Source organism: Staurois parvus, unplaced genomic scaffold (assembly GCF_062004578.1).
Source record: "Staurois parvus isolate SC_StPar_1 unplaced genomic scaffold, SC_StPar_1.0 ptg000145l, whole genome shotgun sequence".
NCBI lineage: Eukaryota > Metazoa > Chordata > Amphibia > Anura > Ranidae > Staurois > Staurois parvus.
The window spans coordinates 275,544-419,722 of NW_028317941.1; the positions used below are offsets into that span (position 1 = coordinate 275,544).

Genomic DNA, 144,179 nt, shown 5'->3' on the forward strand with positions numbered 1-144,179 from the left:
ACACGGAGCCACGGCTTTGTCCTGCCCCCTCTCTCCCCTCATTGGCTGACTTGCTGTGATTGCCAATGAGGAGGCACAGACCTGTGACAGCTGAGGCTGTCATTCACATTGCTGGATCGCGATGAGGCTCAGGTAAGTATTCAGGGGGCTGGGGGAGCTGCTGCACACAGGTTTTATACCTTCATGCATAGAATGCATGAGGGTAAAAAACCTTCAGCCTTTACAACCACTTTTTTAAAAAATTATGAAATTAATAATAATAATAATCACCCAAACAAAAAAATACAATAGTAAATGATTGTTATTATTATTTCATTACTTTTTTGGTTTTAGGGGGTTAAGGTTATGGTTAATTATTATTAATTTATTATTTCAAGTATTTAATTGTGATTATTTGTATTTGTGTATTTTAAATGTATTTATTATTATTAATAATAATAACAACATTTTTTCATTTGGGTTTAGGTGTTTATTTTATAATAATTTATTATAAATAATAATAATTTGTTTCATATATTTTTTAAGGGTTAGGGGATTAAGGTTAGAGGTTAATAATTTATTTATTATTAAATAGTATTTATTCATGATTATTTTTTTTTGCTTGTGTATTTATTTATTACTATTATTAATATTATTTTTCTTATTATCTCACTAAAAATAAATACTAACCCCAACCCAAACCTAACCTTAACTCTAACTCCTTACCCTAACAAAAAATGAAATAATAATACATTATTATTATTATTATTATTATTAATAATAATAATAAAAAAAATAATAATAATTAAAAAAAAATAAAATCTGATGGAAAAGCTGAAGCAGAAAAACCTAACAACATATGATGCAACAGATGATATTTTTCTCTATTGGCTAATAAAAAACTTTTTGTTTAGAAATAAATTAAAATGAATGTTGTTTAAACGGGGACAGCTACCTGGATCTTTACTTCGTAAACCATAGAGCGATATGTGCAAAGTGCACTAACCTCCGGTGACCAATCCTACCAACTAACACTAAGCTGGTGAAAGCTTATATCTGATTGACTCAAACTATGTTATGTTAGTATTGCAATAAAGCCAAATACAGTGATAACTGAATTACTAAGCGCATATGCTGTATAAAACACACACAGTACATATATTTGCATCCAGGGATATAACTGTTCTCAGATAATCATAATATTGTGTTTCTATATTCTTTGTTAATACAGTGTGTAGGGGACCTGGGTTTTTCCTGATTTGTGTAGGAGGCTGCAATTGCTGGCTACATTTTAAAAATACTACTTGACTGGCTGTCTCTGCCATTAATACCTTTAGACATTGAACTGAAACAATCATGCAGGTTAGAAAACCAGGGTGAAAATTGACCTGATCTGAATTCTTGCTGTAGGTCAAAGGGGTTGATTTACTAAAGGCTTTGCAATTGAATTGCCCAAGAGTTTAGTGAATGAGGTGACTTTCTGCTGATTTCCATCATCAGATCATATGAAAGCAAAAATGTGGTTTCTTTTCATTTTCCTTTGCTTGTGATGTAGTATTCTTTGCAAAGTGAAATTTCACCGCATTCACAGAATGACAGTCCAGCAATGGCAGCTTACCCTCTGTTCACATCTGTGTGGGTGGTACAGCTGCGGGACCCGCACAAACGCCTGCAGCCGCACCACCCACACAGAGGGCTGCGGGACCCAGGGGCGGGTGCCATTAATTCTAATGGCACGCCACCCGCACTGGAAATCGCAACCGTACTGGGAACCTCGGTTTCCGTGCGGGCTGCGATTTCCAAAGCAATGTAGGGACTTCTTCCCTGCGTGTCCTGGGGCACGGTTGTCCATTCAAATGAATGGGCTCCCTTGCCTGCGCAAATCGCACGACCGCACAGATGTGAACCAAGGCTTAAATATTGTCTCATTACAATTTTCCTTTTATGAACATTTTTATCATGTAACCTCCATTGACCTTCATTGCTTAGAAAATGAAAGTTAAATATACAAATATTTTAGTGCTGGTGGAATGAAATGTTACTGGGTAAGAAGGTATAAATCTGCAAACAATTAATAAATATATCTGTGATTTAAGTTGGTTTACACATATACAGCAGATGAATAGAAGGATTACAGGACAGGTTAAAGTATACATTCCCAGCTAAATGTTAACTGCTCAAGTTAGAGCTTTCTCATGATTGGGTCACCTCTCTGCCAGATTTGGTGAGCTTTCTTTGTATCCATTGTCAAGCATTGTGTATAAATGACACAAGCACTGCAGGACCTCAGTACAACCAGACGAATGGTGGCCAAGATCTTTTCTGAAGTACAAACCAGCCGTACAGAACGTTTGCAATTCTTATTGCTGCTGACTTTTGAACTCAGGACCTTACCATTCACTAAGAAACCACTGCTATTAATGGATTCAGACTGTCAGTCTAGCAGGTCCTCCTCACCAGAACTGGAGAGAAGACAAAGCCTCAACTTCAAATCTGGGCCAATGTTCCAAAACCTGTGTGTGGGTCAGCATATGGCCACCCGAGGAAAAATGAAATCCAGTAGGAGAGAGAATCAGGAGAACCTGCATGAGCTGCGTATGAAAGTGAACAGTCGTGAACGACAAAGAATGCATGACCTGAACTTAGCCATGGACGGCCTCCGAGAAGTCATGCCATACTCTCATGGACCTTCTGTGCGTAAGCTCTCAAAGATTTCAACGCTGCTGCTGGCACGCAACTACATCCTCATGCTATCCAACTCTCTGGAGGAGATGAGAAAGTTGCTTAATGAAGCTTATGGAGTTCACCGGCTGCCTAGCTGTACAAGCTCTTTGCATCGGCCACATATTGCACTGCTACCCCAAGGTATGAGCACACTGCCACTTTCAGATGTCAGTGGTTACATTGGACTATTGACACCAGAAATCCATCGCACCCCTGAAGCTGCTCCTCAGCATCTCTCAGGACCTCTCTGCCCTTGTGTCACATGTCAGTCCATCTCACATCAACTAGGAAGAACTGCTCCTACTTTACCATTTTCAAGAGCCAGCAAATAGACAAATGGCATCATCTTGCTTCAGTGGAGGGACATTTCAGCTTCATATTTCATGAGGAGGATGCCATTTGGACATAGAACCTCTCATGTAAATACATTAAAGACAGTCTAAATAATTATTATTTGATCCTATGTTAATAGCCCAGAGACAGATTATATCTTTAGTTCTATATCAATGTCATTATGTTGGAAACTAGAAGCTTTGTTACGTGTATATGTCTATTCTGGCTATATATCTGTTTGAGAGATCTCATATTTTATTGTATAAATGTTTGTTTTTAATAAAAATTAAAACATTGTCTGAGTACTATTGTTTATTAAATAGAAATATATATTTATGTTTATTGTATATATATATACACACACACACACACATAATATAAAATGTTTTTCCTGATATTATTATTTAATATTATAATACAGGATTTATATAGCGCCAACAGTTTGCTCAGAGCTTTACAATATCACGGGAGACAATACAGTAACAATTGATACTCATGTCTACTAAAATATTTGTTTCCTCTTGTACCAAATGGTATTCTAACTGTAATGTCTACCTTCATTTTGTAAAGTGATGCGCAAACTGTTGGTGCTATATAAATCCTGTATAATAATATTTAGATTTATTATTTTTATGAAATGCAGTAAAGTAATACTGGATTGACCCTTATAATGTGGGAGGACTTTGGAAGGTGTAAGAGAGATGAATATAGGCACTAGCCTCAAAAGCCTTTGAAAGTCCTTGCATTGGCATTTTAAATTATGATTATAAGAATAAATTATTATGGGAAAAGCTAACTGCTTGGAAATAAAATTAAATTATTTGAATAATCTACAACAATAATCTTGCTCAGTTTATAGGCAATTTAAAAGTACTTTTATTTTTGGCTGTAACTAGCAGACTTGAGTTCTTTAGTCTTAGAACTTTAACACATTCCACTGTTTGATCCATTTCCCAATTTACAGGGTGAGTCCACTGAAAAAAAATGTTTCTTTTTGCCGCAACAGATAAGATTATATTGTGTGTGTTGGGGAGAAAAGAGGTAGGAAGTCTTGTGGAATCACCATCCCTATGAAAAAGAATAAGCCAGATGGCAATTTAATGTCTACACAACTGAAATATACTTTTTTTTTTAATAGAGAGGTCATTTAACCACTTGCCCTCCAGAGGATTTACCCCCCTTCCTGACCAGGTCATTTTTTGCACATAAATTAAATTTAAATCCTTTTTTTCCCACAAATAGAACTTTGTTTCAGTGGTATTTGATCACCTCTGCTTTTTTTAATTTTTTGTGCTATAAACAAAAAAAAAAACCCGACAATTTTGAAAACAAAATTATAAAACATCCAGTAAAAAAATGATTCTACTGCCAGACCTCCTGTTTAAAGTAATTCTAAACCTTATTTTTTTTTTAAACAATATTTTTGACTTTTTGCTATATATCCAGCAAACAAATTTTAAAAATCAAATTTCGTCATAAATTTAGGTCAAAATGTATTCTGCTACATCTTTGCTAAACAAAATTCCCAATACGTGTAAATTAATTGGTTTATGTGAAAACTATAGCGTCTACAAATGGTGGTATGTATACTGGAATTTACATTTTTTTAATACTAGTAATGGTGGCGATCAGCGACTTATAGCGGAACTGCGGCAGGCATTCTTACACTGGGTGGGACCTAAGTGCCACTGACATCCCAATGACAGCAATACAGTGATATTAAAAAGCACTGACACTGTACTGACATTGGGCAGGAAAGGGTTAACGTCTGGGGCGATCAAAGGGTTAACTGTGTGCCGTTTTACGTTATGTGCTGTGTGTGTTTTACTAGCAAAACATGCTGTGCAGAGAAATACAAAGCAGCATGTCCTTGCTGGCAGGAGAGAAACCTGTTTACACACAGGTCTCTCCAATCAGCTTTCCCCAACAATCGCTGGGTGCCAGCAGGGAATTTCCGTCCGGGACCCAGTGATTGACATCCCTAGCTGACAGGGCAGGTAGTGCGGCACACATGCGCCCCCTACACGTTAATGCAAATCATATATATATATGACTTTGCGCAGCCCTACCGCCCTGTAGCAGTAGTTCTACTATAGGGCTGTGGTAAAGCAGTTAAAATGTCCCATTTTTTCCCAAAACAGTGGGGTTTATTTATTTACTAAAGCTGGAGAGTGCAAACACAGGCTTACTTCTGCATAGAATCCAATGAGCTTCCAGGTTGTATTGCTAAATGTAATTGAACAAGCTGATTGCTTTCTATGCAGAAGTGAGCCTGATTTTGCGCTCTCCAGCTTTAGTAAATAAAGCGTGTGCGTAGACACATTGGGGGGTACTAAAACTGAAGAATGCAAAATCTGGTGCAGCTCTACACTGATAACCATTCAGCTTTCAGGCTATATTGTCAAACCTTAATTCAACAAATTGAACCTAGAAGTTGATTGGCTACCATACACAGCTGCATCAGATGCTGTGTGTACCAGGCTTAGTAAACCCCCCCTGTATGTCCCATCCCTTCTCATCCATCAGAAGTAACTGTGTTTATTTCATTTCTCTTGTTCAAAACTTTTTTTTTTTGGATAGAGTGAGGGTGGGTTTATTTTTGTCATCTATGTCCCATTGGGGAGATTTACCTTCGCTTCCTGTCTCATAGGGACATAACTTACAGCTGGTAGGATGTATTCCTTGTGCCAATTCCTCTTTTATTAGTAGAAATCCTCCTAAGTATACAGGTGAAACTCGAAAAATTAGGATATCGTGCAAAAGTTCATTTATTTCAGTAATGCAACTTAAAAGGTGAAACTAATATATGAGATAGACTCATTACATGCAAAGCAAGATAGTTCAAGCCGCGATTTGTCATAATTGTGATGATTATGGCTTACAGCTCATGAAAACCCCGACGAGTTTGCTGGCCAATCAAGCACAGTAATTCCACAGTCACTGAACCAGGTTTTGTGCTTTTGGCAGTGTGAGCAGGTGCCAAGTCCTGCTGGAAAATGAAGTCAGCATCCCCATAAAGCTCGTCTGCGGAAGGAAGCATGAAGTGCTCCAAAATCTCCTGGTAGACGGCTGTGTTGACCCTGGACTTAATGAAGCACAGTGGACCAACACCAGCAGATGACATGGCTCCCCAAATCAACACAGACTGTGGAAACTTCACACTGGACTTCAAGCATCTTGCAGTGTGTGCCTCTCCATTCTTCCTCCATACTCTGGGTCCTTGGTTTCCAAATGAGATGCAATAGTTGCTGTCATCAGAAAAGAGGACTTTCCACTGAGCAACAGACCAGGTCTGTTTTTCTTTAGCCCAGGTAAGACACTTCTGACGTTGTTTGTTGTTCAGGAGCGGCTTGACAAGAGGAATACGACATTTGAAGCCAATGTCCAGGATCCATCTGTGTGTGGTGGCTCTTGATGCACTGACTCCAGCCTCAGTCCACTCCTTGTGAAAGTACCCAACACTTTTGAATGGCCTTTTCCTGACAATCCTCTCCAGGCTGTGGTCATCCCTGCTGCTTGTGCACCTTTTTCTTCCACACTTTTTCCTTCCACATAACTTTCTATTAATGTGCTTTGATACAGCACTTTGGGAACATCCAACTTCTTTTGCAATTACCTTTTGAGGCTTTCCCTCCTTATGGAGGGTGTCAAGGATGGTTTTCTGCACAACTGTCAGGTCAGCAGTCTTTCCCATGATTGTGATTCCTACTGAACCAGACTAAGAGACCATTTGGAGGTGTTATGGCTTAATTAGCTGATTAGAGTGGGACACTTTGAGCCGAGAATATTGCACCTTTTCACAATATTCTAATTTTCTGAAATTGTGGATTTGGGGTTTTTATGATCTGTAAGCCATAATCATCACAATTGAGACAAATCACAGCTTGAACTATCTTGCTTTGCATGTAATGAGTCTATCTCATATATTAGTTTCACCTTTTAAGTTGCATTACTGAAATAAATGAACTTTTGCACGATATTCAAATTTTTCGAGTTTCACCTGTATGTCACCTCCCCTCCCTGCCCCCATGATTTCTGGTGTGGTGGGGGTAAATCCAACTAAGGGGCATGAAGAGAGCCCAACCATGCCTGCCCTTTCCATGCAACAGTATAATTCATAGAAACCATACAATAGCTTGTAACAGGAAAACCAGCTACAGATACAACTGGATCTATGAATGGAGGGGGCTGACCTTCCAATCATCTACCCGCTCTCTCAGATCCTGTTTCAACCATAGTTTCTATTATTGTCCAATAGTGTGCGCTAAACTAAATAAGCACTTATGCAAATGTTTTAAGTTACCACTTCCAGCTCTTAGAACATACCTGGGCTTTGCTGTTATCTGAATGGCTCTGCTCCTGCTGCCACCTGCCACCATTCCTGGGCTTTTTGATGTGATCAAGAAGCCCAGGGCCACTGATCTCAGTTGGGCTGGCTAAATACAAAGAAGGGGACAGTAACCGTACCTTCTCCTCCTCTGTGATGCATGAAGCCAGAAGCGATAAGTATTTAACCACTTGCCCTCCAGAGGATTTACCCCCCTTCCTGACCAGGCCATTTTTTGCTATACGGCGCTATGTTACTTTAACTGACAATTGCGCAGTCGTGCAACGCTGCACCCAAATTAAATTTTACGTCCTTTTTTCCCCACAAATAGAGCTTTCTTTTGGTGGTATTTGATCACCTGTGTGTTTTCTTATTTTTTGTGCTATAAACAAAATAGGACTGACAATTTTGAAAAAAAAAACAACAAACCTATATTTTTGACCTTTTGCTATTAAACATGTCCAGTAAAAATATTTTAGAAAACATAAAATTTCGTCATAAATTTAGGCCAAAATGTAATCTGCTACGTCTTTGCTAAAAAAAATCCCAATACGTGTAAATTAATTGGTTTATGTGAAAGTTATAGCGTTAACAAAATGGCGGTGTATACACTGGAATTTAACCTCCCTAGCGGTCTGATTATGTCCATATTTCTGTGCTCAAAGCGGTACATTTTTTTGCATGGAAATATGTATTTTTTTTATTGTAGGCCTGTAATTTTTAGGAATAACTCACTGAAATCTGTCCGAACAAGAGTCTAGTAAACATCCCAGGTATGATAAAATTTGAAACACAAAATCATAAATTATAATATAATAAATAATCATAAAAAATAATAATATAATAAATGTAATTCAATAATATAATCAAACTGAAAACACTGAAATTTGAAATATAGCGCCAAGTTCGCACATCGCTGAGCAAAGTCGCAAAATCGTTTTCAGTGCCTGATGACGAATTTCCCCACGAATCATTATCACTCAAGTTCTAATTTACTATCGCTATTCTCTAGGTGGTCTAAAACCGCTTTTGACATAAAGGGACGCTTTTTGGACACCATGGACATTGCGCTTTTGACCTAAAGGGACGCTTTTTGGACGCCATGGACATTTCTCAGTTTCCAGGCAGAAAGAACAGTAAAAATGCAGGCAGGGCACAGGACAAAGCACTAGGGACAAAATGTATGTGAAAGGGTTTGATACAGCAACAGAAGCTGGATCAGCGATGCATGGTAAGCCCGAGTGTAGCTCGGGGTTAGCGCTTTTGGTACTGAAACTTTACCCCGAGCTACACTCGGGAATACCGTCAGGGAGGTTACATTTATTTTATACTAGTAATGGAGGCGATCAGCGACTTATAGTGAGACTGCGGCAGGCATTCTGACACTGGGGGGAACTGAAATCCCCAGTGACACCAATACAGTGATCAGTGCTAAAAAAAAACACTGACACTGTACTAATGGCACTGGGCAGGAAGGAGTTAACATGTGGGGCATCTGCAGAGCCATAAAAACCAGTGTGCAAGAGCTGACAGGAGAGAGATCTGGATTGTATACAAACAGGTCTCTCCCCCATCGGAAATCCTTGGAGATCGCCGGGTGCCAGAAGGGATTCACCGGCTGGGACCCGGTGATTGACAGCCGAGGCTGCGAATGGCCCGGAACTATACGTGATTTTGTTCACCCGTGCTGCCCTGTAGCAGTATTTCTACTATAGGGCGGTGCAGAAGCGGTTAGTCATTTCTGGTTTTGGTTTGCGGTTCACAAGCTGTTGCTGGTCACAAAAACATCTGATCAAAATGATTTTGGTTTGATGAGATGCTTTTGAAGGCAGAGAAGAGATCTGGAATCTAATAGACACAAGTGAGAGGTATCACTGCAAATGCCAGGATGACAGCAATGATTCTAGTGCCAAACCTTCTGTTTTAAAGTAATTCTAAACCTTATTTTGTTTTAAATAATAAGCATGTTATACTAACCTGCTATGTATGATTGTGAGCACAGGGGAGGATGGGGGCACTTTAATTTTTTTAAACATTTTACACTGTTTCTTTACATTTTTTTATCACTTGTAACAGCATTAGGCGATGACAGGTACTCTTTATGGATAGATCTAGGGCAGGGGTGGGCAAACTTTTTGACTTGAGGGCCGCAATGGGTTCATATATTGGACCCGGGGGCCGGACTAGCTGCTGGCCGGCCCAGCCACTACCATGCCATCCATAGTAAGTATAGTAATATTCCCCCATAGTAAACATAGTAATTAATCCCCCATATTGTAATTCATCCCCCATAGTAATTCATCCCCCATATAGTAATTCATCCCCCATAGTAATTAATCCCCCCTATAGTAATTCATCCCCCATATAGTAATTCATCCCCCATAGTAATTCATCCCCCATATAGTAATTCATCCCCCATAGTAATTCATCCCCCATATAGTAATTCATCCCCCATAGTAATTCATCCCCCATATAGTAATTCATCCCCCATAGTAATTCATCCCCCATATACTAATTCATCCCCCATAGTAATTAATCCCCCATATAGTAATTCATCCCCCATATAGTAATTCATCCCCCCTATAGTAATTCATTCCCCATATTGTGTCAATTCACTTACCTTTGCTCCATGCGTTCCTCTCGCCGTGTTCCCGCGCAGTTCCGGTCTTCAGGGCGGACTGTGAGAGGAGAGGAGTTCGTCACGCTGCCCCGCCTACATCCTGACAGCCAATGTTTGCCACGTTCCGCGGGCCGGATTAAAAGGTCCGCCGGGCCGTATACGGCCCGCGGGCTGTAGTTTGCCCATTGCTGATCTAGGGTCTATTAGACCCCTGATGTCTTCTCTGCCCTTACAAGAATCTGACCGCACTAAGATCAGTGTGATCATGCTTTACCAATTTAAAAATTGTGCTGTTTACATTTGGTAAACCTGAAGTGTAGAAAATGCTTGTTACTTCCGGTTTCCTATACCGTAGAGATCATCAAGGACTATCTGGTCCTCCACCATCTCTATGGTTAGCCTGGTTGGACGGGAGAGCCCAGGGAGGCAGCGGAAAGGCCGCTGGTAGGATCACTTTTACAAAAAAAAAAAAGAGAGAGAAATTCGCCGACTGAAGAGAAAGATACCAGGATGATGCCTGTAGCTGCAGGCAACATCCCGGTATAACCTCTCAAAGACTAGGATGTCCTTCGGTGGGAAGCGGTTGAATCTGCTAGTGACCCACAGGTGTCAAACTGGCAGCCCTCCATCTGTTGCCAAACTACAAGTCCCATGAGGCATTGCAAGTTTGACAGTTACAAGCATGACTCCCAAAGGCAGAGGCATGATGGGACTTGTAGTTTTGCAACAGCTGGAGGGCTGCCAGTTTGACACTCCTGTGCTAGTCCATGTAATGGACCAGTCCCCCCTAATTGACAATGCTGCTGTCCCCAACTCTGAAAAAGAAAACTAATGCAGACACCATATCTAACGGTTTTGGGTTTAACACGACTTTAACTGCACTAAGGTTTGCGCTCTCTTTTTTTATTTGTTCTTTCAACTAGTCTACGATCCCTGGATTATCAAAAGCTGCAAGACCATACAGATGGTAAAGATCCTCAGCTCCTCTAGTAAAACAATGTATTAGTCATTGTCTGGTATGCAGGGGCGGACTGACCATTTGGAAACTCGGGCACTGCCCGAGGGCCCGGGGTCAGTAAGGGGCCCCATGAGATGCCCCTGGTAGCTTTTTTATAGGCTTTTTTGTTTGGGCAAGGACACAGGGGCCCCATGATCCCCTATTGCCCGGGGGTCCCATGAGTTGTCAGTCCGCCCCTGCTGGTATGATCATTGACACTGGATAAGATAAAAATCATCTTCCATTGTAGCACCTGAAAAGAGATGTATGGCCAAAGCTCTTTCGGTCATGTTTCTCATGCGGGTCACATGGGTGCTCTTACTTGTGCTCTCCTATGACCCAGAATAAGCTTACAGCTGACATCACAGAGCCACTACACAATCTGGAGGGATCCCGACAATAATGTTGGGGTCCACCCAGACGCCTTACAGGCTGCCGGCTTGGCCATCGAGAGCATGAGCCAGCGGCTCCTGTCCTGCATTCCAGTGAGCGGGGCAGAGCACAGAGCCAGTGACTAATAGTCACTGCTCTCTGCTCACTGGAGACCAAGAACCGAGCGATCAGCAATCATGTGATCTCACTTAGTGGCAGTGGAGGACAGCTTAAATCATCAGGCTGATGATGCGGTAGGTAAGTACAGTGTGTGTGTTTATTTTTTAGCTACCAGAAGAAAGTATCAACTGACTAATCAAACTGCTGCATGCACCCTGATGAAGTCACATGTAGGGCTCAAACAACTGATCGACATAATCAATTATGAAAATAGTTATCTATTTTCATATTCGATTAGTTGGTTGGCTGATTAGTTGCCCAATCATCAATGTGGGGACCTCACATGTCCACTAATCTCCAAGCGTTGGGTGGTGGAGGTGGGGCTTAATGTTCTGGCAGGCAGGGGCGGACTGGGCATTTGGAAACTCGGGCACTGCCCGAGGGCCCGGGGTCAGTAGGGGGCCCCATGAGATGCCCCTGGTACCTTTTTCATAGGCTTTTTTGAGATGGGCAAGGACACAGGGGCCCCATGATCCCCTATTGCCCGGGGGTCCCATGAGTTGTCAGTCCGCCCCTGCTGGCAGGTATGGCAAAGCAGCAAGTCAGACAGAAGTCAAAGCCATATCCTAGTGAGGTCCAGGGATTTCTCCTAGTGATCACCTTGTACCAGGCACCACAATCTGCCTGTCTGTGGACACTGGGGATCTGCCAGATCCGGTCAATAGGTGACTAGTGAATAGAAAAAAACAACAACAGTGAGCGCTAATCCTGAAAGCGGCTAAGCACTCTAAGCAACCAATATATACTTAAATGAAATGACATAAAATTAGTGCAGCGCTAAAAGTAGTGATAACACTGTTCAACAAATTTTTATTTTTTGCCAGTTTTGGAAACAAAAGGATCCATTTCTTAATGAATTTCACATTCTGAGTTCAAATATAACAATGAAATTTGTCAATTGGCTCTAGTTTTTCTGTAAACGGAAAGTTTTCTACTATAGGCGTAATGACTACATAATGCACAATAATTATATAGATAGATGTCTTTCCACAAATATAAAGCAAGTGATATTGACTACATAACAAAGCCTAAATGGCATAATATATTGCATAGGATTACCAAGAAAAATTATAGCCATAAGCTAAGTTCCCCTACAGTCCGGCTTCCGTCCCCTACACTCCACCGAAACTGCCTTACTCAAACTCTCCAACGACCTGCTAACCGCCAAAGCTAATGGCCACTATTCAGTGCTCCTACTCCTTGACCTCTCTGCGGCCTTCGACACAGTCGACCACCCCCTCCTCCTCAAAAAACTACACTCCCTCGGCCTCAGAGATTCTGCTCTCTCCTGGCTCTCATCCTACCTGTCACAACGCTCCTTCAGCGTTACCTATAATGCTACCACCTCCCCCTCACTCCCCCTCTCTGTTGGGGTCCCTCAAGGCTCTGTCCTCGGGCCCCTTCTCTTCTCCATCTATACCTCCTCCCTTGGCCAACTCATACACTCTCACGGCTTCAACTACCACCTCTATGCCGACGACACACAAATCTATCTCTCAACCCCCCACCTCACCCCCTTGGTCTCAGCCCGAATCACACACCTACTGAGCGACATATCAGACTGGATGTCGCTCCACTTCCTTAAATTGAACCTCTCCAAAACCGAGTTTCTTGTCTTCCCCCCAGCCCGGACACCACCCCCCATTGATTTCTCCATCACATCCAACAACGCTACCATCAAACCCGCCCCGCAGGCCAGAGTACTGGGTGTCATTCTGGACTCCAACCTATCCTTCCAGCCCCAAGTCCAATCTTTAACAAACTCGTGCAGACTCCACCTCCGCAACATCGCCAAAATCCGCACGTTCCTAACCCCAGAAACCACTAAACAGCTCATCCACTCCCTCATCATATCACGACTCGACTACTGCAACTCCCTCCTCACTGGCCTGCCTCGCCACTGGCTATCCCCTCTTCAGTCCATCCTGAACACGGCTGCCAGACTCATTCACCTTTCCAACCGCTCTGTCTCCGCCACCCCCCTCTGCCAATCCCTCCACTGGCTTCCGATTGCGCAACGGATCAAATTCAAAATCCTATTGCTGACGTACAAAGCTGTCCACCATACTGCCCCGTACTACATCTCTGACCTAATATCCAAGTACCGCCCAACACGCACACTCCGCTCCTCACAAGACCTCCTTCTCTCTAGTTCCCTGGTCTCCTCCTCCCATGCCCGCCTCCAGGACTTCTCCAGGGTGTCACCCATCCTCTGGAACTCCCTGCCCCAACCCATCAGATTATCCCCTACTCTCCTCTCCTTTAGGCGCACCCTGAAAACCCATCTCTTCAGGGAAGCCTACCCCACCCCCTGCTAACTTGCCGACCTCCTCCACTATTCCTACCACTCCATCCCCCACAGCTATCTCCTCCTGTGCCACCACCCCCTCCCTCCTAGATTGTAAGCTCGAAAGAGCAGGGCCCTCGATCCCCTCATGTTTTGCATTGTATTGGTATTGTTCTGTCACATGTTCTGTCTCCCTTTGTAATGTACAGCGCTGAGCGAACTATTGGCGCTTTATAAATACTGTATAATAATAATAATAATAATAAGTTGAATCATTTTAATACTTAGGATTCTCACTAGTTTTGTCTTCAGTTTGTATCGGTTTTGCTTCTCTTGGCTTTTCTCTTGTATTCGAGGAAAGGGCTATCTCTTACAACTGTCCAGCAATAGTCAGCAAGCATTGATGGGCTCCATTTACCTTGATATCTTCTTTCCATAGCTGCATTGTCTTGATGGAAGCGATCTCCGTGTTCATCACTCACTGCTCCACAGTTTGGTGGGAAAAAATCCAGATGCGAATGTAGAAAATGAATTTTTAGAGACATGTTGCAACCCAGATTTCTGTAAGTCTGGATGAGTTTTTCTACCACTTTCTTGTAGTCTGGTGTTTTATTGTTTCCAAGAAAATTTGATGTCACTGATACAAATGCTGTCCAGGCAGCCTTTTCCTTTCCACGCAACAGAGAAAGAAACTCATCATCATGAATAAGTTTACGAATCTGTGGCCCAACAAAGACTCCTTCATTTATTTTTGCAGCACTAAGTGCTGGAAATTTGCTAATCAGGTACTTGAAACCTGCTTTATTCTTGTCCATTGCCTTAACAAAGTTTTTCATTAATCCCAACTTGATGTGTAATGGAGGTAATAAGATCTTATTGCTGTCTACAAGTGCTGGATAGTTAACATTTTTTTCTCCAGGCTGCAATGACTGGCGTAATGGCCAGTCTCTTTTGGCATAGTGCATTTCTCTCGCACGACTGTCCCACTCACAGAGGAAGCAGCAGTACTTAGTATATCCACCTTGAAGTCCAAGTAGGATAGCAATCACCTTCAGGTCACCACAAATCGACCATTGATGTTCATCATAGTTGATGCACCTTAAAAGCTCTTTCAAGTTTTCATACGTTTCTTTCATTGAAACTGCGTAAGCAACTGGAACTGACGGCAGCTGATTGCCATTATGGAGCAAAACAGCTTTAAGACTCACCTTTGAAGCATCAATGAACAGCCTCCACTCATCGGGATCATAGCATACGCCGATGGCTGAGATTAAACCATGAACATTGTTACATACAGCAATATCACCTTCCTGGACGAAGAATGGGATCAGATCTTTCTGACGATGACGGTAGAAAGACGTACGAACATCACTTGCTAGGAGATTCCACTGTTGTAGTCTTGACCCCAAAAGTTCTGCCTTGTTCTTCGGAAGATCCAGGTCTCTGATAAGATCGCTCAATTCCACTTGTGTAATGAGGTGTGGTTCAGTGAGTGTGGATGGAAGAAAGTCTGGGTCATGTGAGGTTGACGGTTGATGACTACACGCTTCAGGTTCTTCCTCACTTGACTCAACCACGAAGGATTCTGGTGCTTTAGGAATTGGTAGCCCCTCTCCATGAGGAAGTGGACGTATTGCCGATGGAATATTTGGATAGTGCACAGATAACTTTTTCTTCTTATTTAGCCCTTTTGTTGGAGGCACCATACAAAAGTAACAATTACTAACATGATCTGTTGGCTCTCTCCAAATCATTGGCACAGCGAAAGGCATAGATGCCTTTTTTCCATTCAACCATTGCTCCAGTGCCGTCCCACAAGAATTGCAGCATATATGTGGTGCCCAGCTCTTGTCCTGGTCTCCTATCTTGCAGCCAAAATACAAGTTGTAGGCTTTCTTAATCATTCCTGTTATCCTTTTTTGTGAGATAAAAGTTATTTCACCGCAGATATAGCAGAAATTATCTGCTTTATTCACACAAGTTCGAGGCATTACTGAGTAGCCTATATAAGCATAAAACGAAATGTAAAGACGCTGTCGAACTACAATCAGCTACAGATACTGCAGCTTTTATGCAGTGAAGTGATGCAATTAAAGGCTAATATTGCATCATCTCAGTATACATGCAATTTTCTATTGGTCACCAGTATCAATTGCGCAATATGCAGCTGAAGTTGCATCATAATTTTGAATGGCTTACGTCATTAGATGGGTGAATATATCATGGAAACTAGAGCCAATCAACATTTTTTAGGGTCATTTTCGTTTTCAGCACCCCAAAATTATGTAAGATTAGCTAATTTTATGCCCAAAACTTTTTACCTGTTGAACAGTGTAATAAGACAGATATAAGTCCACTGAAAGTCTTGGTCATATGGACGTGTCCAGTGACAAATGGATGCAGAATTGGTGATCCGTGTGGAAACGGCTGAAAAACGCACTCACAAGAAGTAAGACACATAAACGCAGTGTGCATCTAGAGCTCATGGATCCTCAATCCAGAGGGGGGTAAAGCTGGTCCGGTTACAGGAATGGTGGATCCCTCCTCTGTGGATGCAGCAACAGATCCTCCTTTTCCCGATTAGGTGTAGGATTCCAAGATCAAGATTCTGCAAGCAAAAGCTCCTCAGGGGAGTTTTAGGGAAGGACACCCATAGTGTAGTAGGTTATAAAAAGCAGCTTTATTAAAATAATAATATCCAATTCAAAGTAGGCAGGTATCATAAAGATGTGTCAGCATGACAAACTAACCCTGTAACCCTGTCAGGGTTAGTTTGTCTTGCTGACACATCTTTATGATACCTACCTACTTTGAATTGGATATTATTATTTTAATAAAGCTGCTTTTTATAACCTACTACACTATGGGTGTCCTTCCCTAAAACTCCCCCGAGGAGCTTTTGCTTGCAGAATCTTGATCTTGGAATCCTACACCTAATCGGGAAAAGGAGGATCTGTTGCTGCATCCACAGAGGAGGGATCCACCATTCCTGTAACCGGACCAGCTTTACCCCCTCTGGATTGAGGATCCATGAGCTCTAGATGCACACTGCGTTTATGTGTCTTACTTCTGGTGAGTGCGTTTTTCAGCCGTTTCCACACGGATCACCAATTCTGAATCCATTTGTCACTGGACACGTCCATATGACCAAGACTTTCAGTGGACTTATATCTGTCTTATTATCACTACTTTTAGCGCTGCACTAATTTTATGTAATAGGTGACTAGTCATTTATTAAACAGATTCGTGCAGCCTGAATTTGATAGAAAGCCATGCCCCAGCCCTGGAGAGCCTCTACTATAGGAATAAAGTGACTGCACAGTCATCCTCTGATCATCTGCCTTCTCCGTGTTAATGCAGTGGATACAGACAAGTCAATTGGCAGAAGATCGATTCTCTCTAGACGACCTATACACACACATTACGTTCTATCCCGATGGCCTGATCAGTGCAGATCACAGCTTCAACTAACTGGGGCCATCCATCCCTGGCCCATTGATTCCTCCCATTAGAACCGCCTTCACTGAACGGCGGACTGGATCCGATTCAACTGACAGCCCAGTCCGAACCGTCAGCTTTCATGTTCTGTAGGGAGTCCCATACAGGGCGGATCGGTCCCTGAAATTCCTCTTCCCTCACCCAGCTGCCTCCGCAATCTCCTCTTTCATAAACCCAGCAACTAGATTCACCCCGCCCACATGTTCCGCCTATCAGCGTTGGCTTCATAGGTCATTGGCCCGTCGATCCGTAACGCCAGACACTTGTTGATCCCAGCAGCTCTGGGCAGAAGCACTGCACAGCTCTGAAAGGCACTCCATTGGTTGCTAGAGACGCGGCTCCATTAGCAACCCAAGTCCCGCCCCCTACATCACTCTTCTAGCTCGCGCCTTCCGCCTGCCTTAAAGAGGTGTTTGGCTGTAGACTGCAGCTCCACTTTCGACAGGAAACATGTGACCTCCAGTCCTGTCGAAAGTGGAGCTCCAGTCTTCAGCCAGACCCCTCTCGTTCTGGGTTCCTCCTACACATATAGAGCTCTGGGTTCCGCCCACACATTTCCGGTTTGACGGCCACAGCCGGATGTACGGGGTCAGAGGTCGGTAAATATTGGTGATGTCACGGAGCCAACATGGCGGAAGGGTAAGAGTGATGTCTTAGGATCAGAGAGGCTGGAGAGGGGGATTTGTAGCAGCCGAGGCGCCTGTGTCCTCCAGCAGAGGAGGTGTACAAAGCCTCTTTACCCCCAATGGATCTCTGTCACCCCTGCGCCCGATGTTTGCCCTGTCCGGGTGTTACATATGTCGCACATATTTCTGTTTTCCTCCCCTCCCTGTACAAGGCACACACGCCTGGACCGGTCCCTGGCAGCCTGAGCTCCCCTACACATCGATGTCATGGTGGGAGAGCTCGGAGTTGTAATGGGTAAAAGCCAACCTTTCTGTACGTTTTAACCCAGCCACAAAAATCTCCCCTAAGATTTAACACCTTTGTGCCATTTCAAGAGCAGTGTTTACTATTTGTCAATTGACAGCTTAAATAATACTTGGTGATCCTGCCATGACAATGTGGGTTTAGGCACTTCCTGTTATAGGTGACAACGCTCTGGTCCTGTGTCCTAAATGGGCTTCTGTTTGAGACTACTAGTGGCCATTTCAACCCATATTATACAGACATGGTCTTGAGAAATGCTTTGCAGCCATCACTGCATGCATGTAGTGACTGCAAAGAGGCTGCAAGAAATCAAATGAAATGAAAAAAATATTTAAAAAGAAAAAGGCCAATAGTTCATGATGTATCCCCTCCCTCCTAGATTGCAAGCTCCAAGGAACAGGGCCCTGGAACCCCTCATGTATCACACTGTATTGTCATTGTAGTGTCACATGTATTGTCTCCCATTGTAATGTACAGAGCTAAACAAACTATTGGCGCTTTATAAATACTGAATAATATTAATATGCAGTGCTTTAGTAACCCGAGGGGCCTGTTTATAGTGGGGAGTGGTTAATGATCTCCATTGTACAACACAGTGTTTTCATCACAGCATGGCCTGCATTTTACTGCCATTCTCAAAATGCAGGCAGCTGTGCTCCAAGGACTTCTTTGTTCAGAGGATGAGCTTCCTTATCCTACCCATCCTCCCCCTCTACAGATGTAATTAGCAGTCATTTTTGTCTCTTTGGGCTTTTGGCAGTGTGGTAAGGCCTCAGTGAGGTCATACTGCTGCTTTCTAAAGGGGCCCCTAAATGTCATTCACTTAGGGGTTACATCTAACTTAAAGCGTATGTCAAGGCAAAAATAATGCAGTACATCCACATCAGCATTTTTTTTGCACAAAGCAGACAGATATAACAAAATTATTTTGATGATATATTAAAAAAATATGTGATCCCTCACCTTTTAAACAGATTCAGTTTAAAATAGAAATGAAAGGCTAAATATTTGTGTATAGATATGAAACATTTAAATGCCCTTTTCCCCTTTTATTTAAGTGATCACATATCCTTTGTTCTCAGCGGCATAAGGAGTTGGGGTAGAACAAACTGCAGCATACTGATCTTCCCAATGAATGGGTGTGTGTGCGCGGTTGAAGGGGGGGGTAGAGCAAAAGTCTGATCATTGGAGGAGAGCAGCAGGCTGAGTTTTCAGAACAGCACCACACTGACCACGCTGTGCCCTCATGCCTAGTGTAGTCAGTATTTAATTACTTGCCCTCCAGAGGATTTACCCTCCTTCCTGACCAGGCCATTTTTTGCGATACAGCGCTGTGTTACTTTAACTGCCAATTCTGTGCTCATGCTACGCTGTACATGAATTAAATTTTATGTAATTTTTTTCCCCACAAATAGAGCTTTCTTTTGGTGGTATTTGATCATCTCTGCATTTTTAATTTTTTGCACTATAAACAAAGACCGACAATTTTGGAAAAAATACAAAACAATATTTTTTACTTTTTGCTATAAAACATATCCAATAAATATAAACAAAAAAAGACCAACAATTTTGGAAAAAAAACCAAAAAAATATTTTTTACTTTTTGCTATAAAACATATCCAATAAAAAATTAAAAAAAAAAATCACATTTCGTCATAAATTTAGGCCAAAATGTATTCTGTTACATGTCTTTGCTAAAAAAAATCCCAATAAGTGTATATTAATTGGTTTACCTGAAAATTATAGCGTGTACAAATGGCGGTATTTAATATGGAATTTTTATTTACATTTTTTTATAGTAGTAATGGTAGCAATCAGCAATTTATAGCGGGACTGCAGTGGGCATTCTGTCACTGGGAGGGAACTGACTAACTGCCACTGACATCCCCAGCGACACTAATACAGTTATCAGCGCTGTTAAAAAGCACTGACACTGTCCTAATGACACTGGGCAGGAAGGGGTTAACATCTGGGGTGATCAAAGGGTTTACAGTGTGCTGTGTGTGTTTTACAGTGTGTGCTGTTTTACTTGGGAGACATGCTGCTTTGTATCTCCCTACTTTGCATTTCTTTTACATGTTTTGTTGCTATTCTGTCTCTCAGTGTTACAATACACCTACCATTCGATTTTTAGACTGATCATTTCTTTGTGAGTGGGCAAACATTCAAAATCAGCAGGGGATCAAATACTTATTTCCTTCACTGTACAAAGCTGCATGTCCATGCTGACAAGTGAGAGATCTGTGTTTACACACAGATGTCTCCTCTCTCAGCCCTGCCAACGATCACCAAGTCCCGGCTGGGACCCGGTGATTGACAACCCCAGCAGCCAATAGTGGCGCAGGTAGGGCAGCGTGCGCCCCCTACCTGGAAATGCAAATCGCGTATATATATATACTTGATCTTACTCAGCCGTGCCGCTCTGTAGCAGTACTTCTGCTATAGGGCAGAGGGAAAGTGGTTAATAGGAAATCAGAGGCACTGACAAGAACACCAGGGACTTCACACAAAAGAAGCAATACAAAGAGAACAGGATACTTTTTCATACAAGTACATGGTACAGCAGGCACATATCATTAATATGAAATGTTCGGTTTACATAAGGAGTAAATAAGAGAAGATAACTGTGAGGATTTACATACTCCATACATTCTAAAGCTATTTTAGGTGGAGCAGTGGTATTTTGTTTCTGACATTAGTTTGGGAAGTGTTTTTGACAAATGTGGAATGCAGTGTTTTGAATTTTTAGTTGGATCTTGCGGATCAGTGTACACTCAACAGGGATTTATAGCTCTGCATCCTGGCTACATCAGGCTGTAGCAAACCAAGTGCCCCCCACCCACCTGATATATATTGGGCTAATTGAGGCACTGATGTGGCTGTGTGCATTTTGCTGAGTGCACTGCAATCATCTCACCATGTCTTATCAAGGAACTTTGCACCGCATTTGCTAAATTGATAAGTGCAGTCTTGTGCAAGAAGTGCTGAGATAATCTGTTAGGCAGCTGTCTACATTTGCCAAAGCTGACTTCACTTGTCCGTGTATAGTAACCTGAAATAGTCTGTACTAGCTTTCAGTTACAAGTATGCCTTTGACATTTTGATATAAAACCTTATATACTGGTCATAGAAATAATCACTTTTTTGTGTTCTTTTCTGTTGTAATAATAGTAATCAGCCATTTTATCAATCTAACCTTGGTTATTTGCCTTCTATGTTCGAATTACTTGGATTTTATTAAGGGAGCCTTTGTTGAGGAAGTATGGAGACCACCAATGCTGAACCTCTGAAAATGCTAGTTACCTGACCCTAATGCTGATATAATAACTTTGGTATTTTGATTCACTAACTGGGAATTAGCATGTCCATCAGGATTTTTAATCTTTTCTTCATTTGCTGAATGTTTGTTCGATAGCAATGGCTGTCCCCACATTTTTGTCAAAACATTGTTCCTTTGCTCCTGCTAAGTGGAGCAAACTTCTGTCTACTTGCCTCCAAGTGCTTGCAGTACAGTGTCCGAGGTGTGACGATTGCAACGTCAGACCCAGCCCTTCTCACTAAACTCGTGACCGAAGGACTAGCCAATATAAAACTGCGGTGTCACGTGCGTAACAATGCCACTCCCAGCTGCACCCTGCACAAAGATTTTCCAGCTCACTGGACCACAATCCATGTACCGGCAGCCTGGGAGCGATTGTAACTGGGTCAGGTTAATTACGCAATTGACCCTTCACACTGCCACCACCTCCTTTTTGTACAGTAACAATAACACTATGATGGTTGAAATAATCGTCTGTATACCACTGTCACCGCAGACAGGTTATACAGAGGGTTAAACACACACAGTAGTGTTCTTCAGCGGCATGAATTCGTGTTTGCATTAAAGAGCTTTAGAAACAGTTCAACACTTTCAGAAAGTAAGATTTGTTACTAAAAGGTCAAAAGGGTGCAATAAAAATATTTACAGAAAAAAGATGTAACCAATATATATATATATATATATATATATATATATATATATATAAATATACAGAGAACAATAGCACAGCAAAGAGAAAACAGGAAGGAGTTTAAAGGGTTAAAGTACTTGCCAGTTAGCCTTGGTTTTAAGCAGCTTCAAATTTCATGACCAAAAGGATGCTTTGATCTCCCACTGCTAGTTTCGATGTTAAGGCAGGGAGATCTTCTTCTCTCTCACCACACCAAGCATAACAGCCTTTTTCTAGAATCTTAGCAGGGTGTCTCCTTACAACAAAGAACCAATTGCCTTATTTGGGGAGGGAAGTGTAGGCGGAGACTTAAGTTATGACCAGATACTCTCATAGCTGCTATTAAGATTCATAACTTTTCCTAGGTACATGTAACATTCCACCCGCGGGTAGATTAATATGCAGACGCATCTGCGGAACGGTTAGATATGAAATATACGCTTGAATGGTTCAAGAGATATACTTTTCCGCTTTTCTATGTATGCCAGCTAAGGGGTGTAACATACCAGGGGAATGGCCTCAAACTGAGCCTTCCGAATATAGGCTCCATGTTTAGGTAATTATGTCCTACGTGAAGATATCAACTTATATGAAAAGTGAGTTTTTAAAACTAAGTCTGTTTTTACGACCCCTTGGAAGGTCTTTTGAAGTTCAGTGAGGGACTTGGTTTATACTTTTACGATGTGCCAGATTGCGCAGTTTCTTAGACAGCTAGGCCCCAGCTCCCTTGGGGGTTTTATAGCTCGGAGCTTCCTGCTGTGCTTTGGCTGCCTGTGACCTCTGCCAACACACGCTGACCACATTTCACTCAACAGAGAGGTAGGGGGGATGATCAAAGAGGGGGAGAAGGGTCTAAAAGATGGAGGGTTGGAGCAAAATGGTTGAACCGTGTCCATCTCTGTGTGTACACTTGCTACACTGGGGGCTTCAAAACCTGGGATGCTGTAGAATGCAAAATAGCAACCTGGATACTGTGGCCAAGAGCTGGGCACTGCCTGGTTTATGAGGTTTCCATTTATGAAGATGGGCTAGTAGTGAAGCAAGAGAGAGCACGAGAGCTGCTTGCTGTTTACATATCAGTGTCATGAATTTAGGGGCTTATGGGGTACTCTGGAAGAAAGTTGACTGACATGAAGGCATCTGGAGATAACTGCTTAGCTGGAGTAAAGGTTTGCTTAACATTTCAACTTCACTCAAAACAGTTTTCTTTATTTTATATCTTGGGACACAGAGCATCTTCATATCAATGGCGAATGGGTTATACTGCTACTTTCAGGTTATTGGACACTGGCAAAAATAGACAGGAGATCCCCTTCTAGGCATAACCATTCCCAGTTAGGTAAGAGTTTCATTTTTTGCTAGTCTCTTAGATGATGTTCATGTCTTTGCACAAAAGAATAGCTAGCTTCTGAATGGTTCCACCTGGGATAAGGAGACTAGCTTTTTTTCCAGATCCATTTCCCTATGGTTTTTCTACGTTCATAGGAATGGTACCTGGACCCTGCATTGGACATGCGGGGATAGCCAGCACTGGACCCTGTTGAATGGGATCCTGCACACTGATATATTGCCTGTGGACTGATAGAGTGCTATACAGGTCCAAGGCAGTGGTCTCCAGTTGAGTCCCTGAAGGCTCTTAGTAGCAAAGTCCATCATGATAGGGGAAGATTGGACCCTAGGGGGGTCCTGTAGTATGGATTGGTGCGTTCCCTGGGGTAATCCCTGCTGGTACCGTCTCTTGGTGACCCCAACCTGAGCAGAGACTCTAGGCACCAAATGCAGGAAATGGAGAGTTTTTCTCCTCCCCTTGCATTCACTCAATATCTGGGTGACTCAGGAGTGAACAGTGTGGCCAAGATCTCACGAGTGGGCTGGAGTACCCTGGCAGTGGTCACCTTTACTGCATGTGTTATTGGCAGTAAAGGATGAGGGTAGTTCAACTGGTGCAATTACTGGAGTGGTGCTTTGGTGGGACTACAGGTCACAGCAGGCCAACTGTTTTTGGCAATGCAGGTCACAGCAGAGTATCCTGACTAGAGGTCGCAGCAGTGCATTTCTTGTGAGACTTCAGGTTGCAGCAGAGCCTTCATCTTGGGACTGAAGGTTGCAGCAAGTATTGTATATCACTTTTCTTTGTGGGGGCGGGGGCACTGGCAGATTTAAGGGGAAATCTCTTGGGTAACCAGCCCACAGCTGTTTATTAGTTCAGTGTCCTCGGGTGACTTGGACTTGATATATGTCAACAGGCCCTGTCTCGATGGCAGAGAGGAGGGGATGTAAGGGGTAAAGGTTCCCAAATACCTTCAAAAGGTAGTAAAAAACCTGGATGCAGCCAGCCCCCCATGCAATGTGTTCCTTGGGAGTCAGTTTTTTCAATGTTGTTCTGACTCCTTCCACCTATCTGGTATTTCCACTACTTCTGGGGCACCTTCCTCCAGTTCCTTTGTAACAAGGGAGGAATTCACATCTGCTATTGCTGGTGTACAGCAGCAGCTTTGGAGAACATTTGTTGATGTGGACCACCTTGGTCGCATGCAATAGTGTCCCCTCTCTTTATTAGTGGAGGAGGCACCAGTAAAGAATGAGGTAGAGGGAGATGAGAATGTTCTGTTAGAAGGGGAGGCAGAAGAATCCTCATCTGAGGAGTCTAGTCCTGAAGAACACCTAGAGCAGGGTTCAACTCAGTCCCAAAATGCCTTTTGAGCTTTCTAATGGAATTTGTCTGGGCTAATTTGAAGTTAATTCCTGAATCCTCTACTCCAAATTTTACAAGATTTGGATCGTGGTGTATGCCACAGCACCCTCATTTCTTCCCTGTACTTCCTCATTAAAAGGATTTTTTGCATGCAGACTGCACTCACCACGACAAGATGTTTTTTTTGTCAAAAGTGTTCACTATCAATACCCCTTGGAGAATGATTTCACTACGAAATGGAGTATACCTTCATTGGATCCGCCAGTCTCTCCAACGCAACAAGACCCTCCCATGTCTAGTGAATGAGGTTCCTGTATATAGGGATGTCTCGAACAAACCTCTGCAGTCTTTATTTAAGGCCTCTTTTGCACTGGTGGGATCAGCTTTACAACCATTGATTGCGACTGTTGGTGTGTGTCAAAACCTTAAGATTTCGGCTTGTCTCATTACAAGAAAGATGGATCCTGTTATTGGTAATACCAGAACGAGCAGAAACCTTGACGATTATCCACTTACTCTTAGCTTATCAGTGATTGTCTTAAAGGTTAAGTTCACCTTTTAAACAAAAATAATAAATGCACATTTTTTTGCAGGTAAACATGTAAGGTAAATCATGTTCCTGCACTGACTGTGGTCTATTTTTCAAGTGAAGAACATTGGCAGGCAGACTTTCTTTGTCACTGACAACTGTCTCTGGAGGAGTAGGCTTTTCACTCAGAGGTGTTCAATTACTTTGACAATGGGACACCTCAGATGTGGATTTTCTGGCTTCCAGGTTCAATGTAGAGCTGGACAGATCGTCTCCATGACCAGGGATCCTCAAGCATTTAAGTGGATGCTTCGTTGAAACTGCGGGGTCAGTTCTCACTAATTTATTGAGGCCTTTCCACCCTTACAGCTTCTAAATGGTCTGCTTCACAAGATTCAAGTGGAAGAAGTTCTAATGATTCTGATTGGTGGACGACCTTTGGATCCTTCCAAATTGATCTGACCTTCCATTGTAAGGTCCAATCTTCATGACTATTGAAGTCAGAGTCCTGAGAGACAGGTTGCTTCACATTCCTTGGTGTGTGCCTTTCTGCAAAGCTTTGCATGCATTGTTTCACCAGTTAGGACTCAGCTGACTCTATGGGGTTTATTTACTGAAGCTGGAGAGTCCAAAATCAGACTCCCTTCTGCATAGAAACCAATCAGCTTCCAGGTTTCATTGCCAAAGCTTCATTGAACAAGCTGAGGTTAGAAGCTGATTGGTTTCTATGCAGAAGGGAGTCTGATTTTGGACTCTCCAGCTTTAGTAAATAAACCCCTATGAGACCTCAACTCTGTACTTCTGACTCACAAGGTTAATTTTTTGGTTGACATACTTCAGCTTGAAGTGTTCTGGAATTGGTTGCTGTTTTCTATAAGGAACCGTTCTTGATGCTCCACCTTGATAAGCTGGTTCTACTGATTCAGCAGTCATTTTTACTTATGGTGGTTTCTTCATTCTCTCTCTGCCAGGACATTGTGTTGCCATCTCTCTGGGACAAGGCTCTTCACACTTTGGATGTGATTCATGCTGTCAGGTGTTAGCTGAAGTCAACTATGGCTATTTGTCTGTCTTATTCCGGCTTTGTGCTTCCTGAGGGACCAATGAAGAATTACACTGCTTCCAAGTCTACTAATTCTTGATGGATCCATCAGCTTATTTCTCAGACTTATTGGGAATGATTTACTAAAACTGGAGAGTGCAAAATCTGGTGGTGCAGCTGTGCATGGTAGCCAATCAGCATCTAACTTCAGCTTGTTCACATACGCTTTGATTAAAAAAAAAAAAAAAAAATTGAAAGCTGATTTTGCGCAATCCAGGTTTAGTAAATCAACCCCATTGTCTAAAGGGCAAAATTACACCATTTTCGGTGACAACTCATTCTACCTGGAGTGTGGGTGCTTTCTGGTATATTTAGCATCCGGCTTTGGTAGCTCAAGTTTGTAAAGCTGATACCTTTTCTCCGGATGAGAGGTTTTCCAAGATCTAGTGATACTCAGTCTAGCTTCCAAAAGAATGTGGATGACAGAGTGTTTAGCATGGGGGTTAATGCTGTCAATATTTAAATTCAGTAATGCTAAATCCAGATTTAGGGGAACAGAGGACCGTGCAATAGCAGCTAAAATTTGAAAAATCGTAGACCAGAAGTTGTTTAGGAGCGGACAACGCCAAAAGATGTGAATAAAGCCCCCAGGGTTCCCGCAGTTCCTCCAGCACAAAGGGGATACGTGGTTATTAAAACGGGAGTGAGATACCATCTAAGGGATATTTTTTCTGTTAATTGGCAAAGTGTCGAGCAGCAGGTGGCTTGGTAAATTGATTGAAATGCGTGAAGCCATTGTTGCTCAGTATAAATGTAAGCAAGACCGTCCTCCCATTGGAGAAGTGGTCTAACCTTGGTAAATGATTTCTTTTGGTTTAAGATATTGTAGAAAAGTGAAATACCTTTGGTTTCAGTAGTGGAGCGAGAGATATAGTTCCAGACGGGTTTAGGAAGTTTGTAAAAGGGGTAGGATTGTTTAGATAGGCAATGGGATATCCTAAGGTCAGTTCATATTTTTAAAAAGTTGTACCAAGTGGATGTTAGAGCTTCTGAGGATGCTATCAGGTTTTAACCTGTTCTGGTTTGGTTATGTGGGCCGGTTGGCTTGTTGAAATATTACCCTCCCCTTGTATTCAATGCTTTGGGACATCCCTATTATCCTGGGTATGAAAATGCTCTGTGGCCCATGATGTATGATAAAGAAAATTGGGTTTTTGCTTCTCTTGGAGTACATCATGGGACACAGGGAGCCTGCCCCCTCTTCCTTTGGTTCATGGCTTGCTAAAAAAACTGAAGCCTTGCCTAATATATACGGGTTACATCTAGGAGGGAACTTCCAGTCTTTTTTTTTTTTTGCCAGTATCCAGTCACCTGAAGGTGACAGCATAACCCTATTGTCACAAATATGAAGATGCTCTGTGTCCCTTGGTGTACTCCAAGAAAAAGATTTTACAGAACTAAAAATATTTTTTTTTTTTTTTTTTATTGGATAGAGTGCGGAATGGTTGACATCCCTTTGTTGCTGTCATTGGCCTGGAAAAAACAAATGATTATAAAAATGTTTTTGATATACAATAGTTCTGCTTAAAAGAAAACATTTCTTTATATGAAGGGATAAGGCAGCCTTCTGTAACTACATATATTTTCATCATGATCTGTACTAACACACATCTGTATGCACATAAAATTGTATATGTCTTTCTTGCCAGGGAGGATGGGGGCTGGTGGAGAGGCTGGCTACAGCAGAGTTACAACAGCGTACGAGACAAGGTAAATGCTGAATCTCATGTTTCTGAATCCATCTAAAGTTGTGAATAGCAGTTGCTTTTAGAATAGTTTGCCAGGTAGTGTAAGGGTTCACAGCAGAAAAAAAAAACATAGCTATAGCTGTTAAAAGTGGACTGGAATCCTTCTAGATCACTTCAGGCTGGCCTCTTTTGCAGGTAAAGCTATATAAAACATTTAAAAATAAGTGCTTATGCTATTTGAAATCCAGGAATACACTGTCTCTCCCTGCTCTGCACATGCTCAGTTGCTCTGTATTTTTTGTCACTGTGCCAGAAACGTAGAGGCCGATCTGCTGACAGACTAAAGATTTACTGCTGCTCTGAGCTTCAGAAAAATGGCAGGCTCAGGGATGTGAAATGCTGGAGGCAATTTACAACACACACTAATCTTGGTAGCACCATTGATAAATTGGAATGTAAGTTCCTTGCTAAAGAACATTATTATCAATTTTTTATGGGTAAAGTTCCTCTTTAAAGTGATTATATGGGCTTATCTTTAGAGGGGGGAATGGCATGATAATATGGAACAGTTAATGATTTATTGATAGCTGTCAATTTAGTATTTTTTACTGTTTCCACATGTTTGCTTTTATGTAACCCTAAAGTTTAAGGTTAGGTCACTTTACTCAGACATACATTCAAGAGAGAGACCGTGGCAATAATATTAGTATGAATGTACCTATAAGCTATAGCAGGTCCTGTGGCTTCCTGGTTCCAAATTACTTTACCTGAAGTTACAACGTTGGTGCACTATGTTGCTGCCATCAACAGAGTCTTCAGGTAAAGTGAATGAAAATTCTGTACCCACAGTACCAAGCTATTTCAGCTCACGGCACCTAATATGCTGGCTCCTGATACTGTCTGCCATTAATCAGCTACAATTCCATGGATGTCACTTTACTATGTGTGATGTATACAAAGTTATGATTTTCTTGATAACTCCCATCACTCAAGGGTGTTGGACAGTGGGAGCTTCCAGTATTGATGGAGTCTTGTTTGTAATGTAAAGCAGTTGTTCCAAGATGTTCTTTCAGCACATCTGAAAGAGCGCATAAACCACTCTCTAGTCAGATGCAACTTAGGGCCCATGTACATGGGGCGTTTGGAAAACTCTTCTGCCTGCTGGAAATTGACTACTAGAAAACGTAGGTTAAAAAACATCAGTTTTGCCGTGTTTGCATACCGTGTTTAGCTGCGTTTATGCGCATTTGTAAATAATTAACTATATTAGACATTTTGAGAGAAATAGAGCATAAGCAGAGAGAGCAGTATGTGTTGAGATTACCTGTCTTTTCTGGTTGTATTCACTATGCATCCCATCCAGGAGTGGACTGACCATTCAAGCACTCGGGCACTGCCCGAGGGCCCGGGGTCAGTAGGAGGCCACATGAAATGCCCCTGGTACCTTTTTTATAGGCTTTTTTTGGGTGTGCTTTGAGTGTGGGCAAAGACACAGGGGCCCCATGATCCCCTATTGCCTGGGGGCCCCATGAGTTGTCAGTCCGCCCCTGATCCCATCATGAGCATAATTCAGCACGTTCTACTATTTTTTCCTTCAAGTGAAACCTGGAACTGAATGCACTGGTGTACTAGATCCATTTGAATACATGGAAAACGCTTTGCATGCATTTTTGATGAAGAAAAAAGGCTCTGGATAGCATCTGGGTATGGACCTGTCAAAAACCCTGTCTAAACACTAACGTGGTTAACTACGTTTACACGAGTTTACAGGCGTTTGTAAAATCTACTCCTGAACGCAATTGGTGCGTTAAAAAAAACGACTGTAAACTCAACTGCCTGTAAAAAAACTGTGTACATGGACACATAGGAAAACATAACGGAGAGTTCAGGAGCTGTTGAAAAAAATGCTCAACAGCTCCTGAACGTCAGTTTAGCAGCTGCAGTGTACATGAGCTCCAAATGGAGAGCATGTAAAATGTATTTTCTTTGTTTTTGTGGGAAAAACATACTGACTTTACTGTGTGCTTAGTCTGCAGAGGCTTTGGAGTTTATGAAAAGAGATCTATCAGAGTTTTCCCGGGTCGTGCAGCATGACACAGCTTGCACTATTGCTGCCACAGCCTCTGTTGTCAAAGAGAAACTGGCGGTAAGTGTGAAACAATTCATGACAAGAATAAATAATGATGATGAGAAGCTGTTTCTTATGCATCTATTTACTGATCACTTTGCCTCAGCTATAGCTATACCTGTGAGTTTCTTCCATGAAGGTATGTTCTGATGCAATGGTTAGCTTTCTAAATGGTTAGGTGACAGGTCTCCAAATTATAACTGTGGAAATGTGTTTTTCTTCTGTTTTTTCTTTGTTTGGAAATGACAAGTAGCATATTTTGTGTCTGTAGGTGGAAGGATCTTCAGGAACCACAGAAAAAGTGAAGAAAGGTCTTTCAGATTTTCTAGGAGTCATTTCTGACACATTTGCTCCATCCCCTGATAAGACAATTGACTGTGATGTTATTACACTGATGGCCACACCTTCTGGAACAACAGAGCCATATGACAGTACTAAGGTATACATAATTAGTAATCATTTGGTGAGCATCAGCAATATTACCATTTTTTTTAACATATTGCCTTTTTTTTCCCTTTTCAGGCACGTTTATACAGTTTGCAGTCTGATCCAGCAACATATTGCAATGAACCTGATGGTAATTCATTCAAACTGAAGTTTTGACTTAAGAAATAATAGCCAAAATACTAACTGAATACACACTCATTAAAATTCTTGACTTGACTAAAGTATATTTAAAGCTGAATTCCTGTCAAATTTGAAAAAATACAGAAATAATGCAGTTATGCACTCATTGAAAATAATAGGCAGAGGGGGACAGCAATGGGAGCTAATCAGGTGTTGCATGCATAAGTGCTGGCAAAGGGGCAGATCAGAGTGAGCAGATGTGCGAGCTAATTCTGGTCCTTCACTGTACAGTCACAGGCTGGGATCTGAGAAGTGACAAAGTTGTAATGTTTAAATGCAACAGATAAAGATCAGGTCACCAGGCTGACTGGGCTTTGTGACAGGACTGTTTAACTCCCAGGACTGAATGGACAGAAGTAAAAATCCTCTGGCAAGTAACACAGTTCTCATATATGTATTTTAACTACTTATTTAGTTGTTTGCCTATTATTCAGCTTTAAACATCAGCAAAGGTTCTTGAACCTGCAACATAGTTTCAGTGTATACTGTTTAAAGGATAACGTTCACCTTTTGGGAACGTGTTACATTTTTACAAGTTCCCCGTACTAGCTGTCACTTTGAAAAAACATCATGGCCATGCAGGGCTCCACCAACACGGCTGTGTCATTCATTCATAGTGTTCTGTGAATGAATGAACTACAAGTCCTATCATCCTTTGTGGCTGTTGGCTTGTAGTTCTCAATGCAGATATACTGACAGGTCTGCAGGAGACCTGCATGGCAGCAGGGATCTGCTGATCGCTAATGCAATGCTTTACAGGCTCCTGCAACCACAAATAATAAATGCACATTTTTTTAACTGCAAAAAAAAATGTGCATTTATTATTTTTGTTCAAAAGGTGAACTTCTCCTTTTAAGCTCTTAAAATGTTTTTATCTGCCTGGAATCCAGCATTCAGAATGTCTTCTAACTTCCAGCTCCCTCTTGTAATAGGTGAGATGCTTGATGTGTAAATGTTATTTCTGGGTCAGTGGCTCACTCAGTAGTAGTGAAGCAAGATTATTGAAGATATCATTGGAGCATGCACCTTTTACTGTGTATGTATGGCAAAGATGATCATTAGATAAATGGTTCATCACAGTCACTGGAAATATTTGTTCATTTCTTCATTAGGATAGGTTACTGTATGGTAGTGTCTACACAATGTTTGATGTTACACTACCTATGCACAGAGATCAAGGGGAGGATATATTTCTTTCAATATCCAGTTATAAGTCTGTTTTTCCTCACCTGTATATGGATCTGATGCTCTAGTAAAGTTACAGTGGAACCAAACTTTAAATGTCAAAAATTGCTGGCAGGTAGATTTTTATTGCAGACTGTGTATGTCTCTATCTAGGGGATAGGTCTGACAGTGTGCAAGTATGCTCTATATACTCACACATTATAGCAGCTGCTCCAGGAGCCATGCTGTGGATTACATTTTGCTTCAATGGCCTCATAACAGAATATTTCCCACCTGATAAAGATACCTGTATGTACTGCAGTTAAGATGTGGACTTCCAGCATTTTGCAGCACATGATGGCAAAACCTTTTTATTTCCTAAGATTGCTTAAACATCTACAATTAAATTGTGTTTTATAAGGGAGTTGGCTGCCTTGTCTCAGCTCTTGCACAAGTGAAAGCTGTGAAGCAAGTGAGCTGTTTCCGAATTGGGACTTTCAGTTAAGATGAGGGGTAGCTGTAAGTTAACAAGCTATTCTCTTGCCTGGTTAAAAAGCAGAAATAATTTAATACAGTAAAAGAATATGGTTCACATGGAATGTGCAGTCGTTTAAGGGTTGGACCCTGTATTGGTACAAATGTGCTACTTCAGCAGCTTGTGATACTTAGGAAATGGCAAGAATATACAATATTTTGTGCATTATATATGACATTCCTTTGATATTTTTATGGATTTGCCAAAATATATGCTTTTTCTTAAGGCTGTCAAGTTAAAATCTTGCCTCATAGTTTTGCCCTGGTTACTGACCTTTTGAAAAACTTGTCCAGACTTACACAAAGATTACAACTCTTACAAAACACAATTTACATATTACAGGCCCTCTTGAGCTGTTTGATGAATGGTTAACCCACTGGGACTCAGAGCAACGGAAAGCAGAAATATCCGAACTTCTAGTTTCAAGCCCTTCAATCCGCGCGCTCTACACCAAAATGGTATGTGTGTTTTGTAGTTCTCTGTGTATGCCATTTTACATGCAGACCACTTTCTCAGAATTGGAGTTCAGAGACCTGTAATGTTTCTCTTCCTGAAGCAAACATCTAAGCTGATTGAAAAGCTAAGACAGAATAGATATTGTGGCTAGGGCTCTTAAAGTAGAACTATAGGCAAAACCTTTTTTTTTTTTTACATTTTGGAATGAGTAAGGGAAGATCATAATCCCTGTCAGTGTATTTTTTGCCATCTGTGTTTTGTTGGGGAGAATTCCATTCACTTCTGGTCCTATTGCCAAAACAGGGAGTGAGAGGCAAATTAAAGTGGTAGTAAACTCTAGATTTATTTTTTTTTCCATTAAAATTAATAATATACAACAGGGTTGTGGAAATTTTTGAAAATATACTTGTCCAGGGACTAAATTGGGGTTCCAGTCTACTTGTCCCTTATGACAATCTGCTTGTTCAGATTTAAAAAAAAAAAATAACCAAAACCGTATTTAAATCTGAGGTGCTTTTAGGAATGTCTGGGGCTATTAAAATCAAAAGGAGCTTTTTGGCGACTTAAATGTTTAATATTTTTGCCATTGTGCTGTTTATCTCCTCCTCCCTTCCTGCATGTCTCCAGCACCGTACCTAGGGACTAGCAGGGAGGAGCAAGTCCTTGAAGTGCACCGATTGGGTGTTCCTCAGGAAAGAGGAGTGTCGGGCTTCTCCTTATTCCCTTTTGCTGCCAGAACTGTTTTTGCGGGGTTTTTTTTGTACAAATTTAAAAAAAATCATTTTAGGCTTGAAGATTACACAAAACCCCCAAACATGTTTTCTGAAAGCAGAGACCCTAGAGAATAAAATAGTGGTAGTTCCAAATTTTTATGCCGCATGATATTACCACAAAATTTCAGTAACAAATACACTTAAGTTAATTTTGGGGCATAAAAAAAAGAAATTACCCTATTTTTTTGTAAATATGAGGTTGCACCGAGTAAATAGATATCCTCCGACAAGTCAAACCTTAAATTTGGTATTTGGAACTGTTCATAATTCTCTCTACCTTGACTAAGGCCTCAGTTCCAGCTGAAGAAAAACAGCCTCAAAGCAAGATGCTGCCACCACCATGCTTCACTGTGGGTATGGTGTTCTTTTGGTGATGTACAGTTTTGCTTTTGCACCAAACATATCTCTTGGAATTATGGCCAAAAAGTTCAACCTTGGATTCATCAGACCATAACACATTTTCCCACATGCTTTTGGGAGACTTCAGATGTGTTTTTTTTTTTTAATTTAGCCGGGCTTGGATGTTTTTCTTTGTAAGAAAAGGCTCCCGTCTTGCCACTTTACCCCATAACCCAGACATATGAATAATACGGGGATTGTTGTCACATGTATCACACAGCCAGTACTTGCGAGATATTCCTGCGGCTCCTTTAATGTTGCTGTAGGCCTCTTGGCAGCCTCCCAGACCAGTTTTTGTCTCGTCTTTCCATCAATTTTGGAGGGACGTCCAGTTCTTGGTAATGTCACTGTTGCGCCATATTTTCTCCACTTGATGATGACTGTCTTCACTGTGTTCCATGGTATATTTAATGCCTTGAAAATTCTTTTGTACCCTTCTCCTGACCAATACCTTTTAACAATGAGGTCCCTCTGATGATTTGGAAGCTCTCTGAAGACCATGGCTTGTGCTGCAGGATGCAACTAAGAAAATGTCAGGAAAAACCTACTAGAACAGCTGAACTTTATTTAGGGTTAATCAGACACATGTTAAATGGTGGCAGGTGTGTACTGACTCCTATTTAACATGATTTTGAATGTGATTGCTTGATTCTGAACACAGCTATATCCCCAGTTATAAGAGGGTGTGCACACTTATGCAACCACATTATTTTAGTTTTTTATGTTTACTACAACCCCCAAATAATTTCAGTTTGTTTGTTTTTCAATTGAGTTGTAGTTTATAGGTCACATTAAAGGTGGAATAATTTCTGAAATGATTTATCTTTGTCTCCTTTTTTTACATCACAGAAACCTGACATTTTTACAGAGGTGTGTAGCTATTCTCCAGCTTAGTTGACCCAATGTGCACTTACTTTAATTCCATCACACTGGACAGCCCTTTACCTCTGGAGGCCCTTTTGGCCCATATTACTGTCTTACCTAAACCAGGGAAAGACCCCCAGTTTTGTGCAAACTATCAGGCTATATCCCTATTGAACTGTGATGCCAAGATCCTGGCCAAGCTCCTTGCAGTCCGCCTTCAAGATCATATAACAGCTCTGGTACACCCCGACCAAACTGGCTTAATGGTGGTCCAAGAAGCACATGATAACACCATTTGCACTTTGTACGTTCTGCATTGGGTCCGAAATGGCCCTGACCGCCAGCCCTGTACTATCGATGGATACCAAATAGACCTTCGATAGGGTCAATTGGACTTATGACAGAGCTGTTGTGTATGCTTAGGCTTGGCAATAAGATGCTTGGCTGGATTCCAGCATTATACAGCGGACCCAGGGCAAGGGTGAAGCTTAATGGGCTGTTATCAGAGCCTTTTCACATACATAATGGGACAAGACAGGGGTGTCCACTGTCCCCACTGCTCTTCGCCTTAGTCCTGGAACCCTTTCTTAGACATGTTCACAGTAACCGGAATATAGCTGGGGTCAGCACTGGGTCTGTAGGGCACAAATTGTCTGCTAATGCAGACAACCTTCTTTTCTGTGTCACCTGACCTCAAATCTCTCTGCTTGTGCTCATGGAGGATTGCCGCAAGCTTTTTTTTTTTTTTAAACGTCTGAAACGAACTTTCTGACTTTCGTTTGGCATAGGAAACACCCAAGACTAGCATACAATATTTTATGCAGACATAAACGGGATGCAGGGGCAGTTTTACCGGATGTCCCCCTGTACTATAAGGCCATGACGCTAGTGCGTATTTTAAATTGGTGGCATGATGCCTCTACAAAAATTTTGGTTCTATTAGAGAAGACCTGGACAGACAGGAACTTGGCTGGGGCCCCATGGATACCGACAGGTGATAGAGGACTCTCGGACTGGACATCCCCACAGACTCAAGTGATCCTCACTGTATGGGATAGATTGAATACTTGGTGCATATGCCACTCGGACCTCCCCCCCGACGCCCCTTGGAGGCTTTCTGTGGTTTCCTCCTGGAGAGGATGTTTGTTTTTCGCTCTCTAAGGGAACAGATGGAGACAAGACGTGCGCTAAATTTGCACCTGGAGGGAAGCTGTTGTCTATTGAGATATTTTATGGTCCCGTTATGGGGACTAACAGATGGAATTCCTCTCTAAATTACAAATCCCCTTCCCCCTCAAGCCTACAGGACATATTATCTCCCTTTGAATCTTGGTGTACGGCCCCAGGAAACTAGACACCTGCTGTCTTATATGTGTAAGTTGGTGCTTGGAGATTATTTTCAGACACCCCCACATTTTATCAGGGAATGGGAGAAAGAGCTGGAGACTGAGTTGTTCCCTCCACAGATTCAGAAAATTATGCACCTGGCCCACATTTCCTCCATCAGCACTCGCATTCTGAAATCCTCTTATAAACTTCTGACTAGATGGTACAGAACACCCTCTCTCCTTGCTCAGATATTCCCAGGGGCAGATTCTAGCTGGTGGCGGGGCAGCTCTCAGCAAGGAACTTTCCTTCACCTCTAGTGGGATTGCCCTAAGATTAAGGTGTTTTGGGAAGCAATTACACCCTGGATCCAGAAAACGACCCTTAGGCTGATTTATAGTACCTGACTCCAGTTCCTATTTCATGATGTACAGTTCTCTGTCAACAAATACAAGAAGAGTGTGACTTCTTATTTTCTGACTGTTGCTTTATTCCAAGGTACCTGAAACAGGCCACTTGCCCAAGTCTGGCTGACTGGAAGCAAGAAGTAGATAACATTATGGAGGCAGAACGCTGGGTACATACCGTTAAGAACCAGCTTGACCTTTTTTGTGATACTTGGTTGGGGTGGATGTATTACTCTAATGAGACCCCAGATGTTTAACTAGATTTCTGTTGGATTCTGTAGTGTCCCCCCCCTCCCCCCCCTGTCTCCCCCATGTCAACACTTTAGTCCCCACCTGCATTTTATGCCTCCATGGATTTCGAGGTACTCATCTCCTCTACACACATGTTCTTTCGGGGATGGTTACTCCATGAAGGATGGTTATTCGGTGTACCCCCATTGTGCTTACAGTTCATTGTTATTTGTCCTGCTGATTTTTTCTTTTGATAGCTGGATGTGGTCCTATATGTTACTCTGTGTACAAGAGGAGGATGCATAAAATTTTCAAAATGTTCCTTTTCTATGTACATCCTTATTGCTTGCAGGCTAGACTTTGATTTGTATATCATTTGATGTACTTTATCTGGCCTGTGGGCATAATCTGTTGACCTGCAATCTACCCTGCTGCCATGCAGTATTTTATGCTGTCAGGACATATCTCGCTAATGTTACAAGAAAAAAAAAAAAAAAAAGAGTATGATTGTCTTAAAATCTTAATAAACATTGTTTATAAAAAAAAGAAGCTGATTGGTTACCATGCACAGCTGCACCAGATTTTGCACCCTCCAGTTTTAGTAAATTTACCCCATAATTTTTAACAGTCCTATTTTCATGAGACCGTCACTTTGCCCTTGTTCAAAGTAACTCTCTTTAAACTATGACTATTAAAAAAATTATGTATTCTTTTGCTATTTTTCATTTACAGTTGTGTACCAATTTACTTCTATCAAATAATTGCTTTACAAAGCGGTCACCAATCCAGTTCTGCCTCCCCATAGCAGAATGGAGTTTCCTGGTAGGATGGAATGTTCTCCCACCTAAGTGGCTAATTTCTAGGCCCATATTTATTATGTGGGGGGGGCTGTGATGTCATTACCCTATCTAAGCTATGACACTGGAACCTAGACAGGCTGGAATGATGCAGTAGAGAGGCAGTGTGAGTGGCTCAACAAAATTGAAAGGTTGAGGAGGGGGCTCTACTGCAGATACTGTCAATTTGCCCTGATTGGTTAGCAGAAATTAAAAAAATCATTCATCAATGAGGATGAATCCTTTTCTTGTCTTTTTAACGACGTCTTTTGTATATTTTGTGCTGTTACACGTATGCTATTTGTACATTTTGTAAGAGTATTTCATGACAAGCGATAAACCCTCCTTTCACTAAACTGACAACATGTGAATGATATCTTGTATTTTAAACATCATTTCCTTTTAACACTGCCTTATTGAAAAGTTAGATTGTTTGCCCATGTGTCAGCTGTCATCTGTTTGTTCCTTGATGTGATTATAAATGTTTTACAGGTTCCTGCTGCTGTTTCTCACTCTGAATTCTGGCAAAGGTATTTTTATAAAGTGCACCAGCTTGAGCAGGTAAGTGTGTATATCTTACAGTATAATAACACAAGCAGCTTATATGCACAGTGTTGTGTTTACTCCTGATTTGATACATTTTTGCATGAGGAAATTTCTTCTAGGTATGCACTCTAATAATTGTATAATAGTCCAGTGACTGACATTTATATTGCAGTGCAGTGATTCTGGCTACAACTGTAAGTGCACAAAATGCTTTGATTTCTAGGTGATCATGCCAAGAAGATTTTCAGCTGATATTGCTGCATTTTATTAATTACACCCCAAGATTTTCTGAGCTTCAGGGAAATAACACCACACAGGCTTCATATACAAAATATGTTTATTCAACTTAAATAGTTTGTCAGCCTCAAAACAACAGTGCCAAACATCCATCAAACTCAAAGGCTCCTCTTGATGTTAAAGTGGATCTTCACCCTCTAGGCCACGGGTGTCAAACTGGCAGCCCTCCAGCTGTTGCCAAACTACAATTCTCATGAGGCATTGCAAGATTGACAGTTACAAGCATGGCTCCCAAAGGCAGAGGCATGATGGAACTTGTAGTTTTGCAACAACTGGAGGGCCGCCAGTTTGACACCCCTGCTCTAGGCAATCTTCCCTCCTCTCCACCCCTTCTCCACTGGATGTCTGATATGGCAGATTGCCCAGCTTGCTGAAGGCCAGTGTCAGTGCAGGTGAAAGTAGAATCGCTGCTTGGGATTTGGAAACCAGGTTGCAGCAGTCAGATGCACTCCTTCCATCCTTTCTGAATCTGTATCCAGGGAAACAGCCACTGAGCAGGTCTTTTGGGTACAGAAAGTTATGTCTTCTAGCACAGCCATAATCGATGAACAGAAAATCATGCTAGTGAGCAGATTCCGGGACCCAGGAAACTGCAAGGAGTCCTGTGTTACCTAATTTGAGGTTGAAGGTTAATAATATGTTTTCCTCACCTTTCTCTATAGTAGGTACACAAGATAATGAAAACTCTAGATGATAAAATTCACAACTATAATTGCAAAGAAGTAATAGTATAAAGTTGATTGGCAGTTGGCAGTGTGTGAGTTGCTGTATGCTGAAAAGTATATTCTGCAAAAGTGACACAGAATTGAATCAGCACCAGCGACTCATTCAAACAAAAATATACATCACAGCTTTCACAAAGCAGAAGTTTACAACAGGACTGCTATTCTAAATGGCTTATATTCTAGGCCCACACAGAAAGACACAACACCTGGTGTAAACAGTGCAGAAATAGGACCTGTGCAAAGGAAAATAAAGATTATGATCTGATGTTTCAACCTATACCCTAAACTAAGACAGGTTTATGTTTGGAGAGAGGTAAATGATGCCTTCAACACACAGTCCAGGGAATTCACCAAAAGTGACAGTGCTTCCACCTATATCATGCACTTTGTGTGAAGAATGTCACCAGCACACCAAAGATCTCCATGAAGGGTCCTAAGCTTTAATCCGCAATCATATAGTTGTGACATGCCTGATGAAGGAGTCCTGTGTGACTCCTAAACATTGCTTATGCTGTGAGTATGTGATTGTGGATTAAAGCTTTGGACCCTTCATGGAGATCCTTGGTGTGCTGGTGACATTTTTCACACATTGATTTATCTCGGTTCCTGCCCATGGTCCCTATAGCACCCATTTACACATACAGCCATCCATTGAAGCAGGAATGTGTGTGTTGGGACTATCCTATATTCGTTTTATATCATGCACTTGTCACAGATAAATACATTAATTTGTCAGTGTCTGCACTGGGAAAGGGGTGTCTACACCGGACACTTCTTCCCCAATGCACTTCTGCCCTCCCTCCCCTGCCACTACATCCATCACACTGACAGGTGCTTGACAAGCGATTTTTTTTTTTTTTTTTTTTTTATAGTGGGAGTCGGTGGAGCCTGATGGGGAACTGAGAGACCAGTTCCGCATCAGGTCCGGTCCACCTCTGATTGACAGCACAGGCAGTGGGCGGATCCATAGCAACTGTTCAGAACAGTAGTGGCTTTCAGGTGAGTCCATTGCTGTGCACTGTCACTCAAAGTGGAGCAAACCTGATAGAAAACTAGTCTGTCAGTTAACCATCGGGCTCTACCCACCCAGTGACAAGCCATTTACTAAATATGGGCATTGTCCATATTTGGGTAATGAAATCATGTGTATCCCTGCCCTTTTGTTTACATTTAGCTTTGGGATGGGGAATCTCCCGGAGTAGGGGATGCAGTGCTATGCAGGAAGCTGTCACATATATGATAGATTCCCAGCACAAGCAGGGCCCGCTTTGAGCACTGACGTACCTCTATATGCCAGCTCAGAGTTGGTCTTAATTATCACCAGTTTCTTAAATGGAGAACTGGCGGTAATTCTTTTTGAATTTGTCTCTGCCATAGCAAATCCTTGAATTAGGCATAGGTAATTCTTAAGTTGACTACCACCAGAAAATTGGCGTTGAGGCCACTTTGAGTTCCCCTGTTGTCTGTTGTAAGCTATTTACAGTGCATCCAGAAAGTATTCACAGCGCTTAACTTTTTCCACATTTTGTTATGTTACAGCCTTATTCCAAAATGGATTAAATTAATTTTTCCCCCCAACATTCTACAAACAATACCCCATTATAACAACGTGAAAGAAGTTCATTTTGAAATCTTTGCAATTTATTCAAAATAAAAAAAAACAAAAAAATACGTACATAAGTATTCACAACCATGACACTCAATATTGAGCTCTGGTGCATCCTGTTCTCACTGATCATCCTTGAGATGTTTCCACAACTTGATTGGAGTCCACCTGTGGGAAATTCAGTTGATTGTACATGGTTAGGAAAGGTATAAACCTGCTTATATAGGGTCTCACAGTTAACAGTGCATGTCAGAGCACAAACCAAGCCATGAAGTCCAAGGAATTGTCCATAGACCTCCGAGACAGGATTGTATCAAGGCACAGATCTGGGGAGGGATACAGAAACATTTCTGCAGCATTGAAGGTCCCAATGAGCACAGTGGCCTCCATCATCTGTAAATGGAAGAAGTTTGGAACCACCAGGAATCTTCCTGGAGCGGGTTGCCCGGCCAAAATGAGCAATCGAGGGAGAAGGGTCTTAGCCAGGGAGGTAACCAAGCACCTGATGATCACTCTAAAAGAGCTCCAGCATTTCTCTGTGGAAAGAGAAGAACCTTCCAGAAGAACAGCCATCTCTGCAGCGCTCCACCAATCAGGCCTGTATGGTAGAGTGACCAGACGGAAGCCACTCCTCAGTAAAAGGCAAATGGCAGCCCACCTGGAGTTTGTCAAAAGGCACCTGAGGGACTCTCAGACCATGAGAAACAAAACTCTCTGGTCTGATGATGTCTGGAGGAAACCAATCACCGCTCACCACCTGGCCAATACCATCCCTACAGTGAATCACGGTGGTGGCAGCATCATGCTGTGGGGATGGTTTTCAGCCACAGGAACTGAGAGACTAGTTTGGATCAAAGGAAAGACGAATGCAGCAATGTACAGAGACATCCTTGATGGACCTTAGACTGGGTTCATCTTTCAACAGGACAAAACCCTAAGCACACAGCCCACATAACAAAGGAATGGATACAGGCCAACTCTGTGAAAGTCCTGGAGTGGCTCAGCCAGAGCCCAGACTTGAACCCGATTGAACATCTTTGGAGAGATCTGAAAATGGCTGAACACCAACGTTCCCCATCCAACCTGATGGAGCTTGAGAGGTACTGCAAAAAAGAATGGGAGAAATTGCTCAAAAATAGGTGTGCCAAGCTTGTAGCATCATACTCAAAACGACTTGAGGCTGTAATTGGTGTTAAAGGTGCTTCAACAAAGTATCGAGCAAAGACTGTGAATACTTATGTACTTCTTTCATGTTGTCATTATGGGGTATTGTTTGTAGAATGTTGAGAAAAAAAATGAATTGAATCCATTTTGGAATAAGGCTGTAACATAACGAAATGTGTCAAAAGTTAAGCGCTGTAAATACTTTCTGGATGCACTGTATTATGGTGGGAGACCCATGCTGATATGGGTAACATTATTGTATAACTTATTACTCCTGATGATTGCTCAAGATCGTTACATAAAGGCCAAGAAATAAAATGCTGTTTACGGGGCCCTCATGTAACCACTGTTCGCTCATGGTATCTCTTGGTATATTTTTGAAGAATGTGCAAAACACCAGTATTTCCTTTATGAGGTTCCTTAACTACAGGATAATAATAACCCCCCTCCCACACTGCCAAGAAGTGTTTTAGTAAACACTTCATTATAGTGACACTGTGCACTCCTCATTCACATCACTAAACATTTATGGGAAATTCTGGAGTGCAGAGGACAAAGTATATTTTGCCTCGTTCATCTTTTAACTAACTGGAGGCATCTTCTTTTTTTTTTTTAAATGACACAAAATCCCACAATGCATACACAGTTGAGAATCTGTAAACGGAAGCTGTTGTCATCACAACAAAGGGTGTATCCCACTCCTTGATATTACTTATATATATTGTCGTGTTTCTGTTATTTTGCCCAATCCCTGGAAGTGTAGCAAAATAATTTTTGCATTCTTTACTGATATTTTTTTTGGTTCTTCTTCATTGATACAATGGGGATGAAAAGTGTTTATGCCTTTCTATTTATCTGGAGGAATTCAACACAAATGGTAATTCTTTCGGGGTACTGCTAGGCTACAGTTACCATTTCTTTATGTCCCAGTAAGATGGCAAAACTTAAAGCGATACTAAAGGTTCCTTTTCTTTTTTTAAATAACAAACGTTACTATACTTACCTGCTCTGTGTAGTGGTTTTCCACAGAGTAACCTGGAACCTGGATCCTCCTCTTCTCTGGTCTTGCGCTCCAGGCTCCTCCCTTCTGTTGGGTGCCCCCATAGCAAGCAGCTTGCTATGGGGGCACCCACAGCTCTGTGTGTTCATTCACACATGGAGCTGTGGCTTGGCCCCACCCTCTCTCTCCTCATTGGCTCACTGGCTGTGATTGACAGCAGTGAGAGCCAATTGCTCCCTTCTTGCTGTCTCAGCCAATGAGGAGGCAGAGACCCAGGACAACCGATGCTGTCGTGCACATCGCTGGATCGCGATGGGGCTCAGGTAAGTATTTCAGGGGGCTAGGGGCACTGCTGCGCACAGAAGGTTTTTTTATTTTTTTTTTACCTTCATGCATTCTTGCGCCTTTTAGAAACACTCTAACTTTTTGAGTTTCGAGGTGTGTCTAAAAGGTTCGGTGAATGGTATCAGAAAACAAACAAAACAGAAGATACAAACAAATTACATTTTATTGGCCTTCAAAATAATTACCATCCTTCACAACACAATTTTGGCAACATTCATAAAGCTGCTGGAAACTGTCATCAAAGGGCTCTTTGGGAATTGATCGCAGAACCACTGTCGCACATTCTGGGATTGCTGCCATGTCCGCAAAACGTGCGCCTTTTATGACATTCTTCAGGCGAAAAAACAAAGAAGTCTGCAGGAGCATGATCAGTGGAGTACAGTGGATGACTGATAACAGGTACACCATGCTGAGCCAAGATTTGGCGCACACAGATCGCACAGTGCGCAGGCGTGTTATCATGCAGCAACGTCCACTGCCCAGTCCTGTGCAACTCTGACCGAATAGGGCAGAGGCGTCATAGCAACCATTTTAAAACTTCCTCATAGAATTTGGCGTTCACTGACCCGCAAGAATGAATTCCCTGTGGATGATGCCATTGTTGTTGAAGGCGATCAACATTTTCTTGACCTTGGACTTTTGCAAGCGACTCTCTTTTTGGGTCATGGGGAAGACGGTGAGCACCATTCAATCCATTCCTGCTTGAATTCCGAATCGAACTGGTAGTACCAGATCTCATCCCTTGTGATGATGGTTCACAGAAAGGATGGATCCTGGTCACACATGGTAATGAATTCTTCAGAGGTCTCGATCCATTTTGCTTTCTGTTCGTCTGTCAACTTGTGTGGCACAAAGTGGGAACAGATCTTCTGCTTACCTAAATCTTCACGGATCATGGTGCACACTGTGTCCTTGCTAATGCCCAATTCCTCCGCCATCATTCATAGAGTTGGTCGCCAATCTCATGCCAGCATTTGTGGTACTCGCTTGATTATGTCTGGGGTTCTGCTTGTCGATAGCCGACCTGAATGTAGCTCATCCTCGGTCATTTCCTTCCTATCGCGAAATTGTTTGAACCAGTCATAAACACTTTTTCTGCTCACGGCTTCCGTCGCATACACTTGCACCAACATTTCATGCGCCTCCATCTCTGTTTTCTCTAATTTGTAGCAGAACTTGATGTTCACTTGTTGCTCCATTGCACTATGACCCTAACCTCTCACACTGACTACGTTCGATTGCCTGCAGTGGCTTTACAATGAAGGGCATGTGTACGCGACTCTAGGTGGCACTTCTTGACATGTCTCTGGATAGCCATGCTTGCAAACCTAGCTCATGTTGCAGTTGGGATATTGAACCATTCACCAAACTTTTTAGACACACTTCGTAGGTCTGCTTTAAAGAAGAACCACTTCTCTTTGCTATGCCAAATAAGACAGGCTAAGGATAAAGTATTACTCATTAATATTGCCATTGATCTTTAATTGCTCATGATTTACCATGCCTTGTTCTGCACTGCCTCTCTGTGTGGAGGTGGCCATATTGGTAGATGCAAGAACAGTTAGTAGCCCAGTAGCGACATCACCAAATCCCACTCTAAATCTTCTGAGACAAGCCAGAGATAGCAGTGCTTTAGATTTACTTCAGATATACAGGACACGCAGGATTGCCTAGGCACCCTCACATACCAGGAAATACACTTCCATTTTTCAGATATTTTTCCATTTTTGAATTTCCCTATCCAATTTGAATATTTCATTTTTGAGTTCAGTTGACAAATCTGCCAATTAAACCAATTGCAGTGAGGTTTGCACTAAAATAGATGATGTGAGACTTACCCCTATTTTGAGGTGTTTAAATATCCTGTGTAGTTGCTGTGTGTTTGAAACTAACTCTCATTTTGTCACTTTCCCAGGAAGAAGCAAGGAGAGATGCTCTGAAACAAAGAGCAGAGCAGAGTGTTCATTTTGAAGAGCCGAGGTGGGAGGAGGAAGAAGGTGAGCATATGGCGATCTAATAGCTAGCAATTTTATAAAATACATGTTTGTGTATCTGTCTTTATTGTATAGGGGATATTTAAAGCTGATCTCTAGTTTGTTTTGACCAAGCTGGTCCAAATGAACTATTTTCTACACTAACTTATGTATTGGCTCTAAGTTAGGACTGTATGTAGCTTCAGCTTCCTGTCTCACGCCTGGAACAAAACGTCGGTCTCAGCAGCACTCAGCCATTCATAGGCAGCTTTGTATTCTGTGAGTCGGAGATTGTGATGTCATTGTCATCAGTCTGCCTCTTCACCTTAGCCAATCAGAGGAAGCTTTGTATTTTTTTTTATTTATTTAAATATTTTATTATAATTTTTTTAATGATCAATTTATACATACAAACATTATGACAATCAAAATATAAAATTCAGATTTTACCTGACAAAATATCAAAAAGTATTAACTTTCCTCTTAATATCCTATTCCCCCTCCCCTCCCTTCCCTCCCTCCCAATATACAACAACCTTCCCCTCCCCCCCAACCCCATCCCTGACAGCCTAGACCAGCAATGGGCAAACTACGGCCTGGCGGACCTTTTAATCCGGCCCGCGGAGCTAGGCTCCGGCTAGGCTCCTCTCACAGTCCGCCCTGAAGACCGGTGCAGCATGAAAATCTGTCTCCTGTGAGGATCTGTCCCCCTCGACGTATCTGCGCATGTGCCGGAGATCGCCGATCGGCTGCTAATGCCTGAAACTGGCACATGCGCAGATACGTCGAGGGGGACAGATCCTCATAGGAGACAGATTTTCATGCTACACCGGAACGAAGCGGGAACACGGCGAGAGGAACGCGCGGAGCAAAGGTAAGTGAATTGACACGGGGGACTTAATATGGGGGATGAATTAATATGGGGGATGAATTACTATAGGGGGGATGAATTACTATGGGGGATGAATTACTATATGGGGGATGAATTACTATATGGGGGATGAATTACTATATGGGGGATGAATTACTATAGGGGGGATGAATTACTATGGGGGATGAATTACTATGGGGGACGAATTACTATATGGGGGACGAATTACTATGGGGGACGAATTACTATATGGGTAATGAATTACTATATGGGGGATTAATTACTATATGGGGGATGAATTACTATATGGGGGATTAATTACTATGCTTACTATGGGGGAATATTACTATACTTACTATGGATGACACATACACATCATTCATCTACTCTTGGTCCGGCCCCCGGGTCCAATATATGAACCCATTGCGGCCCTCAAGTCAAAAAGTTTGCCCACCCCTGGCCTAGACTCTACCCTTTTCTACTCATTCTAGAAATCTTGATCCGAAAATATTACTATTTTACTACTTCCTTTTTCACCGATGGCTTCTGAACTCCTTTACCTATATTCTAGATATAAATTTGACTTTTTGAATTCCTCCCATTTCTTCCACCTAATGCGGAAAACCTCCATCTTATCCTCATCCATGTGATAAAGTTCCTCCAATCTATATACCTGCTCCATCTTATCTAACTAATCTTTATTTTTGGTGCTTCTTGTTCCTTCCAAAACTTTGGTATCATTCCCTTCGCTGCATTCAAATAGTACATTAGACCTGAGTTTTTATATTTTTTCACTGAGAGTTGATCCCCATAAAAGAGACAAGTCTCTGGGTCCTTTGAAATGTCAACCTCCATTATTTCCTGAATTAAGCGGACTATACCCCCCAATATTCTTGAATTTTATCACATTCCCACCAAATGTGAAACATTGTGCCTCTACCTCCACATCCACGCCAGCACATAGGTGAATTATCTCCCCTTATTCTATTTGCTACACTCGGTGTGGTATACCATCTTGCTAAACATTTATAATTCATTTCCACATCCCTCATATTTACATTCCCGTGTATTAAGCTATATATTTTCTTTTGCTTTTCTTCATCTACAATTACTCCTAAATCCCTTTCCCATTTCTCTATAAATGGGGGCCTTGTGACCGTGTTTAATCCTGTGAGGATCTTATATACTTTAGAAACCCTGTGTTTCCCATCTCCCCATGTATCTAATAAGTGCTCAAAAGGGTTCCAGTCCTTTTTTGTTCTCAATGGCCCTGGAAGCTTCCCCACGAAGTGTTTCAGTTGAAAATAAAGCCACTCATCCATTCTCACAAATATTTCACTCTTATTTTCCATTTCCCTATACAAACATACTTCTTCCCCCACCATTATATCTCTTAATTGCACATCTTTCTTCTTTATCCACCTGCCTGTGACACTTTCTTTACCTGGGGGGAAAAATTCTGTGGATCCTAAGGGCATTAACAGTGAATTAAATTACCATCTCATTTGTGTAAAACATCCCAAATTCTTAAAACATTATGTGCAAATACACTTGTACTATCTGCCAATCCACGAAATTGTGGAGGTAACCATACAATTCTACTCAAATTTGCCTGACTTAATGTATTTCCTATTTTTATCCAGCTTTTCCCCTTTGCATTATGTGTCCAATTGTAAATTCTTGCTAATATTACTGAATTATAATATTTTTTCAAATCTGGAACTCCTAATTCGCCTTTCTCTTTGTCTCTACACAAAATATCATGACTTATTCTGGGTTTCTTATTCCTCCAAATAAATCTTGTTAGAATTTTTCTAATTGTTCTAAAATATACTTCTGGTAGTTTAATAGGTATCATTTGAAAGTTATATAAAGTTTTTGGAACAATTACCATTTTTATCAGGTTTATCTGTTCTATCCATGACAGAGATCCCCATCCTGTTTTCCTTAATTCGTCCTTAATTTCATTTAGTAGTGGAATATAGTTTGATCTATATAGGTTCTTTGGAGATACTGTTAATTTTATACCTAGATATTTTAATTCTCTTTCTCCCCAAACAAAGGGGAATTCCTCCTGTAGCATTTTTTTCTCTCTATTAGGAAGGTTTATATTTAAATCTCTGTTTTAGTAGGGTCAATTGTTCAATTAGACATCTCACCATATTTTAAAGCTTTCATTAAATTTGGCAATGTTGTCCTTGGATGTCCCACATAAAATAACATATCGTCTGCATATGCTGCCACCTTATGCTCTATTTCCCTTCCCTTTATATCTATATTATTCCTTATAGTAGCCAAAAGCGATTCCAGAGATAAAACATATAGCAAAGGAGACAAAGGGCATCCCTGCCTTGTACCATTTTGCATCCCAAAGTACACTGATAATTCCCCATTAACCATGATTGCAGCCGAAGGTTGACTATATAATTTCCTTATCCATTCTCTCATCCTGGGTCCCAACCCTAGTACTTCTAAAGTGTCCAGCATATATCCCCAGTTTAATCTGTCAAATGCCTTTTCGGCATCAATTGAGAGTACTAGCGAAGGAGTTTTCTCTTTCCTACTTTTTTGTACGAGAAACCGCGATCTTAACCCATTGTCTCTACCTTCCCGTCCTGGGACAAACCTTACTTGAGCTGTATGTATCCATTCCTGCATTAAGTCTTGCATCCTATTTGCTAGGACTTTTGCATATAGTTTAGTGTCTGTATTTAATAAAGAGATCAGTCTATAACTTGAACAACGGGGATCGTCTTTACCTTCCTTATGTATTAGAACCACATGAGTAGGGATTCCCTCCTCATTGCCATCTCTCCTCCCAAAGCATTCATATATGTCCTCAGTTTGGGTAGTAATAGTTCTTTGTATTTTTTATAGTATCTCACTGTGTACCCGTCGGGGCCTGGGCTTTTCCTACCTGTGGTACTTTTTAAGGTTAACTGTATTTCTTCCTGTGTTATTGCTGTTTCAAGGGATTTTAGTTGTTCTACGCTTAATTTTGGTAATCTTGCCTTTTTTAAATATGCCCTTCTTTTTTCTATTATTCCCACCTCATTTTCCCCTATGATCCCCTGGGGATTAATATTATATAGTTTATTATAATATTCTTTTAAAACTTTTGCTATATCCTTAGTTGAATGCACTAATTCTCCTTTGCCATCTCTTATTTTCTCTATATAGTTTCTAGTTTGTTTGTTTTTTTCCTCTGAGCTCTCATTAAATATTTTCCTGGTCTATCTCCTCATCTATATCTCTCTCCTGTCATTTTATTAAACGCTCTCCTCATATCTTCTTCTAGAAAACTATTTAATTCCTCTCTTTTGTTTAGTACCCTCTGCATAATCTCTTTTGTTACTCTATTTTTATGTGACTGCTCTTAATCACTGAGTTCATTAAGAAGTGTATTTATGTTTTCTCTTCTTTCCCTCTTCTTCTTTGCTCCTATTGCTATTAATATTCCTCTAATGTATGCCTTATGAGCTTCCCACACCGTTGCCGCATCACTTCCTCAGAATCATTTTCCACAAAAAATTGCTGTATTTCCTTAACTTTCTGATCCGTCTCTTGATCCTGAAGAAGTGACTCATTTAACCTCCATGTTTTCCCTCCTGTCAGCTCATTTCCCCATAATAATTGCATTGTGACAGGAGCGTGATCTGAAATCGACATAACTTCTGTATTTACTTTAACCAATGACTCTAAGTCAATGATCCAACAATATGTAATCCAGTCTTGAGTACATCTCGTGTGCATGAGAGTAAAACGTATAATCTCTATCCTTTGTGTGCATAACTGTACATATATACACAAGTTGACATTGGTATATCATTTTTTTTCGAAGATTTCAAAAACTTACTGCCATTTCTCTGAACAGGAGAAGTCTAATCCATCTGTGGATCCATACGAAGATTAAAGTCTCCTGCCACAATCAAATTTCCTTTTTTGAAATCTATTAATTTCCTCAGGATATTTTTTAGGAATACCGCTGATTTCTTATTCAGGCAATAGATATTTGCTAATGTACATTCTATTTCCTGTTTCCTTCAGATCTTCTCCTTGGGGTATCTCTGGGAGACCTTGTATCCTTAAATTGCGTCTTCTATCCCTATTTTCCTGATCTTCCAATTTATATAGCAGATTTCTTGTTCTATTTTCATTTCCGTCATCCGTTTTTCTAAGACCTGTATAGCATGGGCATGTTTGTCTAATTTTCTTTCTGTCTCCTCCACCCTTGATAGTACCTGCCCCAGATCTTTATGTAGTTTAGCTATTTCTTGTTTTATAGATTTTTCTGATCCCTTAAACATTTCTGCTATTTCTATTTTAGTGGCCAATTGCGAGCTGTTCTCTTGTTCTTCTGTAGTCTCAAAAGCCACTATTTTTTCTATATCTTCATCTTCTATATTTTGACTGATGTTAGCCATTCCCAGGGATACTCTGGTGCCTTCTCCAATACTGTTTTCCTTCTCATATCTTCCATTTATTCCCATTTGTCTCTCCGGGGTCCATTTTTCTTGTAAGGATATATTTTTTTTTTTCAGTGAGCCTGTTTGAGAGACCTTTGGCCCTCCTCCTTTTGTTGCTTTATTTTTCATATTGTTTTTTTTCCTTTTCCTTCCTTCCTATCCTCTCTTTTTCCAGCGCTGGGAGGGATTATTGGTTTAAAGTTCCACCTCTCTAGATAAGTGTCTTTTTAAATGTCCTTTTAAATCTTCTTTTTTTTCCCCCCTATCACCTATAAGCCTCTTTCAGGGTCCACTGCACTTTCGGGTTCTATCTTTCTTAAAAGTCCTCCTTCCACTTCTTCTCTTGGTACGACCCCTTGAATATAGCCCCCTGAGTACCCCCCCCCCCCCCCTCAGTGTTATTACACAGTTTAGTCCCATCCAGTACTCATACTGCTCTCACTCACCCTTTTTGCTCCTACTTCCTCCACTCTGGTGAGTCAGCATCCAGTGTCCTCTCATGGGAGGGGGGTAGCTGGCTTCAGTGTTCCTCCAGATAACAGCAACCTTCGGGGGGGGGGGGCCCAAATCACTCAGCAGTGAACCGCAGCAATCCAGCTCATGAGATGGGAGAATTAGCTGTTTCCTCACTCCTGCATGCCGGCCGGCTTCTCTCACCTTCCAGTGCTCCTTTGCATCAGGTCACATGACCTTCGTCGTCCACTGAGCTCCTCTCCAGCTGTCAGGACACTCGCTCTCCTCCTGTACCTTGGCTCTGTCTCCCTCACCGCTCAGACCACCATGCCTCGTTCTGCCAAAAGGGACCTTACCCTCAGGTAGGTCCCAGCAGTAGCTTCTCAAACATTCCCCTCCTTCTCTCCTTTCTAGCGGGGCTATGGGTACTCCTGGTGTCGGGAGATCTCACATTGATCTCCCGCTCAGCGCCATGTTCAGGCTCCTCCCCCTACATAGTGACCTAAATACTTCTAAATGCACCTAAACACTGGGAGTTTTTAGTACCTCAGCAGGAAGCTTTGTATTAATTCACAGAATACAAAGCTGCCTATCAATAGCTCCGTACCACTCAGACCTACTCTGTTTTGTTCTGAGTGTGAGATGGGAAGTCTCTTTCTCACAGCTAGAACCCGGCACTGGGGCTTATTTACGAAAACTGGAGAGTGAAAAATCTGGTGCAGCTGTACATGATAGCCAATCAGCTTCTAACTTCAGGTTTGTTAAGCTTTGACAAAAAACCTGGAAGCTGATTGGTTTCTATGCAGATATGCACTCTAGTTTTTTCATGTTCAACAAAACGACTTTGACCCCTTTCACACAGGCGTTCAGTCATTTTTTTTCCAGGAAAAATCTGCTCAGTTCACATCAGTTATTGATTATTTCTCATCAGTTTTGCAGCAGTTCACGTCAATTTTTCATACGTTTTTTCATCTGTTTTTTGTCCATTTCCATCCGTTTTCCATCCGTTCGCTTTTCTTCCATTCAAAAAAATGGATATTTAACGAATGTAAACAGATCATCTGCTTACATCTGCTAGTCCATAGAAATACATGGGTGTCCATTTTTCATCTGTAAACAAACAGATGAAAAATGGACATACGGAACGCCCCTGTGAAAGGGGCCTTTTATTAAAGTGAAAAATCAGATGGAAAAAAAATCATCATTATAATGTTAACATTGCAAGTATAAATTTTACCAATTATGTATCGGGTTTAGTGACCAGTAATATCACTTAACTCTGTGCCTGTACATTCACAATGACATTGTAAGGAAATAATATGTTAAATAACAATTGATTTATTACAACATGGAGCTCAGGAGTCGTCCGACAAGCATATGGGGGGTTGCGCCAACCATCTGTCCCAAACTTTATTGCATTTAGCGGGTCAACCTCTATGTACATAAATCAGTTTTTTTTTATAAGGTAGGGTAGAATTCATCTCTCTTACCCAGGTATTAAACGTAGGAGTGGTTGTCTGTATCCAGTTGCGTGCAATCACTTTTCAGGCAATAAATAAAGGGATGCACAGTAACCGGTGAGAATTAAACATATATTAGCTTTCAGCTGTCTGCTAGCTCTATATGTTTGAAAGATGTTTATTGATTGCTGAGGATTGCCACAGCATAGGTTTTTGCAACACATTAACTGTTTAGCCAATATATTTTCAGAGTAGTTTGAAATGTGATTAAGCCTTTTTTCAGACATCTTAAAGGGACACTCTAGTCAACCAGATAAATGTTGCATTTAGGCTCACTTAAAGTGCACTACCTGTTAAATGACTTTACTTTTCATTCTGACATTCCTATTATGCAGCCCACTGCCACAATTCAGCTATTATGCTTAAATTCAAGCCACAAATGGCAACGATTTTTGACCTGGTGGGTATACTAGGTTCAGTGGTTGGTATTATGTTTTTGAATTGCTGTGACCGCTCTGATTGAAGGGAATTGACATTAATAAAAAGTAATAATCCTCCAGTTTCCTTAACCACTTCCCGTCTGGCCCATGTACATAAACGTCCGGACAGGAGCAGTGCAGAAGCGGGTTGCCGCTTATAAACTGGCATTCACTGCCTGTGTACACTCCCTGGGAGCACATAGCAGAACACCAATCGCTGTACGGGACCTCTGTGTCAGTTCCCGATTCATGTGATCTCTGATTGGCCAATCAGTGATCACATGAATAGTAATAAGCAAGATGTCACTTCCTGACATCATTTCCTACTACTTGTGAAATCTGTGAATGATCACAGAGGTCACTGGCTGCAAGAATGCAGTCAGAGAGAAGGAGAAATTATTGCTTTTACAACCTGTATGGGTGTAAAAGCAATCAATGTAAAAAAAACAAAAATCTTCATCACCCCCCACAAGTAGTACAGTATCACCGTGGTGACACTGTACTGCTAGGGTGACAGTATATTTAAAAAAACATAAATAATATAAAACAATAATAAAAAAGTAAAAAGAAATTTTGAAAAACTATAATTTTTGGTTATAAACTAATTTTGTTTTATTTTGTTTTGCTAAAAAGAAAACTGAATACATTTTGACCAATATTTATGAAGAAAGATTATTTTTTTGCAAAATTTTATAAGAAAAACACTTTTTTTCAAAATTTTTGGACTTTCTCATTTATATAGCAAAAAAAAATCCCTGTGGTGAATGAATACCACCAAAATAAAGCTTTATCTGTCTCAAAAAAATGCTAAAAAATTAATATGGGTACAGTGTTGCATGACCGCGCAATTGTCATTCAAAGTGTGATAGCACTGAAAGCTGAAAATTGGCCTGGACAGGGAGGGGGTGAAAGTGTCCAGACTTGAAGTGGTTAATAAATGGTTTATGCAAATTTCAGCTATTGCCTGTGGTTTCTAGTATCATTATCATCTGAATCATACTGAATATTCAAGCCAGATATTTCTAGGCTTGGCTAGGCTGCTATACTCTGTAGTTCCAAGGCAATCTGTACAGCACATGAGACCAAAGTTCCAACACTGTCAAAAAGCCTGGCCAAGTCTGGCACCTTAAAATGTTTAGTGAACTCTCTGGAAGGCTAAGCTGACAAATGTTGATATTTATCGAGTAGAGAGCATTAGCAATTCACTGATTTTGCTTCTTGTCTGGGGTGGCACTTTACATAAAAGTATCCCTATTGTATCTATCAGATTGTACTGTAGTCATGAGCTACAATTTTAACTACTTGACCTCTGGAAAGTTTTACCCCCTTCATTACCATGGCATGATTTACTATTCAGTACTGCAATACTTTAACAAACAATTGCTCGGTCATGCAGCACTGTACCCAAATTAAAGTTATAATTTTTTTTTCACACAAAAGAGAACTTTCTTTTGGTGGTAATTGATCACCACTGGGTTTATTCTTCCTTTTTTTTTTAATAATAAAGAAAGACCGAAAATTTTGAAAAAACACCCCAGTATTCTCTACTGTCTGGTTTAGAACATATCCAAGCAAAAAAGAAAATTTCTGCATACATTTAGGTCAAAATGTATTCTGCTACATGTCTTTGGTAAAAGAAAAACCCAATAAGTATATATTAATTAGGTTTGTGCAAAAGTTATAGCGTATACAAAAGATGGTATGCAGTATATACTGGTATTTACAGAGCTATGATGCTATACTGGTAATGGTGGTGATCAGCAACTTACAGTGGGAATTTGATAGTGTGGCAGGCAATCTGATTCTAACAGACCCTTTCTGGGAGGTACACTAACTGACACTGACATCAGTAGTGACACTAATACAGTGATCAGATATAATACTGTACACTGACTGGAAAGGGGTTAACATCAAGGTGCAGTCAAAAGGGTAACTGTGTACCTAACAAGTGTAATGTGTGTAATATGCGCTGTTTTTACTTACAGTTCTATCTGGTTTTACTCCTGCTTTGCAGGGATATAAATCAGCCAGATTGCTGATCTGTGTACAGAGCCCTGTGTTTGTAAACATAGGACAATATGTTGTCATTGGCTAAGCCAATCAGCAGGTCTCAACCACAATTTATTGGCCGGGACCTGCTGATAAAATCCCGATGTAGCCAGTGACACCAGTGGTTAGCAGTGGGGCAAACATGCGCGTCCCAAACCCTAAACAGGCTGGATGACATATATGTACTGTGTGGGCGGGAGCTGGTTAACAGCAGTTTTTACAGCACCTCCATTTGTTAGTGGAAACTGAAATCATGCTGCTACAGTATGGGGGGGAGGTGGTTAATGAGCAACATTGTACTTGAATGATGCAGACTGACTAACAGTGTAATCAGTGACAGAGGGGTAACTAATGCGCTATACATGTATTTTGTGAATAAATAACATTTCTAACCATATGGAAGTGCCCCCCTTACATCAGTCTCCACAGAGTCTCCCCCCTTACATCAGTCTCCGCGGTGTTCCCCCCTGACATCAGTCTCCGTGGAGTTCCCCCCTGACATCAGTCTCCGCGGAGTTCCCCCCTGACATCAGTCTCCGCGGAGTTCCCCCCTGACATCAGTCTCCGCGGAGTTCCCCCCTGACATCAGTCTCCGCGGAGTTCCCCCCTGACATCAGTCTCCGCGGAGTTCCCCCCTGACATCAGTCTCCGCGGAGTTCCCCCCCTGACATCAGTCTCCGCGGAGTTCCCCCCCTGACATCAGTCTCCGCGGAGTTCCCCCCTGACATCAGTCTCCGCGGAGTTCCCCCCTGACATCAGTCTCCGCGGAGTTCCCCCCTGACATCAGTCTCCGCGGAGTTCCCCCCTGACATCAGTCTCCGCGGAGTTCCCCCCCTTACATCAGTCTCCGCGGAGTTCCCCCCCCTTACATCAGTCTCCGCGGAGTTCCCCCTTTTGCCCACATTACCATCAAAGTTCCCAGCTTTAATCAGGGTTTCTAGAGCCCACAGAATTTTCACTTCCACTGTAAGGGTGATCTCTGTAGACTCTGGAATGTAAAGGAGAACTCTGATTTAAGGGGGGCTCTGATATAAGGTTGAATGCTGTGGACTCTGTTGTAAAGGGGAACTCTGATGTAATGGGGTCTATGCTCACCAAAGCCCCCCTTACATCAGAGCCCACAAAGCACCCCTTACATCAGAGCCATCTCTCTCTCTCTCGTCACCCATTAGTGAGGGGGGGACCTGTTAGCGTTGGCTCTGGGTTGCCTGTGAGAGAAACTCTCACCTCAGAGCCCTGCAGCCAGAAACACTGCTGGGAAGGTACAGTCCAGGCTCTTGGGCCCCTCCCCACAGTGGCAGAACTCCAGGGCCCCGTCGCAAGTGTGACCTTTGTGACTCTGGTAGTCCTGCCATTGATCAGTGCCATACTGCAAGCTGAACAGACTTAAGCTAGCCATACTGCTTACTCCATCCTGTTCAGAGTGGGTGGAGGAATCTGCACTACCAGCTATTGTATTCAAGCAGTCGCAGCACCATGCTGTAAATATGACCTGAAAACACATTCTTCCTGTCTCTTTTTCCCCAGAGGACTTTATTGGATCTGGATCACCACGTGTTTCAAATATTGAGAAGTTTAGAATATCTTCAGCTGCCATTCCAGCCCTTAATGTGCAAAGCAGTGCTGAGGAGCCAAACCTACAGTGCAAAGAAACTGTTTGTGTGACAAGCCCCTCTGAGAGCAGTGAAAGCATCTCCCCAATCACTCAGATTGACAATCCTGCTTACCATGGACCCAAAGCTCCAGCTGAATCCTCTGCCATTCCATCTGAAGTAGCTGATGAGCTACAAGATGACAAATCAGAAGTGAACTTAGTCCTAGTCTCCGAGGAACATTCAGTGGCCAAAGTCAATACACAGAGCTCCATTCGAAAAGAAGAACAGCCCTCTGATCTTCGTGTTTTTGAACTTAACAGTGACAGTGGCAAATCAACACCTTCTAACAATGGACAGAAAGGTGAACCTAGCAAAACATTTATTTGGAGTTATATCATGAATATAGCCATGTAGCAGACTTCTGTTTTAAGTAATTCTCAGTTACCTATTCAATTCACTTTTTGTGGTCTTTGATTATGCACTGGAGGGGTTCAGTTAAACAATTTTCATCTCTACTCTCAGGGTCCAGTACGGACGTCAGTGAGGATTGGGAGAAGGACTTTGATATGACAGAAGAGGAGGTACAGCTGGCCTTGTCTCGTGTAGAGGTGTCTGGAGAGGTGGGTGTATATTTCCAGATATTGTTGGGACATCGGTGTCTGACACTGCTTTTGTATATGGAAAGTAGTTTGACAAGAGGAAAGTGATTAGTTCTTACAGACTAATATAAAAGAACACACAGACTTATTTCACGTGTCATTTTCACATTTCATAGATTCAAGGTAGTATAATGTAGTTAACATTGGATTTGCTTTTTAAAAGCTATACTTATGTGGGCTGTAAAATATATTGTGCTAAGTGCTATATATTTATTTTTTTATGTTATTGTATTACAAAAATACCACAGATTACAAATGCCCATTGTTCAAATACAGTGGGGCAAAAAAGTATTTAGTCAGCCACCAATTGTGCAAGTTCTCCCACTTACAAAGATGAGAGAGGCCTGTAATTGGCATCATAGGTAGACCTCAACTATGAGAGACAAAATGAGAAAAAAAATCCAGACAATCACATTGGCAGATTTGGAAAGAATTTATTTGCAAATTATGGTAGAAAATAAGTATTTGGTGAATATGAAAAGTTCATCTCAATACTTTGTTATATATCCTTTGTTGGCAATGACAGAGGTCAGACGTTTCCTGTAAGTCTTCACAAGGTTGGCACACACTCTTGCTGGTATGTTGGCCCATTCCTCCATGCAGATCTCCTCTAGAGCAGTGATGTTTTGGGGCTGTCGCTGGGCAACACGGACTTTCAACTCCCTCCAAAGGTTTTCTATGGGGTTGAGATCTGGAGACTGGCTAGGCCACTCCAGGACCTTGAAATGCTTCTTACGAAGCCACTCCTTCGTTGGCGGTATGTTTGGGATCATTGTCATGTTGGAAGACCCAGCCACGTTTCATCTTCAATGCCCTTGCTGATGGAAGGAGGTTTGCACTCAAAATCTCATGATACATGGCCCCATTCATTCTGTCCTGTACATGGATCAGTCGTCCTGGGCCCTTTGCGGAGAAACAGCCCCAAAGCATGATGTTGCCACCCCCATGCTTCACAGTAGGTATGGTGTTCTTTGGATGCAACTCAACATTCTCTCTCCTCCAAACACGAGTTGTGTTTCTACCAAACAGTTCTATTTTGGTTTCATCTGACCATATGACATTCTCCCAATCCTCTTCTGGATCATCCAAATGCTCTCTAGCAAACTTCAGACGGGCCCGGACATGTACTGGCTTAAGCAGGGGGACACGTCTGGCACTGCAGGATCTGAGTCCCTGGCGGCGTAGTGTGTTACTGATGGTAGCCTTTGTTACGTTGGTCCCAGCTCTCTGCAGGTCATTCACTAGGTCCCCCCGTGTGGTCCTGGGATTTTTGCTCACCGTTCTTGTGACCATTTTGACCCCACGGGGTGAGATCTTGCGTGGAGTCCCAGATCGAGGGAGATTATCAGTGGTCTTGTATGTCTTCCATTTTCTAATTATTGCTCCCACAGTTGATTTGTTCACACCAAGCTGCTTGCCTATTGCAGATTCAGTCTTCCCAGCCTGGTGCAGGTCTACAATTGTGTTTCTGGTGTCCTTCGTCAGCTCTTTGGTCTTCACCATAGTGGAGTTTGGAGTGTGACTGTTTGAGGTTGTGGACAGGTGTCTTTTATACTGATAACAAGTTCAAACAGGTGCCATTGATACAGGTAATGAGTGCAGGACAGAGGAGCCTCTTAAAGAAGAAGGTACAGGTCTGTGAGAGCCAGAAATCTTGCTTGTTTGTAGGTGACCAAATACTTATTTTCCAGCATAATTTGCAAATAAATTCTTTCCAAATCAGCCAATGTGATTGTCTGGATTTGTTTTCTCATTTTGTCTCTCATAGTTGAGGTCTACCTATGATGCCAATTACAGGCCTCTCTCATCTTTTTAAGTGGGAGAACTTGCACAATTGGTGGCTGACTAAATACTTTTTTGCCCCACTGTAACTATAACACACTTGAGATCAGGATATGAAATTTATACTAAAGAGATGCCATATTCATAATAAATAGCTGCCATTAACTGTTATAGATTTTATTCCCTATATGCAATTTATCTTCTGCCTATACTATATTAAAAAGAAACCTCCCCCTTTCTCTCTCTCTCTCCCCCCTCCCTCTCCCCCTCTCTCTCCCCCCTCCCTCTCCCCCTCTCTCTCCCCCTCTCTCTCCCCCCTCCCTCTCCCCCTCTCTCTCCCCCTCTCCCTCCCTCCCTCTCTCTCTCTCTCCCTCCCTGCCTCTCTCTCTCTCTCTCTCCCTCTCTCTCTCTCCCTCTCTCCTCCCCCCTCTCCCCCCTCTCTCCTCCCCCCCCTCTCTCTCTCTCCACCTTTCTCTCCCCCTTTCTCTCTCTCTCTCTCTCTCTCTCTCTCCCCTTTCTCTCCCCCTTTCTCCCCCCCCCTTTCTCTCTCTCCTCCTTTCTCTCTCTCTCGCTCTCTTCCTCCCTCCCCCCCTCTCTCTTCCTTCCTCCCTCCCTCTCTCTTCTCTCCCCCTCAATCTCCCCCCCCCCATCTCTCCCCCCCCCCCAATCTCTCTCTCTCCCTCCCTCTCACCATTTTCACCATTTGAGTGTGTGTTTATATGTTTGTGTGTGTATATATATATTTATATATAGTTGCTGGTGTTTTGTAAATGATTATCATTCTTTTCTTTTGTTTTTTGTTTTTTTTTTTCAGTTGGAAGACGAAGATTGGGAAAACTGGGAATAATTAGTGGAGAGAGATCACTGCTTATTCATCATGATTACAAGGGATAAGTCTAAATCTTTCACCTCTGCCCATCATCTACCTGTCAGTCTCCCAGATGCAACATGTTCCTTTGACCCACACTCAGCTCATGAACAGGAAAGACCAAATGTATCATCTGGATTGCACTGGCATGGCAGGGGTTTTCTAGGACAAGGCTGATTTCTTATTCTGTTCTCCTTATCCTTTTGCTGCCAGAGCCCCACAGTTCTATGTAAATTTAAGGAAGCCAATTCCTGTATGACCTGTTCCTTGCTATCTGGGTGTGATTGCTTTGCAGTCACTGTGTCTTTTTGCAGGGCTGCATTGTAACTGCTTTTTTTTTTTTTTGTACAGTTTTAGATGCGTACATCGATGCAAGAAGTAGGCGACGTTCTAGTCACTAACGTGGCCATATATAGTCTGTCCTGCTGCCCAAAATGGCTGATTATGGTGCAGGTGTAATTTGCATTAAGAATTTTGTCACAGTGCTGGGTAAGCTTAAGGTAACTTATGCAACAGTATGCAGAACAGGTGTCTATGCAGATGAGTGCACGTGTGTTCTACCATAGCAGTGTAAGTGGAAGCTGTTCAGTCCTTTTTTAATTCACGCTGACCTCTATAGGGAACATAACAGGTAGTTCACAATCAGCGCCAAGCGGAAAGCAATAGAACATATCATGCCTTCAGTTTGATGCTGATTCTAAATGCTTACCTACACAATCTATCATAGTCCTTGTAAGGAGATCTGTCCATTCTGCTCCAAAGTGATCTGAACCCCAACAAAGCAGACGTTCAGAAGGTTCACATATATACACACCATAATGTAGAGCAGAACACCTAGGTTTCCTAACTGGCCTTCTGCATTCAACATGTTATATTTATGAGGATTGTCTGGACAGAGGTAACTGTTGACTCTAACCAGGACCAGTGTGTGTCCTCAAACTGTGACCTGTTGGGAGTCCATATGAGTAGTTCTGAGATGGTAGCTGGATCTTTTAAAGGATATTGCCATTTTAAAATATAAGTCCTGCTTTAGAGCCCCACCACCATGGTGACCATTTGTTATATAGTATATATTTACCTAAACCATGTGTCTCCGGTGATCGTTATGGTGCATTTTTCATCTATTTAGGTGGAAGTCTCTCAGTGTTTGAAGGAAGGCATTTTATTGAAATGAATTAAAACTGGCATGTATTAGCAGAGGATGTAGTGACCAAATGGATATAGTATAAATAAAGTCATGCAGCCACAGAAAGCTGCATGGTGAAGATTACATGAAACTTTAATTTTAGGTAAAGTATATCCTGTTTAGTAAATGTCACCACAGAGACATAGAGCAAATTCTGCATGGACCCCAGTTAAAAGACACCTGTCATGAGAGAAATACATGCACTGTCATTGTCTATCTCCTGAAAACGCTAGTTGTCGAGCTCTGAATTTATTAGGTTGTGCCACTGACCCAGAATAGCATACCTATTTCCAATTCAGTAAGCTTTGAAGCGAGAGGGTCAGTGTGATAGCCATGTAATTAGCATTTTTAGAATTAGAAATGGTGGCCCTTGAAGTTCTGTCCTAACATGTTTTGTTTAAGGACCCTTCCATATACCATCATGGAGGAGTTCTTAACCTACACTGTTCTGGGACACGATCAATGGGGATTTCATCTGCAGTGTGGGTCTTCTGTTTGATTGACACTTTTTATGCTAAGGTCAAATTATATCTCCAAAGAAATATAAACACAAGGAGACTCACATTCTGCTGCTTCTAAGGGTTGCCATAGGCTGGGAGTCTTTCATGTTACTTTACAAGGAGGGTGCGAAATATGGGTCTATTTTCTTTTTTTGTTTAAATTGGAAACCCCCTTTCTTTTTCATGCAAGTCAGATCTGTTCTGCATCATGCTGTGAGAGCCATTTTCTCAATTATTATAATGTATGTTGGCTCTTATTAGGTTTTGCTCTCTCTCTTATTTACTAACCCATCCTTCATTCCTGTCAGTTGTGTGTGCAATATATATTATCTATTTAAGTTGTGTGGCAGCAAGGAGGATGAGAGAGGCAGCAGTTTGGGGGAAGAAAAACCTCACATTAAATCATAAATGCTTTCTTTTCTCTTTTATAACTATGTTCTTCTGGACCTTTACAAATTTTGCACTTGGCTGCTATGAAAGAAATGGTGGCATGATCTCTTAATTCTCCTTGTGTATACTGCATAGACATCCAACAAAAAATGCTCTTTATTTTATAGGTAATAAATTACGTTCTGCAACCCTAATATCTGTATGTGATACTTTTATTGATTTTTGTTCATTATACCTAGCTAATTTAGATATATATGAATATCAATGTGTAGAATGGTGCACATTTAATGTAAACACAGCCCTTTTTATTTTGGGTTTATGACAGCAGATATGAGTGATATGAGGTAACTGGAGTTTCCATTCAAAAATCCTTATTCTTTTCAGAAGAATATTAAAAGAAAGCTTGTACTGAGGAAGCATGGAAACCGTTATTATTGTCTTTTTCTCCTGAAGATACTAGTCTGGCACACCCATGCTCCAGATGTCAATTTTCCAACAATCATGGGGTATTCCATAGAGCAGCTCTGGTGCACTTCCAAAAAAGGTATGGCTTAGGTCATTTTTGGATGAAGATAACATCTTGGCAAAACCAAAGTCCACCAGCTTTACGGTTCCATGATGCAACAATACATTTTCACATCTGAGGTGTCCGTGTGCCACGCCTACATGATGCCGATAATATACAGCTTCTGCCAACTGATGAAAGATTGTTCGGGTGAGATCTTCAGGGAATGCTCCATACAGCCTAAGTGGTGTCCCAACTTTGCTAACTCCATGATCATAGAAATCTTGTTGTTATGCACTGCCTCAATTATCTTGTATATTTTTATGATGTTTTTCGTGATGCAAACAATTCACAATCTGTAGCTCTCGAGGCAGAAATCTACTGGATGAATTCTGAAGAGAAAAAAAGAGTTTATTTCAGTTGCATAAAAGAGGACATTTTTATCAAGCTATGACTAGGAACCTGGCTAGGCCTTAGCATGCCGATGTGGAAATAAAACACTGATTGGCACAGATCAATAGGACTTTTCACAAATCATACAAAATTGTTTTATGCCTGCAGGACAGACAGACCGACCAATAATTCAGTATGTAGATTGTTAATTAGCAGTAAAATTGAGAAAAAGGAGGTAGCACCAAGGGTTGTCTGATAATACTTCGGGTTCCAGTAATTTAGGTCTTATTTTTTAAATGTCCAGGTGTGGACAGGGGGTGCAGAGTTGAGCTGCAGGCAGTTCTGGATGAGGGTTACAATGGAGAGGGCCGGCTGATGATAGTTGTGAGCTGCAGTCAGGTGTTGCAGGGGTGACTTGACAGGTGAGTTTCAGACAGGGTGCAGATATGAGCCACAGACAGGGTACAGGGGTGAGTTGCAAACATGGGATGCAGAGCTGAGCTATGGCCAGGGGGTGCAGAGCTGAGCTGTGGCTTGGGGGGGGCTGCAAAGGTGGGTTGCAACTCAGCTCACCTCTTCACACCCCCCCCCCCCAGCCGCAGCTCACCTGACTCAATTTACCTCTGCAACACCTGACTGCAGCTCACCTTTGCGGTTCCCTCCCTCCCCCTCCACTGCCCTCATATGGTTAGTTAGCTTTGCAAAACACAGCTGTCAGCAGCCAGACCCTCTCTATAGTAACTCCCGTTTTGGGTCTGCTCTCAACTAGGTCTTATTTTCGGGGTAGGTCTCATACTTTAGCAATTCCCAAAAATAGCACTAGGTCTTATTTTAGGGGAAACAGGGTAGATACGGAGCCAGGGAAAAGCACTGCTCTAAACATTGAGCTTCCTGGATTGATCACGACAGCCATTTACAAAAGCCATAAAAAAAAAGAAGAGGGAGGAAGAAGGGTAGGTGCGTGGGACTAACAGAAAGGGGGGAAAAAGGAAGAGAAGAGAAAAGATTGAAATCAGAATAAGGAGAAGAAGAAAACCAGTCCGTCCGAGAGTCCAGCACACCCCAGTCCAGGAGTCAGTCCCGTCCATCTGGGACCTGTAGGTAAGTGAGCAAAGGGGTCCATATTGTGTCAAATAGGGTTTGCTTGTTATTGGCTGATATTTTAACTACTTGCCCTCCTGAGGATTTACCCCCCTTCCTGACCAGGCCACTCTTTGCTACTCTGCGCTGCACTAATTCAACTGATAATTGCGCGGTCATGCAATGCTGCACCCAAACAAAATCTACATCCTTTTTTTCACACAAATAGAGCTTTCTTTTGCTGGTATTTGATCACCTGTGCGCTTTTTATTTTTCACGCTATAAACAAAAAAAGACCAAAAATTTTGAAGAAAAACAATATTTTTTACTTTTAGCTCTAAAAAATATATAGTAAACTCAAAGTTAGTTATAAATTTAGGCCAAAATGTATTCTGCTACATGTTTTTGGTAAAAAAAAATCCCAGTAAGTGTATATTGATTGCTTTGTGTGAAAGTTATAGCGTCTACAAACTGTGGTATAGATACTGCAATTTACAGCATTTTTTTTTTTGCTGTACAGCGCTGCGCTAGTTTAACGGACAATTGCGCGGGCATGCAATACGGTACATAAATGAAATTTATTTCCTTTTTTTTTCACACAAATAGAGCTTTCTTTTGGTGGTGTTTGATCACCTGTGCACTTTTTATTTTTGGCGCTATAACCAGAAAAAATTTTGAAGACAAAAAAAATGTTTTGAAAAAATTTTCTCATTTCGGTCATAAAAAATATCCAAAAAAACTAAAATTTCGTCATAAATTTAGGCCAAAATGTATTTTGCTACATGTTTTTGGTTAAAAAAATCCCAGTAAGTGTATATTGATTGCTTTGTGTGAAAGTTGTAGCGTCTACAAACTATGGTATAGATAATTGAATTTACACAGCTTTTACTTTCTGACTGCCCATCACATTTCTTGAGGTGCTAAAATACCAGGATAGTACAAACACCCTCAAATTATCCCTTTTCGGAAAGTAGACACCCTAAGCTATCTGCTGAGAGGCATATTGAGTCCACGGAAGATTTATTTTTTTTCCACAAGTTTCTGGAAAATGACAAAAACATTTTTTTTTTTACACGAAGTTGTCATTTAAATGATTTATTTCTTGCACAAGCCATGGGTATATGTGGAATTACACCCCAAAATACATTCTGCTGCTTCTACCGAGTATGGGGATACCACGTGTGTGAGACTTTTTGGGAGCCTAGCCACATACAGTAGCTTGAAATCCAGTGACCACTTTGAAAGCCTGAAGGTGCGTAACTTCCTCATTACACTTCCTCATTACCTATCACAGTTTTGAAGGCCCTGACATGCCAGGATAGCACCAACCCCCCCCCCCCCAAATGACCTCTTTCTGGAAAGTAGACACCCCAAGGAATTTAAAAAGAGGCATGGAGAGTATTTTGCAGATCTCATTTTTTCTCACAAGGTTTTGAAATATAAAAAAAGAATAGGAAAAATGTTTTTGTTTTTTTTCTTCATTTTCCCAAAACCTGTGGCAACAAATGAGATCTGCAAAATACTTACCGTGCTTTTTATCAAGTTCCTTGGGGTGTCTACTTTCCAAAAAGGGTTCATTTGGGGGGGTTAGGTGTTATTCTGGCATTTCAGGGCCTCCGAAACTGTGATAGGTAGTCTGGAAGTGTAATGAGGAAATAAAGCCCTTTAAAGGTGCTTATTGGATTTTGGGGTCCTGTACTTGGCTAGACTGCCAAAATGTCTCTCACATGTGGTACCCCCATACTCCGGAGAAGTAGCAGAATGTATTTTTAGGAGTAATTCCACATATACCCATGGCATGTGTGAGCAGTAAATCATTTAAGTGACAATTTTGTGTAAAAAAAAAAAAATATATATTTTTTTGTCATTTTCCAAAAACTTGTGGTAAAAAAAAAAAAAAAACTTCTGTTGACTCAGCATGCCTCTTAGCAAATAGTTTGGGGTGTCTACTTTCCAAAAAGGGGTCGTTTTGGGGGGTGGGGGCATTCTATGCCCAGCATTAGAAGTTTATGCCACACATCACTCACTCTTCTAACCACCTGAAGACCAAGCCTTTTCTGACACTTTTTGTTCACATGAAAAAAATCTGTATTTTTTTCTAGGAAATTAATTTAAACCCCCAAACATTATATATTTTTTAAAGCAGACACCCAGGTAAATAAAATGGTGGGTACTACAATTTTTTATGGCACATAGTACTCGTGCAGTGATTTTTCAAAAGCAAATTTTAAAAACAAAATACACTTTTTTTTACTTTTAATGCACAAAGGCACAATATATTGGCCAATTATTTGGTACAATATAAAAGATAATGGTATGCCGAGTAAATAGATACCAAACATGACATGCTTTAAATCTGCACATGCCCCGTGCAATGGCGACAAACTGCAAATTTTTTAAAATTCATAGGCAACACTTTAAAAGCCTTTAAAAGCTACCATTTTAGATTTACAGAGGAGGTCTAGTGTTAGAATTACTGCCCTTGATCTGACATTCACGGCAATACCTCACATGCATGGTGCAACCGCTGTTTACATACTGGCACAGGGTCAAGGCTTGTGATTATTTTATTTTTTCTTTTTTTTTTCTTTCATTTTGATTTTTTTAAATTATTTTTACATTGTACCTTTTAATTTTTTTTTTTTTGATCACTTTTAATGCTATAACAGGGAATGCAAATATCCCCTATAACTTCAATGGGCATTGTCATATATTCTTTTTTGAGAAATCTGGGGTCTATCAGACTCTGGATATCTCCTCTGCCCTTACATTATCTAATCAAAGCAAAATCAGTGTGATCAGATGCTTTCCCAATTTACAAATGGTGCTGTTTATATCCTGCGAAACTGAAGTGATGAAATGCTTGTAGCTTCCGAATTCTTAGACTATAGAGATGATTGGCACCACTCTGGTCTCCAATCTGCTCTATGGTCAGCTGGCAGAAACAGCGGCTGCATTCTCAGGTTCCCCCAATGGCACGAGACTGCCCGAGAAGGCCGTGGAAGGCAGCGGGGGAGGGGGGGCATCATCTCACGCTGCTTGTAAAAGCAATCCTGCAGTTAATTAGCCACTAGGATAGCTTTTACATGAATGCCGAACGCCGGCTGAAAAAAAACGATACCAGGATGATGCCTGCAGCTGTAGGCATCATCCTGCTATAACCATTCAAAGTCCAGTGATGTACCAGTACGTTGCTGGTCTTTGTTGGGTGTATATACTATGTTCTTTTTTTTTTTTCTGTATGCAGCCTGCAGACTGAATGAAAAAATGAGAAGAAATCTCTGCCAGAAAAAGTGTGTTGTATGCCCACCATTAGAATATTCCTCCCTGCATCCACCCACTTCTAATGGTGGGCACACATTAGGTAACACTTTGCCACAAGCGCCAGTTCCAAGATTGAACAAATGTCTAAATAGTGGCACGCTTGAATAAAAATTGTCCACATATAAGTGGTACCCTATATGGAAAAAGGATGACACCAAGTCCCAAACTATCTTGCCACTGCTCCCCATGTAGTCTGGGCATCCAGGAGGCTCAACGTGACTATCTTTTCCCTCATAAATCCAAAACTTATACAGTGGGGCAAAAAAGTATTTAGTCAGCCACCAATTGTGCAAGTTCTCCCACTTAAAAAGATGAGAGAGGCCTGTAATGGGCATCATAGGTAGACCTCAACTATGAGATACAAAATGAGAAAAAAAAATCTAGAATCACATTGGCTGATTTGGAAAGAATTTATTTGCAAATTATGGTGGAAAATAAGTATTTGGTCAATATCAAAAGTTATTATTATTACATCGAGTTTATATAGCGCCAAAGGGTTTGCTCAGCGCTGTACAATAGGGGGGACAATACGTGGCACAGTACAACAAAAACAGACAGCGTACGAGGGGTAAGAGGGCCCTACTCTTTCAAGCTTACAATCTAGGAGGAAGGGGGTAGTGGAACAATAGGAAGTGGCTGAGGGGAATGAAGTGGCTGAGGGGGATGAAGTGGTGGGAGGAATGAGGAAGAATGGTCATTAGGTGAGGGTGGTGTAGGCTTCCCTGAAGAGATGGGTTTTGAGGGAGCACCTGAATGTGGGAAGGGAAGGCGACAGTCGGATGGATTGGGGCAGTGAGTTCCAGAGGATAGGGGAGGACCTGGAGAAGTCCTGCAGTCTTGCATGGGAGGAGGAGACCAGGGAGCAGGATAGAAGGAGGTCCTGTGAGGAGCGAAGGGTACGGGTAGGGTGGTACTTGGGGATCAGGTTGGTGAGGTAGTCAGGGGCAGTGTTATGAACGGCTTTGTAGGTCAGGATTAGAAGTTTAAATTTTATGCGTTGGGCAATCGGGAGCCAGTGGAGGGAGAGGCAGAGGTGGAGCGGGTGCTGAGGTGGATGAGTCTGGCTGCTGAGTTCAGGATGGTCTGGAGCGGGGAGAGCCTGCACTTGGGTAGGCCAGTGAGAAGAGAGTTGCAGTAGTCAAGGCGTGAGATGATGAGGGAGTGTACAAGAAGTTTGGTGGTGTCTGGGGTGAGGAAGGCACGTATCTTTGCAATATTGCGGAGATGGAGCCTGCAGGTGTTGGTAAGTGATTTGACATGAGGCAGGAAGGAGAGGTTCGAGTCAAGAATGACGCCAAGGACTTTGGCTTGCGGGGCGGGAATGATAGTGGTGTTGGTGGTGGTGATGGATAGGATGGGGGGGGGGTGGGCAGGGGGAAAGACGAGGAGTTCGGTTTTGGAGAGGTTATGCTTGAGGAAATGGAGCGACATCCAATCTGAGATGTCGTTTAGGAGGTGAGTGATGCGGGCGGAGATAGTGGGGGTGAGGAGAGGGGTGGATAGGTAAATTTGGGTGTCGTCAGCATAGAGGTGATGATTGAAGCCATGGGCGTGTATGAGTGTGCCCAGGGAGGAGGTGTAGATGGAGAAGAGAAGGGGTCCAAGGACAGAGCCTTGAGGGACCCCAACAGAGAGGGGGAGGGAGGGGGGGGAGGTGGCGCCATTGTAGGTGACGCTGAAGGAGCGTCGGGATAGGTAGGATAAGAACCAGGAGAGAGCGGTATCTCTGATGCCAAGGGAGAGTAGTTTATTAAGGAGGAGGGGGTGGTCGACTGTGTCGAAGGCCGCAGAGAGGTCCAGGAGAAGGAGGACAGAGTAGTCACCCTTGGCTTTGGCGTTTAGTAGGTCATTAGTGATTTTGAGGAGGGCAGTTTTGGTGGAGTGTAGGGGACGGAAGCCGGACTGTAATGGGTCAAGGAGGTTATTGTCAATAAGGTGGGCGCTTAGGCGATCGTAGACTATGCGCTCAAGGAGCTTGGAGGTGAGTGGCAGCAGGGAGATGGGTCTGAGGTTGTTGGGGTCAGCGGGATCCAGGGAGGGCTTTTTGAGGATGGGGGTGATATGTGCGTGCTTTAGGGGGGAGGGGAATGCGCCAGTAGAGAAGGAGAGATTGAAGATGTGGGTGAGTGACCGGATGAGGGAAGAGGGGGGTGACCGGAGGAGTTGAGAGGGGATAGGGTCCAGGGGGCAGGTAGTGAGGCGGGCTTCTGAGAGGACCTTGACGACTTCCTCAGTAGTGACAGGGCTGAGGGAGTGCAGTGCAGGGGGGGTTACGGTGGGTGGGGCCTTGGGAGAGGTGGAGGGCAGTGCGGTTGTGAGGGCAGAGGAGGGGGGAGAAGAAGGGGTGACGGGGGTGGGGAGGTAGATTGCGAGTTGACAATGTCCTTACGGATATCGTCAATCTTGTTACGGAAATGGGTGGCAATCTCGTGGGCGGTGAGTGAGGTACTGAGTGGAGGAGGGGGGGGAGAGAGCAGGGAGTTGAAGGTGGAGAAGAGTCGGCGAGGGCAGGAGGAGAGGGTGTTGATTAGGTTAACAAAGTAGGCCTGCTTGGCGGTGTGGAGGGAGGAGGTGTAAGTGAGGAAAGCAGATTTGTAGAGGGAGAATGCGTGAGGGGACCTGATTTTGCGCCACAGTCTCTCCAGTGCGCGACTGCGACGTTTGAGGCGTTTAGTGCTGTCATTCTGCCATGGTTGGAGCGGTCTGGGTTTGATGATGCGTGTGGTTAGGGGTGCCAGAGAGTCTAGGGCAGCTGACAGTGAGTCGTTGTACAAGGTGGTGGCTATGTCAGGACATGACAGTGGGAGGATGCTGTCGTGTAGGCAGTCGGCGGCTGAGTGGAGGGGGGCCGGGTTCAGGTTGCGGAGATTGCGGCTGGTGATGGTTTGGCGTTTTTGGGGGGGGAGTTGGGGGAAGGGGAGATGGAGAATGTGATGAGGTGGTGGTCAGAGATAGGGAAGGGGGTGTTAGAGAACTGGTTGAGGGTACAGAGGTGGGAGAAGACGAGGTCCAGGGTGTTCCCTCCGATGTGAGTGGGGGATTGCGTGTGCTGTGTTAGCGCGAAGGAGGAGGTTAGGTGGAGGAATTGGGAAGTGGCCGGGTTGTTCATCTCAATACTTTGTTATATATCCTTTGTTGGCAATGACAGAGGTCAAACATTTCCTGTAAGTCTTCACAAGGTTGGTGCACACTGTTGCTGGTATGTTGGCCCATTCCTCCATGCAGATCTCCTCTAGAGCAGTGATGTTTTGGGGCTGTCGCTGGGCAACACGGACTTTCAACTCCCTCCAAAGGTTTTCTATGGGGTTGAGATCTGGAGACTGGCTAGGCCACTCCAGGACCTTGAAATGCTTCTTACGAAGCCACTCCTTCGTTGCCCGGGCGGTATGTTTGGGATCATTGTCATGTTGGAAGACCCAGCCACGTTTCATCTTCAATGCCCTTGCTGATGGAAGGAGGTTTGCGCTCAAAATCTCACGATACATGGCCCCATTCATTCTGTCCTGTACATGGATCAGTCGTCCTGGTCCCTTTGTGGAGAAACAACCCCAAAGCATGATGTTGCCACCCCCATGCTTCACAGTAGGTATGGTGTTCTTTGGATGCAACTCAGCATTCTTTCTCCTCCAAACACGACGAGTTGTTTTTCTATCAAACAGTTCTATTTTGGTTTCATGTGACCATATGACATTCTCCCAATCCTCTTCTGGATCATCCAAATGCTCTCTAGCAAACTTCAGACGGGCCCGGACATGTACTGTCTTAAGCAGGGGGACACGTCTGGCACTGCAGGATCTGAGTCCCTGGCAGCGTAGTGTGTTACTGATGGTAGCCTTGTTACGTTGGTCCCAGCTCTCTGCAGGTCATTCACTAGGTCCCCCCGTGTGGTCCTGGGATTTTTGCTCACCGTTCTTGTGATCATTTGACCACACAGGGTGAGATCTTGCGTGGAGCCCCAGATCGAGAGAGATTATCAGTGGTCTTGTATGTCTTCCATTTTCTAATTATTGCTCCCACAGTTGATTTGTTCACACCAAGCTGCTTGCCTATTGCAGATTCAGTCTTCCCAGCCTGGTGCAGGTCTACAATTTTGTTTCTGGTGTCCTTCGACAGCTCTTTGGTCTTCACCATAGTGGAGTTTGGAGTGTGACTGTTTGAAGCTGTGAACAGGTGTCTTTTATATTGATAACAAGTTCAAACAGGTGCCACTGATACAGGTAATGAGTGCAGGACAGAGGAACCTCTTAAAGAAGAAGGTACAGGTCTGTGAGAGCCAGAAATCTTGCTTGTTTGTAGGTGACCAAATACTTATTTTCCAGCATAATTTGCAAATAAATTCTTTCCAAATCAGCCAATGTGATTGTCTGGATTTTTTTTCTCATTTTGTCTCTCATAGTTGAGGTCTACCTATGATGCCAATTACAGGCCTCTCTCATCTTTTTAAGTGGGAGAACTTGCACAATTGGTGGCTGACTAAATACTTTTTTGCCCCACTGTAAGTATAGCCTGTTGTCCTCTCACAGGTCTTCTACATCTTGACCCCATATCTGGCATGCTTGCAGGGGAGAAATTGAATGCAAGGCGGCCAGAAAAATGAATGAGGGACTCATCAATGTAGATGTTTTGCTGGAGAGTATAGACATCTGCAAATTTTTGGTTAAGGTGATTTGCGAGGGGCTGAATTTTGTGGAGCTGGTCAAATTCAGGGCCACCCCGAGGATGACAGAGTGTATTGTCGTTGAAATGCATAAAACACATTATACTCTCATATCTATGCCTGGCCATGGCAGCAGAGATCACAGGCATATGATGAATCGGGTGTGCCCCAATACAACCGCAATTCATTTCTTTTAGTAATGCCCATGTTGAGGGTTAGGCCCCAAAAAATGTAAATTTGAAAACCGTAATGAGTTTCCATGCGAATGGTCTGGCAAGGTTTGAATTTGGGTTGGCGGCGATAAATTGTTGTGCATATAAATTGCTTTGATCCACAATCAACGCATACAGATATTCCGTGAAAAACAGCTCCAAAAATCAAGGAGGTATGTGAAAGACCAAGATGTACTAGACCGCTGGTACTTGCCAGTTCACCAAAAGGTAGAACGGCACTAGTACTGGCACTCTGCTGCATATGAGAGTCATCAAAATTTACAGATCAGGCCTGATTCTGCGAACACTGCGGTTTTGTGTGCAATGTATCAAGTGACAGTGACCTACTGACACTGCACTTGCTGGGGGGGTAAGCGTAGGGGCTAAACGCAGGTGCCGGGGCTGATCCCGCTAATGCTGCGTTTTTGGGGATGCTATACTAATGTGAACGCTGGTATAGTGCTGATCTGATCAAAGATATTGACCCATTCAGACACTATACTAGCAATGGCAGTTTATTGTGCATATTATTATTATTATACAGTATTTAGCGCTAAAAGGTTTGCTCAGCTCTGTACATTATTGTGGGGGACAGAACATGAGACAATACAGTAACAAAACAATACACGAGGGGTTTGAGGTCCCTGCTCTTTCGGGCTTACAATCTAGGAGGGAGGGCATAGTGGTACAGGAGGAAGTGGCTATGGGGGATGGAGTGGTAGGAGGAGATCGGCTGTTAGGTGAGGGCGGGGTAGGCTTCCCTGAAGAGATGGGTTTTCAGGGTGCGCCTAAAGGTGAGGAGGGTAGGTGACAGTCTGATGGACTGGGGTAGTGAGTTCCAGAGGATGGGGGAAGTCCTGGAGAAGTCCTGCAGTCAGGCGTGGGAGGTGGAGACCAGGGAGCTAGAAAGTGTGAGGTCTTGTGAGGAGCGAAGATTACGGGTAGGGTGGTATTTGGGTATCAGGTCAGTGAGGTAGTTTGGGGCAGCATTATGAATGGCTTTGTATGTCTGTGTTAGTAGTTTGAATTTAATGCGTTGGGCAATCGGGAGCCAGTGGAGGGAATGACAGAGGGGGGTGGCAGAAGCAGAGCGGTTGGTAAGGTGGATGAGTCTGGCTGCTGAGTTCAGGATAGACTGAAGCGGGGATAGTCTGCGATGAGGTATGCCGGTGAGAAGGGAGTTGCAGTAGTCCAGACGTGAGATAATAAGGGAGTTGAACGAGTTGTTTAGTAGTGTCTGGGGTTAGGAAGAAACGTATTTTGGAGATGTTGCGGAGGTGGAGCCTGCATGAGTAGAGGTGATAGTTGAAGCCGTGGGAGCGTATCAGTTTGCCGAGGGAGGAGGTGTAGATAGAGAAGAGAAGGGGCCCGAGGACCGAGCCTTGGGGGACCCCAACAGAGAGGGGGAGGTGGTAGCGTTATAGGTAACGCTGAAGGAGCGTTGGGATAGATAGGAGGAGAGCCAGGAGAGAGCGGAGTCTCTGATGCAGAGGGAGTGTAGTTTGTTACGGAGGAGGGGGTGGTCGACTGTGTCGAAGGCCGCGGAAAGGTCAAGGAGTAAGAGGACTGAGTAGTGGCCATTAGCTTTGGCGGTTAGCAGGTCATTAGTGATTTTGAGTAGGGTGGTTTCGGTGGAGTGTAGGGGACGGAAGCCAGAATGTAGTGGATCGAGGAGGTTGTTGTCTGAGGTGTGCGCTTAGGCGATTGTAGACTAAGAGCTCAAGGAGCTTGGAAGTAAATGGCAGCAGGGAGATGGGTCTAAGGTTGTTCATGTCGGTGGGGTCCAGGGAGGGTTTGTTGAGTATGGGGGTGATGTGCGCATGCTTTAGGGGGGAGGGGAATGCGCCAGTAGAGAGGGAGAGATTGAAGATGTGGGTGAGGGAGCGTAGGATGGAGGAGGAGGGTGACCGGAGGAGTTGTGTGGGGACAGGGTCAAGGGGGCAAGTGGTGAGGCGGGCTTCTGAGAAGACCTTAGTGACCTCCTCAGTGGTAGCAAGGCAGAAGGAGCGGAGTGTTGGGGAGGTTATAGTGTGCGGGACGTTAGGTGTGGTGGGGGGTAGGGCGGTTGCGAGGTCAAAGGAGGGAAGAGTTGGTGGGGTTATGGTGGGAGGGAGGCATAAGCATGCTCCTGGCAATCAAGGGGTTAAATGTGATGGCTGGTGTACTGACGGGCAATCTGACGCTATCTGAGAGGGGTGTGAAAACCACGGGAGCACGAATCACATATATATATGTGATTTTGCGCACCCATGCGCAGTATTTCTGCTATAGGGCGGTCAGGAAGCGGTTTGTGTTAACGTCGCTGCGTTACTTTAACTGACAATTGCGCAGTCATGCAACACTGCACCCAAGTTAAATTTACATCCTTTTTTTCCCACAAATTGAGCTTTCTTTCGGTGGTATTTGATCGCCTGTGCATTTTTTATTTTTTGCTCTATAAAAGAAAAAGGCTGACAATTTTGAGAAAAAAAAAACAATATTTTGGACTTTTTGCTATAAAAAAATTTAAAAATCAAATTTAGTCATAAATTTCTGCCAAAATGTATTCTGTGACATGTCTTTGCTAAAAAAAAAAAAACAATACGTGTAAATTAATTGGTTTACGTGAAAGGTATAGCGTCTACAAATGGCGGGAAAGATACTGGGATTTTTTTTTTATTATACCAATAATGGCGGCGATCAGTGACTTATGGCGGTAATCAGCGATTTATGACAGTGATCAGGTACTGCAGCGGACATTTTGACATGGGGGGAACTGACTTGGGGTCACTGACATCCCCACTGACACCAATACAGTGATCAGTGCAAGAAAAAAAAAAACACTGACACTGTACTAATGGCACTGGGGAGAAAGGGGTTAACATTTTTAAGGTAATGAAAGGGTTAACTGTGTGAGAGGAGTGTTTTACTAGGGGGCGGGGATGTGTGCTTCACAGGAACATGCTGATCTGGAGAGATAAACTCTTCTCTCAGGTTCAGCGTCCTCTGCACTGACAGAGAGCAGACTTGCAGTGTAGACACTGCAGCCGTGCCATCTGTCAGTGATTATCGGTAATCGCTGGGACCCGGTGGGTAATGACCGGCTGGGACCCGGTGATGGACACCCGCTGCAGGTAGGGGTAAGGCGCGCCCCCTACCTGTTTTGCAGAGCGATGTTAAAAAACGGCGCTCTGCGCAGAGGTGCTGCCCTGCCGCAGTAAAAACACTGCGGCTGGTCGGCAACCAGTTCAGGCTAGGTTAATGAATGAGGCCATGTCCTTACCTGACTAGGCCATGACTAATCGCTTATCCTGAGAATGGTCTGTGTCTGGTCTCTGGACTGCATACTTATGCTGCTGTCACACCAGTTAACAGAGATGCTGCACCTCTCTGCAGCTAATATGTAACCCAGGGGCCAATTCCAATAAGGGGTTTTAGGCTTTGTTCACACTACTGCGATGCGATTTTCAGTGCAATTATGTGGTACGACTTTAATGCAACTTGGTTGCGTTTTTGCATATTCCATGGGGCCGTTACACTGTAAATTGTAGCAAAGTATTGCAAGAACCTTTTCCAAAATAACACCTTGCTGAGTCGCATTGATTAGAACAAACACGTTTGAATATAATCGGATTTCCCTATTATATTCTGTGCAACTCAAGCATCAGAAGTCGCACCAGTCTGAACTGGTTTTGTTTACTAACAGTTCTCCTCCCTGTCAGCTCGGCACACTGCTTTGGATGGCTGTGCACAGCACAGCCATCCAAAGCCGTGTTCTTACAGTGAAGCACACAGACACCGCTCCATAGTAAAACACACCCAGCACACAGTTAACCCTTTGATTGCCCCTCATGTTAACCCCTTCCTGCCCAGTGCCATTAGTACAGTGTCAGTGCTTTTATTTAGCACTGATCACTGTATTGGTGTCACTGGGGATGTCGAACACCAAGTCAGTTTCCCTCAGTGTCAGAATATCCGCCGCAGTCCTGCTATAAGTTGCTGATCGCCGCCATTACTAGTAAAAATTAAAAAAATCCCAGTATACAGTCAGGTCCATAAATTTTGGGACATCAACACAATTCTAACATTTTTGGCTCTGTACACCACCACAATGGATTTGAAATGAAACAAACAAGATCTGTTTTAACTGCAGACTGTCAACTTTAATTTGAGGGTATTTACATCCAAATCAGGTGAACGGTGTAGGAATTACAACAGTTTGCATATGTGCCTCCCACTTGTTAAGGGACCAAGAGTAATGGGACAGAATAATAATCATGAATCAAACTTTCACTTTTTAATACTTGGTTGCAAATCCTTTGCAGTCAGTTACAGCCTGAAGTCTGGAACGCATAGACCTCACCAGACGCTGGGTTTCATCCCTGGTGATTCTCTGCCAGGCCTCTACTGCAACTGTCTTCAGTTCCTGCTTGTTCTTGGGGCATTTTCCCTTCAGTTTTGTCTTCAGCAAGTGAAATGCATGCTCAATCGGATTCAGGTCCGATGATTGACTTGGCCATTGCATAACATTCCACTTCTTTCCCTTAAAAAACTCTTTGGTTGCTTTTGCAGTAGGCTTTGGGTCATTGTCCATCTGCACTATGCAGAGGCGTCCAATGAGTTCTGAAGCATTTGGCTGAATATGAGCAGATAATATTGCCCGATACACTTCAGAATTCATCCTGCTGCTTTTGTCAGCAGTCACATCATCAATACATACAAGAGAACCAGTTCCATTGTCCGCCATACATGCCCACGCCATGACACTACCACCACCATGCTTCACTGATGAGGTGGTATGCTTAGGATCATGAGCAGTTCCTTTCCTTCTCCATACTCTTCTCTTCCCATCACTCTGGCACAAGTTGTTCTTGGTCTCATCTGTCCATAGGATGTTTTTCCAGAACTGTGAAGGCTTTTTTAGATGTCGTTTGGCAAACTCTAATCTGGCCTTCCTGTTTTTGAGGCTCACCAATGGTTTATATCTTGTGGTGAACCCTCTGTATTCACTCTGGTGAAGTCTTCTCTTGATTGTTGACTTTGACACACATACACCTACCTCCTGGAGAGTGTTCTTGATCTGGCCAACTGTTGTGAAGGGTGTTTTCTTCACCAGGGAAAGAATTCTTCGGTCATCCACCACAGTTGTTTTCCGTGGTCTTCCGGGTCTTTTGGTGTTGCTGAGCTCACCGGTGTGTTCCTTCTTTTTAAGAATGTTCCAAACAGTTGTTTTGGCCACGCCTAATGTTTTGCTATCTCTCTGATGGGTTTGTTTAGTTTTTTCAACCTAATGATGGCTTGCTTCACTGATAGTGACAGCTCCCTGGATCTCATATTGAGAGTTGACAGCAACAGATTCCAAATGCAAATAGCACAGTTGAAATGAACTCTGGACCTTTTATCTGCTCATTGTAATTGGGATAATGAGGGAATAACACACATCTGGCCATGGAACAGCTGAGAAGCCAATTGTCCCATTACGTTTGTAATTCCTACACCGTTCACCTGATTTGGATGTAAATACCCTCAAAGTAAAGCTGACAGTCTGCAGTTAAAGCACATCTTGTTTGTTTGATTTCAAATCCATTGTGGTGGTGTATAGAGCCAAAAATGTTAGAATTGTGTCGATGTCCCAATATTTATGGACCTGACTGTGTATACCACCATTTGTAAATGCTATAACTTTCACGTAAACCAATTAATTTACAAGTATTGGGATTTTTTTTTTTTTTTTAGCAAAGACATGTCGCAGAATACATTTTGGCCTAAATTTATGACGAAATTTGATTTCTGAAATTTTTTTACTGGACATGTTTAATAGCAGAAAGTCAAAAATATATATATATATATTTTTTTTTCTCCAAACTGTTGGTCTTTTTTTTTATAGCGCAAAAAAATAAAAAATGCACAGGCAATCAAATTCCACCAAAAGAAAGCTCAATTTGTGGGAAACAAAGGATGTAAATTTCATTTGGGTGCAGCGTTGCATGACCGCGCAATTGTCAGTTAAAGTAATGCTGTGCCATAACGCAAAAATGGGCTGGTCAGGAAGGGGGGTGAATCCTCAGGAGGGCAAGTCGTTAATCGGCAATTTGCATAAGAATCCATAAGATCCCATATTATTTAAAGCATTTTCCAAGACAAAATTAGAAAAATGTCAGTACATCTCTGCGAAGCATGGACATTTCTCCATGGTTTATCCCTTTAAAGAAGTGGTTGTGAACTTGTGAGCTAAAAGGGACCTCAAATGCCCTATCAAAGAGATACACATAATGATCAATATATGTAGTGTTTGAGAGGACTGTCAGAAACTGCAGACCTAATAAAGAAATTGAGGGTCAGAGAGTGTGGACATGCTATATTTTTGGCTGGGGATATGCTACAGAAGACAATAGGAAACTGGGAACATGTAACATGAGGCTAGTGGAGATCGATGCTATTACCCTAATCAACGTTCTTGCTACAGACTACTGAGGTCTAAGGGCCACACATCATATACCCAAGGGCCACATGGACTACAAGTTGGATATTGTAGGTTTTTGACACGATATGACCCCATTATGTGTGGTTTTATTTTTAAAGTAAACCTAGGCTTTCCCTAAGCAGCTGAAAGCAACAGGTTCACTTTATTTACACATACCCCCACCTTCCTAGTTGAATATACTCCCCTCCCCACCCTTAGGGCCAGTTCACACCATAGAAATGCAGTCTGGATGCGTTTCCGCATGTGTGTTTTTTATATGTTTTTTGCACACTCCGGTACATTTTTGATGCGTTCTAGTGTGTTTTTTATGCATTCCAGTTCATATTTTCCGCTCTTTTTCTTCAATTTAAATAGGGACATGTGCGTTTTGGAACACTCCAGTGCATTTTGATGCATTTTACCACGTTCCAGTACAGTCTGTGCAGGAAAAATGCCACATGTTCGACTTTTTTTTCTGCAGCCGGAAAGCACTGGAACTGCAAGCACTGATGTGAACTATGACATTGACAACCATATAACTTACATTCTGTGCATTTTGGATGCATAAAAAAGTACACTGAAACGCATGTAGTATGAACTGGCCCTAAATGTGGCTCCTGGGAGCTGGAGAAACCTGCTGACGTACATATGTTGGTGCCTAATGATTATATCAGCAGTGTGAACAAAAGGTAAGCACTGTTGGGGAAGGGGAAATAAAATATAATTAAAGGCAAAACTTTTTTTAGTGGGAAGCGTGATAGATTAGAACACCTGTCAGTTTGTATTGCTGTCTGTGTCCCTGTTAGGGAGATTCATCCTCTCTGTTTGTCCTGTTTACTGTTATCATTGAAAATGAAAGTTAAAGAAAATCCCACATTTTAGGTTGTCCCCAGAAAACTAATGGAGGGAAAATATTCCAGCGGGGACACTAATCCTGGTGAAATGAGGGATCTCCTAGAGATTCCCATAATTTGCAGGGATTTCCTCTCACTTCCTGTTTTTGCTATGGGACAGGAAGTGAAGGGAATTCTGTCCAATGGAACACAGATGGCAAAAAATAAACTGACAATGGTTATGATCTTCCTTTGCAGGGATTTCCTCTCACTTCCTGTTTTTGCTATGGGACAGGAATTGAAGGGAATTCTGTCCAATGGGATACAGATGGCAAAAAATAAACTGACAATGGTTATGATCTTCCCTTGCAGTGATTTTCTTTTACTTCCTGTTTTTCTATGGGCAGGAAGTAAAGGGAATTCTCTCCAATGGGACACAGATGGCAAAAAATAAACTGACAATGGTTATGACCTTCCCTTACTCTATCCAAAACAAAAAAAATAAAAGTTTAGTTTTTGTTTTGTTTTTTATTTTGTCTACTCTGTTTTTTGCTATTGTCCTAGGACAGAGGTGTCAAACTCTATTTTACCATGGGCCGTATCAGCATTATGGTTGTATCTGTAAGACTAGATACATTCTCCATTAGCACTCACCATTACATCAGATGTCAAGAATCCTCCACCCTTGCTGACATCACCGTGCACCCCCTTTGGGGGCTGAGCTGGGAAGCAGAAATTGCAGGGTCTGGAGGAGGACCAGAGGAGGAGTGGAGTCAGTTACCAGAGTCTGCTGAATGCTGGGACCAGGGGAGGCAGAGATGAGGGGGTGCTGCAGGATCTGGAGGAGGAGTTCTGGCCTCCTCTCTGCTGCCAACTGCTGACACAAGGTGGGGGCAGAGCTGCAGGAGAGGTGCAAGGGCCACATGAAATGACCTGGAAGGCAGGATTCAGCCTGCGGGCCTTGTGTTTAACACCCGTGTCCTAAAGAGCATGGATGTCCTTCCTTCAGCTCTGCTGAGAAACTTACCAATTTTTGTGCTAGCTTTTTATGCTTTTTGTTCATGGATTCCTTTTTCATTCTTTCATTAACTTCAATCAAGATTCCTTGCTCTGTCACAGCTTGAGATGGGTTCTATCTAGCAGCTATCCGAAAAGACCTTTCCTGATCCTCTATTTGAAGGCTGTATCCAGACCTCACTGGACTTGATGTGCTGGGCCTGGAATAGAATGTGACTTTGGGCACTGGGTTTTGCACTGTGGCTTTTCCAGACCTGAATTAATTGGTAATTGTTAGCCACATAGCGCTTCCCAGGTTCAGAGTTGTGGCTCAGCCCCATAGAATGACCAGGTATATGAAGACATATTTTGTGAGGCCAGTCGGTCAACAGCTTTGGGGGCTACTTCACTATCTGAACCATTGGATGCCTTTTAAATTTCCACCACAGCTGCTGTCACAGTGGTATATATTAGCAGTGAGGGACTAAGTGCTGATGTCATCCATTGGGTGGGATTTTACACACACGTACTCTTCGCTTTCTCTCTCACCATTCAGTATGCTGTTACTGCTCCTGCTTGCAAGCACCTCTGGCCTGTTCCCATGGCCTGCACATAGAGACTTTATCTCCCACTTTGGGCCCTGTTACATTACCGCTGCTCAGGTACAACATGTCTGCACATAGACATAGTTGGGATAGTCAAGCTGATGCTGGTGACCCCATTCAAATCTCTAGTGATTCTGGGGGCATCTACTCAATATATTCTGAGGAAACTGGTGCCTGTAATCTGAATCCTGGTGCCCCAGTAGTTACAGGTGGGGCAAAGTCCCTTGACCTGTCCTTAGGAACCTCCATGTGCACTCAAGACTTTTTGACCACTCGTTACACACTTTGACCACAGATGCTCTGAACATGCTCCAGCACCACCTCCTGCACAGTCCATCTCAAACCCTCCAGAGCCGGGCCACTGATCACTAACTCATATTCATAGTCCCAACTATGACTGTTTTTGAGGCACCACAGTCTTATGCCATTACCTCAGAATTACCTGGGGTCAATGCATTCTAATCTGCATTTGGTGGATCAGCCTGCTGTCTCCAGTCTTGAGTCTTTTATAGCTTTTACAACTGCAAAGACCCTCTTACACTCACTGTTCAAGGTATGAGGGCTGGAATCACCCTGAGGGGTCCTTTGCCCTGTCTGAAAGTGTGCTAGAAATGTTCTGTTTTCAGAGGAAATTTGTTAAATGGTGGACTGTTTCCACTGTCAACCAGCCATTGTACCACCCTAATAGGAATATTATTAGTCAGGTGGAGGCATGCTTTCCTTTAAAGATTCTGGTGACAGACAGTAAGTTATCCTTCCTCAAATCCTAGTTTGAACTGGCTGGTTCTGCCCTGCATCCTATGCGGTAGTGACCTGGCACACTGTCAGATTGGGTTTGTTCCTTCCAAAGGGATCTCACCTCAGTCAGGGTAGACACCCGTTTCAGAATTCAGGTGGAGCCTTGTGCTTCCATTGTGATGGCTTGCTACAAGCATTCATGGATCTAAAGACCAAACAGATGTGCAGAGCATTATGGATGCACTGTTCCCTGCAATTAGCTGCAGTGCCGGGGGCACCACTGGTTGCTAAGGACTCAGCAGTGCATGCAGTCGCCACCATTCCTAATAACCAATGACAGTGAGAATTTGTCATGTTTAAAAGCAGTAGTGATACCACCATTATGCACGATATTTTACTCCTACCAAATGGGTAGAGATTTTGCCTGAACTTGTGCTTGGACCAAACCTTAAGCTCCCTGCTAGTTACTATGCAAGAAAATGCAGGAAATGTGTATGTTACACATATTTTCACACATTGTCACATTTTTCAGCCTTTGAAGGCTATTGGGGCTAAAATGTGATTCTGCCCCAAAAGAAGCTCATGTACTTTTTAATAGTGAAGAGCTTTAAGAGACACTATGCTCAGGTGTGAACAGGCACCAATGAATATAATGGATATCACTTAGATGTGGGCAGGGCCTTAGGCATTGTGGCTGCATTTGTTTTCACTTTTCAGGCTATAATTATTTTCAGCAAAAAAATGCTGATTTTCCCAAAATGCAATGTCCTTGTCACTTCCTAAGAGCTTAAAATAAAGCACAAAAACCTTATCTATATTATGTATCCTTCTATTCCCAGAAATTGACTATAAAAAGGCATATTTGTTTGAAGCCTAGCCTGTGTTTTCCTTCCGTAGACACCATGAAGATATGAATGTAGACTTGAAGGGACATGAAGAGTGTTATTCACAGGACTACCTGTTGAAAATAAAGGGGTAAAAAGCCTGGATAAAGAAAAAAAAAACTAAAGCAGCCACTACATCTAAGAACTGGTAAAATGCAATAGATTCAATTATTGTTTCTGGGTTTAGATTTTTAAAGAAAAACAGGGAAAAAAAAGGTTTTACAAATCTGCTGGGTTACAAATAGTTAATTCTTAGGAGGTGTATGCTGCCTCCTGGATCACTACTTGTTCTTTACAATTTACAGCTTCACTGATGCTGGGAAGTACTCCTCCGGCAGAGTTGCAACTGTCATACAAAGAAGCTGTCTGTCTAAAAAATGCTTTTTCCTGAAGTTCTTTTTTAGATTTTGGGTGGAAACTGACAAGATTAGTTTACTGGCAGCTTTTAATAATCCTTAAGGACCCTCACAGACGTATTGCTACTTAGACACGCAAGCTTGTAGTATCTCTACCCCAACATTTGTAACTCACTTTTTTTGGTTTTATGCTTTGTGGTCAAGGTCTATCTGTTAACTTTTCTATGAAAATGTAAAATCCTAGATCCTATTACTGGGCCCATACATCAAGCTTTTTCTATATAAAAAAAAATTGAATAGTACCCAGGGGCGGACTGAAAACTCATGGGGCCCCCAGGCAATAGGGGATCATGGGGCCCCTGTGTCCTTGCCCAAACTCAAAAAAGCCTATGACAAAGGTACCAGGGGCATCTCATGGGGCCCCCTACTGACCCCAGGCCCTCAGGCAGTGCCCGAGTTTCCCAATGGTCAGTCCGCCCCTGGTAGTACTATAGTACAAAGTGGAAAAATCCTAACCCTCTAGTATTGAATTGGGTTGCTACTACTACACTGTCTCTGTTTATATTGTAAAGCAGTGCGCAAACAGCAATATAAATCCTATACAATAATAATTACCATAAAAAGTTTGGGCATACATAAATCTTGGAATTAAATGGATTTCACAGTGAGTATAAAAATGAGCCATATTTCCTACAATCTTTTCACAGAAGCCAGACTCAGCAACCTTCCACCTCCTAATTTTCAACTTTTGGTCCATCAATGAACTGATAGGGTGACCACACTTGCCACTAGTGAAGGTTATTAACCCCTCCCAGTACGCATATATGCCACCTCAGTGGACTGGGATTTTTTCCATGGGGCAGCATATATGCGTATCTGTCTCACCAGGAGCCCCGCGTCCAGTACTAACTATAGGGACTCGGAACTCCCGGTTCCTGGTCACCTGATTGCTGTGATAGCCTCTGATTGGCTATAACAGTGATCAGTCACTGTGAAGCCCATCCCTGTGAATGGAGAGGAAACATTGTATCTCTCCGCTTGCAGGGAGAGATAAACAACTGTGTGTAAATAATATTAATATTATTATTATTAATAATAATAATAGAATATAAACAAAAAAATACCTAGATCAAGGTTTGATCTAGGTCAGTGCCAGCGTCAGTGTTTGGGTCAAGTAAGGGTCAAAGCTCATGGTCAGTATATTTTGGGCAGGATTTAAAAAAAAAATTAATTATTTTCAGTGTCAATGTCATTGTGTTTTAGGATTAAAAAATAGCAAAATGCGCACTATTGTTTCTGGGCTGTACTACGGGTACAAACAACAAATACCATACACATATGTGGTATCGCAGCTGGGAGCAAAAGAATAAGAAATATACAGCTGCATTTTAAAAAAAATATTTTTTGGGCCAGTTTTCCTTTGATAATAAAAAAGTAGTTGTGATGATATGTACGGTCTTACATGTCAGTAGCTGCAAAATTGTGCTTAGGCATTAACATTTCTTTTACCCTTAGGCGCGAAGCAGTTAGGAATAGAGCAGGGCCAGGCTTCTGACCAAGATATCTCAATGGGCAACATGAGAGATTCTCTATAAACTCCTGTTTTCTTGTCTGGGTCTTATTTCTCTTTCTGTAAAAAAGGCATAGCAGGAAGTGAGATAATGGATGGAGAACACATTCAGGAAAACATTCCTGAGCAAGAATAGTTCCCGATACCTGTTTGTTTCTTGCAAATAGCAGAATCTAGGTATGACTGTATTGGACCAAGCCACCGTTTCCTATAAGTGTTGCCAACATTAAAATCATAAATCTGTCTTTATATAATAGTGATGAAAGTGGACTCATGAATAGTGCCTCAAGCCATAAAATTCATTTGTGTAAAGTCAGTCATTTAGTTATGTGGATTCATAACTTTATCAGCTTAGGATATTTCCTCCCAGGAGCATCTGTAAAGCAATTATTTATGACATACTGTACCTCCAATAATAGTGATATGCAGACATTTGATTATCTGTTTCTCTGCAATCCTTTTTCTGTGACCTCGTTGGTTACAAAACTATATACTAAACAAGTGACCATGTATGTTAACAGGGGCGTATTTTCCATGAGACAAACAAGGCGTTTGCCTTGGGTGGCATTTTTCAGGGGGGCAGAACTGCCCTGGAAGAAGGGATGCTGGTTGTCCTTGCGCCAGTTCCTGTTGGTGATCACGCCAAGGAGACGCAACAGGGCTGGGAGGAAGAGCGGACTCCAGGATGTGATGGTGAGTCTCTCTCCCTCTCTCCTGAGAAGGATTGTGGGCAGAGAGTGGGCAAGTTGGGTTTTTTTTTGGGCAAGCAGTGGGAGCGGCAGATTTTTTTGTGTTGCCTAGGGCAGCACAAAACACAAATACACTACTGCAATTTAGGGGAATGATGCACACGCAGCAGTATACCTACAAGTAACGTATTAATGATCTCATTATATTTGTAGATCTTGGTGGTGTTGCTAGGTAAACAACAATTTAGAAACTTTTATTCAACTTTCTGTTCATCACTGCTGATCAGACTTAGATTAGACTGCCCTGAAACAGAGTGGAGTGGTGGTTGATGGCCAAAACTCCTTTGTTTGCAGGCCGGGTCTGTGGTTACTTTTCTTCTCTGCATGCTTGACATGCTGTTCTTTCACTCCTACCCTTACGAAAGGCCAAGCTCTCTCTATGGTTTATTTATATTACAGCCTGTTAACCTCTGTTCAGTCCATAGGCTGACTGAATCAACCAACCTGGAACTCTTTGGCTTTTGCTCAGAAACCCTGGATAATCATTTTGATTATGGGGTTTCTGGGCCATTGGTAGTTTCTTCTGGTGCAGCCTCTTTTACACTGACTTGAGTAGTGATAGCTGTGCCACTACAGCTGTCAGTCAGCAGCAAGCTGATGCTGAAGAAAAGGAGAGAGTTGGAAACAGGCGCAGGTTGTGCTCCTGAATATTGTGATGATTGCCTATTTGTAGTTGATGTATGGTTAGGATTGGCAATTTTGCCCACATAGTCTCAGGTCAGTGATGTTTGTTTATAGGACCATATAGCTACAATGTATTCTCCTGTCTGCCACTATCAAACCATGCTGCTATTGAACCCATGTTTTGCCATGGTGCATGACATGCAATAATATTAAACCCTTTCATTTGCTGTGAGCGCCGCCGTTGTCCCCACACCCAATCTTAAGCTCACTGAGTTCTAATAGTACCCAGGTATGACCATAGGGGCAGCACAGAGGCTAAATGGTTAGCACCTCCGCCTGGCAGCACTAGGGTCATTGGTTCGAATCCCAGCCACGGCACCACCTGCCTGGAGTTTGCATGTTCTCCTTGTGCCTGCATGGGTTTCCTCCGAGTACTCCGGTTTCCTCCCACATTCCAAAGACATGCTGGTAGGTTAATTGGATCCTGTCTAAATTGTCCCTAGTATGTGTATGTATGAATGTAAGGTAGGGACCTTAGATTGTACACCCCTTGAGGGTTAGGGATTGATGTGAATGTACAATATATATGTGTAAAGCGCTGTGTAAATTGATGGCTCTATATAAGTACCTGAAATAAATAAATCAATAAATAACACATTCAGAGGTTAAGGCTGAAGAAAAGCAGACTCTAGAAGACAGTTCATGACTGTAGCTACAGTAACATTAGGATTCACAGACCATAATACTAAAACACCAAAAAGGAAAATTGAAAGTTCCCTGTCAAATACCATAATTTTTTGTTTTGGATTAACTCCATAGCAGTTTATAACTGGGTATCTCTTCCCTCACAGGTCCTCACTCATGAATTTGAGGCTGATCCAGACTGTGCATTCTGTAATTAGTGTGCTCAACAAACTGAGAGGGTTCCTATGATTCTTTTTCCTGATTAACACTATGGCAGTATACAATTGGGATTTCACCACAAACAAGAGTAGGATTCAGAAAAAAGTACATTTTTAATTATAGTTCCTTACTGATAGAACTATAGGGCCAAAATTAACAAGACATTGTAGTGAGTCACAAGGAAATTGAGGACCACATTGTTGCCTTACAAACGTCTTCCAGCTCCATATAACAGGAAATCGCCCACACATTCAACACATTTCTAGGTCAGTGTATCTTTTCTCTCCCCCTGGAGGAACCATGCCTGCCATATAAGCCCATTGGATGGCTAGCATGATCCATGCAGGCACTGCTCAAAGGTAAAATTAAAGTATCCTGGAATGGAACTCTTTCCTGACTGCTTAGATGACGACTGGCTCCTTTGTTTGTTCTTACTAAACTCTGGTCTGGGTCTGTTACAGCCCTCCTTTCTGGAGTGATTTACATTCCTGTAGTCTTCTTTGTCTGGTCAGATGCTTGTTCTCAGGCAGAAGCCAGACTTACTATCTATGGCCCTGGTTATGGCATTGCCCAGCTTGCTGCCTGATTAGAGCTCGGATCCATCAGTCATGGTCACACCAACAAAGAACACCTGGCAATCACTGACCAAAGCATAGCCTAGGGCAAAAAAACAGATAATGGCAATTGAAGCTTCCCCTAGGAAAAGGCAGTATAGTTTCAGCTCTTGTAATGCAGACATCATCTCTGACTTGTTAGAATTTTTCCTCAGGGCAGAATCAATATTCTCCATCCAAACATCCATTGCCTTAGACAGAGGGGAAAAAGCTAACGCAGGCTTACAGGCAACACCTGCACAAATATAGGACAACTTAGGGTCAAGATCAATGCGGCAATCCAGCAAAAGAAACCACGTCCTCCAGTGGTAAAGTTATGAGTCTAGCCAATCTCATGAGTGTCAAGTCAACCAAAGGAGAATACTCCAGATGCTGGACATCCTTTCCTTTAAATGGATATAATTTTGACATTCTGTTGTGAAAAGATGACTTTAGTTTGCTTCATTCTTTCAGAATGATATCTTTCGGTTCCAACATCATAGAGAAATTGCAATGCTACTTATTAAGGTGCCTAAAAAATTCCACGGCTTTGCAGGGGACTTAGCTGCATCTTCCCATTTTAAGGCATTTTTAAAAAGCCCTTACAAAGGGAGCCATGATAGAAAAATCAAAACCTAAATATAAGTCATCAAGTCTGGTCAACTAGACGTTGCCCAGATAGACAATCCCTGCACAGGGCAATTGGATGCAAACTCTTTCAGAGAGTCTTGCAACTTGCTTGATGAATGAGACTACCTGTTCATTGTCATCATCCTTATTCCTGGCTGTTTGAACAAACCAGAATTTGTGCAAACATTGGTTCTAGGGTGAGCAAGTTAGCAGTGATAGTGATCTCTGGAAGAACTTCTGAGACATCCTCTAGATCTTGATGAAGATCTGGCCCTGCATGGCCTAACAATGTCTATTCTTTCTCTGGAGGAATGCTGGCATTCAGATCTTGTGGGGCTAAATTAAGAAGAGCTCGTTAGTCAGCTCCCATATACCTGAAAAGGAAAAGCCTTACCTTTTAGGCAAATGCTAGCCACAAGGAGGTGACAGGTAAATTTTTAAGACCCTAGTGCAAAAAGTTATCTCTGAAAAAAGAGGGTAAAGGAGAAGATAAAGGGTAAGATATCCCAAGCATATCTGTCAGTATACCTCTAGCAGGTGAGAAGGAATCCACTGGAATAATAGCCACAACTACTGTGGTCCCGTGCAGTAAATAAGGGTTAAACCTCAACATAGTGGTCAGAGGGCTGCATTTATATAGCCCACTCAGCAGGTGATGTCATTGTGCCAGCAAGCAGGAGCGCTGATTTACTGCAGAAGCGTGAGGATTGGAAGCTTACGTGCTGTTGCTATGGTAATGCCAAGGCACAATTCCAGTAGCTACAAGTTATGGACACCTCAACTGCTCTGTGTGGGTAAATGAGACCTCCAGCTGCCACACTACTGTACATGTCCAGAAGAGGCCAGAGCAGATCTCTACCCCACCACTTGCCAGAATAATTCCATTGCCCATAACAAACACCAGCTGAATGGGTTATAAACCAGCTAATTTCTGCAGAAGGAGCAGAAAGAGGCAAATGGAAAAGATAATGGAACACCAGGAAGAAGCATTAAACTTAAAGAAGACACCAAGTCTCTTCCAAAGCAGACTTGCCACTTAGCCAGGTAGTCTGACAAGATTCCGGGCCACGTCCACAAACAGAGACTATTTAAGGTCTATACACAGGGACCTCACCTGGGAAACAACAGTTGGATGACTGAAACTTTATCCCAGACATTTAAGGTGAGCATGTTTGCAGCAAATCTTGTTAGGTCTCATGAGGAGGACAAAAAAGGAATGCATGGTTTGTATCAGTCTCTAATCTACGGGAATGGAGTCCTATGCGGTAAGAGTGAGGGTTCCACTGCACTATGCTGAATTTAGATCTACTTTTGGTGATGTCACAGACACTCTTGAATGTTCCTGTGTTGTAATCTCAAATAAGTCCACAAGGTGGCACAAGTGCAGTCCTAAGAACAGATCATCTGGCTTCAAGGCTAGGTTCACCTTTATAAAAAACACAAAAAACACACGTTTATTGTAGGGAAAAAAATATGCATTTATTATATATTTTTTTTACAGGAGCCTGCTAAGCATTGCATCTGTGATCAGTGGATCACGAATGCAATGTCAAGCTCCTGCAAACTCTTCCTCTAGCTCTGCCAGTATGGACTGTCAGGTGGAGAGCTGGAGGAAAATGCAATGGACGACGAGTGCCCTGATTACCACACTTATAGTCTACTGAGAACTACAAGTACATCTGCTGCAGTGGTAAACATGACTTATGGTTTATTCATTCACAGATCCCTGTGAATGAATGATGCAGCTGTGGCGGCGGAGTCCCTTTCAGCCATGCCAATTTTAAAAGTGACAGCAGCTGCAGGTGAAAAGAACCCCTGCCTGCAGTCACAGGGGGAGGGTGATGGGGAGGCATTTGCACCATGTTACATTTTACATCCATGTTACACTGTTACATTCAAAGCATGCTGTTAATGATCGGTGTCATTGTTGTATGTGCTCTCAAACGAATTGTCAAGCCATCAAAAGGCTGATGTCATAAATGATCACATGTGCAAGATGGCAGCTTCCTTAGCTGTAAAGGAGAAAGGTTTAGTTCAGCTTTAAGGAGAACACCAGCTACACAGTTATTCTTGGGAACAGATAATCTCCAGTTGGACATACCCCATGAGTACCCTCTAGGCATGTCCCTGATCCCGCAGCATCCTGGGATACTTACTTTACAACTCCCAACCCTCCATGCTGCAGAATCAGGCACCAAGAGCAGGTGAAGAGGTAGGCTTCATGTGCCATCGGTAGTTGGGTGCCTGCACCCAGACAAGGCTGCCAGCTGAAAAGGACCATGGTGGTTACAAATGCCCATATTTTGGGTGCCTTTATATTTCTAACTGTAGCACCCTCCTAGCTAGGTGCTAGGGTTAGATAGATAGAATTAGTTATGTTTCTGATAGGCAAATTTAGTTGCCACTCTGTAGTCAGAGTAGCTGTACATACTTGTTAGGAAAAAGCATAGTTAGCGCACTATACTTGGTGAGCTGTAATCATTTAGTTAGGTCTGCTCTGGGAGCTTAGCTGCTACCAGTCTGCCTAGCTTCCACTACATCTAGGAAACTTTCAAAGTTTCTGGATGATAGGTGTGGAACTAAGCAGATGGTAGCATGAATATTGATAAAGCCTCAGCCTATCCCAGAGTGAAGGGCTCTGATGGCATTCTGGGTAACTGTATATATTCAGTGAGCACATGGGGGCTCTGGGTCTTTCCTGTCCAGGACTGATCCAGCCTGGGTGAGGGCACGTTGCCTTCCCAGGCAGCTGCTGTCATGCGGCTTCAGGTGGGCAACCCGAGGGCATAAATGCTGAGACCCAGGTTCTGCTATACTGACTGAGGGGCTGTCTATGGAGGATCTGGTCTGGTATCATGGAGGAAAGTATCCATCTGCTCTTGGGCCTTGTGAGTACAGACATTCCTAAAGATCTTAGAGACTTGGTGCTGTTTAACCCCCTCTGGTGCTACGAAGTCGGCTGCAGGTCTAGCAAAGAGAACAAAGAGCTTAGTCCACCTTGCCTACTTTTAAAATGGACGCTGCTCTGGGGCTCTAAAGAAGTTACTGCCGCTACTGTTACCACTAGTTTTTACTAAAGCTGAAGTTCACTGTTTGATTAAAGCACAGACCCTGTGTGGCTTATTTGACTGATATGACATTGAACTAATAAAAGAGTGTATATGTTTGCAAAGCAATGCTGGGCATCTCATCATTTTACTATGCATAGAATACCCACATTGTAGGACCTGGAGCACTTTTTCCACATGTGTCAGTCTTTGTTAATTCCCCCCAAGTATGCCGTTCAGAGCTGGTCCTCCATGTGAGAGGTCAGAATGGATGGAACACTTGGAGGATGCATGATGCCTCCCAAGATAAGCACTGAGACTTGTAAGTGAAAACTGGTGTATGTGTGCAGAGAGGAGGGGTTGAGAACCAGACAACCCCAGTCAGAGTGTCCACTGAGTGCTGCAGGTGGTAGCCTTGCTGCACTGATCAACTGTGTGGCCTGGAAGTTTGTAGTGGTGCAAGAAATAGTCTAGATGGTGTAGATGTAATATTGTGTTTTACATATAGCCCTCTGGGTTTGACATGGAAAGTCTCCCACTTTACAGGAATGGGGCTTGATGTTTCGTATTCCCCAAGGTTGATGTATCCCTGACATTTTCCTATACTTGCAGTAGGCCAGTTTCCTAGCACTCTGCAGTTTTTAGACAATTTAAAGGTTCTAACTTTAATGGCTGCTAAAGGTAAGTGAATAATGGAAAAATCTCAGCTGATTGACTGAGTGTATAATATTGTTTATTTCACTGGGTGAATATTCAATTTGCTCAGCTTATTAATTAAATAGTAAAAGGTGGGCTAAAGGGCACAAGTATCGAAAAGTTGACATCCATCAAAATAAATAAGGCCTGAGTAGACTTTTTGCTACCCATCCCTGGTGCAATAGAATACATACATCACCATCGCTGGCATCACCATTTGCAACTAATCAATACAACAAGATCCTGAGGAACAGGCTAGAATGCCCATACTTGCTTTTGCCACCCGCACTGCCACCACAACTTGTAAATACTCTGTTTCCTGGCTATTGCCACACTTTATCCTTTCACATCCAATTTTCCCCATATTTTCCACACCATTATTCTTCTCCATTAATCTGTTGCTCACTTCTACTGATGAATCCAGTTCTCTAAAAATTGCAAGATCAATCTAAATTGACTTGATGTGTATGAAATTAAAAAAAACTATTTAAAGAACATAGAAAAGAGAAATAAAGTTAAATACGACGGAACAAAAAAAGGGAAATAAAAGAAAAGGTAAAAGATAATAGGGGAATTTGAGGACAGATGGATGATAAATCAAAGTTGGTAAGGCATTCTGTCCATTGTGCCCACTGAATCACAAATTCACTGAGAATAGCAGACAACTTCTTGCTTGTCACAGTCCAGGGAAATATATGTTTTACCTCAAGTAAAAATAAAAACAGGTGCTACTAGCTTAGCTGTAGTGAAAACTGAACGAAGAACCTTGAACTCTTGATGCAACCATTAGGATTTTTTATTCAGAATTAGTTGTCATTCAGAATAGCTTTCTCCAACAAAAATTCATTATATAAACTAATTCCAAACCAGTTTGGTTTTAAGACATCCCCACCATATATGTCTGAAAGTGGCCTTTGTACCACACTCAAGAAATGTGGTCAGCAGTAAGCAAAATTCGGACTGAGCTTTCCACGACAACATGGAAGCAATCAGAAAATGTATGATTCAAAGACTACATGGCAGGTTTCTAAATCTGAAAGACAGAATCCTGATGCAAGGAAGCCAAGGATGTACTAACCACACAGCTAGAATGACTAGAAGCAGAAGGTGAAGACTCAGACAGCCTTTGTTTCTTCTACACCTGGTCTGCAATATCTCATTAAAACCAACAACTGAGACGGAGAAATGGCCCTAGAGTTAGGATCTGGACAGGGTACTACCATCTCTCAGCATAGCCAAGACCATCAAATGCTATAGGAATAGTGTCAACTCCCTCCAGTCTACCCTGGAAGAAGAAGAGCCTATAAAACCATACAGTATAGGACCCAGAGAGCACCTAAAGCATTGACAGCCGGGGCAAGGGGGACTCTGGACTGAACTACAGACCTAAAGACCCAACGGCTGAGGTAAGGCATCATCAGGGTGACTCCCAGGATGTCCCACTAGTTAACAATTAAGACACTTCCATGTGAATGGACTATTTCCCTAGATCTACTTGTTAGCAACTGAGTACATTTGCAACTCAGATGTCCAATCCCCAGTAAAGGTACTCTCACCACAAATTGTGGGTTACCTTGCTGAATGTACCAGAAAGGCAAAATCAGGAGAACATAAGAGATTCATCCCTGAGACACACTTTAGAGCACAGACAGGAATGCCTTAGACCACAATTACTTCTAAACATAGGTGTTCAGTACTTTGCTGATGGGGCCTGGTATTACACTGCCAGAAGCCTTGTAATAGGAATAACTTTCTTCAATGAATCTTATAGTTTTAGTCTCCAGCAGGAAAACATTATACAGGAAGAACTAAGATCTTCTGCCTCCTGGGACAGTAACCTAGACTGAGCTCCAGCTTCCTGTTCCGAGGGTAGTGTCCATCCTCCTTGTGGTAGGGTTTATAATCCACATGTCTGATATGTCCCTTGATGAAAGGATTTTAGACTCCAGTTGAAAGGGTCCAACATTTCTAGTTTACTTTAATAAAATACAGGTTATCAGTATAGGACTATACCATTTAAAAAAAAACAAATTCCAAAATATGTATCTAAATATCTGTATAACATCTATAAATACCTATAAAACTTTTCTCCAAGTGGAAATAATTATAGAACTACTTACTACTGGGAAAATTTTCCCCTGCAGAACCAAAAAAAAAATCTATTCTATTTCATCTGTTGAAGTCTGCGTACCAAATGGCTACTTCATATTTTATCCATTCCTCTCACCTGGTAACTGTGATTGCATTCTCTATGCTAATCTGGATGGTGAATACAGCATGCACTATTAGACAGCAAGTTTCCCAAAAACGGCATTCTGCTCTCCTTGGGCTCAGCTTTAACAGTAATTGAAGTCCCTCTTTGCTGTATTTCAATTCAGCTCTCAATCCGGTATAACCCTTATGAACCAAAGCAATGTTTACATGCCTGCTATTGGACTTTGATTCAGAAAGAACTTTGTCATCACCTAAAATGGAACTTTACCTAAAAAATTCAGTTGGGAAGGTTTTGCTTTGCAGAAGAGATATACTATGCAGTTTAGTGTACATTCTCGACATTCCTTGGTGCTGGGATCAAATAACTCCTGTGTGTATGTATGGGAATTACAACATTCAGGGCTAGTCAGTCAAGATGACTGAAGATTCTGAACCCTGAAGAAAGTTGTGGGTGCTGGTGAGGGAGGTTGTGGATGTCCCATTGCTAGAGAGGTCAGTATATTGGACTTTAGTTCCATTTTAGGATAACAAAGTAATACATACAGTATATTGCTTTCTTTTTTTTATTATGTTACAAAATAATTTTATCTTTTAGTAAAAAAGACAATAAAAATATAAAATGTTTTTTTTTTTTTTTTTTTACTTTGATTAGTGTTAGTTTTATAACAGCTTCAATACCGGGCACTTTCACCCCCTTCCTACCCAACACAATTTTCAGCTTTCAGTGTTGTCTCACTTTGAAAGAAAATTCTGCGGTCATGCAACACTGTAGCCATAAGACATTTTTACAATATTTTTGAGACAGACAGAGCTTTCTTTTGGTGGTGTTTGATCACCACTGTTTTTTTTTATTTTTTGCTAAACAAACGAAAAAACAAAAGTTTTTTTTTTGTTTCTATTATAAAATTTTGCAAATAAATGATTTTTCTCCTTCACTGATATGTGCTGATGAGGCTGCACTGATGGGCACTGATGGGCTGCACCGATGAGGAGGCACTGATGAGGCTGCACTGATTTGCAGCACTAATGAGCACTGATATGTGGCACTGATAGACAGCACTAATGGGCACTGATAGGTGGAACTGTTGAGGAGGCAGTGATAGGTGGCACTAGTGGGCACTGCTAGGCAGCACTGATGGGCACTGATAGGCGGAACTGATGAGGAAGCAGTGATAGGCAGCACTGATGGGCACTGATAAGCGGAACTGATGAGGAGGCAGTGATAGGCGGCACTGAAGGGCACTGATAGGTGGCACTGATAGACAGCACTAATGGGCAATTTATAGGCACCACTGATGGGCACTGATAGGCTGCACTGATGGGCACTTATAGGCCACACTTTTGGGCACTTATAGGCTGCACTGATGGGCACTTACAGTTGTGTCCAAAATTATTCAACCCCCAATGCTGTAAAGGGGTTTAGGGACTATAGTGTACATTTGGAATTGTATTCAGAATCAAATCCTACAAGGACGTTGTAACTACCCAAATGCAACTAAAATGACATCAATTGTTTATGTAATACAGTAGTAAATGGTTCTTATGTGGTTTCTTCATTGCCACAATTATTCAACCCCTTAAAGACTACCACTCTGAAGAACAGAGGTTCATACAGGTGCTTTCCATCAGGTATTGAAAACACCTGTGGATGTCACCGAGCAGCAATCAAGCATAATAAGCACCAATTAGGCAGCTTTAAAATGACTGTGATACTCAGCTCCTTCTAGACATTTACTGGTGTGGTTACAAACATGGTGAAGGCAAGAGAATGGTCCAGGAAGACAAGAGAAGAGGTGATTTCTCTTCACAGGAAGGGCAATGGCTATAAGAAGATTGCAAAGATGTTAAACATACCAAGAGACACCTTAGGAAGCATCATTCGCAAATTCAAGGCAAAGGGCACTGTTGAAACGCTACCTGGTCGTGGCAGAAAGAAGATGCTGACTTCGACTGCTGTGCGCTACCTGAAGCGTAGAGTGGAGAGAAGTCCCCGTGTGACTGCTGAGGAACTGAGAAAAGATTTGTCAGATGTGGGTACAGAAGTTTCAGCCCAGACAATAAGACGCACACTGCGTAATGAAGGCCTCCGTGCCAGAACTCCCAGGCGTACCCCCTTGCTGTCTCCAAAGAATAAGAAGAGTCGACTGCAGTATGCCAAAAGCCATGTGGACAAACCACAAAAGTTGTGGGATAGTGTTCTGTGGACTGATGAAACAAAATTAGAACTGTTTGGGCCCATGGATCAACGCTATGTTTGGAGGAGGAAGAACAAGGCCTATGATGAAAAGAACACCTTGCCTACTGTGAAGCATGGTGGAGGGTCAATCATGCTTTGGGGCTGTTTTGCTTCTGCAGGTACAGGGAAGCTTCAGCGTGTGCAAGGTACCATGAATTCTCTTCAGTACCAGGAGATATTGGATGGAAACGTGATGCAGTCCGTCACACACCTGAGGCTTGGGAGACGTTGGACCTTTCAACAGGACAATGATCCCAAGCATACCTCCAAGTCCACTAGAGCATGGTTGCAGAGGAAAGGCTGGAACATTTTGGAGTGGCCATCGCAGTCACCAGACTTAAATCCGATTGAGAACCTCTGGTGGGACTTAAAGAAAGCAGTTGCAGTGCGCAAGCCTAAGAATGTGACTGAACTGGAGGCCTTTGCCCATGAAGAATGGGCGAAGATACCCGTAGATCGCTGCAAGACACTTGTGTCAAGCTATGCTTCACGTTTAAAAGCTGTTATAACTGTAAAAGGATGCTGTACTAAGTACTAAGATTGAATGTCACTTGGGGGTTGAATAAAACTGATAATGCTGTGAGCACAGAAAAGACATTTGTGGTTATTTCATTATAACTGTTATGTTATATTTGTCTGACCTACAAGTGCCTCTTTAATGTAAATGTAAGCAAGATGACTGAATGATCAAAAGCAATGTCAAACTGGCCAAAACACTCAATTTCAGTGGGGGTTGAATAATTTTGGACACAACTGTATAGGCTGCACTGATTGTCACTTATGGGGCTGCACTGATAATCAGGACACTGATGATCAGTGCGCTGATTATCAGTGTAGATGCCCCTGTGAGAATCACCAGTTTCCAGCTTTCGTCTCGTCATGCTGTCACAGCACATGAGGAGAAGACTGACAATAACCAGCAAGTCTATTTACACTGTGATCAGATGTGATTGGACACAGCTGATCATGTGGTAAAGGGCCGCATTGATTGGCCCTTCACCTCTCTCTGTGATCAGCTGTGTCCGAAGGACACAGCGATCACAGAACACGCCCTGTGTGCCACAGGGGTGCAGGGTTCACTGAGGACATCAATAGACACCCTCCCAGAACCAGCCAACAATGCTGTAGCCATCATTGGGCTATAGCATGGTCAGCAAGTGGTTAAACTGGTGGAATTGATTTGTGGCAATATTGAGTGTTACTAATACTGTGCAGAATCTTTGTTTTTCAAAGCGGCAGCTGCAGCCACTGCATCTTATTAAGAGGGTCTGATTCATTATAGCTGGAGCACTGTCAGTATTCTAGTGAGAAAAGTTACAGTGTCTGCATCCCTTTAGAAGTATTTAACCCTAGGGGAGTATCTCACCAAAACTGAAATTCCTATAGCAAGCAATGTCTAAAATTTGACTAGTATCAAAGTGCAGACTCAAAGGAATATCAGTGAGCCAAATCAATCAAGCAAGAAATGATGTAAAGAATGCCTCAAGGCTGCCATACTGGATTGTATTTTACAAAAAAATTACAGCACTGCAGATTGAAAAGAAAAGGTCATTTTTAATAACATTAAATTACAACATTGCTTGTGTAGCGATTTTATATGCTGTGTTTTTTATATATTTATTTTATTTGCTATATTTTTTCAACAAGAGAGTTATGCTTTAAATTGTTGTTCGTATATCTAAAGTCCTGTGAATTTACAGTTGGACAAAATACATAAACCACTGTAATTTTGTATGTTTTTTTGTATGTTTGTATCCAATGGCAAATGTATACAAACAACCAAACAATGATATGAAAGCTATAAACTAGTAAACTTTTAAATAAAAGTAAGCTAAAAAGGACCAAAAATTATACGTTTCTCTTTCAGCTATTTGTCTGTCGTGTAGATCATCACAACTTCATCAACACTTAACTTCTGTGGTCAGTAACAAATAAAGTTACATAGAATGTACCATAAAGTCACAAGCCATAGTGTCACAAACTTTTCACACCAAGAAACTGAGATTAAAAATAGACCTACACAGGTCCAGCTGAATAATAAATAATGACTGATTTTAAGATTTCTTTTTTGTGTTTTATGTTTGTATACAGTGTAATATAATATGCTTAATAGAAAACCTAGAACTCTTCTATTTCTACATATTTTAACAGTTTGTGATGGGCCCAGCATTTCCCCTTTTTTGCCTACTCCAGTTTTAGAACACTGCTATTGTTAAAATGGCCGAGATTAGCAAAAGAGACACAAAAATTGCTCCAAAAATTTTTTTTTCCTCTGGAAATGACAGTAAAAAGCAGTATAAGAAAATGCATGAAATTGTTCTTCAAACACTCAGAGCTGCACATATGTCGATACATTTTTGTGCATATGCATATGTATCTTATAGCTATAAGTCATGCCAAAAATGAGGGACAAATTAAGAAGAAGGAGGGACAGAGGGACTTGGTCCCAAAAGAGGGATTGTCCCTCCAACTGAGGGATATTTGGGAGTCATGTATAATCTATTATTGCTTGGTTGAAAGTTGTTTTGCTTACTTTAATTTGACTTTAACAGCTCAGAGGTCAAAGGCTTTCCATACCTCCCTCCTGTCACATACCCATGTGGTCCCTGCCAGTTCTGTCCTCTGTTCTGTCTTCTCAAATTACCTCATTTTTAAAACCAGTTGCTGATAAAAAAGCATGAGAGGAAGGACTGGGTGGGGATGGAACTACCCTATTACATACAGGGTTCTTAACAATTAATAAAAAATTAGTACCTTCAAAAACTTTCTGCGAGAAAATTATTACATCACAAATGATAACACCCCTGTACCAGTCCTGGAAAATAGACTGTACAAGATGGCACATGCTAATGCTAATGCTAATTCAGTATTCATGCTAATTTGCACATTTGTAATTTCAGAGTGTTTGCAAAAAAACCAAAATGATACTTTAGCTCTGCCTTAAATTGTGTAATCTGCCAACATGTTCTGCTGACATTAATTTAGAAAATTACATGGTGTTGGAATACAGTGTTCATGTATTTTGTGCAACAACTACATCAGTAGTTGGCAGTGTTTATAAGTTTTAAAGATCTATATACTTTGAAAACGTTTCTTGTTTCCTTGTTGCAGTGAAGGAAAAAAAATCACATGTGGACTGTGCATTGTCTGTACTCAGTGCTCGTTCATACTGGAATGCGGTGCAGGAGAGCCGCCGTTCCCTTGTGGCTTCCCAAACTGCATTCCAATCGCAATGCCCTTGTGATCTGCTGCGGGGGTCAGTTAAAGTTTACGATACCCCAAACGCAGGTTGCAAATGCCTGCATGGTACAAAGTACCATGCGATACTGTTGCCATGCATTTAATTAAAGTAGTGCATGCACTACTTTTAGAGTGGTATGGTGCAATTTCATCCCATTCAAATGAATGGGCATGAAATTGCACCGCATAGATCCGCATATGAATCGCACAGGAACGCACAACTCTTTTCTGTGTGATTCATATCAGGGCATAGTGTGAACTGGCCCTTGGGGCTATATACAGATTTTCTAACACACGATAACATTTCTTTATCCATTCCAGAAATATTGTAAATCCAGCTCTAGGCAAAATTTTAGTTTAACAAAGAAAGGAGGAATTGTGTGCTGCCAATGTGCTAAATAAAAATCCCAAAAACAAGAAACCATAAAATGATCTGCTGCGGACACGTACTAAGTGTGTTCTCATATAACAGTAGCAAATAAACAATGTGTCACATTGCTAGAACAACAATTAATGTGAAAATAAATGAGTGAAAATAAGGACAAACTAAAACGTAAAGTCCACACAGGGTGAAGGTGATGAGACGAACTCTTCAAAATTCCAAAAAGAATTAAGCATCTTCCTGCTGGTGACTGCACCCAGAATCCTAGTGCTGCAAATCCTCAATATACGTGAATCACCACAATGAACATAAAGATCCAGGTGGACTCCCACCTTCTCACATGGACCTATATATGGACACAGGTCAAATAGGCATCTCCCCTAAGAGTGGGGGTAACACATAACTTGTTCCTCTGTGGGCAATCTTCCCCATATGAACCACCACTGAATCTTCCAATAGCACCTGATATCAGTATAGCCGGCTCTGTGGGTAAAGCTAAACAACCACAAATATGACCATAGTGCAGCACACTTCTTAAAATGGCATGTAGTTTATTATAACATTCACCTCTGATGAAGTCCCGTGGTGCGTGACGATACGCGTGGGGAGGAGTCGGGTGATGTCAGCGCAGTAATGTCGATTTGACAGGCAGGATACCGCTCTCTACTGACTGCTCTTGTCTTTGATTTCATTGCGTTTTTTACTGGGTTACCATGTGAGTGTATATGTTTTAATAAACAATATGCCATTTTAAGAAGCGTGCTGCACTATGGTCATATTTGTGGTTGTCGAGCTTTACCCACAGAGCCGGCTATACTGATATCAGGTGCTATTGGAAGATTCAGCAGTGGTTCATAAGGGGAAGATTGCCCACAGAGAACAAGTTATGTGTTCCCCTCTTAGGGGAGATGCCTATTTGACCTGTGTCCATATACAGGTCCATGTGAGAACGTGAGGGTCCACCTGGATCTCTATGTTGGCTGTGGTGATTCACTATATTGAGGATTTGCAGCACTGGGATTCTGGGTGCAGTCACTAGTAGGAAGACTATTATTATTTCAGGTACTTATATAGCACCATCAATTTACGCAGCACTTTACATATATATTGTACATTCACATCAGTCCCTAACCCTCAAGGGGCGTACAATCTAAGGTCCCTAACTCACATTCATACATACACATACTAGGGCCAATTTAGACAGGATCCAGTTCATCTACCAGCATGTCTTTGGAGTGTGGGAGGAAACCGGAGTACCCGGAGGAAACCCACGTAGGCACAGGGAGAACATGCAAACTCCAGGCAGGTGGTGCTGTGGTTGGGATTTGAACCAACAACCCTAGTACTGCCAGGCGGCAGTACTAGGGTGGACTTTAGTCACGTTTTAGTTTGTCCTTATTTTCACTAATTTATTTTCACAATAATTGTTCTAGCAGCGCGACACATTATTTATTTGCTAAAATTTCAGTTTCGTTTTTCATGGTGTTAAACAGCTACAATTTGTTAAAACTTTCTGCTGTGTTTTTCTCCACACTTCATTTACTTGATAAGTGCCAGACAAAATAGGAAGTAAGGTGAAAAATTCCAATGGTGGGATAGTACTTAAAGTGAACCTGTGCTTTATCTATTCATGGTAAAGTCACTGGTTCACTTTAAAGGATAACTCTATCTTTCAGACCATGTTACATATATTTCTGGTGTAACATGGTTGTAAGCTGACCTCCACCACCACCCCCATTGAAAAGATACAGGGGTTCTTCTCCCCCATGGCAGCTGTCACTTTTTAATTATGTTCAGCTGTGCGGGGCTCCAACTGCTCCACCCACACAGCCACATCATTTATTCACAGAGATTTGTGAATGAATAAATGAATAAAGCCGTGTCTGCCACCACAGCAGACAGACTTGTAGTTCTGAGCCTGGGTTCATACTGACGCAGTACGGAATTCACAGTGTTTTCTGTGCGAATTCTGCACCGCATCAGAATCGCACCTCGTTCATGCGAACCGCTGCGGGTGTGTATGTTAAGTTAACAACACCTCGAAATCGGTCCGCAAAATACGGTGCAATGTGCAGAATCAGAATGCATAGGTGTGAATACCTATGAAATCCGATTCTAGTGTGGACCCAAAAAAGGGTCCTGCACCTTTTTGGTGTGGATGCGGTGCGATTTGAGCCATACATAATGTATCACTCAAATCACCCCGCACACAATTCGCATCTGATTTGCACAGGAATGCGGTGCGGTTCCTATGCAAATCACATACAATGTACTGCACTGCATGAGAGTGAACCTAGCCTCAATGTAGTACAAATGCAGTGATTATCATGCTTATAGTTCAGGTCTCTAACTGATCAAGTAGGTGGACAAAGAGTCTGCAGGAGCTTGGGCATTACAGCTGCAATCTACTGTATGTAGTTGCAATGCTTTGCAGGCTCATTTGCAAAAACAAATATTAAATGCACATTTTTGTGCTCCAAATATGGGTGCATATATTATTTTTTTGCAAAAGGTGGAGTTAGCCTTTAATGGTGCCCCCTACAGCTGCTTATACTTACCTTTGCTTTGCTCACAAAGCACTCTATTCCTCAGTGACATGCCAAGTACTTTCAGAATTAGAGTGATTTAAGCTGCCATACATGGTTTGATTCTTGGCCAGTTCAGCAAGGACCAGTCCAGATTTGAACCATCTATGGGCAGGCTGATTGTACCTAAGTCAATCAATTGTTCGATTTTGGCAGGGCTTTTTTTCTGCGGGAACACGGGGGAACACAGTTTCGGGACCTCCAGCACTGAGTGTATGTAATGGCCAGGGGTCCTGGAAGGTCTATTGATTCTGGATGCTGAGGAATCTATTGTCACTGGAGGGGATCCTTTTTTTGCATGGGGGTATATTGTTGCTGGTGGCGGGATATATTGTTGCTGGGGATCTTATGTTTCTTAGAGGGATCTACTGTTGAGGGTAAGGTCTTCTTTTGCTGGCTGCTGGAGGTTCTATTAATGCTGGCTGCTGGGAGATTTGTTGTTGCTGCAGGGGGTCTAATATTTCTGGGGTGGTAGCTTGTTGTGGGTGTCCATTGTTGCTGGGGTGGGGGGTCTAAAAGGGGTGCTACAGTACTCAGAGGTACAAAAGGGACAGAGACAAGGGGTAAGTTAGAGGAGGCAGTTCATGCACCTATTCTCTGAGAAAAAAAACACTGGATTTGGGTACAACCAGCATGTTGGATTTTTACATGTGATTATTGCCAGCAGCCACAGCTGCTAACAATAACCACTGTGTTTTCCCAACAGGAACATTCCCTGCAACACCCCTCTGCTGGAAGAACACAATATCTCCACAGGATCCATTCCCCCATCAGCATGAGGTGCAGCAGTAAATACACAGTGTCCGGTTGCAGTAAAACAAGGAACTTGTACTTAACAGAATGCCAACATTACAAACACCCTATGGGAGAGCGCCACTAGGGAAACAACTCACAATTCAATGCAATCAGATGTGGCGAAGGAGAGGTGCTGACAGTGTCTGTTTCAGAGGGAGAAGTGCAGCCTGGCCAGTCCAGTCCCAAGAGGGGAGGCTCCATTCCAGGATAGTGAGTCCCTAACCTGTCACTCCTCATCAGGGACCTTTCCCTACCTCTAGTTACTTTCCCTAACAAGCGGGGTCTCTCTCCCTACACTAGCTACTCACACAAAGCAGGCTAAAACCTTAGGGGCAGGGACTTAAATAGACCCTGCTGACACAAGATAGCCACAACATAGCCAACCAGAACTCTGCTTTCCCTTGGACTTCCTCCCCTGGCTGTGGAACTACTCAAATGCCTCCTACAGTAGAGAAAACAAACTGCACCAGCATACAAACACTGACTGTGTTGATGGTGGAATCGAGCAATTTTCTTTCCTGCAACAAAATTGTATCATCTATTGCCTGCTTTACTCTATCTCCTCCCAGGTGACAGCTCTGGTACATGGAAGTTGGCCACTTAGGCAAGTGTTGTTAGGTTCAACTTGCAGCTTACACAGGGCGCCTCCTCCTTACTCCTGTGTCCCAAATGATCAGTGGAGGAACAGGGCAGGTAACACGAAACAGCTGCAAGGGTAGGCATTAACTGTTGTATTGCAGGTCGAGCATGGGCAAAGCACATATTCATTTAAAGACGTGTCATATATTCTAACTCCACCACACTTTATCGAAACGTAAAAAAATTCTGTGCCTGAAGTTGGGCTTTAACATTTGAGTACAGAGCTGCTTTAACTGCAGGGTTTTCAATGAGGTCAATCAGAACAGTGATATCTGCCATCTTACACTGTGCTGAGGATGTGGAATAGATACACTATCATTAGAAAGCATCCCTGCTGTTTGGTTGAGCTCCTAGTCCTTTGCTTTGGTGAGAGTTTGTAAGTGGAGGGTTTGTGGATTCCCATCCTGACTAGTGACACTATCAGACTTTGTTTTTATCTTATTTACATTACTGTAAGTCTGGCTGCTTTGATTTTAATGTGATGCTAACCATAGGCCACTTGTTTTCTCCCCCAGGCTAAACAAGAGAAAATCAGCTGACTTTACTAGTCACACTAAACAGCATTTGTGGAGGAATCTATTCAGGAGCCATAGCACCCATAGATATTAGAATGTGGTCACTGTTCAGCCACAAATTTTCCACCTAGCTCAGTCTAATCGATTTGGGTACAACCAACATGTCAGATTTTCACATGCAATTATTGCCAGCGGTTATATCTGCTAGCAATAATCGCTGTTTCTCCATCCATGCAGTTTATTGTGGATGCAGTAATCAGAACGGTTTTATCTCTACATCTTGGCTGATGGACCAAAAGTTAACCCTAAAGCTCTGTACACACGATGAGAATATTGGCTGAATGATCATCCGTTTTTTTTGCATGTTAGTCTCATATCGAAAGTGAAGAGGTTACTAAAGTTATGAGAATTCTTGTACGACAGAATAAAAATTCGGCAGTGATGTAATGTATTTGTATTGTATTTTCAGACAAAAACTGTACTGATTAAATGAAAATCATACAATCTGGTATCATATGAGAAAACATTTTGTGCTTGTCCCTTCAATCAGTTTCGGACGAAAGCTGTGTACTAACAATCAGATTATCGTACGATCGCTTTGAAAGCGGTTTTTTTGCGTACAATTTTCTGACTGTGTGTACTAGGCTTTAAACTGACTTTTGTTGAACCTTGTGGTGCTTGCAGGGCCACTTACAGGCTGAATTTTGGCTCATCAGCCAGAATCAACCAAGTGTCGAGGCAATTATTTTACATGTTCTTAGCCAGCCAAACTCAGAGCCTGATAAATAAATACACATACTTTACCAGTGTAAAAGGGTTATTAGTACAAATTTATACATTCTGCCCCCTATTTATTATAATTATTACCAGCTCAGTTTTAGAGAGATCTAGTTTAAGAAAGTGGTGTGACATCCATGCTGATATGTCAGTTAATAAGTTGGAATGTGAGTGGAGACTGAAGGAGTGGGGTGAGGAGTAGAGAAATAGATTTGGGTGTCATCAGCATAGAGATGGTATTCGAAGCTGTGGGAGGTGATCAGGTGACCAAGAGAGGATGTGTAGATAGAGAAGAGAAGGGGTCCAAGAACAGAGTCTACTACTATACAATCTGGTTGTACAATCTCTGCAATCTGCTTTAGTTTTACCAAAACTATAAAAATGAGAATAAACCTAAACAATGCATTCAATTAATATACATTCAGGCAGATCCTTTTACTACATAGTTGATAGTAGATCTCAAGGAGACTCTATAATTAGATTAGATAGTGTATGGTCAGCTTTCAGGTTATGCCCACCATTTCCTCATCAGTGACAGAAGTCATCAGAAGCCTTCCCAAGCACATGATTACTTGATATAACTGAAGCAAGAAAAAAATCTGAAGGAAAATGAATTTTCTACCTAGCAATTCGTTATTTGAAATTTCCATACAATAAAAGATGAAATTTGTGTAGTATGAACAAGAGATCCTCATGTGGGCAGCACAGTGGCTAAATGGTTAGCACTTCCACCTGCCAGTACTAAGGTCGTTGGTTCGAATCCCAGCCACGGCACTTCCTGCCTGGAGTTTGCATGTTCTCTCTGTGCCTGCATGGGTTTCCTCCAGGTACTCTGGTTTCCTCCCACACTCCAAAGACATGTTGGTAGGTTAATTGGATCCTGTCTAAATTGGCCCTTGTATATGAATGTGAGTTAGGGACCTTGAGGGTTAGGGACTGATGTGAATGTACAATATATATGTAAAAGCGCTGCGTACAGTTGCAAGAAAAAGTATGGGAACCCCTTGGGATTACGTGGGGTTTTGCATGAATTGAGCATAAAATGTGCTCTGAACGTCATCTAAGTCACAACTATAGAAGAACACAGTCTGCTGAACATAATACTATACAAACATTAGATGTTGCCATGGTTTAATTGCACATAACATGTAAACATTCACAGTGCAGGGAGGAAAAAGTATGTGAACCTTTGGACTTAATAACTGGTTGACCCTCCTTTGGCAGCAATAACCTCAAACAAACGTTTCCTGTAGTTGCAGATCAGACCTGCACAACGATCTGGAGTAATTTTGGACCACTCATCTTCACAAAACTGTTTCAGTGTAGCAATATTCTTGGGATGTCTGGTGTGAATCGCTCTCTTAAGGTCATGCCACAGCATTTCAATCGAGTTGAGGTCAGGACTCTGACTGGGCCACTCCAGAAGGCGTATTCTGTGCTGTTGCAGCCATTGTTTTGTTGAATTACTTGTATGCTTTGGGTCATTGTCGTGTTGTATCACCCATCCTCTGTGGAGCTTCAGTTGGCAGACAGATGGTCTTACGTTTTCCTGCAAAATGTCTTGATAAACTCTGCAATATGTTTTTCCATCAATGACAACAATCCGTCCAGGCCCTGAAGCAGCAAAGCAGCCCCAAACCATGATGCTCCCTCCGCCATGTTTTACAGTGGGGATGAGGTATTGATGTTGGTGTGCTGTGCCTTTTTTTCTCCACACATAGTGTTGTGTGTTCTTCCCAAACAACTCAATCTTGGTTTCATCTGTCCACAGTATATTTTGCCAGTAGTGCTGTGGAACATCCAGGTGCTCTTTTGCAAACTTCAACGTGCTGCAATATTCTTTTTGGACAGCAATGGCTTCCTCCGTGGTGTCCTCCCATATACTCCATTCTTGTTTAATGTTTTCCTTATTGTAGATGTGTCAACAAAAATGTTAGCATGTGCCAGAGATTTCTGTAGGTCTTTAGCTGACACTCTGGGATTCTTCTTTACCTCATGCAGCATTCTGCGCTGTGCTCTTGCAGTCATTTTTACAGGACGACCGCGCCTAGGGAGAGTAGCAACAGTGCTAAACTTTCTCCATTTGTAGACAGTCTGTCTTACCGTGGACACATGAACATCAAGGCTTTTGGAGATACTTTTGTAACCCTTTCCAGCTTCATGCAAGTCAACAATTCTTGATCGTAGGTCTTCTGAGAGCTCTTTTCTGCGAGGCATGGTTCACATCAGACAGTGCTTCTTGAAACCAGTAAACCAAGAACAGGTGTGTGTTTTTTAAGGACAGCACAACTGTCAGCAACACATCCAATATCATCACACTGATTGGAGTCAAGGTTGGCTCACTTCCTGGCTCCAATTTGCTCTGGGAGAAGTCATTAGGCTAGGGCCTCACATACTTTATCCTCCCTGCACTGTGAATGTTTACATGTTATGTGCAATTAAACCATGGCAACATCTAACGTTTGTGTAGTATTATGTTCAGCAGACTGTGTTCTTCTATTGTTGTGACTTAGATGATGTTCAGAGCACATTTTATGCCCAATTCATGCAAAACTCCACGTAATCCCAAGGGGTTCACATACTTTTTCTTGCAACTGTAAATTGACAGCGCTATATAAGTACCTGAAATAAATAAATGTATTCTTTATTTAGTTTATATGTATGTGGCCTTGGTTTCCTGCTAAATCGTAGCAAGGATGACAAATTGGACTGTACTTGAGTCACCTCCACCAGATCATCCCCTGCAGCTATTACCTTTTGTGCCACCTCTCCCTCCCTTTACATTGTAAACTCCATGAGCAGGGCCCTCCTATTCCTTCTGTATTGTAATTGTACTGTCCCCCTTTATATTGTAAAGCGCTGCGTAGACTGTTGGGGCTATATAAATCCTGTATTATAATAATAATATACACTAGTGTTCATAATAAATTGTCTGGCCTGATAATATATTTCTTTCATCTTGTGAGAAATTCATTAGGACAAACACAATAAGGTCCCGGTCACAGCGATCCGACTTTGAAATCGTGACTTCCAGCGAAGTCGCACAATTTCAAAGTTAGATGTCATTCCGCCTTCAGCTGTGACTTGCAAGACATCTGCCCAGATGTCTACGCAAGTCGCCCCTGAAGTAGTGCATTCACTACTTTAAAAATCGGTTCGGATCCTACCAAGTCGGAATCTCACCGGTTTGACCACTTTAATTGCGGACAATAGGGTTGCCTTGCGATTTGCAACTCGCGTGGCTTGGCAAATTGCATGGTAAGTCACACCTGGTGTGACTGGGGTGTTACTGTCCAAAAGACAAACCAATGAATAACAATCCAGGGTTCATAAAGGGTCAGTGTTTCTTTTCTAATGGCCTTTCTCAACCTTTTTACTCCAGAGGAACCCTACAAACAATTTTGAGGTTTCCAGGAATCCCTGCAAAACCAATTTTTGGGGACCAGCAGGGCAAATGCCCCTACATTGGTCAGAAGGAAAAATGCCTTCTTACAGTGGGGGGGTGGGGGTCAAGCTTTTGGCTCACGGTTGCAGCGTACCCCACTGGCCTAAATTACAGCCTGTGAACTCGTCATGCCATGTTAAATTGGCAATGTGGCTGCTGCATGTGAACAGCACATTTTATTGGAAGAGCTACTGATCAGAACAGACATCTACCTTTTTCAGTCAATATAAATGTTCTCATGTCCTCTTAAATGTATTGATGGATAAATGTACCCATGTCCTCTTTCACATGGATGGCTGGGGGTTGAATAAGCAGCAGGTTGAGCAGCAAATCTGCCACCTATCTCAATCAGCTGTTTATGCCACCCCCAGCCACCCATGTGAAAGGGACCTTAAAATGTATCTTGACTGTAAAAGGTAGATGTCTTTTCTGATCAGTACTCTTCCAATGAAAGGGAAAAAATCAAACAGAACTCCTACTGGCAGAAATAATGTCTCATATGCAGTGTACGCTACTAAGCTGCTGATGAGTAAATGCCAAACAGTGAACGTTTGACAGACTTGTTTACAGATTATATTATAGCACCCACAGCCAATATAAAACTGTCTCCAGGAAATCAGCAGTACAGCACCAAAAATACCCCCTTATAACCATCAGGTGGCGACACGATGAGAGCAGCTTCCAGCCATAGCAGGCGCAGAATATACTATTGTAGATCATACAGATTTGCTGTTAATAAACATAAAAAAAACCCTAGAATCATAATTTTTCAGTGAAAACGCAAAATCAAATAGCAGAAAGATAAGTAACATGAAGATCTCTTGTGATGATAATACTGATCAGTTCACGTTTCCTAGACAGTCTGTGATCATTGCCTTTAATTAGCATTCTATACATTTTTGAATGCCTGTCATTATTTTATATGTCATTTATTACGTATAATTGATATATATATACATATATATATATATTGATAATATGTGAATCTGGTTAAGCTACCGTGCTAAAATGGAGTGGATGTCTTGAATGTGGTTGTGCTGATCTAACTGTTGCTTGCAGGATCTGTATTCCCCAATAATCCTATATAGAGGGGAGAAAAACGAATTCTGCTAAATGCATATGTATGATCTGGCCTTGCTGGGTAATAAAAAAAACTGCCTGATGCTCTTTGATGATGGACAATTAGTAAAAAGTAATGTGCAATGGCTCCCAGCGCCTATGTACTAAAGTCCAGGGTTAAAAGATATCTACTGATCTATAGAGGAAGACAAGAATCAATAGGTGTTCAGTTTTCTACATGGTGGCCCGATCTTCTGCTTAGCCTGGCACACCCCCATAGAGGAGGAAGAGGAGGCAGAAGTTCAGCGAATGTTTCCAGCAGTGTGCTGTCACTGGGTGAAATATTGGGAGCCTGACATGCACGTACAGACACTGGTGACGTGACCGGGCTGCGGGTGGGAAGGGGCAATGTGGATCTGTCCCAGGCTGGAGAGAGGGATATCCTGTCCCAGGCAGGATACAGCTGTGCACACATCCCTCGGGAAATCCTTCCGCATTCTGACATATCAGCTGGATGGACATATGTTTGTCTGCTGGAAGCATACACATCAGCACACATCCACACCATCTATACCTTCCAGAAGACTTCATGACCTTGTCACCTTCTATTTACCAATATACAGTTGTGTCCAAAATTATTCAACCCCCACTGAAATTGAGTGTTTTGGCCAGTTTGACATTGCTTTTGATCATTCAGTCATCTTGCTTACATTTACATTAAAGAGGCACTTGTAGGTCAGACAAATATAACATAACAGTTATAATGAAATAACCACAAATGTCTTTTCTGTGCTCACAGCATTATCAGTTTTATTCAACCCCCAAGTGACATTCAATCTTAGTACTTAGTACAGCATCCTTTTACAGTTATAACAGCTTTTAAACGTGAAGCATAGCTTGACACAAGTGTCTTGCAGCGATCTACGGGTATCTTCGCCCATTCTTCATGGGCAAAGGCCTCCAGTTCAGTCACATTCTTAGGCTTGCGCACTGCAACTGCTTTCTTTAAGTCCCACCAGAGGTTCTCAATCGGATTTAAGTCTGGTGACTGCGATGGCCACTCCAAAATGTTCCAGCCTTTCCTCTGCAACCATGCTCTAGTGGACTTGGAGGTATGCTTGGGATCATTGTCCTGTTGAAAGGTCCAACGTCTCCCAAGCCTCAGGTGTGTGACGGACTGCATCACGTTTCCATCCAATATCTCCTGGTACTGAAGAGAATTCATGGTACCTTGCACACGCTGAAGCTTCCCTGTACCTGCAGAAGCAAAACAGCCCCAAAGCATGATTGACCCTCCACCATGCTTCACAGTAGGCAAGGTGTTCTTTTCATCATAGGCCTTGTTCTTCCTCCTCCAAACATAGCGTTGATCCATGGGCCCAAACAGTTCTAATTTTGTTTCATCAGTCCACAGAACACTATCCCACAACTTTTGTGGTTTGTCCACATGGCTTTTGGCATACTGCAGTCGACTCTTCTTATTCTTTGGAGACAGCAAGGGGGTACGCCTGGGAGTTCTGGCACGGAGGCCTTCATTACGCAGTGTGCGTCTTATTGTCTGGGCTGAAACTTCTGTACCCACATCTGACAAATCTTTTCTCAGTTCCTCAGCAGTCACACGGGGACTTCTCTCCACTCTACGCTTCAGGTAGCGCACAGCAGTCGAAGTCAGCATCTTCTTTCTGCCACGACCAGGTAGCGTTTCAACAGTGCCCTTTGCCTTGAATTTGCGAATGATGCTTCCTAAGGTGTCTCTTGGTATGTTTAACATCTTTGCAATCTTCTTATAGCCATTGCCCTTCCTGTGAAGAGAAATCACCTCTTCTCTTGTCTTCCTGGACCATTCTCTTGCCTTCACCATGTTTGTAACCACACCAGTAAATGTCTAGAAGGAGCTGAGTATCACAGTCATTTTAAAGCTGCCTAATTGGTGCTTATTATGCTTGATTGCTGCTCGGTGACATCCACAGGTGTTTTCAATACCTGATGGAAAGCACCTGTATGAACCTCTGTTCTTCAGAGTGGTAGTCTTTAAGGGGTTGAATAATTGTGGCAATGAAGAAACCACATAAGAACCATTTACTACTGTATTACATAAACAATTGATGTCATTTTAGTTGCATTTGGGTAGTTACAACGTCCTTGTAGGATTTGATTCTGAATACAATTCCAAATGTACACTATAGTCCCTAAACCCCTTTACAGCATTGGGGGTTGAATAATTTTGGACACAACTGTATATATATATATATATATACACACACTTTATACAAACATAAATATATCAGATCAGCACACATTCAGAGATCCATACATTCTTTAATAGTTCTCTGATCTTGTCACTTTCCATCTATATATATATATCAGATCAGCACACATTCAGGGATCCATACATTCTTTAAAAGTTCTCTGATCTTGTCACTTTCCATCTATATATATATATCAGATCAGCACACATTCAGGGATCCATACATTCTTTAATTGTTCTCTGATCTTGTCACTTTCCATCTATATATATATCAGATCAGCACACATTCAGAGATCCATACATTCTTTAATAGTTCTCTGATCTTGTCACTTTCCATCTATATATATATCAGATCAGCACACATTCAGAGATCCATACATTCTTTAATAGTTCTCTGATCTTGTCACTTTCCATCTATATATATATATATCAGATCAGCGCACATTCAGAGATCCATACATTCTTTAATAGTTCTCTGATCTTGTCACTTTTCATCTATATATATATATCAGATCAGCACATATTCAGAGAGCTAATAGTTTATTTATTACAGGTACTTATATAACACCATTAATATTACACACCGCTTTACATATATTATACATGCATATCATACTATACCTTCTATAATAGTTCTCTGACCTTATTACCGCTCACTTGTCTATAAATAGACGTATAAATATCAGATCAGTGTACATCCAGAGATCTATACATTCAAAATGCCTCTATATAAATAGCTCAGTGTATATCCAGAGATCTACAGTATACATTCTATATTACTTTTCTGACTTTCTTACCTTTTATTCGTCACTATACATATAAACATATTGGATCAGCACACGTCCATAGATCTATACCTTCTATAATAGTTTGCTGACCTTTCGTACAGTATTAAAAATATATATATTCATATATACATCTCAGATCAGCACACATCCTGACATCTAGGCAATCCATCCAATACTAGTTTCTCTGTTCTTTGATGCTCATTCAGATATACAGTATGTATATATTGAATCAGCACACATTTATTTATTTCAGGTACTTATATAGTGCCGTCAATTTATGCAGCGCTTTACATATATATTGTACATTCACATCAGTCCCTAACCCTCAGGGGGTGTACAATCTAAGGTCCCTAACTTACATTCATACATACACATACTAGGGACAATTTAGACAGGATCCAATTCACCTACCAGCATGTCTTTGGAGTGTGGGAGGAAACCGGAGTACCCGGAGGAAACCCACGCAGGCACAGGGAGAACATGCAAACTCCAGGCAGGTGGTGCCGTGGCTGGGATTTGAACCAACGACCCTAGTACTGCCAGGCGGAAGTGCTAACCATTTAGCCACTGTGCTGCCCACATCCCCATCTATACCATTTAGCCACTGTGCTGCCCACATCCCCATCTATACCATCTATATTAGTCCTCTGACCGTGTCACCTTTTGTACAGCATTATACACACATACACAAATATATATATATATTTGTGTGTGTGTGTATAATGCTGTATGAAAGGTGAAATGGTCAGAGGACTAATATAGACTGTATGGATATATATCAGACCAGCACACATCCTGACATTCAGAGATCCATCTGTACATTATATATTAATTTAACTGTTCTCTGATGCTCATATATATATATGTATATATATATATATATATATATATATATATATATATATTGGATCGCCACACATCACTTCCCCAACCATACAATCTATAATAGTTCTCTGACCTTGTCACCTTTCGTCCAGGACTATATTTATATACTATATATTTATATACAGTAAATGTGTGTATTAGAGTGAATATGTGACATGAAATATTCATGCAGTGACTTTGCTCTGTTCCACGAAGAATTTTACACAGTTGATTTGCCTGAGCTGTAGAGAGAAAACTGTTGCTATGGTGACAGGTCTGGACCAGAGCATCCTCAGTACACAGCTCTTCATATTCCTCTTCTTCACTTCTCTCCCCTCCCTCCATCTCCTCCTTCTCTCTCTCTCTCTCTCTACCTGTCTTCCTATAGGACTTCTTTATATCTCTTTGTACTAGTCTTTTTTTTTTCAGCCCTTCCCCCTCATTCCGTTCGCTGTCTGTAAACCTCATGTCTTCTATCCTGCATTCCATGTCTCTCTCCCTCCTCCCTTTTTTCCCCCACCCCCACTTCCTACCCTTCCCCTCCATTCCTTCTTCATATCCTCTTCTCCACCCCCCTTTAGCAATCCATGTGTTTAGAATTCTTCCATCACCAAGACATGATGCAGTTATTGGGGGGCTCTATGTTCTCCCCCCTGAAACTGTTGCCATGGCAACAGCATCTTTGTTACCATGACAGTCTCTGATGTAATTCATTCCAACATTACTGAGGCAGCAGAGCATCGCTATATAAAAAGAACCATATTCTGCCGCATGGGTTTTATAGAGTTATTTTCTGAATTTAGAAAGCAGCATATGTACACTGGCGCCATGATCCCTAAGCCTATAAACAACAGTAAATAAGAGATGATCAGAGTGCGCTTACTTTATTCTCACACTGGAAAGGGTTAATCAGATGGTGCTATGCATATTAACTTAAGCTGACCATACACCAGGAGAATTTCATTTGAATTTTTTTGTTTTCTTTTCAGAACATTTGATTTTCTAGTGGTTAGTGGGACCAAAATGACGTTCGTTTTTGACCGAGTGGCGAGAAAATTCGTAGAGGCAGGATGGAAAATTTTTCTTGAACCAACAAATATTTTAATAGTAATGTGGTTTTCATTAAGGAAATTCCATTTATACCAAAATTGCATGTTGATAGAAAATGACATGTTGTGAATACCATTCTTCAGGTCTTTGTTGATGTAAATGTATTGATGAATGTTCGGACAAAAATCTAGCAGTATATGGCCAGATTTAGTCATATTACGGTAGATAGTATCAATTCTTATGCTTAGATGTCTTTTCATTTCTGTTTTAGCTAGAAAAAAACGGAATTGTTTGCAGCTGCTTAATGTGAATATTAATATATTTCAATGTGGAAATGTAAATGGCAACTCAATTCCTTTTTTCGTTCTGCAGCCCACTTTTGATCCTCCAAGCCTTTTGATTAATTTCCAGATTCTGCAAAAAGGTAATGTAAGCAGTGGTGTAGATCTTTTATCTAGAAGAATGGTGGATTGGCCAATCAAATGTAGTTTATGGTCAGGACACAAAGGGGTTAAAAGATTTTCTAGGAAACAATCCACATGGAAAAAGCTAGCTGACACTTTCAGACCAGCTGGAAACAAATGACACTGGCTGAACTGTGTGCTGATCTGCAGCTCTGTTTACTACATGAGCATGCAGAAGTGCAGCCAGATTTTAATATATTGGATGGAATGCTAACATTTTACTTTGTGCGTGTAAACTTTTTTTTTTACTTATTATTTTTTTATACAAGTTTCATACAGTATCAATTGAGAAATAAACAGAAATTAATAGATCATAAAACAAAATATCAGTTATTGTTACGTGATGGATTAAGCCGTACCTTGAACTGCACTGGGTTGGCACAGTAATGAACAACCTGATAGATTTTGGGGTCCTCATGTTCAGTTATTGACACCTCAGAATAAAACATTGGTACAACTGTTGCTAATTAAAAAAAATAAATAAAAGTAAAGCAAAAAAACAGTCTTATAAATTAATGAATACTTTTACCTTGGAGGTTTTTTTGTAATCAGCAATATATTATTATTATTATACAGGATTTATATAGCAGCAACAGTTTGCACAGCTCTCTACAATATAAAGGGAGACAGTGCAGTTGCAATACAATTCAGTCCAAGAGTGTTAGGAGGGTCCAACACCTGAGGGAAGAGTAAGTGGTACAAAAGATGATAACTGGGAGGGAAGAGCTGATGAGAAGAGTGAAAGTTCAATAGTTAGCAGAAGGGAGGATAGGCTTCCCTGAAGAAATGAGTTTTCCAGGATTGCCTAAAAGTGGAGAGAGTAGGAGATAGCCAGACAGATTACATGATTGCAAATAACAGTAAAATGAAACAAAGCAATGCCAAACAAATTTGAGCCATTAATAAAAGGTTGAACAAAAATAAATTCACTCTTTACATCAACCTGTCCATCAGAGTCCCCCCTTACATCAGAGTCCACATCAGATTGAACCTTGGCTGCCAGCTGGTCATCACTGTGATACCTTACTAATCACTGTAGGCATTACTTAAAGGCAGGGTTTTTCAACAAGGCTTCCCCCAGAGGTTGCTTGGTGTTCCTTGAGCATGTTTCAGATAAGTGCCCATCTGTTAGAGGGTAATTCTTCCCAATGACCACATAAGTTAAAAAAGATCATTCTCCCCACTGACCATCACACCAATGTAAGTGAGTTGTAAATAGAGCATTTTTTAGCAGCGGTTCCATGAGACCGAAAAGTTATTTCAAGGGTTCCTCTCCTTTGAAAAGGTTGAGAAAGGCTGGTTTAAAGGAATCTAGTTCAGATTCTGCTTCATGTGAGCCCTAAGCATTGAACCCATTTGGGGACTCCCCTGAGTTCTTCCCTGTGTGGCTTTCATTAAGCTATACTCCCCACCAGCCCAATTCTATAGGCAGCTCTTTTCTCTTGTCCATTATAGGTCAGTGTAGCAGCAGAGGTATGATTTCCAAACGTAGCTCTGTAAAGACTCAATACTACATCTGGTAGCCATTTAGGAGATGCCTGTGTCCTCCTCTACTTTCCCTTGAACAAGACAGACTGCAAATCCAGTAACTTTGAATAGGCAGCTCCAGGGGTCAAAGACAGAATGTCTCCATGTTTGCCTACTTCAGTCCTTATGGGGATGTCTTTATCAGTGTTTTTCTCAGAACAAAGCGAATGGTAAACTGAAGGCTGTGACCAGGCGCAGGAGTGTTTGTAAAAGACAAAAAAAAGTTGTAAAAAAGTAAATGCCAATACTTGAATTGGTTAAAGAAAAAGGGGTGGATGTTGGTAGTTTTCAATAATTAGATTTTTCTCTCCTTCATTGATCCTAATGTTTTTGGACCTGATGCCTGATGGCATCAACATACATGAGATGTTTGTCAGTCAATCCTGCTGATTTCCTTGTCTGCAGACACCAGACTGTCCCAGCCCTCATTTTCCTGTCGATATAGTGACTGATTATTTTGTATACCTGTATGGGTATTTTTCCCCAAGAAAAAAACAGCAGTAAAGGTGTCTGGCTGAGCTCTAAAGAAATGCATATACTTTCAGGCAATCCAGACATGCATGTGTATATGAAAAAAAAATCTTGGAAAGCTGAAACTGTTTGTGTGTATAATAGCCATTTTTTATAGAGTAGGGAAAGATTAAAACTGTCAAGTTTTAATAGATGATGGTGTCCCTGCTAGATAGATTTATTATTCTTTAATCTGCTGACCATTGTCACTGAGATAGATAGTGGTGAGAAATCCAAAATTTTAGAGTTGTCACCAGCACAATAACTGATGGTGATTTTTTTACAATAGGCACACTTGTTTTATGAAAACTGTCTAAAGCTGGCCATACACTGATTGAAATGTGGCCGATGCAGCAGGGGCCGGACAAATTTTAAGCAGTGTGTGGTCATCCCTGCTCAACAGAAGTTGATCATGTGACTGACTTCTGTAGATCTGTAGCTTTTTGTAGATTTATGACTGATTTCTGTAAATCTATAACTTTGTAGATCCAGGGCTACAGCCGCTGCTCAGTGTGTTCTGACAGTGGTGGGTCCCGCTGTCAGAATACAATATGCTGGTAGGGAGGATTCCGCAATCCAACCCCTTTTTGTGTGCATGGCGAGATCTGTTTTTTTTTTTTTATAGTTGAAATAAAAAACAAAAAATCTAACAGTGTGTGGCCAGCTTTAGGCTGGCCATAGACGGGCCGTTTATCAGCCGAATTGTTGGCCGATAAACAAAAAATCGGTCGTTGCTGCTATGGATGCTACCACCAATGCTTACGAAAAACCTCAGTTTTACGTGGATTTTCCAGCATGACCGATAAAAAGAAACAAGAAGATCCACGAAAAACGGCCAATGGCATTGCCCCATTAACGGTGTGAATATTGGCCGATTTTTAGTTCGGATGAAAATTCGGCCGATAAACAACCCGTCTATGGCCTGCATTAGAGGGGAATTTCTTTCATTTTTTAGAGATATTTTATCGCATCCTGATGTATATTTGGACTACGAGGTGAAGAGAAATCTCCCCAACAGGACACACACAGCCAAAAATAAACTGCCAGGGGTTTTCCCTTCTCCCACCTCTTCCCAAGAGGTTGGCGAACATAGGGTCAGACACTGCATACCTGTACTACCCAAGCTTTGAGTCTCCACGGAGCTCTGAAAGATGTCTAACCATGTGCCCAGACTCCAAACTATCTGCTAAGCATGCCTGTCTTCATCTTAGAAGTGTTAAAGAGAACACAAATTCAATTTAAAGTGTAAATCTGAGTTGCTGTAAAAGAGACTACAAATCACAATAATCAGACTAGGATAGTAAGTAGGGATATCTTCAATAAAGTCAAGCATGTGAAAACAGAGGATTTGTAGTTGCAGGTAAATGATACAGACTAGGCAGTATAGTAAGTGGATTCCAGATCATGGAGAGCCCTTTCACACAGGCTGCCAGCTTCACGACCACACAGAACTCTGCTTCCGCTGTGTAGACATTGGATGGGGCTCCACACCCATTACATATCGCAAATACTTAGTTAAGTGCGACAGAATGTGAAACATCTACGTAAACAATCCACTTTGTATGATGCCAAAAACGTACACATTCCAAGGAAAAACATATTCTTTTATCATAGATTTTGTTTTTATTTAAATAAGCCAACCATTCCCAGGAAATGTTCTGCTGAAAAACATGTTTACTTGCATACCTGGACAGTTCCTATGGTCACTAGCTGGCTCTGCCCATCTAAAGGACCAGCAAGTGCCACTACCTCTGATGACCCTAAATCCTAATTTACTGTTATGTGTGGTGCACATTCAGTGGATTAACCCTTTTAAGAGAACAAACAGAAAAAGAAAGAACATTTCTGTGATTTTTAAATTTTCTTCACTTGACCATAAACTTGGGATTTGCTATAGCATGTGAAATGCAATATATGCAGTAAATGTTGCAAACAAGACGAACTAGGGTGCTTTGTGGTTACCTCACAATATACGATGTAAACATTCCTATACAAAGGCACAAAGGATAGATCAAAACAAATGATACTAATAAAAGACTTGTATTTATTAAGATCAAATCAGAGCACAATAAATGAAGAGTCATACAGTATGCGTACCTGAGCTGAAATGAATCATTCATTAAAGTATATGTAAATCCAGTCACTGAAAGCTCATATAAGCTGTAATATGTTAGTGTTATTTCAAAAGTCATTATCAATGTCTTTCCATCTACAGCTTTCATTAAAATAATACCTGCTAATCCTGCCATGAAGGTCCTTGTTCTGGCATTTTTTGCTAGAAGTTATCTTCCAAATAATTGCTCTCCTGAGTTGTCACTCTATCACATGCTCTCCCAATGGAGACTTCAAGTTGTCATGCTGATGCACATGTTGCAGGCATGTTTCACTGTTGTCACCATCAGAAAACCCATCCTAAGAAATGGCATGTCGTAGTTGTTGTAGGGCATGCATGTAGATAGAAAAAGGCTGCAATGAGGCTGCTGGAAATTATCAGTACTGAGATGGAACAAGGGATAAAAAAGGGAAAACCATATTTATTAAAAACAAAAACACATGGTACAGGGTACCATTACAGGGTAGTTAGTATAGGGCTTAGAATGGGGTGGGACCAAGTCTAAGCTTAGTTAGGTTTTGACCAGACTTCTACTTTAACCCCTTGGTGCCAGAGCCTCCCAGCCTTTTATGGGGTTTAACATGTGGGGAGGTGGGGTTTGTAATCATATGACCGCCGTGATTGGCTGTCACAACGGTCACATGATCGGAAAGCGTCTGATTGCGTGGTAACTGTGCCAGGAGTGTGCAGGGCGCACACTCTCGGCACAGGTATGTTTATCTTTATGTACACATATTTGTGGCCTCTCACCGTTAAGGCCCATTCATCGAGAGGCTGCATATATGTGTGCGGCCGGTGCCAAGGAGTTAAAGTTTAGTCAAAATAGAAAAAGTAAAAATCAGTACTAGGAACATTATTTACAGCCAGTAAGATGTATTCCTTATGCTGCTGTCTCCTCTGTTAGCTAAAATCCTCTTCCATTGATCTTCATAATCCCACCACAATCTTCTGGCATAGCAAGGGTTACAAGAACTGAGGGAGTTGCGACAGGCTCTAATCAATAGTGCCCAGTTATAAACTTCCTTTCTGCTCAGTTCATTCATTCATAGAAGTTAGGCTACAACTTCTATGAATGAAAAATTGTCTATGAATGGGAGAGGCAGACCTTTCAATCATCCACCCGTCCTCCCTTCATAGATTACGTTTCATTCATAAAGATTGTAGTACAGTCTCTTGCAATCCCCTCTGGAGCACCACTCAGATGTGGAGGAGGAAAAAAATGTGTAAGGAGCCAATATATTGTTCTGCAGTTCATGTGCTTATAAGGAACTAACTGATAGGAGGAGAAAGAAGAGTGACAGGGAAATGAGCTCATCAATTTACTGGTCATCCTTTCACTGTCCACTCAGCCTGGGGACGGGATAAGACTAGGCTCTTTACCTAAATTTGCTTTTCCCTTCTTGCCTTGTCCACTGTGTAGTACTTCAAAAACATACACAGTCAATCCAGTGTTGTCTGGTATAAACCAAATCCTTTCTTGTGATGTCATCAACCCCACCACCACCACCAGTGACGCACAGTGGCACATGTGCAGTGCAGCAAAGACTGCCTGGAGGAGACTGACCTGAAGCCTCCTGATATGATGTCAGTATTACAGGGTGGGGGCATTACATTCTTGTCTAGATAAAAAAGCTGGAAGTGCAGGGCTAGGACCTGCAAAATATGTACTTTGCAAAATATTTAATATCTGATTGTGTTTAAGGGGGGTGGGGGTTAGTGGGAGGAGGAAAATGATAAAAAGTCACTAAGGAGAGAAATATCAGGTCTCCTGCCCCCTGGGGAGAGCTGTGTAAATCTCAGGACTGGATCAACAGATATGCAATTCCTATGGCATGCATAACAGATCCCTTCTATGTTTTAATATGTGTATTTTGTGGCTACTCCACCCACTGAATTATGCATATTTTATCCCTTTACATATGTTATCCCTTTACATATCTTAGGAAAAGATGCAAGTAAGCAATATAAGACCTTTAATTTTTTAGATTGCTATAGATTTGCTGTAAACTCCTCATCCTCAATTGTTTACTATATTCCCTCATTAGAGTCAGTTAACCCACATATCATGCCCCTTCATTAATCACATCCTTTTCCTAACCTTCTGACTCCCCTCTCTCCACTTCCTTCTGACCCTGGCATTGCTCAAATTTCCTGATCCCCACCCCCTTATAGGAACAGTTTTAACCATTGACTATCACTGTACTGGGCGTCAGGGAGTATCACGAGCTCAACAGTATGTGCAAGACAATCCCAACTATCTATATGAGTAACTGTTGAAAACAAAAAAGCATTTGTAATAGAATATAGATCACAAACTGGAATTTGTTCTGCAGCCCAGAAAATGTTTACTGTATACTGCATTTTATCCTTAAAAGAAGTTAAATTAAATCCTTGTTTGCAGTGTACTTCACTATTCATATGGTCATCCCAGGTAGTTGTATTATTTATTTATTTATTTCAGGTACTTATACAGCACCATCAATTTACGCAGCGCTTTACACATATATATTGTACATTCACATCAGTCCCTAACCCTCAAGGGGTGTACAATCTAAGATCCCTAACTCACATTCATACATACACATACTAAGACAATTTAGACAGGATCCAATTAACCTACCAGCATGTCTTTGGAGTGTGGGAGGAAACCAGAGTATCCACACAGGCACAGGGAGAACATGCAAACGCCAGGCAGGTGGTGCCATGGTTGGGATTTGAACCAACAACCCTAGTACTGCCAGGCAGAAGTGCTAAACATTTAGCCACTGTGCTGCCCAGTTGTATAAGGTGAAAACTGTAAAATTCAGACAATGACTAATTTTCCAATCACAATTCCAGTTGTTTCTTCCATGGTAGGCAGTACCATGTGAGGGTGTCCTCTTCCCTCCATTCTTCATTGCACACTTAAAATTAACTATGACATATAGGTAAAAAAAAGAGAAATGAAAATGGAATGGATTCAACCTAGCAATGCATGTCACAGTCTAATTGTACAATCCTTATACAGTCTCCTTTAGATTTAGATAGGTGAATCTTTAAAAACACGACAAACAAAAAGGTTTATTTTACAAAATGGGTTACCTAGTTACATAGTTTGAAAATCTAGTTGTAAAACACCTGCTTAAATTATACTTTGCTTTTCAAAAGAATGTACTACTACCAAATGGTACTGATTTCACACCTTTGTACAAAATGAACTGGTAATTTGCATCTTTAACTTCATTAACAGTACATTGTTAGCTTTAGTGGTCATTATCTGCTTGTCATTTGTATAAAGTCTGCCTTTACCATCTGCTTGTTAAAGTACTGGAAATCTTGTCAGCAGAGTAGTTAAGTGTACAAAGTTGTCTGCACCATATTGATTGCTGGAGAACAGCTCATTCCTCTCAGCATGATTAAAGCTAGTATTCAAAGGTCTATAAGACCTACTCCAGGAATGGTCTCTTTTACACTGACCAAATCTACTTAAAGAGCTTGGCTTTTAGCTAATTCCTGCTAAATCAGCCCAAATTCGATCCATGGGTGGTCCTGCAAGCACCAAATTGACTGAATCAGGTGAGCAACTGGATTACTTCTGAAGCTGTTAAATTTGCTAAGGTCTGGAAAGAAAACAAAGCAGTGATAAGAGTTATTCTATAGCTCCCATGATTCTCAATTTAAAAGGCAAAGAACTAAGGATATTAAACAGCTCATTGCTGAAATACAACTGTTTGAGAATAGACAAAATGCAGCTAGAAATCGGAAAATGCTTTGGAGACTCTGTGCCAAAACCCATCACAACTCCTAGAACAAAAGGTTCTAACAAAATTGAGATGTAATGTAAAGTCCATAGGTTCTACAGTAACAAATCAGGAAGAATGCTGGCCAGGGCTCTGAGAAAACAAGGGTGGTCAGTCGAGTCCATAAAATCTCCATTTGAGAGCGTGGTCTGGTCTTTCCTAGAAGAAATCCTATGAACCTTGAGGCTCAGCCCCAAAATTTCAACTGGTTGCATGTCTTTTATAGTAAACCCACAAGGGTGCAATTAAATGACCTTCTTAATAGTCTTTCCAGATTAGGAATGGTACCTGACAGGCTGCCCACTGTTCCCATTCTATTTGAACTCATATTTGAAGCACTACTCCGTAAAATTATATATATGAGGTTACTGTGAGATCCACTGAACACAAACTGTCTGCATGAGTATGTAGTACTCTGCACAGCCAGGCAACATGCATTTTCTACACTTGCATCCACAGTCAGTAAAATGTCCATCAGCTTGGTTTTGTTGTTTTATTAGGGGTTAACAACTTGGATGGGGTCTAGGAGTATATAGGATACCCAGTGGAACTAAAACAACTTGGAGGACAACTTTTTAGGCACAAAAAATGCAAAAATCCAGCAAGAAGCACAAACATCCAGATCCTAGGCTGTCTACTCCTTCGGGAGTGGCTCTCTCCTTTTGACAAGTCAACACATAGTCTTTTCAAGGAGAACTTGGTCCCCTCTAATGAACCTCCTCAGACCCCAGATGAAAATCTCCTCATCCACGTGGCTGTCTTGAGAATATGCCAGGGCAAGGCATTCTGAGACACACAAATAATGCAGTGTTTGGAGAGCTAATTGGGTACTGCACCTGACTGCCCTCTCCCTTCTTTGGCTCAGGGGGTGTAGAAGTACTCACACCGTACTGTTCCTGTAGCTTTAAAGGTTGAAGCTGCTTTCAGGCCTTACGTTGAACTGGCTTCTTCCCCCGCTGACAGTCTGTCTTTCCCCGGGAGACTGTGGGGCAGAGGAGCTCCTTCTTTCTAGCTTCCAGCCTGTAGGCAGACCTCCTCTTCTAGAGCCCCCTCCCCAGCTCCACTCCAGCAGCACTTTCTCACTCCATCTTCTCGCTGACTTCCCCACTGACCAGGCTCTCTCATCTGTCCCCCTCGACGTATCTGCGCATGTCCCGGAGATCGCCGATCGGCTGCTAATGCCGGAAACTGGCACATGCGCAGATACGTCGAGGGGGACAGATCCTCATAGGAGACAGATTTTCATGCTACACCGGTCTTCAGGGCGGACTGTGAGAGGAGCCTAGCGGGAGCCTAGCTCCGCGGGCCGGATTAAAAGGTCCGCCGGGCCGTATATGGCCCGCGGGCCGTAGTTTGCCCATTGCTGTTCTAGAAACTTCTCCAAGTCTCTAGAGCAGGGGGAGGTATCAGAGAACTGTAGAGCCCTCCAGTCCTAAGCTTAAGTAAGCTCGCTGGCTCACTCCCAGACTGACGAATACCCAGGCTTTTAGCAAGCCTCTAACTGTACAAAAAAAACCTATCTACATTGGAGGGTGTTACATCCACCCTCCACTAGAAAACAGCCATGTCCTCATTGGCTGGGAAAAGCAGAGAAAATGGCTCCTGTGCCCAGGAGCAAAGGCATCCCATAAAAAAACATGGAGGTGGAAGGGGAATAAATTTGGAAGGGGTTAGGGGTTATATACAAATAAATAACTGGTATCAAAAATAGAATATATACAGTTTAAATATGTACAGCAACAGTATATGCATATGTGCAACCTAACTACAGCTCCCTGTAGCTAGCAAACATAAATGAGAACATATGTACAATAGCACAGGTTTCATAATTGTGGAACACCTCCTCCTGGAAGGAAGCCTTCTGTAAGCAAAGAAAGTCCAAAAGTCCAATTCTTGAGCAGGAGGAGGAGGACAGCCATCCTTGATGTACCTGCAGAAGCAGAAAACAATAAAACACAAGCCCCCACACTAACTAACTGGCTAAATTATTTCTACCAGCAGGGGGTTATCATCCTGCCAATAGAAAGGGAACATAAGGTACTTCAGCATGTGTCCTCAAATAAAGAAACATTAAGGAGGAGCCCCTCCATAGCAACAAAGTAAAAGTTCTAGGTTTCACCCAGGTGTCTTCTCTGAAATCAACACATCTGAAAGGAAGTGAGTGAATTTTTTCTGGCCTATTCCATGCGCAAAGAAAAACCCAGGAAGGTATTAACAGCGAGTCTTTCTGAATCCGTTGGGCTGGAATCCTGCGTCAGCTGTTTTTTTTTTGAACAGTACATTCTGGGGATAGGCAGTCTAACAAATCTAGCAATGGAAAAACTCTAACTTGGCCACCTAGCTTTGACCATTACACAGTCCTTGTAAATGGCCTGCCCAGACTCTATTCTAAGGTGATGTCATGACATCTAACCCAGGCTTCTTGGTTGTGAGAACCCCACAAAGGCTTGGGGATGTGCATATAGACCCAGAACATTTCAGCTTCTCACTGTGATCTGGAGGTCTCAACAGTGTCCATTACATCCTGCGGGATATTAGGGTAGTCCATTTCCCACTCCAGGGCAGCCCTTTTTTGGACCTCTCCTAGAAAACGTGAGAATTTGGGAAGCTCCTGCTTTCTGCCTTGTTCAGGATGAACACAGGATTGTGGGGAGCAAATTATCTACTGTTTAAAAGAAAGGTTCTGGGCCTTAATCCTGGCCCAGGGGATTGACGGTCCCAACTGGACCTGTGATTGAACTTGGGTTGGCTCTAACTGTAGTTCCTCAGCATCAAGCAGCTGCTCAACTCTCCCAAGCCTTCCAGCTAAGTCTGGTATGGTAGATCTCTCTGATGGTCCTGTCAGTGATCCGGGACTCTTCCGGAGTGTCTCTCCAGTGCCATTCCTCCTCTGACTCGCTTTTTGGGGACTACTCATCACAGTCTGCCTCCAGGGGCCCAAACTCTGCCTGCAGTCTGATTGACCCCCAATCTAACACAGCCACTCCAAACTGACTCACCTGGAGACGAGCCGTCTTTGTAGTTTGGCTCCTTCCAGGTGGGGCTGACAAGGCGTGCAGTTGAGGCTGGTTTCTCTGGGACACTTGCTGGTTCCTACTGGGCCTTCAGCAGCATCACTGGATAAACGATAAGTGGTGGCAGGCTTCCATCCTCCACCATAGGTAATCTTCTGTGACTCGACCCCGCTTTCAGCATCAGTTTCCCAGCTCTTTCTGGTTTTCCGGGACTTCCTCACTGGCTGCTCTATACACAGTCACTGTAGTTGATGGGTGCTAAATCGCTGGGTGTCAGTTTTGTCAGCAGCTCCCCATAATGCTCGCACTTGATCCAGGTGCTGACCAGGGCTGTTGAAATTGAAAAGGCTACTAATGATTTTTTATCTGGAAAGGTGTGAAACCTAGATAGACCTACCATTTTCTTACTAAACCCAAAACTGAGGGAAGATTTGGGCTCCCTAACCCTTATACTTACAACTTTTTTTTTAAGTCCGCAAACGTGCAACTATAACGTAAAAACCCGTAAGTGTCCGCAAAAAAGTGCAAGTGCAAGAACACACACACTAAAAACGTGCACTTAGGGGTGTGTTTGTCCTACCCCCGAAAGGGTTGGACCGTTCACCCGATCCCCCGGGGCACGAAGCTCCTGACAGGGACAAGGTTCCCATTTGGTCCTCCTGGCCAAAAGGCCTGGTGGACCACCGTTCCTTATGCCCAGCCGAAGCCGGACATCCAGTACTAGGCGAGGGGGTTCTCCCGAAGAGAAAACCCCCTAGGGATCAGGGGAGGAAGGAACCGTATGGCCACACATCCTCCCCCTAGACTTCAGGTAAGGCCCGAGGACCCACACCCTCCATCCGTGAAAAACACACACATAAGAAAGCAAAAAGTGACAAAACGTGGGAGTGGTTTAAATAAATAGAATAAAATAAAAAAGTGGTACCGTGCCTAATAGTGCACAGACCAGGCCCTGAGGCCTGTAGCAAAAATTGCCCTGGACTTAGCCAAAAGACCTGGTCCTTAGGGCGCTGTGCAAAAAGAGGTGAAAAACAGTGGCCATGTGTCATCTTCACACCGTGGGGTCCCACACCCAAGTGTTACTAGTGACACCCCTGAGAGCGTCTTCCCCAGGGGGCACTGAGTTTGCGGACTTTTTGCGTCCCCAGCCCCAGGCCAGACCAAGGTAGCACGTTCAAATCAGGAGGTACTGGGTCTTTCCGGTCTCCCCAGAGGAATTACTCCCAAGGCCCCAGAACGAATCATGGCGCTCCCTGGTTTCTGTCCCTCCGGTACTAGCCTTCCGGACCCCCATCATACCAGTGAGGGTACTATACAACAACCATCCCCGTAAACTAGAATGGTCGGGAGCACCCCCACTGGACACTGATAAGAACAGATACTACACTTGATCTTAGCCAAAACTGATGCTTCAATGTGAAGCAGAAAGCATGGGTATCCCTGGAGAAATGCATGGTGGGTTGCAACTTAGCCCATGTCCCATGGATCCCTCAAGCCCATTGGAGACTTTTGTAGATGACTTCATCTCTTATTTTATTATTACTTATAGAGCACCATCAATTTATATAGTGCTTTACAAATATATTGCACATTCACATTAGTCTCTGCCCTCAAGCAGTTTACAAGCTAAGGTTCCCTAGCTCACATTCATACATATACATACTGGGGCCAATGTAAACAGGAACTGATTAACCTACTAGCGTGTCTTTGGAGTGTGTGAGGAAACCAGCTACTATGCTGTCACCAATTACCATTCATACTCTAAGAATCTGGGACAGTGTCAATAAAACTGTTAACCTGTCCCCCAAGGTCCCCTTTTACCTTCTTGGGTGAGTTCCTATGGTTCCTGCTAGGTGAACCTCTTTCCTTTTTAAATCTTGGACCACAGATGGTGATACAATCGTCCTTAAATTTATCTATAAGGGCCCTTTCACACCCAAAGCAGTAGGATGCAGTTGGCTGCATTTTGGACTGCACTCCACCTGCATAGACCGTCATAATCAATGTAATCCTGTAGGCATAGTTCAAATCATTGCCGTGCAGTTCAGCACAGTTAAAAAAAATAGAGCATGCTGCATTTTACTGCACTGCAAATGCAGTTGAAAGCACTGCAAATGCGCTACAAACGTGCTTCAAATGCACTGCACTTCACCGCACTGTTATTATTTTACTTAATTTTATAACCTGTCCCTCCCTCTATAACCTGTCCCTCCCCACTCCACTTCCTTGATCTCTGCATGTGGTGTGTATGCACAGCCAGTGTACAGCCATATTGGCATATAGGGCACACATAAATGCAGAGGACTTCATCACAATGGCCCTGGAGTACCCTGTACTCTATGTGCCCAGACATAAGCTAAGGCGCTGAGCAAACTGTTGGCGCTATATAAATCCTGTATAATAATAATAAGCACTATAAGGACAACAGTAGAAAAAGGCAGATCTGAGAGAAAAACACAGCAAGAATTTACCCAGATTATGAAGAAATGGACATAGACAGAAAGGAGAACACTGGTAAGTTGATTACTGCATGTGTTTATCAGGATAGTCATATCAGTCATAAAGTCTTCCAGAACACAGAATCACATGGATCCCTCTTCTGCCTGTACCAATGATGGGACATGTTTTTCTCTACAAACTACAAAGAAATAGGGACCTCAAAGGAAATAGAAGAAAGCCAAGCACAGTTATGTGCAGTTTCTGGTGTGAATGGGTCCTAATGGTCAGCTACAGCCTTCAGAAGATCTCAGAAACATATATGGGATATTCCCACTGGAGAGGTGAATGTATATGCAACAACACTTCACGCTTGCCAACTTGACATACATTAGAACTACACATTTTCTCATTTTGTTTGAATTTCTGTGTACTGCCACATCATTCACTATGGGCCTGCTATCGATCACAAATAAAACCTCCCTTTACATCCAACTATCTGTAGACCTTTGTTTTTTCAAGGAGTGGGAAAGGTCCAATTCCCAGAAAGACAACATTCTCAAACATAAAGTGAACCTTTCCCCCATTACTAAAAGTCACATTAGCATGTAGCTCTACATGCTGATATAAAATCATTTTACATTCATAAGTTAAACACCCTTTTTTTTGCTTTTACTTATAATTACTGTTTTTCCACTTCCTGGTTTCTTGAGGCTAAAATGATGGCCTCACAGCTGCGATCAGGGAAGTTTCTCACAAATGTTCCAGGTGGTAGACCTGGCAGAGTACTAGTCAGAGTTCCAGGAAGTGAGGGAAATGGATTCATCCGATAATGGCCACCGTTGGAAGAATCAGAAGGAAAATAAAAATAAGCTATGGAAAGAATAAAAAGTCTTTTTTCTATTATCAATAATCTATATTTTATCTATATTATCTTTAAGTATCTGTTTATAGACTACAATAACTAAACAGTTCTAAAGGTGCCTCCGCTGTAATTGTTATTATACGTGCAAAGTTCCTATTTAGGGTCCTTTCACACAGGAAGGACCCATTTAGTGGATTGGCTTGCTCAGCGGGGGGATCTCTCCACTGATCTCCACTGAGCAAGAAGATGACAGCTCTGTGCCTGCTTCACTGCTGTAGAGCAGATTCGCTCCCCTCAATGGGAGGTCGGATGAAAATGGACCACTTGTCCATTTTCATCTGACCCGATCCGACAGACGGAAGGGGAATTGGATCCCCATCTGTCCTTTATTGGAGGATCGGATGCCGTTGGGTGTAAATGGACACCTGTTCATTTATACCCGCTGATCCATAGAGGAGAATGGAGGTTCTAGTCGGGTTCACCTAAAAAACGGGCAGGATTGGAACGTCCGTGTGAAAGAGCTCTTAAGCTACCCATACATAGCTCGAAGTTTGACCAAGTCCTGCTGAATAAGCTGATATTTGAACATCCTGTCAGCACCTCCCAGCTTAAGAAACTTTGATTGAAAAAGAGTCAGAGTAGAAAATTGTAGGCCAAATAGTCCTATGAGATGCAGTTACCCTTCAGGTATCAAGACATCCTTATTGGCATATAGCCAACAGGATTCCCACCCTTATCCTTAATATATCTCCCACTTCCACGTCCTGCTGCATCCTCCTCAACCTAGTACCTGTCCCTCTGCTGTCCAAACCCCCCCCCCCATTTTCGTGTGCACTCCTGAATGCCCGATCGGTTTGCAACAAGCTCACCACCATCCACGACCTCTTTGTTTCCCGCTCCCTCAACCTCCTAGCGATCACGGAAACCTGGATCCAAGCCACTGACTCTGCCTCCCCTGCAGCACTCTCCTAAGGAGGTCTCATTTGGACCCACTCACCCAGACCCAATGGTCAAAAAGGGGGTGGGGTTGGTCTACTCCTGTCGCCACTGAGCACCTTCCGAGTCCTCCCAAACCCTCCCTCTCTATCCTTCTCCTCCTTCGAGGCCCACTGCATCTGACTATTCTCTCCAACCCCTCTGAGGATTGCTGTAATCTACCGGCCTCCTGGACCCGTATCCCGCTTCCTTGACAACTTTTCCGCTTGGCTACCCTTCTTTCTCTCTTCCGAGCTACCCACCATCATCCTTGGAGACTTCAACATCCCTGTCAACATCAATAACCCGGCTACATCCCAACACATCCACTTAACCTCCTCTTTTACACTCGCACAGTGCATACAATTCACCACCCACTCCGACGGGAACATCCTAGACCTTGTCTTCTCCCATCTCTGCGCTCCCCACAACCTCACAAACACCCCCTCCCTCTCTCTGACCACAACCTTATTACCTTCTCTGTCTCCTCGCCCTCAAACGCCTACCCCTCTAAATGTCAAACTATTACCAGCCGAAACCTCCGCAACCTGAACCTGCCCCCCTCCACTCTGCAGCTGATCAACTTTACGACAGCATCCTTCCCTTGTCCTGCCTCGACCTGGCCACGACTGCCTATAACAACTCGCTGTCAACCGCTCTAGACTCGCTAGCGCCTTTAACCACACAAAACATCAGACCCTGACCGCTCCAGCCCTGGCAGACTGATCACACCAAAACTCTCAAACGACGCAGTCGTGCACTGGAGCAACTATGGTGCAAAACCAGATCCCAACTAGCGTTCACCCGTTATAAATCTGCCTTCCACACCTACACCTCCTCCCTCCACGCTGCCAAACAAGCCTGCTTTCTGACCCTCATCAATACCCTCTCCTCCAATCCTCGCCGGCTCTTCTCTACTTTCAACTCTCTACTCTCTCCGCCCCCACCTCCACCCAGTACCTCACTTACTGCACTCGAGATTGCCAATCACTTCAAAAACAAGATTGACACAATCCGCAGGGACATCGCCGCTGCCCAGACTTCCAACCCGCCTATCTCCTCTCACACAGCAATCCCCTGAACACCCCTCTCCCTTGGCCTCACCACTGTTCAGACCTCCACCGCACCTAACATCCCTCACGCTGAAGCCCCCTCAACACTCCACTCCTTCGACCTTACTACCACTGAGGAGGTCACTAAGGTCTTCTCTGAAGCCCGCCTCACCACCTGCCCCCTTGACCCTGTCCCCTCACAACTCCTACGATCGTCCTCATTCTCCATCCTACGCTCCCTCACCCACATCTTTAACCTCTCCCTCTCTTCTGGCGCATTCCCCTCCCCTCTGAAGCACACGCACATCACTCCCATACTTAAAAAGCCCTCCCTGGACCCCACCGACCCGAACAACCTTAGACCCATCTCCCTGCTGCCATTCACATCCAAACTCCTTGAACGCTTAGTCTATAATCACCTAAGCTCCCACCTCAATGACAACAACATCCTCGACCCCCTACAGTCCGGCTTCCGTCCCCTACACTCCACCGAAACTGCCTTACTCAAACTCACTAATGGCCACTATTCAGTGCTCCTACTCCTCGACCTCTCCGCAGCTTTCGACACAATCGAGCACCCCCTCCTCCTCAAAAAACGACACTCCCTTGGCCTCAGAGATTCTGCTCTCTCCTGGCTCTTGTCCTACCTATCACAACGCTCCTTCAGCGTTACCTATAATGCTACCACCTCCCCCTCACTCCCCCTCTCTGTTGGGGTGCCTCAAGGCTCTGTCCTCGGGCCCCTTCTCTTCTCCATCTACACCTCCTCCCTTGGCCAACTGATACACTCTCACGGCTTCAACTACCACCTCTATGCCGACGACATGCAAATCTATCTCTCGACCCCTCGCCTCACCCCTTCAGTCTCTGCCCAAATCACTAGCCTACTGAATGACATATCAGATTGGATGTCGCTCCACTTCCTTAAACTGAACCTCTTCAAAACCGAGCTCCTAGTTTTCCCCCCAGCCCGCTTGTTTCCTCTTGTACCAAATTGTATTGTAACTGTAATGTCTACCTTCATTTTGTAAAGCACTGCACAAACTGTTGGCGCTATATAAATCCTGTATAATAATAATAATACATATTGTACACATACTAGGGCCGATTTAGACAAGAGCCATTTAACCAACCAGAATGCCTATGGAATGTTGTAGGAAACCAGAGTACCCAGAAGAAGCCCATGCAGGCACAGGGAGAACATGCAAACTCTGTGCAGGTAGTGCCATGGTTGAGATTCGAATCGATTTACTTAAAGCTGCTAAAAGTCTGATCCCACTTTAGTGGAAAATAACACATACACATACACCCTGTAAGTAATTGGATTACGTGAGTGAATTATATTATGGAGGCGGAGAAATAAGGGCACTTCTGTCAAGACGAATATAACACATTTTTCAATATTTGGGCAACATTGATACATTTTACTACCATCCTGAATATGGTGTAAACAACATGCGCCAAAGCCCAACACCAGCCATAACTGCTTGGATTGTTGCCTTGCATATATTTTCACCTTCTCATTCTGCTACAAATATGTTGTTATATGACCTTCCACTGGCTATGGTACTGTGCTGTTTAATACCCCTCCCCATTTATATCCACCAATACCCACACACTCTTTCCCGCCCCTACCATTTTTCTCTTAATCCCCCCCCCCCCCAATCCTCCTTCTTCATTTGGCTTTATCCCTTCCACCTTTCCATATCCCCCTGCCCTTATCCCTGGTTAATTGATTACAGAGTGGGTACATCATACTGGAAAAGACTTGTTGAGAACAGATACCAAGTGGCTCATGGGGTTGAACAGTCTTTATTACTTATAACACTACTGTATGTTGGTCCAGCACTCCTGTGTTATAATTGCAATCTGTATATTGTGCATCGGTCAATTCTGCGATGCATCGATGCAACTGTGTCTTACCTGTTGTAACTTGTGTATATATATATATATATATATATATATACACACACATATATATATATATATATATATACATATATATATATATATATACATATATATATATATATATACACACACACATATACACACACAAATACAGTGGCTCAGCGTAAATGAGCACACACCAACAGATTTCTCAGAAAACCTTTACTTTCCTTTCAGAATCAACATTTTCTATGGGACACTATACTACAAAATACTCCATGTTACAAAAATGAATACACCCCAATGAAAGTCTTAGGAGCAAAGTTAAATTTTAGACAGCAAAATTCTAATTAACAAGAATTCAACTACAGGTGAGTCTAAATATTCATTAAACAGGAGTCCAGCATACAGTTGATTTTAAAAGGGTGATACTTAAAGAAAACCCCTTCCCATTTCATGCTGTCATCAATGGTACCACATGGAATGTTGCAAGGTCTGGGAAATAAAATATTTTCTTTACACAAGAAGAGTGAAGGCTGCAAGAAGATAAGCAAAGCTTTACTTATCAATCAGAATACTGTAGCAAAATTGTTACAAAAATTTAACAAAGATGGAACTGCAACCATCTCACAGAGACTTCCAGGCCGCCCACAGATGTTAATACCTTGACAGGAGCATCTTCTGCTGAGAAGGGTTGAAGAAAATCCCCATACAAGTTCACTGCAGTTAGCTAAAGAAGGAGAAAGTGAGGTGATTGTTTCCTGTGACACAATACAGCGTGCACTGTAGAGGAATGGCATGCATGGGTGTCGTCCAAAAGAGAAGCCTCTCCTAAAGACCATGCACAAAAAAGCTTGCCTAGAATTTGCCAGGGCCCATGCTGAAAAAGAAGAAGATTACTGGGACTCTGTACTCTGGAGTGATGAGACCTAGATAAATGTTTTTGGAACTGATGGCTTCAAAACTGTATGGCGTCGCAAAGGTGAGGAGTACAAAGAAAAATGCAGTGAAACATGGTGGTGGCAGTGTCCTTCTGTGGGGCTGCATGAGTGCTGCTGGTGTCAGGGAGCTGCATTTCATTGATGCTATCATGAATTCACAGGGAAGATGCTACAATCACCTCATGACCTTGGTCATCGTGCACTTTTCCAACATGACTATGATCCAAAACACCCATCTAAGGCTACTGTTGCATTTCTGAAGAAGAACAGGGTGAAAAGTGATTCAGTAGCCAAGTATATCTCCTCATCTGAACCCAATAGAACACCTATGGGGAATTCTGAAGAGACAAGTTGAGCATCACTCTCCATTCGGCATCCAGGGTCTAAAAGAGGTAGTTGTTGAAGAATGGAAAAAGATAGATGTTGCAATATGTCGCCAACTTGTTAATTCCATGCCTAGAAGACTTGCTGCTGTCCTTACAGATCATCGAGGTGAAGGAAAATACTAGATGTAGTAGTTTTTGTTGTGGGGTGTATTCATTTTTGCATCAACTAATTTGAGTAAAACTGAAGATTTTGTAATCTAAGTTATATTATTAACCTTACTTTCATGTAATGAGCTAAACAAATGTCCTATAAAACTCAGTTTTGTAAAATTTTTGGAAATTGTTCTTGTGTTCATTGAGATATTGATTAAAATCTTACTGCTCAGAAGGGGTGGGGGTGTACTCATTTACAATGAGCACTATATATATATATACATATATATATATATATACACACACACACACAATATACACACAGTATATATTTACCTATATGCTGTTAGGTGCTGCCTGCCATTTTCACAGTGCAGGAATTGAGAGAAAATCTTTTGTAAATACCCCCGCACACAACAGTATAAACCTGACAGGGCACCTAACCTTACCCCTTTTTATCCAAAGATTTCAACCACTTTCAAGCAACCTGGCACTGGAAAAGCAATTTCAAATTATCACCTGAAATGAAGCAACCTACCACTCAAAGTTTGACTGACCACCAGTATCCGGACAAAACCTTCAAAAACTGTCAAACTAGACAATAAATGTATATCCTCGATACAGTTAATCAAAAGATTACACTGAAATTAATTTGCAACAGGAATAAAATTACAATTTTGCTGAAGGTGATCAAATTTTTCTGTCACGTTTGATTGATATTGTTTTTCCTTTAGAGGTCTGGCAGTAGCCATGTAGGCTTTGAACACAAAGCTGTAATTGCCATGGTGTGTGTATATGTGACCCAGCCATATCGCCAGGTGAGCTGTTTTGCTGTCAGAGAACAGCATGATGATTCCATCTTGATACTTCCAGAGAAGCATTTCCCCATGTCTGAAGGTTACACTTGATGGGAGAAGATTTAATAAGGAGAGTGACACTGGGGAGCAATGGGATATTAAGTGCTTTGAGCCATTGAGCATTGTATTGTGTAGCTCCCAGCAACAGCTTAAGGTGAGCATGTTTCAATTTGTTTTTTGTCACCATTTCATTACAACAGATGCTCTTATAGGCTCCTCTCTATCTGTATCACATGTCAGTAGATGCAGTTCAAACCATTTTCCACTAATAGACATCAGTGGCAGTTACATTTAATGTTTTTTTCATCATTGGCATGTAAGACAGGTAGATAGGTAAGAGGTACAGGTATTTGCAGTCCAAATTAGCTTAGGGTGACAACGCTGCTCCTTCATGGATGCAGTCAGTGGGTGTCTCCCTAGGGTAGGAAGCGTGTTATTGGCAGAAACACCAGGTGAAAATAAAATGGAAAAAAAGTTAAAAAATGGAAACTAATGTGACCACTTCATCTAAAGACTTAAACTGCACATTTTTGTCCCTCGTGCCTTTTAAAACTGTCAAACATTACAATTTGTGTAACATATTTACATTTATCCCCTGTGCCTTAATGATTTTGCAATTGTGTGAATATTTTCTCCGAAAATGAAAAACGTAACTTGGATTACTTGATTAATTTGTTTTCTGTCCTAAAAATCTGATTTTTAAATATCCTGATTTTGGACCCTTGTACCCTTATTCAGTTTAGAAATATAAGAACTGTCAGATTTATTTTTCTTGCTAAAGTGTAATTCCAACCCAAACATTTTATTTTAGCTTTGCACTAGAGTGCTGGTAATAAGTGATTTCTCCCATCCTCTCCTCCTCCAGGGAACATATCAGCCATTTTTGTTAGGCCTGCTAATGCATCCCTTCCCTCCTCCACAAGAGCAAATAGCAGCTATTTTTTGAAAACCCCTCACTGTGATCCTGGAAGTAGATGGCTGTGCTACGTCTGAGCTCATCCTGAAGACCAACAGGGCCGTCTCTGTACCTATCTGGATTCCCACCCGAATGTATGATCCCCCTGATGGCTGGAAATTGCACTGCTGGATGCAGCTAACCTAAGATGTTCACGCATTGATGGAGAGAGGAAACCTGCCCTGGATAGATGACACCTGGTGAGGCACCCCCACCTGATGACCTCATCCGCATGCAGAGTTCCCACCCCCTGAGTACCTAGGAGTAGGTCTTATATACTCCAACGCACATTAATCTGTGCTATCTGGTTAGTGCATAGTACGCTCATTGCTTCCAGCCACAGCAGTCACGAAAGCTAATTGTTGCTTATTGTGTCACCACAGTCACACTATATCTCATGAACTATATTCAAGACTGTACTTTTGTTGTTTTGTGATATCATTTGTCTACCATAAATACGCTATAGCGCCGCATTTGTACTATTATTTTTTAGCAGCTATTTTTTATTTGGCCGAATTCTATTCACTGCAACCCTTCCCATAAAATCTAGTGGAAAGTTTATGGTGCTCTTTTTCTTCTCTTCCTCAAGGATTCATAAAAGCCATATTTTTGGGGCATACGATTATAAATAACCTTTTCCTCCTCCCCCTACTCCTTCTAAAGAACAGAAAGCAACCATCTCTTTACTGTACTGCTCATGTGTCCTTGTCATCCGCTTCCCCAAATAGACAATTTTTTTTACTGTGCTACTCAGACACTTGTCCTCCTTGTCCTCAAATATGTTTTTTTTTATTAGTGTGCTGCTCATGTCTTCTTCCTCCTACTCAAGGGTGCACAGAATATTTTTGCTGCTGTCCCCAGGGTCAAGCAACAAACCTCTGCAGTGCTGCTGCGGAAGCAGAAGAAAAAAACTGTCCCATTCACAGTAGTTTGTGGCCTGTGTTTGCCACAGTGTTATGTACTCAGCCGCCATTATTTTGCCCTCCACCAGCATGAGAAATGCCATGAGACAGGAGATGAGGAATATAAGGAAGAGAAGAGTTGGGGTGCTAGTGATACGGAGGAGGGTGCTGCTAATGCACCTCAAGATCGCATAATAGCCATCTATTTTTGGATTTCTAATGCACCCTTTTCCTCCTCCTCCACAATGCATATCAGTCATTACTTTTGCCTCCTAATGAGCCTTTCTCTCCTCCTCGCCAACTGCATATAGCAAACAAATTTTTATTGGACCGCTAAAGCACCCTATTTTGGGGGTCTGTGTGACACCTCAGTGGTGGACACCCAGCCACAATTATCTGACCAGGTCTAAGGCCAGCACCATGATTTTATATAGAAGGCCATCCCTGGCCTACACCAACATGCAAAATGCCATGAGGCAGCAGGAGGAAAATAAGGAATATAAAGTGGAGGAGTATTGGAATGCTGGTGGTTAGGAGGAGGAGAATTCTAGTGCCACAGACCAAAATGGCCCACTATGAGGATGTGGTGCAAATAAACTCTTTGTTAGATTTCCTGATAGTGACTGGTTCTCCAGCACTGTGGGCTTAGCTACTGGAGTAAACCCTAAGGACATAGGCTGGCTGCCCTTTCACAACAGGGCTTTGCCAGTGGGCACTTGTTAAAGCTGCCCTTTGTTTGCAGCACATCCTCACATACTTATGTGGTACAGTTGCGTGCACCACAGCAGCACATATGGTCAGTGTACCAGGTGTTGGCCCTCAAACACACCTGTGCAGATGGCAGCTGAATAGGAATAGAATCAATGTGTAATACACAGTTGACAGAAATATCAGAAAACAGGGACAGACAAAAGGTCATGGTGGGCTGCAAACAAACATAGTCAGATATAAGCTGAAGTTGGCAATTGAAGAAAGAGGAACATAGAAAACAACATAGACTGGGGCTAGGAAATTAACCTAATGCTCAAGTAACAAATGTTTCTTCTGAGCACAGCTAATTAGTTTGACTGACAGGCTGAGCAGGGACTTATCCTGTGGATGCTCTTAGTTTGTAAGCTCCAAGGAGCAGGGCCCTCCTAACCCTCTTGTATTGAACTGTATTGTTTTTGTATTGTCTCCCTTTATATTGTAAAGCGCTGAGCAAACTGTTGGCGCTATATAAATCCTGTATAATAATAATAATAAAAATCAGCAGATGAATTCCACTGATTCCTACATATCCCAGACCTGAAACAACACATGCAGCAAGAAAGGAGAGACCTCATGCCAATAGCTACATCTATGACACATTTTAAAGTGGAACTAAAGGCAGGAATACTTATCTAAACTCCAATGGTCCATCATGGGCACTGATGACATATTTTCCATGGCTTCTTCAAAGTGCTGATTTTCAGACATCTTTATTCACCAGTGTGGAATGATGTCACAATGTAAACAAAGCTCAATGTACATTATACAGAGGATTCAGAACAGGCAGGTAAGTGTATTTTATTGCAGAGGGGACATTGTGTGGCCGTTCTGCAATAAGGAACCTGACTGTTCACAATTTCTTTATTTCTAGCCTTTAGTTCCGCTTTTAAGTCTTAATCAAAAGACATGAGGTCAGTGGTCTTTTAGCTTTTATCTTTGCTGTGGAAAAGGGAAGAAACAAAAATATTTTATCTGTTTATGCATCTAACTGTGTAAGGCCTAAGTGTGTTTAGACAGCTACTGAATAGCTTTTTGTGAACACAATAAATAGTTGTATATTTTGTATTGTGCTCTTTTAATTCATACTGACTATTTTCATATGCATATTAGTAAAGGCATAAAGAGTTTTTAAATAAAATTAAAAAAAAAACTGTAAAAAAAATTGTCAATGTACTCTACTCATTGCAAGCTTAAAGTTATAATTTAATAAAATAAAAAAGAATAAAATACTTAATATAACAGAAAAAAAGGTAGCTCTGGTGTTGACTATCAAAAAGATAGCTGTTAATCAGTTGCTACAGACAGTTAAAAATTATTTTTAGGTGTAGAGATACTGTATGTACACACAGTCAGGGCACATAGGAAATTTTACACCTGCACTGCAATTCAAAGAACATAAAGGAGAAGTGCGGGATTATAAAAAAAAACAAACATACATACCTACCTTCTGCATCATTGTTCTGATGCTGCAAGCTGTCCCCCACCAGCACTAAGGCCAAGAACTGAGTGATCCAATGCCACTGATCGCTCAGTTCTTGTCCTTCACTGAGCAGACAGCAGTGACTGTAAGTAACCAGCTGTCTGATTTGCCCTCCAGTGCTCAGAGGAGTTCTAGGCTGTGGAGGGGCAGGAGTGGCTGGCTTAGGCTCTCAGCAATGCGCTGAGAGACTAAGTGAGCTGCCTGTAAGACATCTGGGTAGATCACAACATTAATGTTGGGATCCTTCCAGAGTTTGGAACAGGTCGGTGCTTTAGCCCACTGTCGGCTGATTCTGAGTCTCAGGAGAGCACTCCTGTGACCTACATGAGATGTATGACCAAAAGAGTTTTGGCCATACTTCTTTTTTAATCACTTGCCTACTGGGCACTGATAGGCAGCACTGATGGGTAGTGATAGGCACCACTGACTGGCACTGATAGGTAGCATTGATTGGCACCAATAGGGGGCAGTGATAGGCACTCATAGGCGGCAGAGATGGGCATTGATAGGTGGCACTGACTGGCACCGATAGGTGGCACTGATGGGCACTGGTAGACTGCACTGATGAGGAGGCACCGATAGGCATCACTGATGGGCATTGACAGGAATCTCTAATGGGCACTGAAAGGCAGCTCTGATGGGCACTGATATGTGGCATTGATGGAAACTGATCGGCAGCAATGATGGGCACTGAAAGGCAGCACTGATGATCAGTGACCTGATTATCAGTGTATATGTCCCCTTTGAGGAATGCCACTTACTGGCTCTCCTTTCCTCACCTGCATTCCTCAAAGGGGACAGTTCCTGTTTACATGTGGTCAGCTGTGATTGGACACAGCTGATCACATGGTAGAGCCTATGTCATTGGCTCTTTATCGCGATCAGTGATCCGCTGTGTCCAAGGGACAAAGTGCACCACCGATCACCATGCACTGAGGGTACTAGGACATTATAAGACTTCCTCCCAGAACAACAGAGCTCCTGCCTGTCTGTCATTTCCCTATATGGTGGGAGGTTTATTAACCAGTTCCCCTCTAATGCATTTTTTTCCATTTTTTCACACATGAAAATATTGTTATTTTTGGCTATAAAATTACTTAAAATCCCTGGAACATATGTATTTTTTTCTAAAAGCAGAGGCCTTGTGGTATGTTTTTTGCAATTTTTTGTGTTGCATGATACTTGTGCAACTGTTTATCAAAAAATATATTTATGAATATACTAAAATATACTAAAATGAATTTCAGTGCAAGCACACACAATTTAATGCCCAATTTTTAGTAAAATATAAAATGTAGAATTGTGTCAAGTTAATAGATACCAAACTTGTCAAATCTAAAAATTCCATGCACTGAAGATATAACAAAAAACAATGGTACACAAACTTCTTCATGTGACACTTTAAAAGCCTTTACAGCTCATGAGTTTAGAGTTGACCATGAATTATGGTCCTAGCATTGTTGCTGTCACTTCAACATTTTGGTGATACCTCATATGCAGTGCAGTGGCGCAGTTGTGGTTTACATATACTGTATGTGTGCACCCTGTGCTCACGTTTGCATGTGCAGGTGTGTGCAGGACAATGGGATTATGTTTATTTTTCTAATTTGAGCAATGCCAAAATCAATCAAATCGGTTGCAGTAAGCACAGATTGTGTTTGATTAGCTGTTAAAACGGAAACACTCAGAGTTGACTTCCAGCTTCATAAATAAATGAGTTCAGAGATGTTCCCCAAATTCTGAGACCATTTGTTGTGGTCCTGGGCTCCAGGAAAAATGGGAGAGCCCAGAAACCATGGAGCAGAATGGGCGGTGTAGCAAGCGTACACACAGAAACGGACGCAGTTCAACCATTTTGCTCCAACCCTCTATCTTGTAGATCTTTCTCCCCCTCTTTGCTCATCCCCCTCCCTCGCTGTGGGGTGACATGTGGCCTGAGTGATGAGAGAGGTCATAGGCAGCCAAAGCACAGCAGGGAGCTCCAAGCTATAAAACCCCCAAGGGAGCTGGGGCCTAGCTGTCTGCTAGATGTGCAATCTGGCATATCGTAAAAGTGTAAACCAAGTCCCTCACTGAACTTCAAAAGACCTTCCAAGGGGTCATAAAAACAGACTTACTTTTAAAAACTCACTTTTTCATATAAGTTGATATCTTCACGTAGGACATAATTACCTAAACACAGAGCCCATATTCGGAAGGCTCAGTTTGAGACCATTCTCCTGGTATGTTATACCCCTTAGCTGGCATACATAGAAAAGCAGAAAAGTATATCTCCTGAATCATTCAAGTGTATATGACATGTGTCATCTCTAACCATTCCGCAGATGCAGCTGAGAATTAATATACTAGTGACCAGGCCAGCAAATGCCTCTAGACCAAGTTCTGAATCTTAATAGCAGCTATGAGAGTTTCTGGTTATAACTTAAGTCTCCACCTACACTCCCCTCCCCTCCCCAAAAGGAAACGATTGGTTTACTCCCCAAAAGGAGACACCCTGCTGAGATCCTAGAAAAGGGCTGTTATGCTTAGTGTGTGGTGTGTGAGAGAAAGAAGAGTCTCCCATTTAACATCGAAACTGACAGTGCGAGACAAGAAATCCTTTTTGAGCTCATAAGACTTGAAACTACTTAAACCAAGGCTAATTGGCAAGTACTTTAACCCTTTAAAATCCTTTCTGTTTTCTCTTTGCTGTGCTATTGTTCTCTGTATATTTATATATATATTGGCTACATCTTTTTCTGTAAATATTTTTATTGCACCCTTTTGACCTTTTAGTAATAAATCTTACTTTCTGAAACTGTTGAACTGTTTCTAAAGCTCTTTAATGCAAATTACGAATTCCTGCCACTAAAGAGCGCTACTGTGTGTGTTTAACTCTCTGTATAACCTGTCTGCAGTGACAGTGGTACACAGACTTTTATTTCAACCATCATAGTGTTATTGCTGATATTGCCGACTTTCCTCTTTCTCTGTACAAAAAAAAGGGGGCAGCAGTGTGAAGGGTTAATTGCGTAATTAACCTGACCCAGTAACAATCGAGCTCAGGCTGCCGGTACATCGATTGTTTTCCAGTGAGTTGGAAAATCTTTGTGCAGGGTGCAGCTGGGCGTGGCATTGTTACGCACGTGACATCGTGGTTTTAGATTGGCTAGTCCTTCGGTCACAAGTTTGGTGAGAAGGGCTGGGATCTGACGTCGCGATCGTCCAAGCGGGAGAGAGGAGCGCCACACCATCTCCACTGTAGAAGTCATTGGGTGTCTATACTTCTAGCGGTATGGCCAAAGAGGCAAATTACTGTAGATAGAGTAGATGTGAACCAACCACTAAAATGTCATATAACATCAGTGATACTGATATACAGGTCCTTGTTTAGGCACCAGTGTAATGGAGTGTGGTGTGAAAATTCTCTGCCCCTGTCTCCTGCAATCTCCTTTCTGCAAATCAGATCACATGCCTGCCCAAAGAAAAAAATAAGCTTCTGTGCTAATGCACATTGCCTAGAAATGTTACATTGTGTTTAGGCAAAAAAAGCCTTTAAAACAATTGATGCCTCCAACAATTCAGAAGTTTGTATTGTGAAAATGTACATGCAGCCACTTAGCAGTAAAATGCATGTGGACTCAGGGTTAGGCTGTGAAAAAAAAACACTGCAACCAGAAAAATCGAATATTATAATGATTATTCATCTTTAGAAGAAAAAAAAAATATTCAGACAACTATGTCAGAGTTTATGAATCACAGAAATTTTCTGTCCCAGGCGATGATGTCACTCAGGTATTTGCTAAAGGGCTGTGTGACACCTCAGGGACAAAAGGAAACTATAAAGAGTGTGATTCATCAGACTTTGTATCTTTCACAAAACCATGATTGAGCAACTCCTAGAAATGATAAAAGGGCAGCCGCAACCTTGGATAGGAGTGTAGGATTACAGGGAAAAGAAGAGAAGTTGTGATAAAGACAAGGAGGGACAACACAGGGGAAAGGAAATAAAAAGGACAGGTATAAGAAAAAAAACAATAATGGAATTACACATAATCTTGTATGTACAGTATAAGAATGCTTATAGCACCATGATTTGAAAGCAAGATTTTGTTTGCAAACAGAGC

The 144,179-nt window shown here is 42.2% G+C and overlaps 3 protein-coding genes across 3 annotated transcripts; 2 read left to right on the forward strand and 1 right to left on the reverse strand.

The window, feature by feature from the left end:
- Positions 1 to 2,399: 2,399 nt before the first annotated feature.
- Positions 2,400 to 3,035, forward strand: LOC149464873 (oligodendrocyte transcription factor 3-like). The gene has a single exon (XM_089673945.1). The coding sequence runs from the start codon at positions 2,400 to 2,402 to the stop codon at positions 3,033 to 3,035; it is 636 nt and encodes a 211-aa protein (XP_089530071.1).
- Positions 3,036 to 17,883: 14,848 nt separating this feature from the next.
- Positions 17,884 to 62,604, forward strand: BSDC1 (BSD domain containing 1). The gene is made up of 11 exons (XM_089673817.1): positions 17,884 to 17,956; positions 28,212 to 28,272; positions 30,280 to 30,396; positions 30,650 to 30,817; positions 30,901 to 30,955; positions 33,047 to 33,162; positions 38,489 to 38,557; positions 45,595 to 45,676; positions 56,958 to 57,386; positions 57,548 to 57,645; positions 60,281 to 62,604. Exons 1-11 carry the CDS (start codon positions 17,946 to 17,948, stop codon positions 60,311 to 60,313), a joined length of 1,239 nt encoding a protein of 412 aa, XP_089529943.1. The 5' UTR covers positions 17,884 to 17,945; the 3' UTR covers positions 60,314 to 62,604.
- A 13-nt stretch (positions 62,605 to 62,617) lies between these two features.
- Positions 62,618 to 80,934, reverse strand: TSSK3 (testis specific serine kinase 3). Its single transcript, XM_089673948.1, is given in 4 exon segments — positions 62,618 to 63,072; positions 63,153 to 63,249; positions 63,251 to 63,307; positions 80,884 to 80,934. Coding segments are annotated over 4 exon segments (411 nt in total). The 3' UTR covers positions 62,618 to 62,866.
- Positions 80,935 to 144,179: the final 63,245 nt, after the last annotated feature.

Bases quoted from the DNA above. Each gene is read 5' to 3' on its own strand.
- LOC149464873 (XM_089673945.1), top strand. From the start codon at position 2,400: ATGGATTCAGACTGTCAGTCTAGCAGGTCCTCCTCACCAGAACTGGAG.
- BSDC1 (XM_089673817.1), top strand. The intron at 30,397-30,649 runs GTAAGTGTGAAA...TTGTGTCTGTAG, and splicing joins TTGTCAAAGAGAAACTGGCG to GTGGAAGGATCTTCAGGAAC. The intron at 57,646-60,280 runs GTGGGTGTATAT...TTTTTTTTTCAG, and splicing joins GTGTAGAGGTGTCTGGAGAG to TTGGAAGACGAAGATTGGGA.